Source organism: Myodes glareolus, chromosome 1 (genome assembly GCF_982192425.1).
Source record: "Myodes glareolus chromosome 1, mMyoGla1.1, whole genome shotgun sequence".
NCBI classification, from domain to species: Eukaryota; Metazoa; Chordata; class Mammalia; order Rodentia; family Cricetidae; genus Myodes; species Myodes glareolus.
In genome coordinates, this window is record NC_142026.1 from 62,062,846 (window position 1) to 62,205,568 (window position 142,723).

Sequence of the window (142,723 nt, forward strand, 5' to 3'; positions counted from 1 at the left end):
ACCTTGTTTCTTTCTTGTATAACAATTTTACCAAAATTTTATCATTGCAACCTTTCAACCGAGTACACGCTTAAACTGAAGAGTGCTTTAAATCATAAGGACACTTTCACAGTGTGAACTCTCACAGGTTGAACACACTCGTAAGCAGCAGGCAAGCTAAGTGACTTCACAACTACCCCCGTCCCGTAAACACACTTTGCTGTCACTTCCCAACAAGAGCAGTGGCGGTCAGGATGGTCCACATCCTCGCGCACTGTTCTGTGGCCCATCTGGATGTCACTGTTGATTTCACTTCTGTCCCCATGGCTGTCTCACCTGTTCCTCGACCTGGCTCCTCTAGTGACCACACATCAGACAGTGAGTGACGGGTGTCCTCTCCCATGGCTCACCCGGCACAGAGGCCACAGCACAGTGGTGCTAGATCACCAGCAAGGTGAGGTTCTGACCTGTGGGATTGGTGTCACTGACCAACACTCATACTTTTAGGTGGATGAAGTGGTATACACCGTCCTGAACATCAACGGCCAGACACCCAAACCACCAACTTCAGCCTCCCCATCTCCAAGATCCACAGAAACAGTTTATTCAGAAGTAAAAAAGCAGTGATCATGGCCTATCATGCTGGCTACATCAATGATACATTTCCAGATTCTCTCCTCACTAGGAGATCTCTGTACCATGAGATGTGGAAACACATGTACACATGCACACACACACACACACACACACACACACACACACACACACACACAGAGAGAGAGCTTCAGGCAGAAGCTTCTTCTTCAGTATCAATAGAAGAAACAATGTATTCTGGAGCCTAGGGGAAACTCAACCTTTCTTGGAATTGAAATTGGACTGAGAAAAGGGCATCAAAGCTGCCCGCCCTTCACTCCCCAGACATGGCTTGTTTTAAATTGACCTGTTTAGAGCACATTCATTCTTCCCAGCTCTAGTCCTGTCCTAGCACAGTCTGACTTGAATTCCCATAACCTTGGATGTCACCTAAGTGCTTATGCCAAAAAACAAAGGACAAGCAGGAAATGGGCATTCCTGTGTCTTTAAAGCTCAATGTGAAGCTATCGTACATGGGAAGATCAAGTCCTAGCCAGAGGTCTCAGGAAATCTCCACACCGACTGCTGTCATGCTTGCCCGGCTGTGGCATCAGCGTCTCTTTATGTTGTGCATTTACACCTGAGCTCACCTCTGAGCCTCCTCCAGAAAACCCACTCAGAGCAGCTAGCAAAGCTCTTTGGCAGCATCCACAGCCACTGCTAATGCAGAGTGCAGGTGCAAAGACAGCACCTCTAGCCTCTACCAGGAAGGAGTCCAGAAAGCAGGGCTGGTGAACTGACAGTCTCCTGGAAACTGAAAACAGAAGAGAAAGATACCCTACGTGGAGCATTGACATTGTTTATAAAGAAAGCCATGTTTGGAGGTACTGGAGTTTTCTTCTCTGTAAGACAACCCACTACTTGAATTTTTGTAACTGCTGACTTGGCTCAGTGTGTGAGCCATTAGGTCTGCCTTAGGGGCAAGAAGCCACTGTACCTCTGGCTCCCTTGGCCAGGATCAAAAGGCCTCTCAAGCCCTTTTGATCAAGAGTTCCAAACCAAAAATAGATAAATGAATAGCAAAGCAAATCACTTGCAGAACCACTGCCTAGTGTTGACCTAAGCCTCCTACTTCCCTGAATTCCTCAGAAAAGCCTGACATTTCCTTTCTCCATGTCTTCACCTGTATTGTTGGGCACTGGGCAGAGCCTACACAATATTTCTCTGACACTTTGGGCTTCCTTGCTTTCTCCCTGTAGCTCTCCAGCCCCTACCCTGTGCAGGCCGCCAGCTGAACTCTTGCCTGACTCAAAGACCAGCCATTCCTCCTCCACTCCAACCCCTCTCCATGCTGATGCTGAGATTTCCAGCTTGTCTGCCTTGCTGTTTTGCCTTTAAACTCTAACAAAAACTCTCCTCGGTTTCAACAACTAACAACAGACTTTCCTCATTCCCACCCAGCTTCTGGAGATCCAGGACCAGCCTCCAACTACCCTTCCGCAGTGTTTCTGCCTGTGCATTGTTTGTCTTTTTTTTTGGAGACAGAGTTTTAGCATGTAGCCTGAACAGGCTTCAATATCACAATAATGGTTTCTACAATCTCCTACCTGCTGAGATTACAGCGCAGGCCACCAGACTCAGCGGCTTGTGCATTCCCTGACTGCCCTGCACTCTCAGGAAACCTTGGCCTCTGCTAGTGTTTGGTCCACATGAATTGTGCCCTTAAAGGAACACAGCCACTCAAGCTGAAGGCATTGTTTACAGCCTAGAGAGCTCGGCACTGCTGTTCCACTGGGAATGTGGGATACTAGCAGGGTGCTCTTCCCCAGCCCTGGGCTTTCAACAGCCTCAAAAACCTACTTTTCCCACCTGGGATGAATCCCAGCAACAGGAGAAGGAAAGGCCAACGTGTTCTCAGGGATCCTCTGTTCAAGACGTACACCCACTCTGTGCTCGTTGATCAAGGGTTTTATTGGATAATGTGTTTGTTCTCATGCCGTGTCTAACAGGCCTTTCAAGACAGTTATTCTGGAGTTTTGTGGGGTTTTTTGTTTTGGTTTGTTTTGTTTTGGTTTTGGTTTTTGAGACAGGGTTTCTCTGTAGCTTTGGAGCCTGTCCTTTAACTAGCTCTTGTAGACCAGGCTAGCCTCAAACTCAAAGAGATCTGCCTACCTCTGCCTCCCGAGTGCTGGGACTAACTATGTGCGTGCGCCACCACCGACCGGCTATTTTGTAGTTCTTGTACTCAGGGATTTCTCTCAGGGACTTCCAGCCTGTGTATATTTTCCACTCTGTGTTAATTCAAATTTGCCTGGCTAAAGCCAAATCAGAGGTATTTGTAAATTTCCCCTATGTTCGTAATAAAATATCACATATCACTAATGCTACTTTGTGGGGTTTTCTGTATTTTGTTTTTTTCTGGTTTTGCTATGCTTAGGATGGCTACTAGGGTCTTGCACGCACTAGGCAAATGCTCTACACTGAGATACATCCCTACCTGATACCACCTAGACAATGTCTTCCTCACAGGTAGAAGACAACTGCTGGGAGCAGTTCTTCCCAGAGAGGGCTGAGGAGCTCTATCCAGAGAGTGCTGTGAAGTCCTACCCAGAGAGTGCTGAGGAGTTCTATCCAGAAAGTGCTGAGGAGTTTCATCCAGAGTGGAAGAGATGGGCAGGCGCCAATGCAAGAATTCCTCCAACAACCTGAAAGGCAACATGACACCACCAGAATCCAGGGAGCTCGAAACTAGAAGAATTGAACACCCTATGCCAGAAGAAATAGAAGAAATTGACTCTAAGCGCTTCTTTATGAAAATAATAGAGGAAATTAAACAGGAGGTGAAAATCTGCCGTAAAGAAATGGAAGATAAGTATAACAAAAAAATTGAGGAAATGAGTAAAGAAATGGAAGAGAAATATACCAAAAAGTTTGAAGAAATGAGTAAATCCGTAAATGAAATTCTGGGAAACCAAGAAAAAACAATCAAACAGGTAATAGAAACAGTTCAAGATTTGAAAACTGAAATGGAGTCAATGAAGAAATCACAAACCGAGGGCCGGCTGGCTATGGAAAATCTGGGTAAACGAACAGAGACTTCAGAAACAAGCTTAACCAATAGAATACAAGAGATAGAAGAAAGAATCTCAGACTCTGAGGACACCATAGAGAAATTAAACACTCTGTCCAAAGAAAACAGCAAATCCAACAAATTCTCATCACAAAACATTCAGGAACTGTGGGACACAATAAAAAAACCAAATCTAAGAATAATAGGAGTAGAAGAAGGAGAAGAATTGCATTTCAAAGGTCCAGAAAATATACTCAACAAAATTATAGAAGAAAACTTTCCCATCCTAAAGAACGATATTCCTATGAAGGTTCAAGAAGCATACAGAACACCGAATAGACTGGATCAGAAAAAAACATCCCCTCGTCATATAGTAATCAAAACACAAAGCATTCAGACTAAAGAAAGGATATTGAAAGCTGCAAAGGAAAAAGGTCAAGTAACTTATAAAGGTAAACCTATCAGACTTACACCAGACTTCTCTATGGAAACCATGAAAGCCAGAAGGTCCTGGATAGAGGTACTGCAGAAACTAAGAGACAATGGATGCAAACCCAGACTACTTTACCCAGCCAAGCTATTGTTCACTATCAACGGAAAAAACAAAATATTCCAGGATAAAAACAAATTTAAACAATACGTAGCTACTAATCCAGCCTTACAGAGAATACTAGAAGGAAAATCACAACCCAAGGAATCCAACATTCCCAACGCTGCCTACATTAACTCAGACATTTAGCGACCCTCCACAAGCACAACTCAAAGGAGGAAAACACATACACGCTACTACCCAAAAAAATGACCGGAGTCATCGATCACTGGTCATTAATATCACTTAAAATCAATGGTCTCAACTCACCTATAAAGAGGCACAGACTTAGAGATTGGATACGAAAACAGGATCCAACATTCTGCTGTCTACAAGAAACACACCTCAACCACAAAGACAGACACCTACTCAGAGTAAAGGGTTGGGAAAAGGTTTTCCAAGCAAATGGACCTAAGAAACAAGCGGGTGTGGCCATTCTAATATCTAACAAAATCGACTTCAAACTAAAATCAATCAGAAGAGATGGAGATGGACATTTCATACTCATAACAGGAACAATTCATCAGGAAGAAGTCTCAATCTTGAATATCTATGCCCCTAATATAAAGGCACCCACATATGTAAAAGAAACTCTTCTAGAACTCAAGGCAGTCATCAAACCACACACACTAATAGTAGGAGACTTCAACACTCCTCTCTCACCAATGGACAGGTCAATCAGACAGAAACCTAACAGAGAAATAAGAGATTTACTGGAGGTACTGAATCAAATGGACTTAACAGACATCTATAGAACACTCCACCCAAATAGGAAAGAGTATACCTTCTTCTCTGCAGCTCATGGAACCTTCTCGAAAATTGACCACATACTTGGTAACAAAGCAAACTTCCACAGATACAAAAAAATATTAGTGACCACCTGTGTCTTGTCAGATCACCATGGATTAAAATTAGAATTCAACAACAATGGTACCCCCATGAAGCCAACAAACTCATGGAAGTTGAACAGTCAACTACTAAATCACCCCTGGGTCAAGGAAGAAATAAAGAAAGAAATTAAAGTCTTCCTTGAATATAATGAAAACAAAGACACAACGTATTCAAACCTATGGGACACAATGAAAGCAGTGCTAAGAGGAAAGTTCATAGCACTAAGTGCCCACCTAAAGAAAACAGAGAAAGCACACATTGGAGACTTAATAACACACTTGAAAGCTCTAGAAAAAAAAGAAGCTGATTTACCCAGGAGGAGTAGAAGACTGGAAATAATCAAACTGAGGGCTGAAATCAACAAAATAGAAACACAGAAAACAATTCAAAGAATCAATGAAGCAAAAAGCTGGTTCTTGGAGAAAATTAACAAGATTGACAAACCCCTATCCAAACTAATCAAACGGCAGAGAGAGAACTTGCAAATTAATAGGATCAGAAATGAAAAGGGGGACATAACCACAGACACAGAGGAAATACAGAGAATCATTAGATCTTACTACGAAAGTTTATATGCCACAAAGTTGGAAAATGTAAAAGAAATGGACATTTTTTTAGATAAGTACCATATACCAAAGTTGAACCAAGACCAGGTGAACAATCTAAATAGACCTGTTAGTCGTGAAGAACTAGAAGCTGTTATCAAAAATCTCCCTACCAAAAAAAGCCCAGGACCAGATGGTTTCAATGCAGAATTCTACCAGAACTTCCAGGAAGAGCTAATACCTATACTCCTTAATGTATTCCACAATATAGAAAAAGAAAAGTCACTGCCAAACTCCTTTTATGAAGCTACAGTCACCCTAATACCAAAACCACACAAAGACACAACCAAGAAAGAGAATTACAGGCCAATCTCACTCATGAACATCGATGCGAAAATTCTCAATAAAATACTGGCAAACCGAATCCAAGAACACATTAGAAAAATCATCCATTATGATCAAGTAGGCTTCATCCCAGAGATGCAGGGATGGTTCAACATACGCAAATCTATCAATGTAATCCATCATATAAATAAACGGAAAGAAAAAATCATATGATCATTTCATTGGATGCTGAAAAAGCGTTTGACAAAATTCAACACCCTTTTATTATAAAGGTGTTGGAGAGACTGGGGATACAAGGATCATACCTAAATATAATAAAAGCAATATACAGCAAGCCGACAGCTAACATCAAATTGAATGGAGAGAAACTCAAAGCCTTTCCACTAAAATCAGGAACACGACAAGGCTGTCCACTCTCTCCATACCTCTTCAATATAGTGCTTGAAGTTCTAGCAATAGCAATAAGACAACATAAGGGGATCAAGGGGATTCGAATTGGAAAGGATGAAGTGAAACTTTCGTTATTTGCAGACGATATGATAGTGTACATAAGCGACCCCAAAAACTCTACCAAAGAACTCCTACAGCTGATAAACACCTTTAGTAACGTGGCAGGATACAAGATCAACTCCAAAAAATCAGTGGCACTCCTATACACAAAGGATAAAGAAACGGAGAGGGAAATCAGAGAAACATCACCTTTCACGATAGCCACAAACACCATAAAATATCTTGGGGTTACTCTAACCAAGGATGTGAAAAACCTATTTGACAAGAACTTTAAGCCTTTGAAAAGAGAAATTGAGGAGGATACCAGAAAATGGAAAGACCTCCCCTGCTCTTGAATTGGGAGAATCAACATAGTAAAAATGGCAATTCTACCAAAAGCAATCTACAGATTCAATGCAATCCCCATCAAAATCCCATCAAACTTCTTCACAGACCTTGAGAGAACAATAATTAAGTTTATATGGAAAAACAAAAAACCCAGGATAGCCAAAACAATCTTATACAATAAAGGAACTTCTGGAGGCTTTACTATCCCTGACTTCAAACTCTATTACAGAGCTACAGTATTGAAAACAGCTTGGTATTGGCATAAGAACAGAGAAGTCGACCTATGGAATCGAATAGAAGACCCAGATACTAACCCTCAAACCTACGAACACCTAATTTTCGACAAGGGAGCTAAAGGTATACAATGGAAGAAGGAAAGCGTCTTTAACAAATGGTGCTGGCATAACTGGATGTCAACCTGTAGAAGAATGAAAATAGATCCATATCTATCACCTTGCACAAAACTCAAGTCCAAATGGATTAAAGACATCAACATCAATCTGTCCACTTTGAACCTGATAGAAGAGAAAGTGGGAAGTAGTCTACAAGATATAGGCACAGGAGGCCACTTCCTAAGTAGGACCCCAGCAGCACAGACAATAAGAGAAACAATGAATAAATGGGACCTGCTGAAACTGAGAAGCTTCTGTAAAGCAAAGGACACTGTCAGTAAGACAAAAAGGCTGCCTTCTGACTGGGAGAAGATCTTCACCAACCCCTCATCAGACAAAGGTCTGATCTCCAGAATATACAAAGAACTCAAGAAACTAGACACTAAAACTCTAATTAACCCAATTAAAAAATGGGGTACTGATCTGAACAGAGAATTCACAACAGATGAACTTCGAATGGCCAGAAGACACTTAAGGTCTTGCTCAACCTCCTTAGCGATCAGGGAAATGCAAATCAAAACCACTTTGAGATACCATCTTACACCTGTCAGAATAGCTAAAGTTAAAAACACCAATGATAACCTATGCTGGAGGGGATGTGGAATGAGGGGAACACTCATCCATTGTTGGTGGGAATGCAAACTTGTGCAGCCACTTTGGAAATCAGTGTGGAGGTTTCTCAGGAAACTGGGAGTCAACCTCCCTCAGGACCCAGCAATTCCTCTCTTGGGAATATACCCTAGAGATGCCCAAACATACTACAAAAGCGTTTGTTCAACTATGTTCATAGCAGCACTATTTGTAATAGCCAGAACCTGGAAACAGCCTAGGTGCCCCTCAATAGAAGAATGGTTAAAAAAGGTGTGGAACATATACACATTAGAGTTTTACTCAGCGGTAAAAAATAATGACATCTTGAATTTTGCATGCAAATGGATGGACATAGAAAACGCTTTACTGAGTGAGGTAAGCCAGACCCAAAAAGAGGAACAAGGTATGTATTCACTCATAAGTGGATTCTAACCATAATTAAAGGTCTTTGAGCCTATTATTCGTGATCCTAGAGAAGCTAAATAAGAAGACGAACCTGATGAAGATTATTTACCTATCCGCCAGGAGGTAGGAAATAGTCAAGAGTCCCAGGTAACTTTGGGTGCATGGGGGGGGTGGGAGGGTTGATGGAAGGGGAGAGGGTTAGAGAGAAGGGAGTAGGGGAGGAATGGAGAAAGCTCGGTTGACCGGGATGGGGGGAAGGGAGGAAGGATGAATGTGGGATCAGGGAAGAATATATTTCAACTAAGGGAGTCATATTAGAGTTTACAGGAAACTTGATTATATATGGGATCCCAGGTCCAAGGAGAGATCCCCATATTGTTCTCTGGACAGAGGAGGGGGTGGCTGAACCGGCCTTGGCCCGTGACCATACTGATGAATATTTTGCTTATCACCATAGATCCCTCATCTGGCGTTGGATGACGATACAGATGGAGGCCCGCGTTGGAGCACCGAACTGAGCCCCCCAAGATCCAAACGAGGAGCAAAAGGAGGAAGAAAATGACGAAGGACTGCGAGGGATACTATCACCCACTGATACAAGGGGTCGGATCTAATGAGAGTTTGCCAAGGCCAGATGGACCGTGACTGAACGAGCATGTGATCCAACCAGATTCTCTGAATGTGGCTGGATTTTCTGAATGTGGCTGGCCTGCAGTCTTTCCGAGAAGCCATTGACAATGACACTGGGACTGGTTTCCTCTGCATATACTGGATTTTTGGGATCCAGTCTGTTTGGATGCTCACCTTCCTGGACCTGGAGTGAGGGGGGAGGAACTTGGACTTCCCACAGGGCAGGAGACCCTGACTTCCCTAGGGGACAAAGAGGGAGGAGGAGAGGGAGGGGGGGAGTGGGAGGGCGTTGGGAGGAGGGGCGTAAATGGAAACTTTTTATAATTTAATAAAATTACAAAAAAAAAAAAAAAGAAGACAACTGCTGGATGAGGGGCCAGAATGAGCCTTCTGCTAAGTAGTGTACAGTAGCTCTCTGACGTAATTGTCTAGGAATTAGCTAAATGCATTGCACATTTATTAACAAAGTATACATGCAAGCAACAAGCCAAGCCCTGAGCTGCCTGGAAAGAGCTGTTTATAGTCCTCTAAGAGAGGAGGGATTACAGGAATAAAGAGCCTCTCTGGTTCTTTCCATCATAGAAAACAATTCCTCCTACCCAAGTGGCTCCAGCCACTCAAAGGCAGCCATGCAGCCTTCAGTTTAAAAATCTCCACATGTTGCCTCACACTGAATTCTCTCTAGCACTTCCTGTCCCTTTCTCATTGCTAATTTCCTGCCTGTCCTCTTAAACCTAAATAAGATCAGTTGTAATTTCATCAAGTGCTACCCTGTCATCTCCTTTTCCTCCCTGGCAAACAATGGCAATGCATGTGTGGCCGGCCCTTCCCCTATCCCATTTCCATACCCAAGACACTGGAAGCACCATGGAGCCACTGTCACTTCTTGGATCCAAAGGGGTATGTCACCCTCACACCATTTATGACCACAAGCAACTCTTCTTTTTGGGTCATTCGTGTTGCATCCACCACCAACATACAGCATCCTGACACAAGTCAGGCCTCAGACACTTCGTGTGCCCACCCCTTGCTCAGCTCCAAAGGTGTCTGTAGATGGCTCCTGCAAGTGTACCTCAAGCCCCTACCTCTTCCTGGAACTCATGGCGCCTGCCTCCTAATAAATACTCATACAAAGAGCTCATCACACTCAGCACATTGATTTCTTTGTTTCAGACTTATTTTGAATTTGTGTTTATTTGTTTGTTTTTGAAACAAGTCTCCCTGTGTAGCTCTGGCTGATCTGGAACTCACTCTGTACACCAGGCTGGCCTTAAACTCACAAAGATTTGCCTGCCTTTGCCTCCCAAGTGCTAGGATGAAAGGCATGAACACCAGACCTGACTCCCTTAATGTATTTTTTTAATTTTTCACCTACACATGTTGTATGTCAAGCATGTTCTCTCGTCTCCACCACTCTCAATTCTCAGTTCTCATTAGATGTGTCTCCGACACATCCCTGTGCCTCTACCATATGTACTCATAGAAATCTTAGTCCCAATGCTATGCCTACAAATGGACACCAAGCAGTACAATTTCTCCATCACATTCACTGTGGTCACCCTTCATCATAAGCAACTTCACATACATCAAACACTAGAGCATTCAAGTGAGGACATCAGATTCAGGAAGGACACAACTGTGTGGTAGACAATGTTTTCCTGGCGACTAACGTATGGATTCCTGAAAGGTACAGAAATTCTCTATCTTCTCAGATCGGGTCCTTTCTCTAGGAAACATAAATCCCTAAGACAAAAGACACAGAAAATAACAAGAACACAAAATTTGAAAGGGATAAAGACCTCACGTACATGGAGAAATAAGGGCTGAGGCACAGTTCAGAAACAGCACTTACCCAGGAGTGTGAAGCTCTGTGTTCGATCCCCAAAGCACAGAGTGAGTGTACAGAGAAATCCAATGGAAAACGGGAAAACATGGCTACATGTTGGAATCCCTGAGGAATAGTTAGATATTCCAAGGTCCCATTCACATCTCCTAATTGAATTGGTCTGCAAGGGAATGCAAACACTGGTAACATTAAATCTGCTGATGCTATTAATGGGTATTTGTGGTGGTCAGGGTCAACTGTCATCCTGAGAGAATCTAGCGTTACCTAGGAAACAAGCCCCTAGGCACACCTGTGAGATCATCTATGAAGGCTAACCTATGAGAGTGTCTGTGAGGGATTGTCTCATTACAGGTATTGACATGGGTAAATCAAATTACTTGTGAGGGGCCCATTCCCTGTGCAGTGTGCCCTGCACTGTGTGTGGGGAGAGATGGAGCTGAGTAACAGCATGCATTCCTCATTCTCGGTTCCCTGAGTGTGGATGTGATGTGACCAGGTGATTCAAGATTCTGCCAACTTAGCTCCCACCATGATGAACTGTACCCCTCAACTGTGAGCCTGAATAAACACCTAATTGCTTCTCTGTCTTAGCACAGCAATGGGAAGAGAAATGTGACAGTGGTCAAGAGGCCCCTGCTGGAGGAAGTAGAAGCTGGGCAGTGGCTTTTAGTTAGGGCTGTGCATCATTGAGGGAATTTCTCAGCTTGCATAAACCTATATTCCATCCTGGGGAAGAAGAGGCAGTATGTTCATGAGACTTGGGCTTGAGTATTCTGGAAAACTCCCATGTGATTCCCACATCCTACATGTCAGGAAGCAGTGACCTGAAGCACAGAGACATGGAGACCTTAGAGGCTGAAAGAGAACTCAGTGTGACAGGCATGTCAGTGAACTGTTTCTGCAAAGTGCGAACAGAAAGGTCCCAGGAAGAAATTGCTGAGAAATAGCTACCTTTTAAAAGACTGACAGTAACAGTGCTGTGAGCATGGGCATGACTAGCACACGCGTGGCACTAGGAGTACACACTGGTGCAGGCACTCTGGAGGAAAGTTTGAGAAGTTCTCATAAAGTCAAACATTTCTACAACCCAGGCATCTTACTGGATCATGAGATATTTATCAAAAAACACATAAACAGGCACAGGAAGAGTTATACATGAATGTTCAGAGCGTCATAATTCATAACAACCAATAATTTTAAAACTCCATCAACAGAGAAACTGAACAGATCATCATGTGTCCACAGGATAAAATACTCAGCTACTGTTAAAGAGATAACAGTGTAAAATGAAATTATGAATCCTGCTGGGTACTGAGGCACACACCTGAGCACTTGAGCCCAGAAGGTCTAAGTCATCCTAAACAGAGGAGAACACCATCTCAGAAACAGAAGATGCGGAAGTGGTGAGATGGCTCGAGAATTAAAATACTTGCTGCTCTAACAAAGAAGTTCCCAAACATGTGGGGGTGGCTCACAACGACCTGTGACTCAGTACCAGAGAATGAAACATCCTCTTCTGGCCTCCATGTATGTGTGCACACATGTATTGCATACACACACACACACACACACACACACACACTTAAAATAAGTCTTTTAAGATAAATTTTGACAATACTGCCCCCATGCACAGCAAGCCACACACACAAAGAGCACATGATGATATTCAAATTTCCGAAAGCAGATAATTCTAATTTATAGTGCTAAGAATTCACACTTGAAGGGGCCAATGAGATAGCGTGGGTTAATGACTCTGGTTTTCTTCCAAAGAACCCATATTCCATTCCCAGCACCCACAGCTCACAGCCATCTGTAATCTCTGTTCTAAGGAAGCAAGACTCTTCTAGCTTCCTTGGGCACCAAAGCACATAGTGGTGCAGTGCACAGGAGAACATGCAGACAAAACACACATACACATAAAATTTTTTATTACTTTTAAAAAGAAATTGACATTTGAAGGTGGGATATACTGCAAAGGTATACAAAGAGATTTGGGAGTCAAATCATACACCATAATTCAGGTGGCAATTACACATTTACCAAAACTTGGGGTGTAAACTGTCATGGTGGTTAGTGAGGAGACTAATGCAATACAGCAGGATTGCTGGAGCCCAAGAGTTTGGGATCAGCTTAGGCTACATAGCAAGGCCCTTGATACAAAACAAAATGAAACAAACAAAACAAAACAAACAAATGAAAGAAACGCATAGACTGGAGAGTCGCCCCAAGAGAGGACGCAGGACTGAAATGATGAAGCCTTGGAGAGTGAGGCCAACATCTCATAAACAAATCACAGCACCAAGACAGAGGTACACATCAACAGATTTGAATTTTATCCCATTTTTCTCTTTCTATGCACACACTTATATTGGAGGGAAACATTGCCATCGCATTAATGTGGAGGCCAGAGAACAGCTGTGAGACTCAGGACTCTCCTTCCACCATGTGGGCCCCAGGGATCCACTCAGGTCGTCAGGCTTCATAGTTCTCTATCTCAATTTTATTATGTATATATGTTCTGGGTAGGGGTGCAGAGAATGCACACGTGAGTGCAGGTGCCTTCAGAGATCAGAAATCTCACATCCCCCTGGATCTGGAGTTATAGGCTGCTGTGAGCTACCTCATATGGGTCATGGAAACCAAACTGGAGCCCTCTGGGAGAGCAGTTTGTACCTGTACACTTAATGGCTAAGCCATCTCTTCAGCCCTTGTCTCAGTTTTTAATGACAAAATATGTACCTAATTCAATCTATGAGATACAAACACCAATACTCACATTCTACTGCTGTGTAATAAATTATCATATTTAGACCAAAATTTCCTTTTATTATTTAAAGACCAGGTGAGTCTGATTCCTTAACATCCAGCTACCATCTCTGGAAGAGCTAAGGTTACAGGTTTGTGTACCTCCTCTTCCTTATTTTAGAAAGTCCTGGGGATCAAACTCAGGATCTCTGGTATGCCAGACTGACCGTCTACCCACTGAGCTACATAGTTCCCACAGCATCCACCATGTGTAGATGCTTAAATACTTGTTAGTTCACCAATTCACCAGTTCAGAGATAGAGTTGGCTTTGCCCTGACAGGTGGAGACCCATCCAAGGTCTTTCTTGGCCTACGATCACATCCATTTTAGCAAAGGAGAGTTTATGTCAGTAGATTATATCTACAAAGGCCATTTCGTCTAGATTAAACAAAATCAGCTGCTTTATACATGCAAAAACATCTTCCAAATCCTGATCACCACAAGTTAATGTAACCAAGGGCATGAGGCAGGATCTGAACAATGTTCTAGTTTCGGGCAGAGGGGCCAGCTGAGGATTCTGTGCAGCACCTTGTGCACGGCCTTGCTCTGAGGGAGCTCTTTCAGGGTCCTGATCTGAAAAATCGGGCAAGGAAGCCAAACAACTGAGTGATGTAATGTGAGACAGGAGACCACCGCTGTGTCCTTTTGCCATGCCAGAGCACACACAGCTGGGTGTAGGAGCATTCATTTGTGATCCCAGTATTTGAGAAGTTGATGCAGGAGGACTACCAAAAGTACCAGGCATCATGATCTACATAGTGAAAACCAAGCCAGCCTGAGCTGCATGGCAAGATGCTATCTCAAAAAACAACAACAATAAAAATAACCTGTAGACTTAAGCAGAGAGTCTGTGTTCACACGAGTTCATGTTACACTCACAGTGCCAGATCTGGGACACAAGACTGCACACGTGATAGGTTAGTGCCCTACCACTGAGTACTACCCAACCCTAACAACTGAGCTTATTCTCATCATAGCTCAGGAGATACAAAATCAAAGTGTCAGCAAATTGTGTTGTTTACTTTTATTACTTTTGTTTTTCTTTATTAAATATTTTATGTGAATTTTGCAATTTTTAAAATCAAAATGTAATTAAATAATCCCCAGCTCCCTCTCAAACTCATAGCCTCTTTTAAATGAAATTTATTTTTAACTGATACAAAAACATAAAACTGTACAGAATAATGAGATATAGAAATCTACTAGCTAAAGTGTAAACATAGAAAAAATAAAGACGCCTAGAGGCATGGGAAAGCGCTTCAGTTCACGAAGACTGAGCCTTCTGCAGCCACAGAGGCTAAGTTCATTCTCATGTGTCTCTAATCTTCATTTCATAGACCCGTGTGAATACCACACCCGTGGCAAGTTACACGCAACAGATGGTTCCATAGTAAAAGCACTTATTACTTAGCAGAGGACCAAGTTTTGACGCCCAGCCCCTATATGGTAGCTCATAACCATCTATCTCTCCAGTTTCAGGGATAATGATGCCCTCTTCTGACCTCTGCAAGCACCAGGCATGCATGTGATACACATGCAGACATACAGGGAAAACACGCATGCACATACAAATAAAAATAAACCTTTAAAAACATTTTAAGGTGTAGAAAGACACCCGGGCCAATCTTTGGCCTCCACACATGCACACACAGATGAGTTCACCTACACACACGCATAGACACACACACACACACACACACACACACACACACACACACACACCATACAAATACTTAGCAGAAAGAGAAGAAGGAAGGCAAGAAGGACTCCTTTCCTGACACCCTGTGAAAAGATCTGACAAATATTCCCTGTAAGGAAGATCAAGACACTGTTCACAGCAAGCACTTAAACTAACCCTGAAAAACTAAAGTTGTATAAGGTTGAAAGGCATCCTGGGGACAGGGCACTCACTTAACAAGACCAAGACTTAGGTTTGGCCCCCATCACTGCAACATCACTGCAATGATAGCTCAGTGAGTGAGTACCACTTGTCATGTGAGCACGGGGACCCTAGTTTGTTCTCATGTCAAAAGCTGGACATTAGTGACTGTGATAACTCTGCTGGAGAGGTAGACAGGCGAATTGCAGGGGCACAGGCAAGTTCCAAGTTCAAGGAGAGATCCTGTCTCAATAAAGAAAAGAAGAAATAATAAAGAAAGAAAGAAAAATGGAGGGAGGGAGAGATGAAGGGAGGGAGGGAGAGAAGGAGGGAAAGAAAGGAGGAAGGAAAGAAGGAAGAAGGGAGGGAGAAGGGAGGGAGGAGAGGGGAGGGGAGAGGAGGCGAGGAGAGGCGATGAGAGGGGAGGAGAGGCGAGAGGAGAAGAGGTCTCTGGGAGTTAAAGCCTGGCCTGGTTTATGGAGTAAGTTCCATGCCAGCTAGTGAGCTCCTGTCTGAAAAAAGAAAAGTGCTGGCAGCTCTTAAAGAGAACCTGGATTCAGTTCCCCAAACCACATAGAGGCTCAAAATTGTCTGTAACCCCAGTTCTAAGGGATCTGACACCCAACCTGAACTCCGTAGGCCCTGAGCACACACAGGGTACACAGATGTCCATGCAAACAAAACACTCGTATCCATATCAATAGATAATTTTTTTTTAATCCTGATTGTTTTTTTTTAATAGTGTAGGGGAACACAAAGAGAAAGTAAATGAGAAAAACAAGCTTGGCCTGAAACAGTGACTGATGAAGTGAGCGATGAGTAAATGTAACATCATTTAGAACTACTTGAAGTTTTCCAGATAGTTGTAAGTCCCTGCTCTCTAGAAGCTGGCAAAGCAGTCAGATATCCTAACAAACAAAAGTACTACACTATGAAAGCCTCCAGGACAGCAAGTGATCCGGGACAGATAGAGTGGAAGGTATCACTAAAGTCCCCTTTGATCAGGACCTTTACAGACATCCCAGGCCAAAGTGCAGACAGGCGGGGCAGAAATGGTACCACTCCGCCCTTTGCATGACTTACTTGCAGTCACACTGGTGACACACCAGGTCACAGAGCCTGACCTCATGTGCTGGATTCCTGTTCCTGAGTCCCAGCTGCTGGGAGACCTCAACCAAGTTCTGTTCATCTCTGCTCCTCAGATTCTCTATATGAAGCAGGAACCATAGCAGTTTATACTTAAGGTGGATGGTGTCAAAAGTCAAGAAGTTAATCATTGTGCAAATGCCTACGAGACAGTTTGTGGATAAAAAATGTTACCTATCACCAATGCAGCTGGCATATCTACCCAGAACAATGCCACATGTTTTGAAAACCTCAACTCATTTATTTGTTACATACTTCCTCTGTTAGACTAAAAAATTGCAGAAACTACATTTTTAAGACTTTATCAAAGAGGGAAGGGTACATGCCACAGAGCACATGTGGAGGTCGGAGGACATCTTTGGTTTTGTCTTTTCACCTTTACAGACATCCTGGACATCACAATCAGGCCATTAGGTTTACCCACTCAACCATCTGGTCAACCCTGTAGAGACTATATTTGATTTGTCTCTATATTCCCAGAACCTAGTCTAAGTTATACCCATAGCAGAGCCTGGTGGCAACTCCCTTTCCAGGTGGCAAGGGAGGAACTAAAAACAGCCGACTTACAACCTCTTTATTACCAGTTATCTGCTCCAGTCCTGCCATTTGGGGGCTTTCCTTGTTGTTTCCATGACTGTCACCTCTAATGAAGGCCCTGCCGATGCCGGCTGAGCCCGTTCTGATCTCTGGCTCTCTAGTGTCACTGCATTTCTCTTTAGCTTTAGCATGCATGCATTTCTGTGTGTGTGTGCGTGAGCACTCACATGTGTATATGTGTATATGTGTGTGCACATGTGTGCATGCATGCATTTGTGTTATTACAATTAGCTGTACCTGTAGCAAGCATAGGTACTTAGTACTGAACAGACTAGGGGGATCTTTGTGTCAATTATGATGTGTGAATGTGATGACTGCATGAACCTGTGGAATTGCTTGTGCTTTCTGTAAACTGTGCCACCTTGTGGACTGTGGGTATATCAGCCAGGCACCCTAGATACATGTGTAGGTATCTATGGTCATAGAACTGTGCACATGTGTTATGCATGTGCCCTCAGGATGGGTATATAAAGAAGGTGTGATTTAAAAGCAGGGTCAGGAAAAGTTTGGAGGCAAGGAGAGTTTGGGGGTGTGGGTCTTCTAGAGGGCCCAGGGTTGAGGGTGGTGGGCACCCCTGGCAGCAGACTCTCAGCCTCTCCTTGTCCGCAGCACCGAGCCTACTTCCGCCTCTGGAATGCGGCGCTAGGGGGATTCCTGTCAGTGCCTGATCGCGTGGAGGACATGAAAGCAGGCCGTGTGGTGGTCTCTGAGCCCCGAGCTGGGGGCAGCTGCGTCTGGTACTATGAAGAGGGACTGCTGAAGAACCAGGTAAAGATTCCGGAACTGGTTCTGCTGAGCTCCAGGTTTGCCACCCTGCTTTGCAAAGTCTCTGCCCAGTTATATCCAAAATGCATGGAGGAAGTAGAGAATGCGGCCTCTTTTATTTTTCTCATGTTGAACCTTCCAAAAACAAGTATTTAGGGCTGGAGAAGTGACATAGCAGCTAAAAGCACTTGTTTTTGCAGAGGACCTGGGTTCAGGTCCCAGCACAAAAATGATGCCTCATAGCCATCCCTAGCTCCATTTCCAGGGGATCTGATGCCCTCTTCTGACCTCTGTGGGTACCAGGCATATATGTGGTGCACAGATTTACATTCAGGAAAAACCTTCATAAAATAAATAAATCTAAAAAGGATAAAGAGACTTACCTAGGGCTACAGTTGTAATAGCCAGCATTCAAAACCAGCTTATGAGCTGGGTATGGTGGCACATGCCTTCAATCCCAGCACTCAGGAGGCAGAAGCAGTTGGATATTTGTAAGATCAAGGCCAGCCTGGTCTATATAGTTAGCTCCAGGCCAGCCAAGGCTACATAGTGAGACACTGTCTCAAAGACAAAACAAGCAACAAAAATCCAGTGTCTGAAGGACAGCTTGAGCTTGGGAGATTTCCTGTGGGGAATGCAATGTCTAATGATCTGCTGGGGCCTCAGGTGGCCCCCACCATGAGCCTACAGGTGATTGGACCTCCTAGCCCAGGCTCCAAAGTAGTACTTTGGGCCGAGAGCTGCCTACCACGCCAAACTTGGAGCATCAGTGAATTGGGTCACATCTGCAGCCAGATGTTTGAAGGCCAGATCCTCGACGTGAAGGGTAACGTAGGCTGGGGGGGGGGGGCACCCAAGGGGACTCGAGACAGTGCTGTCTCTGGCACCCTGACCACCTCTGAATCTCCCCCTCAGGTGGCCGAGGTTATGACCGGGACCACGTGGTGCTCTGGGAACCAAACAAGAACAGGCCTTCCCAGATCTGGACTGTCTACGTACTTTGAACCAGTTCCACCCCATTTCCTGCTGGAGGCTTTTGCTGGGATGAAATATTTTTTCTAGATCTCAGCTGTTTTCTATCACGCTGTCAGGTGTTGTCATGTCTTTGCACCCTGCCTTTGGGAGAGAGATGGTCTCCGTTACCCTTCTGACCCGCTCCAGGTTGGCTTCTCTCTTTGTACAGCCTTCCCTTGCCACCAGAGGGAGCTCCAGAACCAGACTAACTAGTGTGCCACCCAGTTCTGCCTCCCTGACTGTGGGGGCGGGGCACAACCATTAACCAAAGCCCTGTATCCCATCCCAGTGCAGGTTTCTGGTGGGTGTTCCGGAACGGAAGTGGAGGTCTGTGCCACTTGAAGAAGCTCCCCTAGTTGACACACACACGGGGAGGGAAGGAGTTAGCCAGGCCAAATAGAGAAAGCAGAGGAAAGTATTCTAGGAATACAGATGTGTCCATGAGTGAGAACTTCAGGGTTCAGGGTGTGAGCCCACAGTGGGCATGGCGAGAGAGATGAGGGGGTCTTCACCCAAGAAGCCTTGTCCTGGGCTCCTCCCTGCTTCTTCCAACTCTAGTCACAAAGCATGGAGGCTTGACTTTGATCCAGAAACCAGAAGGGGCTGGGTCCCTAGCTAGGGGACAGGTCAGGCTGTCAGAAGGGGCTGGGTCCCTAACTAGAGGACAGGTCAGGCTGTCAGAGGGGGCTGGGTCCCTAGCTAGGGGACAGACAGGTCAGGCTGTCAGAGGGGGCTGGGTCCCTAGCTAGGGGACAGACAAGTCAGGCTGTCAGAAGGGGCTGGGTCCCTAGCTAGGGGACAGACAGGTCAGGCTGTCAGAAGGGGCTGGGTCCCTAGCTAGGGGACAGGTCAGGCTGTCAGAGGGGGCTGGGTCCCTAGCTAGGGGACAGACAGGTCAGGCTGTCAGAGGCCCGGAGCTGTAGTCACTTTCCAGTCCTCTGGGCATAGGTTCCTGCAAAGACACAGAGGCTGTCTTGGTTACTGTCTGGGCTCCCTGTCACTTTGCAGCCCCAAGCCCAGGAGGGGAAGCAGTTAGAGGAGCCTGGCTGTCCTTCCTGCCTTCCCTGGCTGTGAGTGTGGGTGGCAACACTTGTTATCCCCGTGATGGACAGACAAGTCATGAAATGCCCTTCCATGAACCCTCCCAGACACGGGGGTGCTTCTGGGTCTACAGCACTCCAGTTGGGGGTTTTGAGAGAAACGGAGCCAAGATGTGATGTCCCCACATCTGTCATTATGAAGACACCTGGGTCATGGGGGTGGGATACAGCCTGAAAAGTGTTGTGTGGGGTAGGGGGTAGAGCTGGGTCCATCACTCCCAAGTACCAGGCACAAGTGAAGCAAATACAACTAACGGTGGCAGTGAGGGTGACAGTTTCCTGTCCTTGTCTCTGCAAGGTGGCTTTAAGTTAGGGAACCTGGGGGAGGTGCCATCTTGGTGCCACCTTCCCTGCACATGGCCACAGAAAGCTAACGTTGCTGCACACATGCCTCTTGAGGTCGGTAATAACCAGTGACCACATGGGAGGCCCCAGCTAAGCATAAGTAGAACTTTATTGAGCCCCAACTGGGTGTCACTTGCCCCTTCCACCAGCCCCTCCCCATTTTGGCCATTGGCTGTCAATTTTCACTTCCTGGGCTCTCTGGTGTTAACACTTTCCAAAGACTGGGTTGGGGTGTTTCTTGCTACTGATGGTGGCAGCTGTTTGAGGAGCACAGGGCTGTAGAAGCAACATCATCACCTCAGCCGAGGTAGAGGAGGCACATTAAGGTGTTGGCGAAGAAGAAGAAACTGCAGGAATCCACATCGATGAGTGAGGAGGCCCCACTCTTTGGGGGTTTCGCAGGGGGTTTATTGACTACAGAAGTTTTGGGGGCTACCTCCTTGTTAGTCACAGGAGCCGGACGAGGGGTAGTGGCCAGAGCAGAACGAGGAGTGACCACACCGGAATGAGGAGAAGTGGCCGCAGGAGCAGGACCAGAACGAAGGGTAGTGGCCGCATTGGGATTCACATTGGTGTTATTATCTCCCAAGACTCCCATTTGTATCTGCAAGAGAATTGCCATGCTCAGGAAGATTTGAATCTCGTGTTAAGAACCCATCCCCTTTGTGCCCTTCCCCAACGCTAGGCCTCTGCATCCTCTGTCATAGGCCCTGTTGGATGTTTGGCTTCTTGTCCCGTCACAGGTGGTGATAAAGTCGTCTCTGTCCCTGTCATTCTCCCACCGCACAGACATTTCCTGTCACTTTTCAGGCCACCAGATCTTCCAGCACAGAGGGAAGCAGAAGCCCCCATTGCCCTTCTGAGCCTGAGGAATGGTTTCCCCTCCCAGAAACACGGGGGCACTTTTGGGTCTGTGGTACCCCACTTTGGAATTTGGTCTCTTGTCAGGAAGAGTCCACCATGGCTGGGAGTATGACATTAGACCGGGCTGAATGGAAAGGTCGCTGGCAGAGTATAGGGTGGAGACAAGCAGCTGCCGGTTGTCTTGGATGCTTGATTGAGTGGCCACTGAAGCCGCTCCAGATGGGGGCCAGTTTAAGTGCCCGTGATGCTTGGTCGAGATGTTCTTGATAAAGAACTTGATGGCTCCATTCTTGTGTTAATCAGGTCCCTCTGGGCACATGGGTGCCATGAAGGCTGCCTCACCTCCCAGAGTGGCAGTTGATTGGGAGACTTCTGCCTCTGCATTCCCACACACCCAGGCTTCCCTATACCAGGGGCAGGGGACAACCCCCTGCTGCCTATGGCAGTCTGTCAGACATCTCCTCACCCCTACCAAAGGACTGTGGCTTGCAGCTCTCCTCAGCAGAGTATCCTCTCCATACCACATGATCCAGAATTGCACAAAACCCTCTGAGTGCCTCCATGTACCTGACAGCCTGTGAGGTTTCCTCACACGGCACCATGGGCTTCCCAGAGGGCAGATGGACGGCCACTAAGAGGAGTGGAAGCCCAGGCACACAGGCCCTTCTGTATCTCAGGTTTCCTGTTGGTAACCGTCTATCTCAGTCACTGTGGTTGAAGGCTGGCTCCCCCAGGAACTTATTCCCTCCCTGACCCCAGCCTAGTCCATCAGTGGGGATCTGGGGATGAAGGCAAGGGCCCTCAGGACTGTCTTTACCTGAACCACAACCAACAGACTGACGGTAGCGAGGAAGAGGAGGCCGTTCATCCTGGACCTTCCCAGGCTCTGGTAGCAGCTGTGGAGATGAGCTCAGGGCTAGTTGCAGGCCTCTTTGAGTTTGGCTGCTTTTGAACTAGAAGGCAGAGGAAATAGCGAGGGGTAAAGGGAGGGAAGAAGGAGGGCTTGGGGGCGGGGAAGGGAGCTACCTTCTTTCAAACCTGGGGGTGGATGAAACTAGCCTCAAGGTTCCAAGACCTGGTATGTGAATTCTGAGTTCTCAAAAGCACAGGCAGGAGATGAGGGGCAACAAGAGGCCAACGACAGGGTGTTCCCTGAGCTTGGAACCACGTGTCCTTGTCAGGGAATATTGCTTTCATCATTTGACAACTCGGACCTCAGCCTGAGGCTGAATCACTGAGTCTTTTAACAACAACAAATAATAATAATTGCCGCTGCTGGAGCATCAGATGCAGTGTTAGCCCTTTTCCTTTCCTTTCCTTTCCTTTCCTTTCCTTTCCTTTCCTTTCCTTTCCTTTCCTTTCCTTTCCTTTCCTTTCCTTTCCTTCCCTTCCCTTCCCTTCCCTTCCCTTCCCTTCCCTTCCCTTTCCTTTTTTTTTTTCTGACTGTCCTAGAACTCCCTCTGCAGAGCAGGCTGGCCTTGAACTCACAGAGATGGCTTGAGTGCTGGGATTAAAGGCATCGGCCACTACCACCCCAGTGACAATCCTTATTTTGAGGGTTTGAATTCAGGATCCTCCTGTCTCAGCCTGCTGGGTGCTGGAACTGCAGGCCTGCATCACCCTGCTGGCTAATAACTTATTTTTAAAAAGCGCCAAAAAGGGACTGGAGAAATAACTCAGCAGTTAAGAGCCCGGGCTGCTCTTCTAGAAGACCTGGGTTCAACTCCCAGCACCTATATGGCAGCTCACAACCATCTGTAACTTCAGTTCTAGATACCCTCACACAGACATATATGCAGGCAAAACATCAATGTACATAAAATAAAAATAAATCATTAAGAAAAAAAAAGAAAGATAACAAGCCTGCCTCTGCTTCCTGAGTACTAGGATCAAAGGGGTGTGCCATCACTATTTGTTTTAACACTAGCCAAGAATGGTGAAGCAGCTGCCGGTTGTTTTGGATGCTTAATTGAGCGGCTGCTGAAGCCGCTCCAAATGGGAATCAAACTAGCTTTGGGGCCAGTTTAAGTGCCCGTGATGCTTGGTCGAGATGTTCTTGATCTAGAACTTGATGGCCCCTTCTGAAGTCTCTTAAGACTTCGTGTTTTGGGATTTGAGTGAAGAAAGGAGCTGAGTCACTCAGGGCGCTCTGAGAGGGCACAATTGGGAGGAGAGCAGGTGAACTCAGTCTGGAACCCGGGAACTGGGAGATGGCAGCTGTGGCTCTCTGCTGTGGCAGCACTATGGAAAAGTCCCCAAAACTGTTTGGAGAGCGCCCTAACTTATACATTTTTAAAAAAAGCAAAACCAAAATTGTGGTCTCAGTGATACTGGGCAATAATTATCCCCATTTGGCTGATAAAAAAAAATGACTTGTCAAGTTCAACAATTATTTGAACTTGAGTTCAGGTCTGTCCGATGCCTTTGCCATGTATGAAACTTCCAGGGCTGTTCTCAAGTGTACTGATGGAAGTGTCTTGTTTGCTGCTGTTTCGTTTTCCCTTTAATGTGGTGCTGAGGATCAAAGGACCTCACCCAAGCTAGCCAAGTAGTCGCCAGTCTCTGATTAAATCTTGAATCCCTATTCCACTTCCTCTGCTGGGCAACCCAGCTCCTGCCTCACCCATTTTCTCTGGCTTAGTCTATTTGGTGTCTCATTTGCTTGCCAGAGGATAAAGGGGATTCCCCTTGTCTTCCCTCATATGGGTCAGGGCCTTTGTCACAAGTTTAGGTAAAATCTGAGTGGGCCTTAGGGACCTCGATCTGTGATAAAGCTAAGAGGGATAAAGAAGTAAGGCTCAAGCTTGTGTGTGGGGGGTGACGTTCCCCTGTCCCATTGGTCACCTCTTTTGCTCTTTCACCTTCAGTCCTGAGGTTCTCAGCTGCTGTATATGTAATAAATAAATAACTTTTTTAAAAAAACTTATTTTTATTTAGTTATTTTTTCTCAGCACTAGGTATTGAACCCACGACTGCACACTAAGCATGTGCTCTACTACTGACCACTCCTGGAACTATTAGCTCGCAAAGCCCCTAAGTTTCCTTTTCGGATCCTGAGATGTGAGGTATGAGGTGAAGCTTCCACTGGTGAGGGTGTAGTGCACTGTACTGTGGGACGGAGCATGAGGGTTCTGGGAACGTCTTTAAGAGTCATGAAGGCTTGGACATGCAGAGATGTCTCTGTCTGTCCATAACCAAGAAAGGATGTAGGGTTTCAAGCATTTGCCTCTCTTGGCTTCTGAGCAGCTTTGTTCTGTCTTGACAGTATAGAATAGAATAGATAGAAGCCTGGTTGCCAGGCTGAGAGAGCTCTATGAAGGATGAAAGCCCCACTTGACAGATGGGAAAACTGAGGTAAGGCAAAGACAATGCTAGGACTACAGGCTTGACTTCCCAGTGGCTGTGCTCCTTCTCTAGGTGGACTCCTAAGCCTGACAGAGCAGGAGAGTTAGTTGTCCACGCGCCCTGCGCCTCTTCTTAGGGCTGGAGGCCAAATTCCTCAGTATAAAGACCAAGCCTCCCACCCCCAGCCTTCTGCCCTCATTGGGTAACACTGCCCTGTGTATACCACTTCCTAGCTAGCCTCACCCACAGCTGCCTGGCTTTGCCCTCGCTGCCTCAGCCTCAGGAAATGAGAGCAGGCATTTCCTCTGCCTTTCCCCCATATTCACACACAAAGCTCCTCCCCAGAGAGAGTTTCCACTTCCTCTGTAAAACTCTCTCCAAGATAGAGGGGTCCCTTCACCTTCAAGAGCTGAGTCTTCCGAGCTGGGGTGCAGCTCGGTAGATACTTCCCCCGAAGGCCCTAGGACTTGATTTTCATGCCCTGCAGCACCTAAAACCAAGTGTAGTGGTACACCCCGTGATCTCAGAACTCTGGAGAGTTAGAGGTTCAAGGTCATCCTCGGCTACGTAGTGAATTTGAGACCACACTGAGCTGCCTAAGACCTTGTCTCAAAACAAAACAAGACACAAATCAACAGACAACAAAAGATTGTACCTTCTTTTGTGATCTAGTCTAGGACTTGACACCTCTCCAACCCAGCAGAAGGTAGGACATGGGGCTAACAGGTGTCAGGGATGTCTGAAAGGATGAGTGAGGCTAAGGTGTCCACTTTCACCCCGTTGCCAAGCCTTGGCACCGATTGGCCAGGCTACCATGGGCAATCCCTGGCTCTATACTGAGGAGTTGGGGTGCACAAAAGAAGTATGGGCTGAGAGAGTAGAGGCTGTGTTTGGGCTCATGAAAGTATTTGTCTCTTCCAAAAGAAATACCTAAGAAAATGAACAGACCTAGGCAGTGGTGGCCTTCGCCTTCAGTCCTGGAACTCGGAAGGCAGAGGCAGGCAGAACTCCAAGTTTGAGGCCAGCCTGGTCTACAGAGTGAATTCCAGGATAGCCACCCAGGGCTACACAGAGAAACCCTGCCTCGAAAACAAACAAACAAATAAACAAACAAAAACAAACAAACAAAAGCCCCACTATCCCACCCACACACCAAAAAAAAAAGGAAAAGGAAAATAAAAGAAAAAAAAAAGAAAAACAGAAAAAGGAAAGAAAAAAGAGACCCAAACAAGCAGATAAGTTCTCCACTTGGTCTCTGGGTAGCAGGATGAAGGTTTGAAATTATCTTGGTCAGGGTTTCTATTGCACCAGGACCAAAAAACAAGTTGGGAAGGAAAGGGTTGATTTGGTTTTCACACTTCCATGTTGTGGTCCATCACTGAAGGAAGTTGGGACAGGAAGTCAAGCAGGGCAGGAACCTGGAGGCAGAAGCTGATGCAGAGGTCATGGAGGAGTGCTGCTTACTGGCTTGCTCTTCATGACTTGGTCAGTCTGTTTCCTTATAGAACCTAGGTCCACCAGCCCAGGAACAGAAACACCCATCATGGCCTGGGCCTTCCCCTCTCAATCACTAATTAAGAAAATGCCTTACTGCTGGATTTTTTTTTTTTGCTGTCGTTGTATTGTTTTGTTCGTTTTGTTTGTTTGTTTGTTTTTTGAGACAGGGTTTCTCTGTGTAACAGCCTTGGCTATTCTGGAACTCACTCTGTAAACCAGACTGTCCTTGAACCCACAGAGATCTGCCTGCCTCTGCTTCCCGAGTGCTGGAATTAAAGGCGTGAGCTACTACTCGGCTCACAGCTGGAACTTTTGGAGGCATTTTCTCAGCTGAAGTTCCCCCGTTGCAGGTGACCCTAGCTTGTGTCACACTGACAGAAGATCGCCAGCAGGACGGTGAGACAGGAAACAGCAGCTCAGCCTTCGCGGGGACGGAGGACAGTACGACAGCAACTCAGACACAAATGACAGAAGCAGCGAAGACGAGCGTTTCATGGACGGGTCTAGATAATAGAATTATCAATATGACTTTTGAGCAACTGCACCTGGAGTTTTCAAAGACATATAAGACAAGACAGCTGAAATATCAGAACTGGCAAATATAGTCGTGTGTCCCCCCCCCCCTTTGGTTTTTTGAGACAAAGTTTCTCTGTGCTTGTCCTGGAACTCACTCTTGTTGACCAGGCTGGCCTCGAACTCACAGAGATCCGCCTGCCTCTGCCCCCCCCCCCCCGCGCTGGGATTAAAGGCATGCGCCACCACTGCCCAGCGGAAGTACAGAATTATCAGAACCCAGCAGACAGGGTCGACCTCAGATTGCACGCAACTGAAGTGCGAGGCAGATCACAGGACATACTCACTGTTTCTCAAGTACCCGCTGTGTGCCTGCTACTGGTTTTTGTTTAGGCCTTGAGGACACAGCAGTAAACAGAAAGACACAGTCCCTACTCATGGAGCTGATGTTCAAATGGGGAAGACAAAAAGGGCCGGCAATATTCTCTGAATGTGGCTGGCCCGGAGTCTTTCTGAAAAGCCATTGACAATGACACTGGGACTTGTTTCCTCTGCATATACTGGATTTTGGGGATCCAGTCTGTTTGGATACTCACCTTCCTGGACCTGGAGGGAGGGGGGAGGAACTTGGACTTCCCACAGGGCAGGAAATCCTGACTGCCCTTAGGGACCAAGAGGGAGGAGGAGAGGGAGTGTGGGGGGAGTGGGAGGGTGTTGGGAGGAGGGGCGGAAATGGAAACTTTTATAATTTAATAAAATTACTTTCTAAAAAAAAAAGGCCGGCAATTTCAGGTTTCAATAAATATTGAAGAAATCAGAATGTGAGAAGAGAGAAATGGAGAAAGTGCATCCAGACAAGTGGTCAGGACTGGCCACTCAGAGGAACTGTTAATACTCACACTTAGAAGAGATGCGTAGACACATGGCACCTTAGATGGCTACCCCATCCCAGTTGCTCAGTTCTCTCTCAAGTGTTGGGGGAGGAGAGAGGGGCAGGGGACAGGTATCCTCTCTTCTCTCCCCTGCCCTTCTCCTCCTCCCCAACCCTTCATGATTGTGATCCTCCCACCTCTGCCTCTGCCCTGTGAGTGCACGGGATTACAGGCCTGTGACACTGTGCCACCATGCACAGCTGCCAAGTGTTCTTTTATAACTGTCCCTAGCCCACACAGAATGGGTTCTCACTATGTAGCTTGTTCCCCGATGAGCTGGGATAAAGCAGGGAAGGGCGTTGCAGCACACACTGCCATGTGATCATGTGATCTGCCCTAAGATTTTCATTTTCATGGAGAGGTATGACCCAATAACATGATGGAGCACTCAAGGTAAATCTTTGCTGTTGCCGCTGCTGCTGCTTTTGAGACCGGATCTCACTCTGGTAGTCTAGACTAGCCTGGAACTCACAACGTAGCCCAAGCTGTCCTCAAATGTCTGTCAAGGTAAATCGTCCGTTCGTCCGTCTGTCCATCCATCCATCCATCCATCCATCCATCCATCCATTCATCCATCATCTTTTTGCTCATTTTCTCTTCCAGTCTATTGTTACTTACTAGCTGGGGCAAGATGAATAAGAAAGGGACCCTTCCCTTGAGGACGTCATAGGCCACTGCCTACAGGAGGGGCAGGGATCACTGTAGCTCACAAAACTGAGTGGGAAGGTGATCAGGCTTTACAGTAGAGTATACATCTGCTTAAGGGAAGGGAGAAAGACCTGAGATGGTTTCCTGGAGGAGGCGCATCTGCGCTGGCTCTTGAAGGAGAGTCTAGAGGAGCAACGGGATGTGTCCCAGGAAAAGCCCAACACTTGGGAAGGAGCATGATGTTTGGAAGTCAAGGAAGGCGGAGGGTAGGACTTAGAACACAAAGGCTTCAGGAGCTGTGATAAGCTGGGGGTGACAGATCTTCATTAGAGATGGTAGGTGGCAGAGGTGGCGGCTGTAGGGGTGGCAAAGGGGAAAGGAAGGGTGGAGCTAGGTTTTACTCTCAGGGACTCCACGGGCTTGGCAGTCTCCCTCTCTCTGTTCACTTCCTCCCTGAACTGCCAGCTCCCAGTAAACTCCTAACCACAAAGGAGGCAGACCTGACAAGCATCTTCCAGGAAATGATCCAAAAGTCAAGTAGATTCTATCCACTCAAGAGTAGGAACTCAGCCAGTGACGGTGGTGGCACATGCCTTTGATCCCAACGCTCAGGAAGCAGAGGAAGACGGATCTCTCTGAGTTCCAGGACAGCTAGGGCTACATATAGAGAAACCCTATCTCGAAAAACAACAACAAAAAAGAGACTCAGATCATGGACGGAATAAAGAGGCAGCCAGTGGAGCGATGGAGCCCCATCCCAGAGGGGAGTCCTGGGCAGTGTGGAAGTTAAGCAGACAGGACTACAAGGTCTCCTAGCCCTCAAGGCTTATTTGATGCTGGAGACTCCAAAGAGATTTCTAGGGTCTCCAACAGTGCTCTGAGTGACAGGGGTTGGACAGTGACTCTGAGGTGAGTTTAGCCGTGGTTCTCAACCTTCCCAGTGCTGAGACCTTTAAAACAGCTCCTCATGTTGTGGTGACCCCAACCATACAGTTATTTTGTTGCTGCTTCATAACTGTAATTTTGCTACTGTTATGAATCATAATGCAAACATCTGATATGCAGGATATCTGGCATTCGACCCCCAACAGGGTCTGGACCGACATGACTGTCCTGGGACTCACTCTGTAGCTGAGATTGTCCTTGGACTCAGAGATCCCCCTGCCTCTGTCTCCAGAGTGCTTGGATTAAAGGCCTCAGCCACCACTGCCTGGCAAGAAATATTTTTGCAAACATCTATACAGGTGTTTTCATATGTACTTTGCATTAACTTCATGTAGCACCCCAGTGACCCTAATACCAGTAGGCTTTATCTTCATTTTACACCTGAAGGAAATGAGATGCCTGTGACCAGTCTGGCTTTGACCTCACAGAGATCCACCTGCTTCTGTGCTGGGTTTAAACACATGGGCCACCACCGCCTGGGCTCTCGTAACTCAATTTTGTGTGTACATGTGGGTGGTGTCTGTGTGGGAGTCAGAAGACAGCCCCAGAGTCATTTTTCCTGCCATGTGTGTCCCAGTGATCGAACTCAGGTGATCAAGCTTGGTGGCCAGCGCCTTTACCCGCTAAGCCGTCTAGCTATGAGGCTCGGGTGAGAAGATCCCCGCCCATCTGGAATCTCCATTGCAGCCAGGTCAAGCTGTTCCCAGACCACCACAATCACCGTGAGACTAGATGGAACCCTGATGATGAGAAAACAGGATACCTGTAGTCAGATACTTAGAGGTCAGCCTTCGCCAACAGGCTAATATATTTCCCTGACCTGCCCCTAACCTAACCCCATCGTTTTATCTGAAATAACCACTGAGAATGCATCTGCTTCTGTAAACATGCTTTTTGCTATATAACCAAACTCCAAATTCAGCCCGGTGCGCATCAGTCACCCAAAGGCTGTTGCTTCCCAGGCGCCTGTGTGAATAAACTACCTCTTGCTTTTGCATCCAGTGTGGACTAGTCTTGGTTCTTGGGAGTCGTGGTCCCCGAAGGGAAAACACCCTAACCGGGAATCTTACACAGGTAGTGGAAATTATTTACAAACTAGGAGTGAGTATGTTACCCAATTCTTCCACATAGGCGCTAGAATTAGAACTTTCCTACAGGGTATCATCTAGTCCATAAGTTAGAGGAGAAACTGAGATTTAAATATTTATTAAGTAACCTGCATCCGTCCAATTCATCTCTGAATGATCAGATGGGAAAACAAAAGAAAGGTTATGTCCCCAAGATTAATTTAGCTCAGTATTGATTCAGACCCAGAGTCTCCCAAAGTTCTCTGACCTCTGACCTCATAGAGCAGTGCATTCTGGGACCTGAAGTATTCCAAGCAACTCGGGCACGGTCGGATACAGCCGCTGTCGTTGCCCGCTGATTCGTCAGCGAGTCTCTCGGAGCTACCCAATGAGAAGTGCTCGGGTCCGGTCGCCTGGGAAACCCCGAGACAACAAGATGGCGGCGCCCCGGGACGGCTCGCTGGCCCCGTGGTGAGTCTTGGCTCCAGGCCTTTCTGTCCCGCCAAGTCCTCCGGCAGGCCAGGGCCCTCGCCCCGACTCCGTGGATCCGCGGCCTGCGTGGCTCGGCTCAGGAGGGGCGTGGGGACCCCGCTCACGGTGTGCGCGCGTGAAGGCGGAGCAGACGGCGGGCGATCGGGGCAGGGTTTGGGCGCGCAGCTACCAGGCAGTCTCAGAGCCCAGGGTGTCGCCGAGCTCGGTCCTCTAGAGAGGCACAGGACGCGTTTGTAACCCTCACCTGAGGCGACAGCCGTACCCTGACAACCTTCATCGGTTGTGGCGGGCTGAGGTAGGAGGCTTGCGAGTGTGAAACCCATCTCTGGCCAATTAGGGCAGTTCAGCGAGACCCTGCCTCAAATTTTAAAAAAGTAAAGCATGGCCAGGTTAATTGTGCAGGCCTTTAATCTCAGCACTCCGGAGGCAGGGGAGGATCTCTGAGTTTGAAGCCAGCCTGGCCTACATAGTGAGACTATCTTTAAAAAACAAATAACTGAACAAAATAGAAGGCTGGGGCTGGGGCCCTGCAGACCTGTAATCCTAACTACTCAGGAGGCAGGAGCAGGAGGGCCACATATTCAAAGCCAGCCTGGACTTTAGAGTCCTTTCAGGGCCACAATGGGCAAAGACCTTTCTTTGTATATATAATTTTATTCATATATATGAGTTGTCTGCATGTATGTGTGTGTACCTTGCATGCTTGGTGTCAGAAGGCATCAGATACCCTGGAACTGGAGTTACTAGGGGGTTGTGAGCTATCACGTGGCCGCTGGAAACCAAACCTAGGCTCTCTTTAAGAGCAGCAATTGCTCCTAACCTCTGAGCCATTTTTTTTAGTTCTTTTTTTTATTATTTATGTTTTTTTTCCTTTTTTTATTAAATTATAAAAGTTTCCATTTCAGCCCCTCCTCCCAACACCCTCCCACTCCCCCCAGTCCCTCTCCTCCTCCCTCTCCATCCCCTAGAGCAGTCAGGGTTTCCTGCCTTGTGGGAAGTTCAAGTTCCTCCCCCCTCCCTCCAGGTCCAGGAAAGGTGAGAGTCCAAACAGACTGGAGCGCCAAAATCCAGTATATGCAGAGGAAGCAAGTCCCAGTGTCATTGTCAATGGCTTTTCAAAAAGGCTCCGGGCCAGCCACATTCAGAGAATCTGGTTGGATCACGACCTCGTTCAGTCCCAGTCCAACAGGCCTTGGTGAACTCTCATTATATCAGTTCCCTTGTATCAGTGGGTGCTCGCATCCCTCGCAGTCCTGATTACTTTTTTTATTTTCTTCATCTTTCTGTTCCTCATTTGGACCTTGGAGTGCTCAGTTCGGTGTTCCAATATGGGTCTCCATCTGTATCGCCATCCAACGTCGGATGAAGGTTTCCTCTGCCCTTGCCTTCTTTGCTCACGTTCTCTTTCCTTTTGCCTCTTATTTGGACCTAGGGAGCTAGGTCCAGTGTTCCAACGTGGTTCTCCGCCTCCATCTCCATCCATCGCCAGATGAGGGTTCTATGGTGACATGCAAAATATTCATCAGTATGGTTGTGGGCAAAGGCCGGTTCAGGCACCCTCTCCTCTGTCCAGAGAACCATCTGGGGATCTCTCCTTGGACCGGGGATCCCCTTTATAATCAAGTCTCTTGTAAACCCTAAAATGATTCCCTTAGTTGAGGTATATACTTGCCTGATCCCATATCCATCCTTCCTCCCTCCCCCCCATCCCAGTCCCCCGATCTTTCCCCAATCCTCCCCTACTCCCTTCTCTCTAACCCTCTCCCTTTCTGACAACCCTCCCAACCCCCCCCCCATGCACCCGAGGTTACCTGGGACTCTTGTCTATTTCCTACCTCCTGGCGGATAGCTAAATAATCTTCATCAGGTTCATCTTCTTATTTAGCTTCTCTAGGATCACGAATAATAGGCTCAAAGACCTTTAATTATGGTTAGAATCCACTTATGAGTGAATACATACCATGTTCCTCTTTTTGGGTCTGGCTTACCTCACTCAGTAAAGCGTTTTCTATGTCCATCCATTTGCATGCAAAATTCAAGATGTCATTGTTTTTTACCGCTGAGTAAAACTCTAATGTGTATATGTTCCCCACCTTTTTTTAACCATACTTCTATTGAGGGGCACCTAGGCTGTTTCCAGGTTCTGGCTATTACAAATAGTGCTGCTATGAACATAGTAGAACAAATGCTTTTGTAGTATGTTAGGGAATCTCTAGGGTATATTCCCAAGAGTGGAATTGCTGGGTCCTGAGGGAGGTTGACTCCCAGTTTCCTGAGAAACCGCCACACTGATTTCCACAGTGGCTGCACAAGCTTGCATTCCCACCAACAATGGATGAGTGTTCCCCTCATTCCACATCCTCTCCAGCATAGGCTATCATTGGTGTTTTTGAGTTTGGCTATTCTGACAGGTGTAAGATGATATCTCAAAGTTGTTTTGATTTGCATTTCCCTGATCGCTAAGGAGGTTGAGCATGACCTTAAGTGTCTTCTGGCCATTCGAAGTTCATCTGTTGTGAATTCTCTGTTCAGTTCAGTACCCCATTTTTTAATTGGGTTAATTAGAGTTTTAGTGTCTAGTTTCTTGAGTTCTTTGTATATTTTGGAAATCAGACCTTTATCTGTTGCAGGGTTTGTGAAGATCTTTTCCCAGTCAGAAGGTAGCCTTTTTGTCTTACTGACAGTGTCCTTTGCTTTACAGAAGCTTCTCAGTTTCAGCAGGTCCCATTTATTTATTGTTTCTCTTATTGTCTGCGCTCCTGGGGTTCTGCTTAGGAACTGGTCTCCTGTGCCTATATCTTGTAGACTACTTCCCACTTTCTCTTCTATCAGGTTCAAAGTGGTCGGATTAATGTTGATGTCTTTTATCCATTTGGACCTGAGTTTTGTGCATGGTGATAGATATGGATCTATTTTCATTCTTCTACAGGTTGACATCCAGTTATGCCAGCACCATTTGTTAAAGATGCTATCTTTCTTACATTGTATAGCTTTAGCTCCCTTGTCAAAAATCAGGTGTTCATAAGTTTGTGGGTTAATACCCGGGTCTTCTATTCGATTCCATAGGTCGACTTCTCTGTTCTTATGCCAATACCAAGCTGTTTTCAATACTGTTGCTCTGTAATACAGTTTGAAGTCAGGGATGGTAATGCCTCCAGAGGTTCCTTTATTGTATAAGATTGTTTTGGCTATCCTGGGTTTTTTGTTTTGCCATATAAACTTGATTATTGTTCTCTCAAGGTCTGTAAAGAAGTTTGATGGGATTTTGATGGGAATTGCATTGAATCTATAGATTGCTTTTGGTAGAATTGCCATTTTTACTATGTTGATTCTCCCAATCCAAGAGCAGGGAAGGTCTTTCCATTTTCTGGTATCCTCCTCAATGTCTTTCTTCAAAGACTTAAAGTTTTTGTCAAATAGGTCTTTCACTTACTTGGTTAGAGTTACCCCAAGATATTTTATGCTATTTGTGGCTATCATGAAAGGTGATGTTTCTCTGATTTCCCTCTCTGCTTCTTTATCCTTTGTGTATAGGAGGGCTACCGATTTTTTGGAGTTGATCTTGTATCCTGCCACATTACTAAAGGTGTTTATCAACTGTAGGAGTTCTTTGGTAGAGTTTTTGGGGTCGCTGATGTACACTATCATATCGTCTGCAAATAACGAAAGTTTAACTTCATCTTTTCCAATTCGAATCCCCCTTGATCCCCTTATGTTGTCTTATTGCTATTGCTAGAACTTCAAGCACTATATTGAAGAGGAATGGTGAGAGTGGACAGCTTTGTCGTATTCCTGATTTTAGTGGAAAGGCTTTGAGTTTCTCTCCATTCAATTTGATGTTAGTTGACGGTTTGCTGTATATTGCTTTTATTATATTTAGGTATGATCCTTGTATCCCCAGTCTCTCCAACACCTTTATCATAAATGGGTGTTGAATTTTGTCAAATGCTTTTTCAGCATCCAATGAAATGATCATATGGTTTTTTTCTTTCAGTTTATTTATATGATGGATTACATTGATAGATTTGCGTGTGTTGAACCATCCCTGCATCTCTGGGATGAAGCCCACTTGATCATAATGGATAATTTTTCTAATGTATTCTTGGATTCGGTTTGCCAGTATTTTATTGAGTATTTTTGCGTCAATGTTCATGAGTGATATTGGTCTGTAATTCTCTTTCCTGGTTGTGTCTTTGTGTGGTTTTGGTATCAGGGTAACTGTAGCTTCATAAAAAGAGTTTGGCAGTGATTCTTCTGTTTCTATATTGTGAAATACATTAAGGAGTATAGGTATTAGCTCTTCCTGGAAGTTCCGGTAGAATTCTGCATTGAAACCATCTGGTCCTGGGCTTTTTTTGGTAGGGAGATTTTTAATAACAGCTTCTAATTCTTCACGACTGACAGGTCTATTTAGATTCTTCACCTGTTCTTGGTTCAACTTTGGTATATGGTACTTATCTAAAAAAATGTCCATTTCTTTTACATTTTCCAACTTTGTGGCATATAAATTTTCATAGTAAGATCTAATGATTCTCTGAATTTCCTCTGTGTCTGTGGTTATGTCCCCCTTTTCATTTCTGATCTTATTAATTTGCATGTTCTCTCTCTGCCGTTTGATTAATTTGGATAGGGGTTTGTCGATCTTGTTGATTTTCTCCAAGAACCAGCTTTTTGATTCATTGATTCTTTGGATTGTTTTCTGTGTTTCTATTTTGTTGATTTCAGCCCTCAGTTTGATTATTTCCAGTCTTCTACTCCTCCTGGGTGAATCAGCTTCTTTTTTTTTCGAGAGCTTTCAAGTGTGCTGTTAAGTCTCCAATGTGTGCTTTCTCCGTTTTCTTTAATTGGGCACTTAGTGCTATGAACTTTCCTTTTAGCACTGCTTTCATAGTGTCCCATAGGTTTGAGTATGTTGTGTCTTTATTTTCATTAAATTCAAGGAAGACTTTAATTTCTTTCTTTATTTCTTCCTTGACCCAGGGGTGATTCAGTAGTTGACTGTTCAACTTCCATGAATTTGTTGGCTTCCTGGGGGTAGCACTGTTCTTGAATTCTAACTTTAATCCATAGTGGTCTGACAAGACACAGGTGGTTACTAATATTTTTTTGTATCTGTGGAAGTTTGCTTTGTTACCCAGTATGTGGTCAATTTTCGAGAAGGTTCCATGAGCTGCAGAGAAGAAGGTATATTCTTTCCTATTTGGGTGGAATGTTCTATAGATGTCTGTTAAGTCCATTTGATTCAATACCTCCAATAATTCTCTTAATTCTCTGTTAGGTTTCTGTCTGATTGACCTGTCCATTGGTGAGAGAGGAGTGTTGAAGTCTCCTACTATTAGTGTGTTTGTTTTGATGACTGCCTTGAGTTCTAGAAGTGTTTCTTTTACATAAGTAGGAGGCTTTATATTAGGGGCGTAGATATTCAGGATTGAGACTTCCTCCTGATGAATTGTTCCTGTTATGAGTATAAAATGTCCATCTCCATCTCTTCTGATTGATTTTAGTTTGAAGTTAATTTTGTTCGAGATTAGAATGGCCACGCCTGCTTGTTTCTTAGGTCCGTTTGCTTGAAAAACCTTTTCCCAACCCTTTACTCTGAGTAAATGTCTGTCTTTGTGGTTGAGGTGTGTTTCTTGTAAACAGCAGAATGTTGGATCCTGTTTTCGTATCCAGTCTCTTAGTCTGTGCCTTTTTATAGGTGAATTGAGTCCATTAATATTAAGTGATATTAATGACCAGTGGTTGTTGACTCCGGTTATTATTATTTTTTGTTTGTTTGATTAATAGAGTTTGTATGTGTCCCTTCTTTGAGTTAAGCTCGTGAAGGGTCGCTAGATGTCTGAGTTATTGTAAGCATTGCTGGCAATGTTGGACTCCTTTGGTTGCAATTTTCCTTCTATTACTTTCTGTAAGGCTGGGTTTGTGGCTGCGAATTGTTTAAATTTGTTCTTATCCTGGAATATTTTGTTTTCTCCATTGATAGTGAATGATAGCTTGGCTGGGTATATTAGTCTGGGCTTGCATCCATGGTCTCTTAGTTTCTGCAGTACCTCTATCCAGGACCTTCTGGCTTTCATGGTTTCCATAGAGAAGTCCGGTGTGAGTCTGATAGGTTTACCTTTATAAGTTACTTGCCCTTTTTCCTTTGCAGATCTTAATATTCTTTCTTTAATCTGTATGTTTTGTGTTTTGATTATTATATGGGGAGGGGATTTTTTTTTTGATCAAGCCTATTCGGTGTTCTGTATGCTTCTTGAACCTTCATAGGAATATCATTCTTTAGATTGGGAAAGTTTTCTTCTATAATTTTGTTGAATATATTTTCTGGTCCTTTGATCTGCAGTTCTTCTCCTTCTTCAATCCCTATTATTCTTAGATTTGGTTTTTTTATTGTGTCCCAGATTTCTTGAATGTTTTGTTATGAGAATTTATTGGATTTGCTATTTTCTTTGATCAGAGCATTTATTTTCTCTATGGTATCTTCAGACTCTGAGATTTGTTCTTCCATCTCTTGTATCCTATGGTTATGCTTGATTCTGTAGTCTCTGTTTGTTTACCTAGATTTTCCATATCCAGCCGGCCCTCGTTTTGTGTTTTCTTCATTGCCTCCATTTCAGTTTTCAATTCTTAAACTGTTTCCATTACCTGTTTGATTGTTTTTTCTTGGTTTCCCAATATATCATTCATGGATTTACTCATTTCTTCGATGTTTTTTTTTATATTTTTCATCCATTTCTTTACTCATTTCTTCAATCTTTTTGTTATACTTCTCATCCAGTTCTTTAAGGGAGTTATTCATATCCTGTTTAAGGGACTCTATTGCTTTCATAATGGCATTTTTTCCCGCTTCTTCTGAATTAAAAGGTTCAAGTCCTTCTATTATAGGGTCATTGGGTTCTGGTGTTTTCATGTTGTTTTTTAGATTGTTGGAGGAGTTCTTGCCTTGGCATCTGCCCATCTCTTCCTTCAAATACTCTCTACTGGATCTTCTAGTACCAGGTCAGGTTCCCTTGTTGGGCAGGGAATTCACTGACAGAAGGCCTACCTTTCCTCAGGCAGTCTATTGAAACACAGGCACTCCCTACTACCAGGTTGTACTCACAACCCAGGCCCAGCGAGCAAGGGAGTTGCTCTGGGGAGATCTTGTGGCCCCAGAGGGAAGGGGGGAAGAGAGGAAGGTGTACCTGGATAAAGGCTGGGACTGGAATCAGGAGAGCTCCGCAGGGAGTAGTCGCCTCTGCCTGGTGACCAGATTGTCGAGGGGGGCGGGGAAAGACTGAATTCCTCCTAGAGGAAGCCCTCTGGCCAGGAGAAAACTCACCCCTCCTCCAATGGAAGTCTGTTAGAAGTTCACTCTCTCTTGCTGGCCAGGAATGTGATTGAGCTGAGACAGGGCTTGCCTTTCCTCAGGCAGGCTCTCAAAGCACCAGAGCTGCCCCTGCCGGACTGAGCCCACAGTCCAGGCCCAGCGTGCAAGGGAGCAGCCCTCTGAGCCATTTTTAAGTCCAAGATTTTTTTTTTCCCCGAGACAGGGTTTCTTTTGTTGTTGTTGTTGTTGTTGTTGTTGTTGTTTTCGAGACAGGGTTTCTCTGTAGCTTTGGAGCTTGTCTGAACTAGCTCTTGTAGACCAGGTTGGCCTCGAACTCAAAGAGATCCGCCTGCCTCTGCCTCCCAAATGCTGGGATTAAAGGTGTGAGCCACCACCGCCTGGCTCAAGATTTTATCATTAAAAATAAATAAAGACCATAAATGTAGCTCAGCAGTGTAGTGCCTGTGTAGCATGTGTGAGGCCCTAGGCTCACTCTCCAGCCCTTAAAAAGAAAAGTTAATTAATTAAAAATAAATTCAGGGGCTGGAGAGTTAGCTCAGGTTAAGAGCACTTTGACTGCTCTTCCAGAAGACCCAGGTTCAATTCCCAACACCCACATTGCAGCTTATGACGGTCTGTAACTCCAGTTCTGGGAATCTTACACCCTCACACAGATATACATGCAGGTAGAACACCAATACACATACAATACAAATAAATAAACATTAAAGACCGAGGTTATCTCAGTGGTAGAGCACTTGGCTAGCTTTTCAACCCCAAGTGCTGGTTCAACAGCAACGTGTTTCTGGCCCTGAGGAGAAGGCACAGTCCTGTCCAGGAGAAACTCCCAGACCACTGAAGGCATTCTGTCCTCAGGGCCCAGAGTTCAAAGGAAGGTACACCACCAGATCAGATGAGAGTAAAACTAAAAACCAACGGTGTAATAGCCCGAAAGAATTGCATCCAGAGGGGCCTGAGAGGCACAAGAAAAAAGAATCCATTGTGAGAGACATTGCAGAGTTTAATCTGAAAGGTTTGCTAGTTGACGGGATGAAGCGAGAGTAAAGGAGAGAGAAACACAATGCAGTTGGAGATGAGGTTCCATTTAAAAAAGGGGGACGATGGAGAAGCTGACTTTGTGGCACACTGTTGGGTTCAGTTGGGCGAATCTGTTTTACTGATAACATAATTCACCTAGTCTCTAATCACCCCTCACTATAAATCCTAGTCGTGCTTATGCTCCATTTATAGGAAATGTCCAGAAGGGGCAGATCTGTTAATAACCACCTAGGCTTGGCTGGGAGAAGTGGGGAGGAACTGGAAGGTAGAGGACAGTAAGCTATTAAAGTGCACAGGGGTTTTTTTGGTTTTTTTTTTATTTTTTTTAATTTTGACTTTTTTTCTTTCTTGGTTTTTTGTGACAGGGCTTCTCCGTGTAACAGTCCTGACGGTCCTGGAACTTACTCTGTAGACCATAAGCCTGCTGGCCTCAAACTCACAGAGATCCTCCTGTCTATGTGATCCTCCTGAGTGCTGGGATTCAAAGCATTCACCACCACAGCCCAACTGTTTTATTATTATTATTACTACTTTAATTTTCTGAGACACGGTTTTTCTGTAACCGCCCTAGATGTCCTGGAACTAGCTCTTGTAGCCCAGGCTGTGCTCGAACTCACAGAGATCCGCCTGCCTCTGCTGGGATTAAAGGCGTGTGCCGCCACGGCCCTGCTGCTCATTTGCTGTTTGGCTAGGCCTTACCATGTGCCTCTGGCTGGTCTGGTTATGCTCTGTAGTCCATGCTAACCTTGAGCTCAGCCTTTCCTTTGCTGGACCACAGATGTGCACCACTACACTGGACTTTACAGGGTCTTTCGATGACTCATGCCTGTAATCTCAGCACTCAGGAGTCCGAGGCAGGAGACTCTCTGTGACTGAGAGGCCAGACAGAGTTAAACAGTGAAATCTTGTCTGAAAATAACAGCAAGGGGCTAGGGAGACAGGTTAGTTGGTGAAGCACTTGCTTAGGAAGCTTGAGGACCCGACTTTCATCTCTAGAACCTATTTTAAAAAAACAGATGTGAGGGTTGGCAAGATGACTCAGTGGGTAAAGGCTCCTGCTGTCGTGTCTGACCACCTGAATTCCTTCCCCAGGATCCACATGGTGGAAAAAGAATACTGATTTCTTTGGGATACCCTCTTGACTTTCACATGCTTACCATGGTGTGTGCATGTGCCTGTGCACACACATACACATACACAAATATATAAATAATAAACAAGTAAAATACACACTGAAAATAAAACAAAAACCCACATGTGTCCCAGGTAGGCATTTGTCATCCCAGTGCTGGGATAGTGGAGGCAGGGGGATCCCTAGGGCTTGTTGCTTGCCACCTTAGAGTGACAATTTCCAGGCTAGTGACAAACCCTATACATTTAAAAATAATAATACTACACTGTGGAGAGCGTCTGAGGACTGACACTCCAGGTGGTCATGCATGTGCACCTGTGTGTGTGTGTGTGTGTGTGTGTGTGTGTGTGTGTGTGTGTGTGTGCGTGTGTGTGTGCAGCCATGCACATACAGATAGGTAAATAGTGGTGACAGTTGCAGGACTCTGGGCACTGGGGAGACTGAGGCAGGAGGATCCCCAGGCCATCCTGGACTAAATAGTAAGACCTTGTTTCAATACAAAATATTAAAATAAGAGCCCTTTGCCAAGAGGTGGTAGTGCATGCCTTTGATCCCGCAGGTGGTTCCCTTAGTTTGCAGAGCAAGCTCTAGGACAGCCAGGGCTGCACAGAGATCCTGACTGAAAACCCCTTAATTTTGTACTTTGAAATGATGAAGTATATGAAGTCTATCTTGCTAACAGTATGTAAGGAAAAAGGTGATTATATAGTATATGATTCTACTTATGTAACTTTATCAAAGGACATTCCAGAGCTGAGCAGGAGTGGTACTTAGGAGGGGCAGGCAATTGAGATCTGTGAGTTCTAGGCCAACCAGGGCTACATACTGAGACCTTGTCTTTTTTTTTTCTAAAGGCGGTGGACAGGTCCACGTTTTAAAAAAAAATTATTTATCTATTATGTATATAGTGTTCTGCCTGCATGCTAGAAGAGGGCACCAGATCTCATTCCTGATGGTTGTGGCCACCTTGTGGTTGCTGGGAATTGAACTCAGGATCTCTAGAAGAGCAGGCAGTGCTCTTAACCTCTGAGCCATCACTGCAGTCCCCAAGACCTTGTCTAAATAAATAAATAAATAAATAAAGTCAGCAAATTGAAGGGATTAAACAGTGGTGGTTGCTTGCGGTCCAGGCTGGTGAGGCGGCAGAGGGCGATTCCGGCTCAGGCGAAAGTGTGGGGGGTGGGAAAGGCCTGCATCTTGATGGCAGTTGTTAAACCCCGTCTGTCCATGTGGTCAGGTGGCACCAGCCTGTACACACAAATCACAGAAACAGTTCCTGCTCCTCATGCTTTACTGGAGTTGTGTGAAATGGTAACTACAGAAAGAAGCTGAGTGGTGGATACAAGGGGCCTCTTAGAACTGCTTTCCTGTGTCTCTCTGATAGTTTTCAAATAAAGAGCTAAATTACAGCCTAAGAAGAAACAAGGAAAATAGAGGGGTTAGCCTGGCCAGTGGAAGGGTATGGGTCAGAGGAGTCCGTTCCAGAAGAGGAGGCTAGGGCTGGAGAGAGAGCAGCCATTAAGGCCTAGGCTAACCACCAAAAGGAAGAGTTTGGTTCCCGGGAGAGGAGGCTAGTGAAAGGGAGCCCTGTGTTCAAGGCGTTGGTTAGCTGTCTTCAGTGCAGAGATGGTTTTTTTTGGGGGGGGGGCAGATAAACTGAGGAGGCAAACAGGGAATTTCATTTTCTTCCTCTCCTCACCCTCCTCCTCCTCCTTGCCCACCTCCCCTTCTTCCTTTTTTTTTTTTCAGATAAGATCTCACTATGTAGCCCTGGCTGACCCGGAACACACTGGGATCTGTCCCCCCCAAGCGCTGAGATTAAAGGTATTGCATCACCATGCCCAGCTTTGAGTTTTTCATTCAAGGGTGAAAGGAGCCCTTGGGGAGGTTTGTTCAGGGGTGTGGTATGTCTTTGTTGTTTGTGGGCATCAGTGAAAGAAGCCTCTGGGGGCTGTCCTGTTTAGCCACCAAACCGTGCGGGAACCCAGATTCGCAGAGCAATGCAGGGATATGGCCAGGAGGCTGGATGGTGGATGAGGGAGGCTGCCTCCAGGCGGCATGGGTTCCCTATTGGAGAGTGTCAGTCTGTCCTTTGTTGCTCTCTATTGCTATGATAAAGACCATGCCCAAAAGGAACTTGGGGAGGAAGGAGTTTATTTGGCCTAGACTTCCCATGACATAGTCCAGCATGGAGGAAAGTCAGGCAGGAAATGAAATAAAGACCATGGAGGATTGCTGCTTACTGGCCTGCTCCCCATGACTTGCTCAACCTGGTTTTGTCTAACTCAGGACCTCCCTGCCTAGGAGTGGCACAGCCAGCAGAGGGCTGCGGCCCACAGGCTTGCCTACAGCCTAATCCGATGGGAGCCTTTTCCCTTTGAGGCTCCCTCTTCCCAGATGGCCCTAGCTGGTGTCATGTTGACACAAACCGACCAGTGCATTGGGGAAGGCCAGTGTCACGTTTCCCGAGGACTGCCTCGGGTTTAGTCTGAAAAGACGCACTTCACACCCTCCCTAGTGGAGATCCCTTCTCTGGCTCTAGGCTTGCTAGGTTTTAATCATTATGAAGGGAACAGAGTGGGTAGCTTTAGTTAGAGCTGGCTTACACACACACATTCCTCATCAGAAGAAGGGAGTCAGCATTTTTGAGAGTTAGTCCCATGTATGAATAACAATGGCCCCACACAGCCACAATTCAGCTGGCATGTGCCTGCCTTGGAGTTTGGCACCGGGCAGAATGCTTTGAGACTTTGCATGCTCTCTCTGGTCACCTGTCTTTTAGATGCTGATACCATGCACATTTTACAGGGAGGAAGTGAGGTGCCAGTTAACGCTGGGCTGCAGGGCATGTGCAAGGGCCCAGGCGGTTGACCTCCATGGTACATGGCTATATCTTCAATGACTCCTGCCTGTGGGTAGCCCGCTCTGCCTGAGATGATCGGGGTGGCTCCTGGGTTCTGCAGACGGGGAGATCAGGCTTTATGCCAACCAGCTCAGTGATGGATCCATAAGAACACACACCTGTCTGTGCCCACACTCTAAGCTTGGGGAAGTTCCAGGCCCTGCACCCCAACAGGCAAGGGGCTCCATGTTCAGAGCAGAGAGTCAGCTGCTCAGAGGAGCCAGCAGACATCAGGAACCCCGATCCGCATTGGAGGAATGAGGTCTGCTTCTCCTGGACAGTGCTCCTCTTCAGGAAAAGCTACAGTTTCCTCCTCCTGACCTGAAGTCCTGGGTCTCCTGTGTCCCCAAGGGCTGACTCCCCTCTTTCCTCTCAGGAGTTTCTGACAGCTAACCTCAAGACCAGAGCAATGAGCTCACCTCTGGCCTCTCTTAGCAAGACACGGAAGGTGCCCCTAGAGTCGGAGCCTGTGAATCCTGGGTAAGGAGCCAGCTGGCCTCTAGGTCCTTGTGCCCCTGCCCTGTGTCCTCCTTGCCCTATCCCTCACCAGAGGAGAATGACCATACTGTCTAGGGGAAATACAGAGATACAGAGAGCAGTTGGTGGCTTCCTGTGGCTACCTTCCTTCTCTCTATGCCTCCGGGAACACTGCCTTGTATGGACCAAAGATTGGGTGGTGCTTTCTGGAAGGCCTGGCCCCGTGAGAGTCCTTGTCATTCACTGTTCACTCACTGGCTCTGCAGACAAGAGTGTCCTGTCAGCCTGGGCTCTTAAGTGCCAATGCCATATATCTTGTTCTGGTCCTCTTGTAAAGCTTTTTTCTTCTTCTTCTATTATTGTTGTTGTTGTTGTTGTTATTATTATTATTATTGATTTTTCAAGACAGGGTTTCTCTGTGTAGCCCTGGCCATCCTGGAACTCACTCTGTAGACCAGACTGGACTCAAATTTACAAAGATTCACCTGCCCCTACCTCCAAAGTGCTGGAGGCGTGTGCTGCCACACCTGGAACAAAGCTTTTTCTACATCCCATTTCCTTGTTGCTCTTCTGAACATACATGGAGTCTTGCTTAAGCCAGGGTGATCCAGGGAGGCTAAGCAGCAAGCCCACTGTGCTTCAGAGAGGAACTAGGGCCAGCTCCATGGGCCGTGGAATCTTCCCACCATAAACGGTCCTGCAGTATCCCTCCGTCTTTCTCTGTTGGGAGCAGTTAAACACTGTACAGCATGTTGTCCCTCAGCTCACCCTGGCTAAGGACAGCTTGGATGGGGGGAGTCTTCAGGAGACAGAGGCTTAACCTCTGTCTCTTTTAGCCCTGCATGGGGCCTGGAACCTTCCCTTGGTGGCATTCCAAGAGGCTTAATTTGTATTTGTTCCTTCTTCCTGCCTGGGTTCCCAGGAGGCGAGGGATAAGGATCTACGGAGATGGTGAGTGTGTGCTCTGCCCGTGCCCCTCCCCTCTCACCTTACAACCGGGCAGCTAGGGAAAGAGCCCTGCTGAGGTCTTGTGCGGCTGGGCGGCTGGTCTGCTCCCTGTACTCTTCAGCTCTCGACCCTTTGCTCAGAGGTCTGGCCCTTGCCCTACTCCTCAGCAGGAATGCCCACACTATCATAGAACTCCTCTGCCTAATGTGAGATGGTTATGGGTACCTTGAACCTATGGGAAGACCAGGGATGTAGATCTCAGCCTTTGCCTATGCCTTCCCTCCCTGGAGCCCTGGCCTTATTGCTGACTTGACTGTGTACCCTTGGGGGGGGGGGGGGGGCAGTATATAAGCTATTTCATCTTGGCCAGGGCCCAGGGCCAGAGTGCTTTCTGGGCTGTGGCACCAGAGCAGTGACCTCGGCGTTCCTGTCCGCAGAAGATGAGGTGGACATGCTGAATGATGGACACGACTCAGAAGAAAAGATTTCTGTCCCTTCCTGCTATGGAGGCATTGGTGCCCCCGTGAGTAGGCAAGGTGAGAGCAGAGGGACAAAGGGCTGTGGGGCCCCTTGCTCACAGCAGCAGAAGAGACTCTAGAGGTGGGGTGAGGACCTGTGACCCAGGGTTCCTATTCTCACCTTCTGGGTTGAGACACTGCTCCTACTTCTGGCTAGCTGCCCCAATGCCTGTATCCCCAAACCCATCCAGGACAGGATTTAACCTAAAGCCACAGGTTGGGGCCCTGACCAACCACCAGCCCAGACTGTGACTAGCACCTCTCCAGTCTCTAGCAAATGTGTTATCAGCAGATCTGCAGTTCAGGTTCAGAGACGGCAAAGGGTCTGAAGGGGAGCCTCTGGCCATCTGCTTTATCTTCAGCAAGGTCCAGAAGGGCTGAAAGTTCCATAGTAAGGTATTCTTACCTGACTTTGTGTTTGCAAAGGCCTATATGGAGCTGCCTATAGTGGGGTGGGGACGGGGGAGAGAGGCCAGACAGGCACTGGGTAGGATCAGGGGAAGTTGGGGATGAGCCCTAACGGCTTAAGCAACTTTAACATCTCCTTGCTTTCTAGCTCTCGCACAGGGTACTTAGAGCAGTGGCCACCATACTGAAGGATAGCAGGAGGTGCCTTAGACCAAACTCCTCTATTTGACATTGCAGAGGGTTAAAGTAGAAGAGACAGGACTTTCCTAGCCCAAGTCCCACAGTGACTTAATCAAAGACAGGATCTCCTACACCTAGCTGGGGACAGCAGCAGTCATGCAACCGCCACCTTCTTCCCTTCTAAGGACCCTACATCCCCTCTCCTCCTCTCCCTGCCACTCCCAGCTGGTGTGTGTCCACCAAGGTCTCCAATAGGACCTGCCTCTCCTCCATTTCTCCGCTTAGCAGCTGCCTCGCCTGCCCCATTGCCTCCTTTTCAGATTAACTGCGCTGGCTAGATTGTTGATGGCTCTGCAGTCACCCATTGCTCCTAGGGTCTTTCTTGCTTTCTCAGTGCCCCCTTGTCTTGCCCACTTCTCATTGTGGACTTTTCCTTCTCTCCATACTGCCCCAGTGAGGGCAGCATGCTCTGTATACTGTTCCCACTTAAGGTGCTGGGTGGAGGTGGTGCATTCCTGGTGCAGAGGCAGGCGGATCTCTGTGGGTTTGAGGCCAGCCTGATCTATAGATTGAATGTTCCAGGTCAGCTAGGGATGTTACACAGAGAAACCCTATCTCAAAAAGCAAAACAAATGAAGGAAGGAAGGAAAAAGGAACAAAACAAAAAAGTGGCTTAAGATGCTTTTGGCAGCCGGGCAGTGATGATGCACGCTTTTATTTTTTTTATTTTATTTTATTTATTTTTTTTATATTTATTTATTTATTATGTATACAATATTCTGTCTGCATGTATGCCTGCAGGCCAGAAGAGGGCACCAGACTGTAGAGAGCTGCGTGATGCCATGCCTTACAGGTGGCACTGATTCCCACCTTCCACCTTTCCAACGGTGAGTGTTCTCAGATGTGTAACAACTCCATATATGGCTAATGCTAAGATCTGGCTTGCTTTCGCGTTTCTGGACCTATCTGCATTTCCCACGTGGCTTGCTGGGGTTGGCTACCCAGAGGTTATTTAAGCTGTAGACTGGCTTTTCCCTGGGGCGAGAGGTTGAGAAGGAGCAAGAGGTTGCGAGAGATAGTGAAAGGATGAAAAGATTATTTTAAGGGCCTGAATAAAACCACAGTTAACAAGAGCTCGGTGTTGCGTCTTCATTACTGACAAGAATGCAACACCAGACCTCATTACAGATGGTTGTGAGCCACAATGTGGTTGCCGGGAATTGAACTCAGGACCTTTGGAAGAGCAGTCAGTGCTCTTAACCTCTGAGCCATCTCTCCAGCCCCTGGTGCACACTTTTAATCCCAGCACTCGGGAGGCAGAGGCAGGCGGATCTCTGTGAGTTCAAGACCAGCCTGGTTCACAAGAGCTAGTTCCAGGAGTCTTTTCTCTCCAGGTTCCAGAGAGCCCTGACTCCATGAATATACACACTAGGGAGCTGTATTATCCCTTGGACAAAGAAGCCCTAAGGAGGCAACTCCAGGGCTGGTAATTCAGGGACTTGAAGATGACATCAAGATAGAGTTTGGTTTTCTTCATCTTTCTCCTAAGCCATCCTGGGTATCTGGTGTGGTCTCATGACAGTGGTTGCAGTTCCTGCTTTCCATGTAGTTAGGGTGGTCAGTATCTTTCCATGTAGTTAGGGTGGTTAGTATCTTTCCATGTAGTTAGGGTAGTTAGTATCTTTCCATGTAGTTAGGGTAGTTAGTATCTTTCCATGTAGTTAGGATAGTTAGTATCTTTCCATGTAGTTAGGGTAGTTAGTATCTTTCCATGTAGTTAGGGTAGTTAGTATCTTTCCATGTAGTTAGGGTAGTTAGTATCTTTCCATGTAGTTAGGGTAGTTAGTATCTATGGGATGAAGAGGGCCTGTGTTGTCCCTTCTCACTCACTCTTTTCTTCCTTCGTTTCTTTTTTTTTTTCTTCTTTTTTTTGAAGGTGAGGTTTGGGACAGTCTCACGTGGTTTAGGCTGGCCTCAGACTCACTGTGTAGCCATGGATGACCTTGAACTCCTGGTCCTCCTATGTTGGGATGAAAGTGGCACAGCACCACCTTGGCTTCCGGGCTTTATTTGGACCATTTTTCAGTGTACAGACAAGCTGAAGTAGGAGTCCAGTGTCTTCCACCTCATAGCAACTGAGCTCTCACTGTAGTCACCTCCCCTGCCTGCACAGACAGGCACAGAAGGGCATCTCGGATGAGCAAGCTAGAGGTAATCGCAGAGGTCCTGACCGCAGATCTAGCTCCTTCAGTGCGCCTGCAGCCCCTAATGATAAGGAAGCACAGACAGTGTTATTGCTGTACCTCTGAGCATGGGTAATGTATCAATCCCCTTAACATCTCTCTCTCCTACATTCTGGTCTCCTCAGCAGTTCCAGTGTCTCTCAGAATGATTTTCCCCTGATCTGGGGCCTGGGAGGCGCGCAGCTTCATGCATCACTGCAGTATTATCTGTGCCTCTTTAGATCTTTAAAACAGCCATGTTAACCTTTGTATTTTCAACAGGATTTCACTGTGTGCCCCTGCTGGCCTAGAACTCATTCTGTAGACCAGGCTGGCCTCCAACTCACAGAGCTCCCTACCTCTGCCTCCCGAATGTTGGGATTAAAGGTGTGCACCACCACGCCCAACCACTTGTGTTGGAGAATACAGGGGTATTGTGTGATTATCTATTGATTTAGTGTGTGTGTTCCTGTGTTCACACACAAGGTTGAGTGTGTATGTGTTAACAACTCATTCTTTTTCTTCCATCATGTGGATCCCAGGAATCCAACTCAGGTCACCAGGCTTGATGGCAAGGAGATGGCTGGGTGGGTAAAAGTACTCATTGTGAATGCAAGAGGCCCTGCATTCAAGCCCCAGCGTCCATATAAAGCCTTGTCGTGGCCGTGTATGCCTTAACCCCACCATAAGAGGTCAGAGACAGGTGAATTGTGGGAGTTTCTGGCCAGCTAGCCTACCCCAAACAGCAATCTTTGGGTTCAGCATTGGCCTAGCATGCAGATGGCTCTAGTTTGCCCCACCACTGCCACCAAAAAAAAAAAAAAGAGAGAGAGAGTGATAGAGGAAGGCCCCCATGTCCTCCTTTGCCTCTGCATGTGTGTGCATGGGAATATATAAGCCTGCACACACACACACACACACACACACACACACACACACACACACACGACTTAAATGGTGTGGCCTATGTATTGCACTGATGCATGCCCCTGGAACAAGTTGCTGCACCCCACCCAGCTTCACAAAGTCGCCCGTAGCCCACTGACTTCACAGCCCACTGTGGGGACGGCATGAGCTGCTCTGTGTAAAGAGCTTCAAGCCCCATCACTGAACGTTAGCTGCTGTTGGTACTGCTCCTTCCGTCCTTGCGGCCCTCTCCCTCTCTGGCCCTTCCCACGTCAGCCTCAGCTCCAGACCTGAGCACTAGAAACTTTGTCCACTTGGCAGTCCCTGTATTCAATGACTCAGATATGATGGCCTCCATGGGCAGGAAGCTGCGGGAACTGGAGCAACAGTTGAAGGTCCAGAGTGAACAGCCGGTTTTTTTTAAATATTTTTAAAAAAAAAATTATACGCCGGGCGGTGGTGGCGCACGCCTTTAATCCCAGCACTCGGGAGGCAGAGACAGGAGGATCTTTGCGAGTTCGAGACCAGCCTGGTCCACAAGAACAAGTTCCAGGACAGGCTCCAAAGCCACAGAGAAACCCTGTCTCGAAAAAAAAAGAATTATTTTACGTGTATTGGTGTTTTGCCTGTATGTATGTATGTGTGTGAGAGATCTTGGAATTATAAACAGTTGTGAGCTGCCATGTGGGTGCTGAGAATTGAACCTGGGTCCTCTGGAAGAGTCCTTTAGGAGAGCAGTCAGTGCTCTTAACCACTGAGCCATCTCTCCAGCCCCAGAATGGCCTGCTTTGATGGCAAGCCATGACCTGGGGATGATCTTGGTCTCCATGAGCTTAGCAGAGGGCAGAGCCTGGTAGAATATGGGCTGGGTAGTTGGCAGGCTGTGGAGCAGAGATGGTGAGCTGGACATGGCCCAAGACGGGCTGTGCCTTTCTTCAGCTAGTGTGGCTGTCAGAGAGATGGGGTTATCAAGGCTCAGAAGCAGGGGCTATACCTAAGAGTGACAAGGACAGGTTTATGTTCACACAAAGGCAAAAGATATGGCTCATCCCGTGGGGAGGGCTAAAGTTACCTCATTACTAACCTGTGGGGTTCTGGGACCCACCAGGACTTGCACTCACTCTGAGTTTCACTGCTTCAGGACCAGAAGATCCTGGCCCTGGAGGATTTGGTACAGACCCTCCAGCAGAACCAGGGTAAGAAGCCCTTGGTCATGTACCTGCTCGGGTCCCTGAATTGTGGGAGCCTGGACAGTGGCTTTGGGAATCAAGACTCCAAGGGCATCAGGCAGACTCCTGGTGGGGTCTGGACAGATGGGACCAGAGGGACAACAACCCTTCACCCCGTGCCTTATACAGACTTCTCTGTTGAGAGCACGAGGGGTGGGGGGAGCACGCTCCAGTGGAAGAAGGGATGGCTGGCTCTCGAAAGTCAGTTCAGGCAAACCTACCACCACCACCACTCAGGGTTAAGAGAGAGATCAGAGAGACCAGCTCAGGGGTGGTTCTCAGAGAATCTCCAGAAGCCCTTCTGGCAGAGCACTTGCCAGCCTCTAGGTTGTGGCAGTAGATTTGTTCACTCACTTCTTCTCCAGTGCAACCCTGCGGAGGCAGGAGGAACTCGAGACACAGTGCATTCAGCTGCAACGGCAGGTTGGCGAGATGGAGGTGAGAGGTCAGGCTTGGTGGAGTGTGTGGCCAGGCCCCTTTCCCTGGTCTCAGCTGCCTGGAAGGATTTGCACCAGCCCCTCACCATCCTCTGGGGCCCTGCCTGCTTGCCTGCTCTGGGCTGACCCGGAGTTTAGAGCCAGGGCAGGTGTCCAGCACCAGGGCACACTACTCCTTTGGGGCTGACTCAGACGCTGATCGGCCCTGCTCTTGCCTAATGTACTCCTGACTGCACTTGTTCTGCCCCGGCTCTGTGGCTCTGTTGCTAGCCCTCCTCCCTCACATAGAGCCAGCCGCTCTACTCTTCAGCCGCTTGTCTTCCTAACTCTTTCCCATCTTAGCCCCTGGCCCACGCTGTTCTCTGCATGGACCAAATCCCACCTTCTCCTGGAGAAGCCCTTGAAGCCCCTTCTGATGTGGACCAGTGCAGGCTCTTCATCCTTTGCTTTCCTGGGGCCTCATCTCTTCCTCTGCCGAACCTCTAAGAACCTGGACCTAGTGCTAGGTGGTCCCCGTGATTTATTTTTATTTTTATTTTTCGAGACAGGGTTTCTCTGTAGCTTTGGAGCCTGTCCTGGAACTAGGTCTTGTAGACCAGGCTTGAACTCACAGAGATTTACTTACCTCTGCCTCCCGAGTGGCCATGACTTCTTTACCCATTGATTTGGTCACCTCAGTCATTTTTCTTCCACTAAGCATTGCAGTCAAGCTTCAAGGCTTGAGTTGGAAGGCACTGGGCACTTAGAAGGGTCCAGTATTCCTGCCTGCTCGGCGGGCGCAGTGCCTCCGTCCTCTGCTGGACTCCTCCTGAGGCCTTGCTGGAACGCAGTGGCTCAGTCTCCAAGCAGAAGACTTACCAAAGCCTCAGCCCATGATACCAGCACCTGCAGCCCACTGCAGATGTTCAAACATCTGGGGCTGTGGGTGGCAACTGCAGCTGTGCCTGAACTACCTTCTGGGAATGTGTAGCCTGTGGGGCAGGGCCACAGCCTCGCAGCCAAGTGTACCCTGGCTCAGACATGCACCTTCGCATGTTTATTGATTCGTTTAATTGAACAAACCTAAAGTGTTTATCCTGTTTGACACTGCCAGCCGTTAGGCTTGTGTCATCTGTAAAATAAGACACAGTCCCCACCTGCTCGAGACTGACAGTCTGCAGACACGGAGATACACGCGTGGCTAGACAGCGGGTGTGAAAGTGCAGGGGAGGAGCCACTGCAAGCAGATCTGAAAAGGGGCGGGGCCTGCGAGGATCTAGGCAAAGGCAGAAGGCTCCAACTGCGGAGGACATGTCTGGTTGTGGTGGCGGTTCTGTGAAGAGGGAGAAAGAGAGAGAGAGGTCAGGCCAAGGGGCCTCGCTGTGGGCTCTGTTTGAGGGAGTCTGTGCATGTGGACAGAGTCCTAAAGGAGAGTGTTGGCGACTGGGTGTGGGCAGCCTCGTGGGTGCAGGAAGTGAAAATGGGACAGAAGCAGCCATGTATGTGGAGAGAGGGAACCAAGCAGGTTGAAAGACAGACTGACTCTGGAGTTTGGCAGTAGCAGGAGTTGAAGGCCTGACAGCCTCTGTGTGGGACAGAGGTGGAGAGGAGGCCATGGCAGCTTGGGTTAGGGTGAGCGCCTGAGCTAGAGTACCGAGGGTTGGGGTGGCACTGAGCTCCTCGCTGGGGGTCGTACAACAGAGAGGAGTGGGGCATGGAGGTCGGTAGCTAGAGAGGTGCTGCCTGCTGGGATGGGGGGAAGTCTGGGGCAGTGTGAGCTCAGGCTCGTCAGTATGAGTGGATTTGGGGCTCGGTGGACATCTGTGTAGTTGTGAGTGGGAGTCAAGCTCAGAGGTGAGAGCCTCACTAGCTGTGAATTTGGGTTCTGTCCTTATGTAAGGAGGGGTGGACAAGAGCCATACAAAGGGAGAGTGGTCAAGGCTGGGCACGAGGAACCTCGCAGGTGTGTGGAGGTAGCAGTGGCACAGAAGCAGCGAGAGGAAAACCAGCCGTTGAAAGAAGTGCAGACGGGATGGCGTCAGGGTCCATAGCAGCAGGCAGTTGGTAGCTGCACCCCTCACCCCTGAGTGAGCTGTGGCGCAGAGGAGCTGGCCAAGAAGGGCACACCTTTAGTTCCAGCCCTTGGGAGGCAGAGGTAGGCGGATCTCTGAGATCAGCCCGGTCTACAGAGTGAGTTCTAGGACAGGCAGGGCTCCACAGAGAAACCTTGTCTGGAAACACGCCCCCCAAAATAAATAAAAAGTATTCGCAACTCCTCCTGGGCTGGGGAGGAGATGGCTCAGTCAGTAAAATGTTTGCTTCAAGCATGAGGACCTTTGTTCTGTCCCTAGAATCCATTAAAACAGAAAAAAGGAAAAGCAAAAAGCCAGGAGTGGTTTCATGGAGTTAATCATCCTGGAGTGGGAAAAAAGAGTCAGGTGGATCTCTGGAACTCATTAGCCAGCTGCGGATCCAGGCAGCACCCAGGCCCTTGAGGAAGTGACACCAGCTTGTCCTGTATGTATGGCTCCACATACAAGTGCATATGTGCTTGTGCACTGCTTACACCTAGAACCACAGACATATGAGCTGTGCACACCAAGTCTGTCACGGAGAAGAGGGAGGCTCACTCCTGTGGAGCAGGTGTCCCTGCCACCTCCTCGTGTTAGGCCAGACCCGCACTGTCCCCAGAGCTGCAGTGGCCAGTGCTAAGGAGTTCTTGGGCCACATACTGTGTTAAGTACTTGACGTGAGAGGTCTACTGGGCACAATGAAACAGCTGCTGGCATGTGCCCTCAGAGGGAAGGAGCCCGCTGCTTTAGGGGGTCAGGGGCTTCCACAGTCACAGGCTGGAAGTGGCCGGAGTCTTTTGTCCAGGCTGCTCTGCGCTGAGAACAGCTAGGTTAGACTGGTGCTCTCCATGGAAACTGGGCAGGTGGTGCATACCACATCTCGCTCTTCTGCCCACAGCGGTTCCTCAGTGACTATGGCTTGCAGTGGGTGGGCGAGCCCATGGACCAGGACTCAGAGGAAAAGATAGTCTCTGAAAATGATGAGCGAGACTGGATGAAGGCCAAAAAGTTCTGGAAACCAGGTACAGTAGAGCATCTGCCCTGGCCCCCTTCCAGCAACTCCCTGTTGGCCTAGCACTCTCCTAGAGGCCCTTGGTTTCCAGCCCTGGCCTCTCAGTATTGGGGTGGAGGTGGGGTTGCGGAGTTATCAACACCTTGTCCCTGACCCAGGAAAGCAAGCTGAGGTCTCCCTCCTTGGTCTCACTTGGGTCTCTACCTGCTCATCTGCCAAGGACTACAGAGACCCAAACTTACTAGATATTTGATACTTTTTGTTTTGTTTTGTTTTGTTTTGTTTTGAGACAGGGTTTCTATGTGTAACAGCCCTGGTTGTTCTGGAACTCTTTTTGTAGATCAGGCTGACTTTGAAATCAGAGATCCATAAACCCTGGTGTAGTAGTACACACCTGTAATCCCAGCACTTGGAAGGCTGGGTCAGGAAGATTGAGAGTTCAAGGCCAGCCTATACTACTAGAGGTCCTGTCTGTGTTTGGTTGGCGAGGTGGGGCAGGAGGGGGTGGAGAAGGGTGAAAGCTTGCCCTCTGACTGGAAGCCCCTATCCAGTTTCCAGGGCTCAACCTCCTCCTAGGGTCCCACTGCAGGTTCATGTGTGCATCAGGACATGGGAATCTGGTTTGATAGGCAATGATTTTCATGGGGGTTTTGTTGTTTTATTTTGTTTATTTTTTGGCGACAGAGCTAAGGTTTCTCTGTAGCCCTGGCTGTCCTGGAACTCACTCTGTAGACCAGGCTGGCCTCAACCATGAGATCCGCCTGCCTCTGCGTCATTTTTCATGTTTAATCACTGATATTTAGTGGGGCTCCCAACCCACCTTGTCCTTAGACTTGGGTCCAAAGAGCTGTTTCTGAAATGGGGCCCATTTTCACCTCTACGCTTCGGAATCTAACTCAGACCCTCATTTCTACTCCACCACCTGTTCAGGGGTAGCTTATGGCTTAGGCCAGCCACTTCCCTTCCCTGAGCCTCAAGTTCATCAACAAAATGGGGCGCACATTGTCACCCTCAGGGTTTTCCCAATAGCAAATGAGTCACATAAGGAGGCCCTTGCATGTCATGCTCTTTCCCAGCCTCCAAAGGAAACAAGTGCCCTGGGAACTGTAGCAGCATTCCCAAAGGGACTGTCTAGATGACAACAGTGTGGCTGTCCAAGTGTCCTTTAGACAAAGACTGGATAGGGCTGAGGGCGTGGCTCAGTTGGTAGGGTGTTTATGCATTCCTGGCACCTGGTAAGCAGGGAAGGGTGATGCAGACTTGCAATCTCAACACCCAGGAGTGGCGACAGGAGGATCAGGAGTTAAAGATTGTCCGCAGCTAGGAGGCAGTTCTGAGAACAGCATGGGCTACAGGAGTCCCTATCTCAAAGAACAAACATGGGGCTAGGAAGGTAGATGACTGAGGGCTAAGATGCTTCTCCTACACTTGCTTCTGTCTCAAATTCTAGCCCCTCCGGCAGATCCCCACCACCTGGGCTGCTACTGTACACGTGCCAGCATCTTATGGGAAGGGCTCTGCTGGCATGAGGGGTTCGAAGGCTCAGGCTAGGTGTTCTGGGGACATGCCTGTCCCTGACACACTGTCTTCCACTGTGACAGCCAGGAGCATGCAGCACAGGGCTCGGCATATAGGCCAGAGTATGTGCACCTGTGCAAGAAAGGCCGCGGTGCCTGGTGTATCGCGTACTGTTCAGTCCACTGGGAGAGGGCAGTCCTAGGCTCAATAGCAGGGGTCGGATTGAGGGCTGCAGGCATCGGGACGATTGTGTCCTGGAACCACCACCACCACCACCACCACCACCACCACCCGCCCCCCGTTTCAGAGCATCACTCTGCTTGGGCTCTTCTGGGGAGCAGAGAGCTGGCAGGTCAGTGGCCGGGCGGGGCCTGGCTTGCAGAATTGTGGTAACCATGGCTTTTCCTGATACAGGAGGCTAGGGGTGGGGGTGAGCCATGTGTCTGAGAGCACCTCCAGCACCAAGGCAGCAACTTCGCGGCAAGCCTTCAGGGAGCCCACTGGTCAGCAGTGACCCCACTGTGGGCTCTGTGGCATACACAGCTGCTCCCGTCATTGCTTAGCCCCCAGCCCCTCTAGGGTATAGCCTGAAGGACAGGACTCTAGGACAGTGTTGACACTCTCAGAGCCCAGCAGAGCCACACTCCTGACAGTGGCAGGCAGATACACAGGTGCCCCCATGGGTCGGCTCATGCCCCTAGGACATCCAGCTGGGCCAGGTTAGGGTTCAAGGAGTTCCCAGCAATTGGAAGGCAAATAGTCGCATACAAAATGACAAAGAGTGTGTGACAGGCCCAGGGGATGGGCTCGGGCTACAAAAACCAGGCAGAAGAGCCAGAGGTTCCCTGCAAGGTTCTCAGAGGAGGTGGGCTTGGTGCAGCCTGTGCCCACAGTAAATTGGAAGGCCCAACAGCATCTCCTAAGACAGGGAGCTGTTACTGTCCTCGCTGTACACAAGAGGAAGCTGAGGCAGAGAAGCCTGCCTGCCCGAGGCCGCGGAGCTCACAAGCAACAGCCATGCCAGTGTGGCCCAGGAGGCCAGGGAAGTGGCAAGTGGGGAGACGCTGGGCTGGTACTTGGGAGGGGAGGCATGACCACTGAGAGCTGAGTGAGTCATGCGGTCTCTGCAAGGCTTACATGGAACATGACCCCTCACACGGCCCAATTTCCTCATCCGTTAAATGGGAGCCGTAATACTTGCCTCTAAGAGTCATTAATAGACAGGTCCACTTGCTCTGTGGCCAGGTCAGGGTTCTTACCTGCCCATCCCACAAGAGGGACATGCCCCCTCCTTTGGCTTAAGCCAGACCTGGTACTTGCTTTTTGGCCTGTGTTGCCTTGTGTGGGAGGGCCCACCACACCTCTCTCCAGATGAAGGTTTCTGCTGAACCCCACTGGTGGGGTGTTCACTGATTTGACAGCTGCCCTGTGCTGACCACACCAGGCCCCTCCTGCCCTACTCCCTTTTTCCTGGAGTCATGATTCCTCCCTGGGAGTCCTAGCTTCTCTCTTTTCTTTGTACGTACGGCAGCCCAGCCCAGCCGACCTCCTCTGCCCTCTTCCTGGCCAGGGCCAGGTTTCTTTGACTTCTAGGCAGAAAGTAGACCAGTTCCTCACTTCCTCTGTCTCTCCCTGTCCTAGTCCTTCCCATTCTCCCTTCCCTCCCCATCTTTGAGATAGGCTTTCTCTGTGTAACAGCTGTAGCTGTCCTGGAACTCTTTCTGTACACCAGGCTGGCCTCGAACTCACAGAGATTTGCCTGCCTCTGCCTCCCAAGTGCTAGGATTAAAGGTGTGCACCACCACCACCCTGCCCTCAACTTTTCGTCTATGAAATGCTCTGCCTCTGGTCTCCAGCCTTCTGAAGCAAACTTGCCATCAGTATTTCTTAGCATTGTCCAGTCTGTCCCCTTGCCCTGCCCATCCCATGTCTGTCTTGGCCTTATGGGAGATACTTTCTGGGTTTTTTTGGTTTGTTTGTTTGTTTGTTTTGTTTTTTTTTTGTTCTTAAACTAACTGTAAAGGAAAGCAATGTCATGCCATTGTGGGGCAGGGGGTGTAATGCAGTTGGCAGAGCGCTTGCTTCCCATCCATGAGGTTTACTTCCTAGCATCATGTAACCTGGGCTGCTGGTGCACACAACAGGGAAGACTGCGCAAGCCCAGAGACGGGTAGGCATAGCCCTTCAGGTGGTAGCCAGTGCCAAGGAGAAAGGAAGGCTGGCAGAGGGCCTAGGGCTCATCAACTGCAGAGACAACAGGAAACACAGCCCCTGCACCTGTAGGTCCATTTAGGGGAGAGCCGTTGCATCCCCAACACCATGCCCCACATCCTGCCACAGCCTAGCTGTCCTGGTGAAAAGAGCTTTCACAGAGCCCACAGCCAGATGTGTGCCGGAGGCTTGCTCTCTAGGGCTGGGGCCCCGGCTGGCATCCCTCCTGCCCACCGCCCTTTCTTCTGGCCCCTTCGTGGCCGTCCTGATCATGATGTCGACACCCTCTCCAACTGCACAGCCACGTGTGCAGGCAGCAGTTTCCAGAGGAGCCAGAGCCTGGCAGGTTCTCAGAGTGAGGAGTTGTCACACCTGTGCAGCAGCTGGCCCCGCATCCTGACAGTCATCTACTCCCCCGCCCCCTCCTGACCATGCAGCTGGGTCCTAAGTCCTCTAGCTTGCCAGACGGCCTGAGATGAGTCATTTTCCACTTTTCTGATGCTGTTTCCTCATGCATATAGTGGAGATTAAATAGCCCCTGCCTCCTAGCCTTGGGGTTGGCCCGAGGACCATTTGTACAAGGTAGAGCTGGTGACCAGTGATCGGACATGGATAGTTCAGGCTGTTCCAAGTTAGCCCTCATGTGGCCATTTCCTTGGCACCTATAGCCACCCTGGGAGGCCAAAGCTACTGGCATCCCATTCTAGCCCCGAGCATTGTAGTAAGGCCACACAGGAAGAAGTGCAGAGGCTGGGATTTGAATCCTGAAAGCTTTGATCCGGGGCTGGGAGCTTTGCCAGCCCAGTGCCTGGCACAGATCTAGTATCAAACTTGGCTTTTGGTCTTAATGCTGTGTACATCTAAGAAGCTACCGAACTCCCTCTGGTCTCAGTTCCCACTTCTGACAGTGGGAAGAATATAACCCTTACAGGGTAGGATCCTACATGGAAGAAATGGGATGATGGACATTAAGCCCTTGACCCAAAGTAAGTGCCCTGCTAGGTGTGGTGACACTCCCAGCACTTGGGATGTGGAGGCAGGAGGATCAGAAAGCTTTCAAGACTACAGGAACCAGGGCTCAAATAAACAAACAGTTCAAAGTACGTATTCATGCGTCCCCTTAGGAACTGAGGCCTCTTCTCAGTGTAGGAGGGTCCCCCAGAAGACAGAGCTGCCAGGGAGCCACAGACGCTTATGGGCATCTACTTTTTTTTTTTTTTTTTTTTTTTTTTTTTTGGTCAGGGGATTCTTTAGTACTTCCCGAGGTGGACTTTGACAGACTGATGGCCAGTCTGCAGGACCTGAGTGAGCTGGTGGTGGAGGGAGAGGCCCAGGTGACGCCAGTGCCCGGTGGGGCGCAGCTCCGAACCCTAGAGCCCATCCCACTAAAGCTCTACCGGAATGGCATTATGATGTTTGATGGGCCCTTCCGTCCCTTCTACGATCCCTCCACACAGGTAGGATGGGGTTGTGGGGCCCATGCCTGCTCACCCCCGCTGGGAGACAGTGGAGTCAGCTCACTGCACTAGCTTGCCCTCCACAGAGTACACAGGCCCCACCTCTCCTATCTCAGAGTTCCCAGTATTTCCAGAGTATGATGCTTAGGGTTTGTCAACTAAATAGGTAGCAGGTTTGGCATAGCATGGCATAGCATGGCTACAGAGGCCTGTTCACTCTCTTGCAGTGCTGCCTCGGGGACATACTGGATGGCTTCTTTCCCTCAGAGCTCCAGCGGCTGTATCCTGATGGAGTCCCCTTTAAGGTAACCAGTGGCTCCTCAACCCACCCTTTCCCTGTGTGCTTTGAAGAGACTGGGGATAGCTTGCTCAGGGATCAGCTATCCTTAGAGGGAGCCGTCCACTCCAGGGACCCAATCAGGATGCCCTGCGGAAAGGGGAGGGAGCAGAGTGTGGAGGCTGTCCAGGCCAGAGCTGCCATGAGGCCCCCCAAGCTGAGCAGCAGACTGTGCCCTCTGCTGGCATCTTGAAGGTACAACATTGGCATGAGACCACTACTCTGCCCTCCCCAGGATTCAGGACACCTTGCCATCCTGAGGTTCTAGAGGAATCTATACTGTACAGGGGGCATAGTTTTCTCCAGAAGCTTTGGAAACCACGTGGTTGGGGTGGAAGCGGTTCATGAGTTGCAAACAATGAAAAGAGGCAGGGCTGCCAGGGCTGCGAGGACAGGAGAGGAGCCCATGTGTTGCCAGGGCTGAGTGAGAGGAAGGTTGTCATGGGGACCAGGAGGCAGCAGGTTCCAGAGGCGGGTATCTCCACAGCAAGGGTGTGTGCCATCATGATACAAAGGAGCGTGAGTCATGACTGGGGGTTTTGAGAGTTCTGTGTGGAGACAGCCTTGGAATGGCCTGAACAGGGCAACTGTGGAGACCGCAGTGATAGCAGCTGCCCTGCAGACTAGAGCAGGGCTCTGCCCTGTCCTGACATCATCGCCCGTGTGACCTCCAGTGTGTGTGGGGGGTCGTCAGTACTATGGCTTCAGCTAGCATGAGTAAGAGTGGCGCTTGCAGGAACGGAGCCTGAGGCGGTAGCAGCGACATGAACTGTGGTTCTCTTGGGTTATTCTCGAGGCCTTTGGGCAAATGGGTGGGGGTGAGGTTGCAGAGCTGAGGAGCTGGGTTCCCCACTTCTGTGGCCCTTCCTTCCTGCCAGGTAAGCGACCTGCGCAATCAGGTCTTCCCAGAGGATGGGCTGGGCTCGTTCCTAGGTGAGGGTCGCGTGGTGGGCCGGCAGAAAAGGCGCAAGGACAGGGTGGAGGATACTTCAGGTAAGCTGGGCCCAAGGCTGGCTGGGGGGCTATGCAGAGCAATGCCAGGTGGCCTCTGCCGGCCCTTGCTGTCCCTCCTGGGCCAAGGTCCCCGATGCCCTCTCTGCAGGCTCCAGGATGACTGCTGAGAAATTCCTGAATAGGCTTCCCAAGTGTGTGACATCCGACAGGGAGAGGTGATTGACATCCGGGGCCCCATCAGGGACACCTTGCAGGTGAGGCCTGCCCTAATTCCCCCAACTTTCTCCAGGGGACTTTTTTTTACCAACCTTGGCTCAGCCTACAGTGTCTTTCCTGGAGGCTCAGGCCTATAGGCCCGAGCAAAGGCCAGGATGGCAAGCACACCCCCAGAACTGTATGGTGTCTCTGTGGAGCTGGTGAGGACTCTGTGCTCTACTCCACAGGACAGCTGGGGTGGGGGTGGGGGGATGAGCCCAAGGTCCTGGGCGTGTCCTTGAGCTTGGCCTAGGAGCTCCTTCTCAATTGTCCCACAGGCCTTTCAGATGCCACGAGTTCATTATCTTCTGTCATCACCCCGCTCTTCTACCCAGGTCTCCACCCGAGAAAGGGGTGCCAAGGCTGTCTCCGACTCATCTCCTTTGTCCAAGTTGTCTTGTCCAGTCTGGCCACCCCTCGAGCTCCTGGCTGCAGCCCATCTCCCTAGTCTAGGCTGCAGGGTGTCTCACACCCTTTCTTGTGCTGACCTTCCCACCTCCCTCCTGCTCCTGCTAGTCATGGCCCTCTGCAGCCTTCGCTACTGGGACTGTCTGGGGATTCTTGGAGAAAGTCAAGGCCCTTATGCTGGCCCTGAGCATCTGTTTTGTACCAGTGCCCTCCCCATTTCTAGCCTTCCCTCCCTTCTCTCCTGTCTCACTTGTTTCCTTGCTTCAAGAGCTGTAAACTGCTGCCAGGCTCCTGACCACATCCCTCTTTCAGGTTCTTGTTGGTCAGGATCTTTGTGCCGTAGGGACTGTGAGGGCTACACTGAGGAAAAAAGAAACTGTGTTGAAAAGCAAAAAGAAAGAAAAAAAGAATAGAAAGGCCAGGGAGATTGTACTTACTTTGCCTTCTGTAATTATACCTAGGTGGTATCAGGCTAAAATGAGTTTCTGAGTAAGTAAAAGAAGGATGAAGGCACCAAACAGCATCATAAAGTCTGAAAATGGAGGAAAAAAAGAAAAGTCACCTCAGTGTGATAGAGAGGGCTCAGCGCAAGAATATCAGGAAAAAACACAGCACCAGGTCATCTTTCCAAGGTTCAAGATTACAACTTTGACTTTATGGTAGGGTTGTGATCAAACTTAAGAACCTATGCAAGTTAGGCAAGTACTCCAGTCATGATGATACTCTCAGCAATAGTTAAACTTTTATTTTAAAAAATTGAAATTATTTACTTTAATTTTGTTTATGAGAGTTTTGCCATCTGAGCCCCTGAAACAGGTCGTGGGTCACCAGGTGGTGCTGAGACTCTAACCCGGGTCTCTACAAGAGCAACAAGTGCTCTCAATCACCGAGTCATCTCTCCCATCCCTAGGAAAACTATTTTTTAAAGATTAGTATGCCTAAATATTAAGAACATGGAAACAAAGTACAAATCCAACTCCTTTTCTGTTTGTCCAATCTTCCTTCTGCCACAGAAACTGTCAAATCCTCTACTTCCTACTCCCAGACCTACGGGTAGTGAGATCAGAACAGTTAACACCCAGTTTCTGAGACTTCAGAATGTTCAGGAAGTTCTGGGTATTTCAACTCTACCTTCCTGGTGCTTCCCGCAATACACATCCAAGAAGAAACAAGGTAGATTGAAGTTTGGATAAAGGAAATTTTGAACATCGACCTCGAACACCTGCAAGTTATCAGGAAGTTGTGTAAAAATGCAGAAATAGCTCCTGAATCATTTCCTCTCCACCTCAACTGCCACTGACCCCACACCCTGACTATCCCGCAAACACCAAGACACCACCTTAAACCCTTATGTGGCTGTGATGTAGAAGACATTAGGATACTATATGGGTTCACAGATATGTTATGAGAGCGCCCCAGAAAATATTAGCCAACAGAAAAAAGTATAACTGCCATTTTCAATGTGCATGAGTGTTGGGATCTCTGGTATCTTTATGGGACTCAAATGGAAGGAAAAATATGAATCAGAGGCCGTGGTGGCAGTGAGAAGAACTTTCTGATGCTTCTTTTGGGAAACCACAGGCCAAGAAATTTAAAAGGCAATCACAACCCACTCTGGAAACCAAGTGTGCTTCAGCTCAAGGACAGCAAGGCAGGTCCTGTGTTTACCAAACATCAGGAGTCTGTACATTGGTGGGGAACATTCAGTGGTGCCTCCTGTCTCAGGAACAGTGGCCCCATCCACCTCTGGAGACACCTCAGCACACCAGAAAGGTCATTTTCAGTTCACAGAGACAGAGCTGTTCAAAGAGTCACAAACATTAACAGAGCTCAATCTTCTCATCAGAGAGAGGCAGCACCTGGGACAGAAACAACTTTCAGACAGCGCACACCTTGCCCCTGCCTACTTACAGCTAAGCACAGCATGTGAACTGGAGAACTAAGATGAACACAAACATTCACTCCAGTAGATCCCCAGATCCAACCATTTACAAAGGAGGGACTGGTATGGTGGCAAAGGAAATCGGTAGCTCATCTGACATGGAAGCAGGCATCCCTTTCCTTCTGGATCACACCCAGAAAATAAACTGCATAAGATAGTGTCCTCATCCAAGGGGGGAGCAGAACTCCTTTGTCCTCCAAACTGCTACTGGACAAGGCTGCAGGAAAAAGATGCCTCATTCCTCCTGCTCTTCTGGACTGCCTGGGCAGGGACACAGCCTGTGGCTACCCCAACAGCCTCTCTGCTTTACATCTCTGGCTGCAATGTCACTGTTCCCCGTCTACTACCTTCTGCCGTGTTTATGCTGAGAAGCAGCTAAGCTTCATCTGCAACTCCACACCAGTGCAGAGGAGCCCAGAAAAACCCACCGAAAGGCGTGTCCCTGGAACCCAGCACTGAACACCAAGCCCTGTATGAGATGGTTTCTCTCCCTCCCCCACATTTGTTCCTATCCAGGTGATAAGGACAAGCAGAGGAATGAGACAGCCCACAAAGCACAGAGGGGAAGAAAGAACAGAAGAGGGAAGGGTGAAATGGAAGTAAGAATGAGAGATGACATCTGGAAGGGCCTGCAGGGTCCCCCCACTAAGTGCCTGAACCCCTTCAAGAGCCCAGTCATTTAAAGCACTGACCCTCTTGGTGACTTCACAGAGGAATGAAACCCAAGAAGCCCAGATCCCACTGCCTTCTCCAGCCCAGTCAGCCAGCTCAGTGGGTCTCAAACATCAGTGTTTGAGGAGCCCTGCCTTCAGTTGGTGCAAGGCAACACCCACAGATCTCAATTTTTACAAACGTGAGCCCCATTCTTGGAGAAGTCCTTCCTATCATTAGTAGGACTCTCTCTCTCTCTCTCTCTCTCTCTCTCTCTCTCTCTCTCTCTCTCTCTCTCTCTCGCACACAATTACACACTTGTTGTACCCATATTGCTCCCCACCTCTCCTATCTTAAAACAAAGCAATTAAATGTAGAACGCCAAACTATGTACAACTATTGAGAGACAGCCTGACATCAGGCTCTGACTAGAGCACACCAACTGTGAGGCCTCGGCAAATGATTGTCTTAGTCCCCTTCTCTGTACACTGAGGCTCATCAAATGTCCTTTTGCCACTAAGAGGACCACATGAGAACATTGAGTGTAGCACAGTGTCCAGTAGGCATGTGCTGTGCACACATCTGTTGACTGATGCAGTATGTGAATCTATGAAGCTCATTGCACAGGAGGGCAAATGAACAGAGTGATGAGGGCAAGGAACCTTTGCAGAGCTCAGCATCATCCTTCTAAGGGACTTCCCTTTGTCCTCCTAGCCACACCCCACCTGGATCTGACTCATGGACACTGTGGTCTCAACAGAGCTATCAAATTTACACTGGACTTTATGATTTATAAATAACATTAAAATTTTTATAATATGTATTTTCATTTTCTCCTCTTCCTTGTTACTTTTTTTCTAGGACATCTGGTTTGTTTGGTTTTTTTTTTTTTCAACCCTCCTCTCATTCTCTCCCTGCTTCTCCCTGGTAATTTATGTGTGATGTCGGGCTAAGAATATCTGGTAACATTCCTAAAACAAATCACTCTAAATCACTAAAGAAATGGTTGGGAGAGGCACACAGTCACGTGTCTTATGTCTGGGGACAAGCCTGCAATTCCCATAAAACCAGAGACCCTCTGCGCTCACCCTCTTCTCCCTCAGCCTCCTAGAGCATGGGTCTCTCCTGGCTGCCTGGGAGCTCTGTGGCTAGAGAGCCCATGGGTTCCCCATCCAATATAAGCCAAACTCAGTTCACATCTCAGTCCCAGCCATCTGAACCCTTGTCCTTATCTGATCCACCCCTGAGAGTAAAGCAGACAGCTCAGAGCCACCATTAGCCCTTTCCCTGTGACCGTCTCTTCTTTCCTTCTTAGTCACAAAGACCTGCCAATTCCCAAATGGCCCTCACCGTCCCCTCTGCTACAGTCAGGTGGACTGTCTGTAGAACACAGCTACCATAATGTCCTGAGAAACAGATAAAGAGTTCACTTCCCACTTAAAGCCCCTGATGATTCCCCACTCATAAGAGTCCAAACTCCTCCAAAGCATCAGAATTGGGAGTTTGGATTTCCACAATCTAGCAGGACCCACCTAAGAGGTCCAGAATAAGACCTGTCCAAAATCATCATTCCATTCTCCTACAAGGCAGCCCAGTGGCTGCACATGACTGAGGGTGGAGACTCAGGCTCAGGAGGATACACACATCTCACTGAAGAAAAGCAAACATCACTGACAGTCACGCAGTCATGCTCTGAGTCTAGAGTTCATCTTCAGTCTCATCTTAAAGAAGTCACAGCTAAGGCCTAGAGAGGCAAATCTACTCAATTCAAGGTCAGAACTCAGTAGGCCAGGTCCTGACCCCCAGCTCTTGTTTCATCTGCCAAGTCTGAATGACTCTCCTCTGCAAAAGGTCAGGGATCCCCACAGCTTTCCCTTTGACTGGACACTTCACCCCACCCCCACACCTGCAGAGAGAGCTAGCCCAGAGGAACAGAACAGGAAGAAGTGAGCTTGGGCACTGCTTCAGGACCAGACACAAGGCCTTTTGACGCTGAAAAAAATAGACCATCGTCCCATGGGTGTTATGGTTAATTGTCACTTTAAGAGACAAGCCACGCCCACTCCCAGTGACCCCTCTGCCCTTTCTTGCCATCTTGATTCTCACTGTTCCCTTTGGGTGTGCACACTCGCACCCTCTCTTCCACTCCCTTTTCTGTCTCTCTCTTCTTCTTCTCTTTCTTCCCCCCCTCTAAGTAATAAATATCCAATTATATTCTGTACAATGTGTCTGTCCATGTGCCTTCTACCTGCCGCCTGCTCACACACCTGGGCTTGCTGGGACCAGCCTGCCCGGGACCAGCCACTGCTCGGGACCAGCAGCCATCTCTGCCTAGGACTGACTGCTCTATGGGCCCGCTGCCTACTGCCGCCAGGAATCTTGCAGCATTTTCAGCAATTGGTGCCTTGACTCGGATAAGTGCTCCTGCCCGGAACTCCTCTCGCAGGGTCAGGATCCTGAACCAGGGTTTTTTTCCACTCCCACCACCACCACCGGGTTCCTGCCTTCAATCAGTGAGTATCCCCCCCCCCCCCCCCGTTCTGCTATGGTTGCTTCCCTTGGCTGGAATCCTGTTTGGACTGACCCGGGGTTAGCCAGCCCGTATTTTAGCACTGTACACTCCCCATGCAGTGCATTCCACTGGAGGCCCAGGGTCCCCCAGTTTCTTCATCTCCTTTTTTCATTTCTTTACTTTTTCTTCCCTCGTCATAATACCACTCAGAGTGGCCCCAGCCTCTCTGGTTTCTGAGTCACCCTGAACGACCAGATCCAGCCAGGCCATAATACCCCACTCACGGCCCGAGAACGCTCTTTGACAAGTCCTGGGTGTTCGCACTGATTTGCACCCATTCCTGTTATAGGCCTTTGGGTGCCACTGTTTCACGAGTTTTCATGATTCTGGCTGTGGGTAGCAACCACACATGTCAGCTCCCTGGCTTTTTTAAAATTTCAGCTGGCATTTTCAATTCCACCCATGGCATGGTGCAGTTTTCTCGGTTCCAGCCTTTTGCCCACCTCTGCGGCTTGTGGTATAGCATGGTGGCTCAGCGGATCATACCTTTAGGTCCCTCTTATTAAGCTTAAAAATCTTTACATCTCAAAAAATTGTGGCTTTTTTCATATAACACATGGCTGCCGCAATTTTGACTGGGTTCAGGTGACTTTGCCACCATCTTGACTGAGAGCCAGGTCACGTGACCAAGCTCTCCCATCTTTACTTAAGTATACCCTGCCTTGTCTCCCGGTTTGCACTAAAATCCTCTTGTTGACTCTGTTACATGTGTTCTGTACAGTGGCATGCCTTTGGTAGGGCCCATCAAAAGCATCCACGTTGCCCAATTCCTGTTCACTCTTTCTGTGTATAATAATTGTTCATTACATCTCATTTCAGACTACAAAATCATAAGTCTCATGTTTTAAACTGGTATGTACTTTTAAGTCTCTTACAAAAATGCCTGATATTTAATACAACCCTCATTTAAAATATATTAAGCTGTTCTCTACTATTGTCAGTTCTGTCATTATATTGCAAGTAGTTTTTTCTTCTTTCTGCCTTTTTACGAGTGTAAATCTTACCTGTTAAGAGCCAGTACAGTCAAACTCAGACCTAACCTTCCAGACAGATTCTATACTGCAGTTATACCTAATTAACAGCCCTCAACTGCTCAGAGATCTGGGGAATGTGATATTTAAATATTCAGTTATTAAAAACTTTTCACAACAAAAACATACAGGTTGGCTCCTAGCAGCAGCTCTCTATTTCCTCCACAGAAGAAAGAAGACAAACGGTCACAGAACAACGTTCATCTGCAGTTCACTTCAACTGCCAAGCGCTGGCCATTGGACAAAACTGCCTTTCATCTAAACTAAAGATCTCCTGACATGGACAGAATCGCTGGAATCGACAGCCTAGCTCCTCAGGTCAAGGCAGGGCTGTCTTCCTATAGATTTCTTAGCCCACAGGATCTCTTGGGGCCTGACAAGCCCTGTGCTAAACAGCAAATGGCAAATGCAACCTTCAGAGATCATGGAGGACCCAAAAAGAGTAGCTCTGGGTGCCAACCAAATAAGTTCTCTGTCATTTTTTAAATCAATAACTCAAGTAAAATCTTATCCTTCTCAAAGATCTCTGATACATTTTGATCGCTGAGAGGTTTTGCCAGGTACCTCATCAAACAAATTTCAGATCAAATTTCTCTCTTATGCTGCCTTCCATAGTCTTAAAAAATACTTTTCATTGTACAAAATATGTCACAGTACAAAATATGCCACAGTCATTATGTGTCTAAAACTTCTGTTTTCACAAACCCAAGGAATTCTTGTGAGTTTCAGGGAGCCGAATTAAAGGATCTACCTTAAACAGGTCAGATACATCCCCCTCAATTCCCTGGTCCTAATTTTTTTTCCTTAATTTAACTTTGTTCTTTGTTCTGCCAATACCTTAAACAGGTATAAGAGACTCCAAACATTTCCATGCCACAAACACTGGACAGGAACAAAGAGACCACCTATGCCAGGATGTGGCCAACACCTAGCCTTCTCAGATCCCCCCTTCAAAGACAATGCCCACAAATAAGCCGGAAGCAGTCTTGAGAATCAGCTGCCTCAATTCCATCAACCTGTGGTATCTAATTTCCCAATTTTTATTATAAAAAAGAGCTGGGAATGTTATGGTTAATTATCACTTTAAGAGACAAGCCACGCCCACTCCCAGTGACCCCTGCCCTTCTCTCGCCATCTTGATTCTCACTGTTCCTTTTGGTGCACACATTCGCACCCTCTCTTCTGCTCCCTTTTCTGTCACTCTCCTCTTCTCTTTCTTCCCCCCCCCAAGTAATAGATATCCAATTCTATTCTGTACAATGTGTCTGTCCAAGTGCCTTCTACCCGCCACGTGCTCACACTCCCGGGCTCGCCTGGGACCAGCCTGCCTGGGAGCAGCAAATGTTCGGGACCAGCTGCTCTATGGGCCCGCTGCCTACTGCCGCCGGGGATCTTGCAGCATTTTTAACAATGGGTAAGACCAAACCATAGCAGGAGCTAGAAAACCAGTTTCTTTGTACCCAGAGCCATGAACTGTAAGAGCAGAGGTTGGAGAAGGGGAGAAAAGGCTGGGTCCTTTAAGAATAGAGCAATCACAACAGGCTCTACTCACCTGCCCCACCCCTACCCCATACCCTGGTTTTGCTGGATTTGGGTTTATTTTCCCTCACTTAGTTCCCCACATGGCTTTGTGAGTCTCTCAGGATCTCGGAAAACTGGGAAAGGTGTGGCTTCCTGGAGGACAGAGGAGTCAATGAAGCATCAAGGAACTGGACAGCTCCATCAGCAGGCTTTTAGAGAGGTTGTTTTATCACTGCCTTACTTGCCAGGGAAAGGCAACAACAACAACAGCCCTGAGCTGCAAACCTCAGCAAACTGGGAGGAGCCTGTCTGGAGACTGGGTGCCTGCCTACCTCAGCAATGCAGGAGACAGTCTGGGGGGAGCACAAGAGGCTGAGCCCGAACCAGGATTTCAGAACTTCCTCCCATGCCAGCAAGTGCAAAGCCACTGGACATTGACTCCAGGTTGCTATAGCATGTCAGTTCACCCGACAAAAAGCTACAGATCATTTTCTTTGATGACATTCATGCGATGAACGATTCAGACAGGCAAGATCTACTTAAGTAAGGACAAAGACTTCCCCTCCTCCACCTGCCACAGTCTTCCTCTGGTCTTTGAACTCATTCCTATCATCAAACGATAAATTTCAGAGACCCAGGAGATGTTCCTGAGGTGCACTGAACACGTCTCTACTTACATGATGGGAACCAAATATAAAATCAGAAGAGGAAACAACTATTCCCATATGCTAACCCCTGGAACACGAAGACTACAGGCATTCATTCCCCAGTTCTTACAGTTTCAAGTGAGTCTCTAGGGAAAAATCAAGGCTTCAAGAAGAATTTTAAGAAAACTTTGCAGGTTGAGGGGTGAATCTGACTCTGCCTGCTACAACTCCTGGAGCTTTCTGCGTACCTTGGCCCATAGCTCCTTCAATTTTCAGAGTCAGGGACAGGCGGCAGACAATTCCTTATGCTTTCTTGTCTGTGCCTGACTTACTTTCAGAGACCCTCTTAACTTCATTTGAACCACTGATGTATCCAGGAAGATTTCTATCCCAAGATACGGACTTCATTGCATTTGAAATTTCCTACTCATCAGACAGACAGCATTTCCAGGTTCCAATGGCTTCTGTATTGTAATGGCAGCCATTATTGTACCTAACACAAATGGCCTGTCTTTCTTTCTTTTTTTTCTTTTTTGTTTTTGTTGTTGTTTCAAGATAGGGTTTCATTGTGTAGCCCTGGTTGTCCTAGAACTCGCTTCAGACCAGGTAGATCACAGAGATCTGCCTGCCTCTATCTACTGAGTGCTGGGCTTAAGGGCCTGCACCACCACTGCCGACCCCACGGTACCCTTTCTATTCTTCACCAGGGGCATAAACTCATATGCTTTCCTCCTCTACCTTTCACTTGACTGAATGGTAGAGAAAGAGAACAGACTTGGAGGCAATGCTCTGTAGCTCTGGCCGGATGACCCTGGGCAGAACCTTCACCTCCTCCATCTCAGCTGTAGCACAAGGGTCATTCTTACTGCATCAGAAGGTGACAGGAAGAGAGTAAATAAAACCACACACTTGCCTGGGCTGTGATCGTCCCCCATAAGCATCCTTGTAGTCCTCTCCTCTCACCATTCAGTTCTCTCTTTTTCCCTTTGCCTTTAACGACATCCTTGGCCTACCCTGCCATGAGGCACAGTCCTGCGTGCTCCCTTCTGTTCTGACTCTGCTCCAGTGTTTTCTCCAGGGAGTCTACTGTCATCTCAGGTTGCCCAGTGTGTTTATATGAGGGAATCCAGCTTTAAGAAGTTCTTTTTATGTTCAAATAAAACACATGCTCTCTCTGCTTACATACACCAGCCCCAAACCTGTTCTGGTGCACACATCCATTTCCTTATTGGAGCCTTCTTCAGTCCTTCTCTTTACACCTTATAAATGAGGGCATTACAAAGAAAAAATTAATGACTCTGGCCTCAATAATGAATTCTCTTTGCCAGATGAATGGTCTTTGCAAGGCATTCCCTGAAACCTGTGTCTAGGCCTGACAAGCCTATATGATTTCAGGGTATACACCAAGACCTCCAGGAGATTACAACTGTTTCCACACCCCTCACAACCTCCTTTTGGCAAAGGTATTTTCCTAGAACTGCCTAGTGAGATCTGGAACGTCCACCTCCCTGAACCATTTCAACCCCAGCTGCCCAGCCAATGTTCAGCTGCAAGCAACCATTCCAGCCTAGACACCCGGGCTGGCAGCTTTGCTGTTCCCATAATCACAACTGCTCACAGCCAGCCCTACTGTGTGCAGTTCCTGCCTAAGGCTCTGCACGGAACTGCAGATCTCTCAAGAAGATCTGTTGTCATGCCCATTTTTACAGCCTGAAAAAGTCAAGATGGAGGAGTTAAGCAATGTGCCCAATGTGGACAAATTCTGTAATTTAACTTCATCTTCACTCAATCTGGGCAGAGGGAATCTTAAAATTTTCTGTAGTCTCCTAAACAAAATCCATATTCCAGAATGATTTTTGCCCCCCCTTCAGATTTAACAAACACCTGCCTCCTAACACCACCTGCACAATTTCAGGCCCTGTATTTAACCTGTGTTCATGAATGATTAGTCTTTTTTAGGAAATTGTAGGACCAGGTTCCCTGCCCTCATAAGAAGTCATTTTTACTGAATTGTTATTTGCATGGCCATTCTCAGACCATAAAACAGATAAACGAGAAGAAATGCAATAAGGAAGCAGAAAGAGGGAGAGTTCCTGGAAGAATCATAAGGAGGATGAGACTCCAAAGCCGATGTTTGTGACCTTGAATAATGGCAGCCCTGCCTGTCCCTTTCCATGCCTCTTGGCACCTGACTTCCTTCTCAGCTGTCCCTATGGCCTCACTTTCATAGACCCAAGGAGTGGAGGAGGCAGAAAGAAATTCATGAGAGAATTGACTCACATATGTACACTTCCCCTGTGCCAGAACAGGATTAGTAAAAAGGTTGTCATGCAGGATGCCTAAGTTAAGAACAGTTAAGGAGCTGTACTTCCTAGAAACTATGACGTTATCTAAGACCAGAAGTGGGTCCTTGCCCTTAGGAACTTACATCTCTCCCTTCTCAATGGGTTGGGTTACATTCCCCTTCCAGTAGGTCTCTTGTTTGCTGAGTTATATTCAAAAAAAGAGAAAAATCTCAGTTGGATTCCTTAGAGTCCCAAGCATTCCATTCCATTCTGATGTAGGTGGGTCTTCTGTATTTCTGTTGCTTTCATTGGTTAATTAATAAAGAATCTGCTTGGCCTGATAGGTCAGAACATAGGTGAGTGGAGTAGACAGAACAGAATGCTGGGAAGAAGGCAAAGAGGCAGAGAGCCACCTGCCATGAAGCTGCCAGGTCAGACATGCTGAATCTTTCCCAGTAAGCCACGACCTCGTGGTGTTGTACAGGTTATTAGAAAAAGGTTGACTCAATATGTAAGAGTTAGCCAATAAGAGGCTAGATATAATGGGCCAGGCAGTGTTTAAAGAATACAGTTTCCATGTAATTATTTCGGGTAAAGCTAACTGGGAGCCGGGTGGCAGGAAGCGGCCCGCTGCTCCTTTTAACAGAGTGGGGCCCAATGTGGTAGCAAAATCCACTTAAAAACCTGAGAGAGCTTAAAAGTAAGGGAAAGAGAGTTTAATACAGCTTTTGCTGTTTGCTCTGGTGCCGTCGAGAGATTTCCTGATTCAGCAACAGCAGGGGGGGGGGGGGAGAGAAGCTGCATCGTTTCAAAACATGGCTTCCTGGGTCCTGCCGCCAGTGCAAACCCCGGCTATGAAGCATTTCTGGTCCCAGATGTTTGTGTGCCCGCTTGGGGTCAGGAACAAAGTAGCTGAGATCTGAGATCATGCCCATGGCTTGGCTCTTCCTGCCTGAGTAAGCAGTGGGATCAGGACTACTAGAACGTGGCAGTTTTGAAATACCAGTTTCTGGGCTGTGCCGCCATTGTAATCTCTTTCTGGCTCCTGCAGGAGACAGAGCTTTTGAATGGAACATTTGGAGTAAAGTGCTACGATTTGTTTGATGGCAACTAGACTCGCTGTGTGCCTAAAAGGGGGTCATTGCGTGCTGCAGCTCAGAGACACAAGTGCCTCCGCCATGCTAGCAGTGCAATGTGCAAGGCTCAGAGGCACGAGAGGCTCTGCCATGTTGGGCTGGGTGGGGCAAGCAGGTAGTACCTGTTTTTGACCAAGGAATGTCACAGCTTAGATTATTAAGTGCTTAGTGATTTAAAAATGCAAAACAAAAATGCTCCTGGATAGTAAAACATTACAGATTCACAATAGGACAGATTCAGACATAAAAGACCTCTAAATGGGTCATAGTGTTGGATGACTGTACATAGGCTTGGGAGAGAAAAAAAAGAAAAAGAATATAGAAAATAAAGTTAATGCCTTTTAAAAAAAAAGGGTAAAGTCTTTAAAGAGACAGAGTACAGATAGTTATAGATTAAAAGTAATAAAAATAAGCCACGAAAAAGTGGAAAATTCACAGAGAGTTTGGATTCTGTGTATTATTGTTTTTTCGTTAATTTTTTTGACTGTGAAGGAGCTAAGTACAGAGAGACATTTCATTATATGCGCTGCCAAGCTAAACCAGAATGGATATAAGGATATTATGACTTCAGAATTTGGATCTAAGAATATGATACTTTGGAAAAGAGATTCTTCTTTTGTTTTCACAGAGAATGAGACCCTGTGGATTGCTTCTATCCCAATATGGTATGATAGACCACAACATCCTGAAAGGTTGCCGTGAACACCTTCAGAAAATTACTTCACTCAACTGCAGACTGAGATGAAGCTAGCATACAGGTTCATGAAAGACCTAATTAACAACGCCCCCATACAGCAGGAAGAAGTTTGGAGAGAAATAACTGCGCCCATATTCCCAAACATTGTTTATAAATGTTCTTTTACATTTAAAGGGGGATATGATATAGATATGAATAATTTGCATTGGTATGGATTTTAAGGTCAATTTTGTTTTATATATATGTGTGTGTGTGTGTGTGTGTGTGTATGTATGTATTTCTGATCTTGATTAAGGTATTGTGATTATGTATATCATTTAAAAATGTAATGTATAATTAGGAAATATAGGTTTTTAATGGATAATCATCAATAATAGACAAGCTTGTAGTCATGTTAGATTTTCTAGATGTGGTTAGATATATTTCAGATAGGCATTCTTCATATATTTCAAAGACTACAGAATATGACATTTAATATTTTAATAACTTAGGGCTTTTCATGACAATGAGACATGTCTGCTCCTGGCAGCACCAGCTACTTCAAGAGGAAGATGGGCATCAAAGAGGTTCCTTATGGAGTTTGATAGCTGCTACATCCACGGCTGTCTCGCCAGTGTAGCAGAAATGCTGACGGGATGGGCAAATATTGCCAGAGGATCAGGATCTGTGCTTCTCGGAGTTGAGTCCTGGGCTGCCCCGTGGCAATCAGTTGTGGTGTAATGCCACCTGAGTCGCCATACTGACTCGACCTGGCTGTCCTTGGAGCCATATGTCTGTCTTTTCCCTTGTCTGTGTGTTCTTTGTGATTCTTGCATATTGCTAACAGATCAGACTATTCCAGGCAGTTGCAGATACAAACAAGACTGCTGAGGACATTTTTGAATTCTGCTCCACTATTTATTAAAACCTTAAAAAAGTAGCCAGTTCTGGGAATTGGCAGAATCATCATTAGGACAATTCCTTGATGATGTGGAACAAAAGGAGTTAATTTTACTAGGAAAAACCTTAGAAGCTTTAGGCATTTGCCTGAGAAATATGTACAGTTGTAAATAGAAGGCCTATGAAACCTTTCTTGTGGGAAGAAAAAGACCTAACCTAAGCTGACAATATCTGAGCCTGAGAATTGAGAAGGGAGGAGAGTTGAAGTTAGTGATATAAAGTAAACTTCAGAGAGATTCAATACTATGTATTAGAAATTTCCTAGCAGAAAGCTTTCCCAGGGAGATAGTAGCCTTTTTCTTTCTCACCCAGGCACACAAGGTCACTTAACTCAAACCAACCAGCCACCTGCAAGCTGATAAAGATGGTCTAGCTCAAGGGCAGTGATCTCCATGAAGGCAAGAGGAGTTTGTTTTGTAAAGTGTGAGAGAGCAGAAGTCCTTGTGCCCAAGTCAAAGCACCTTCAAAGATTCTTTTTGTAAACTGTTTTATGCTGTTCTTTTCTGTTCTATGATTTGATGATGTATGCCTTTGCCAAGTTCTTTGATTGTAAAAAGAAATATATAATCCTGCACTGAAGTAAGTAAATTGCAGCAGCATTTTCAAAAATACATTGAGAGTGACTGTCAATTTCCTCCACCGTATCCTGATTTCTCCTGTGCCTTCGTCCTGATTCCCTGACGGTCTGAGTGGCTCCCCTGAGCCGGTCCGTAGCAGATAGCCATTTGGGCAAGAAACTGCTCTTGCCTGAACTGATGCATAGACTGGACACAAAAAACCCACAGAGAGAGGACTGCTTGAACTTGCCTAAAGGTGAGATGGTCTTTCGGGTTCCTGATTCATGAAAGAGTCTATGAGACATTCTGCAGGACACAGCAAAAAGTGACTGAACTGTCTTTGAAATTTCCTGCTTCATGGAAAAGTCTGCTGGATACTATGGGCCTGAAGGCTGAAGATGGATGCCCCAACAGTACAGAGGAACTTTGGGCAGGGAGATGTCTCTGTCATTTCTAGAGTTTTGGAAGTTGCTTATTTCTTATTTACTTAGATAATATTATATCCATCTGGAGTCTCTGGTGGAGTTGAAGAATGGTTAGTTTTATAATTTTCCTTCGTTATGATAAAAGATAAAATAGATATAAATATTGCAACTCTAATTCTTGCTTTATAACTGTTTGTTATATGTAATTTTACTACGTTAAAATGAAAGCCTTTCTTTTTTGTTTAAACAGAAAAAGGGGAAATGATGTAGGTGGATCTTCTGTATTTCTGTTGCTTTCAATGGTTAATTAATAAAGAAACTGCTTGGCCTGATAGGTCAGAACATAGGTGGGTGGAGTAGACAGAACAGAATGCTGGGAAGAAGGCAAAGAGGCAGAGAGCCACCTGCCATGAAGCTGCCAGGTCAGACATGCTGAATCTTTCCCGGTAAGCCACGACCTCGTGGTGATGTACAGATTATTAGAAATGGGTTGAATCAATACGTAAGAGTTAGCCAATAAGAGGCTAGATATAATGGGCCAAGCAGTGTTTAAAGAATACAGTTTCCATGTAATTATTTCGGGTAAAGCTAGCCGGGAGCCGGGTGGCAGGAAGCGACCTGCCGTTCCTTGTTACTACACCATTCAAAAGGGTCTGTCATTTTAGTGATGAGCAAGGCACAAAACAAAGATTAAAGGCCATGCAGGATTTTGATAGCAAGAAACTTTAACCAAGCAACCATGAGAAACAACCTACAAATTGCCTCTAGGGACCCCTGAACTATAATAATGAAAATGAAGGAGCCTAGCAATAGGACCTTTCTGTTTGTGCTGCATCTAAAGGTCACCATGGCTCTCATCATCACAACCTTGGCCCTTATCTCCGAACCAGTATTCAGACATATACATACATATTCATGAGCTTGCTCGTCCCTTCCTTCCTTCCTTCCTTCCTTCCTTCCTTCCTTCCTTCCTTCCTTTCTTCCTTCCAAACAGAATCTCATTATGTAGCCCTGGCTAGCCTGGAATTCAATATATAGACCTGACTGGCTTTGAACTCAGAGAGAATTCAGGAGACGGAACAGGAAGACAGGGGCCCTTCAGGACATAAAATGTGGGTCAGGACTGACTGCAAATTAAGGAGCAGAGGGCCAATCTAGAGGGCCTATGAATGGTACACTCAGGAACCTGAACTCAATCTATAGATTACAGGAATAGCTGGAAATTTGGATAAACAGCATTTCAGAAAACAAAATTTACCTGTTTTTTTTTTCAGTATTATAATGCAAGTTTGAGTTTAAAGAAGGGGTTCTGAACTTTGACAATGCATTAGAATGATGTGGAAGATTTTTGCCTATTTTTTTCAAGAAAGAATTTTTCTGTTTAACAACCCTACTTGTCCTTGAACGTGCTCATGTAGATCAGGCTAGCATCGAACTCACAGAGATCCACCTACCTCTGCCTACTGAGTGCTAGGATTAAAGGCCTGTGTCATCATCACATTTTTTTAATCCAGGGTCTCTAGCCCAGACTGGCCAAGAACTTGCTATGAAGCCAAAGATGACTTTGATCCTGCTGACCTCACCTTCAGTGGTGGGATTTCAGGCATGCGCCACTGAACCCAGTTCATGTGAAGCTGTGAGTTTGGGGATCAAGTCCAGAGCTGCACATATGCTAGACACCACACCCTCTTGCTTAATATTACTATTCTCACCAATGTTTATGGATTTGGATGTTTTCCCTGCATGGGTGTCTGTGCACCTGAAATTCTTTTGTTCGTGCCTAATGCTTATTGTTTCTTGATATAAAAAGGCGGAGTTTGGGAACCACCATTTGCCACAGCCTTACAAGTTCATCTCTGGCTGTGGTCTCAGCTAGCTGATAAGTTTTTTGTGCCCCATGGAAATTTATTTTTTTGTTTTGTTTTGTTTTTTTCCTGGAATAAAGTTTGCTTCTGGTGTAATAGACTTTGGTCGTCTGTCCCCAATTTTTGTGTGACCCCTGTGGACCTAAAATTTTTGGTGCCGAACCCAGGACCTCATGCAAATCTGGTCCTGGGGGGACACCCCAGTCTCTGGCAGACTTTACTGTACTGTTTTTATCAATTGGTAAATTTCTGGGTTTCATCTGGTGTCTAGTGTCTGGACAATCTGGGGCTCAAAGGAGATCTGGTGAACAGGCTTCTAATCTCTGAGCCAGAGGAAAATAGGGGAAGTTTTGATTCCTCCCCCGCACAAGGGGTTATGACACTTTGGGACTGGTACGGGGTCACATGATCCAATGCACAGCATCTCCCCATCTGTGACTGCCGAGTTTATGTACCCACGTTTTTGTTTGCTTGTTGTCAGTCTCCTTGTTGTGGTTATGAATGAAGTAATTTCCACTATGGGAAAAGCTTCTTCTAAATCTAAGGCTTTCCTGGGTCTTGTCCTCTCTGAGTTCCAGAACTTCAAGGATACTGCTGCAGTCCCTGCCACCCATGTGAAATCGGGGCAACTCAAGACCTTCTACTCCCTAGAGTGGCCAGCCTTTGAGTTGACTGGCCTCCTGCAGGCTCCTTTGATTTTTTTTTAAATTGTTTTTGTTGAACTATATATTTTTCTCTATTCCCCGTCCTTCCTTCCCCATCCCCTTCTACCCTCTCCTATGATCCTGATGCTCCCAATTTACTCAGGAGATCTTGTCTTTTTCTCCTTCCCATGTAGATTAGATCCATGTATGTCCCTGGCTCAGGTCTGCTCCCTCTGCAGTTGCTCCCGTGTATCTGCTTCTGTGGAGGTTGCTGCCTCAGGCCTGTTCCTGCCAATGTTCCTGGCTTAGGCCTGCTCCTGTGGGGGACCCTGGCTTGGGCCCAGTTCCACAGAGGTCTGTTGCTCTGACCTGCTCCCTTGGTGGTTGCTTCCTTGTATCTGCTCACACAGAGGTCTCTGGCTTGGGCCCATTCCCGCAGATGTTCCTGGCTCAGACCGGCTCCACAGAAGTCTGTGACTGGGAACTTCTCCCAGGGTGCTCGCTCCCTTGTACCTGTTCTGGCAGAGGTCACCTGCCCAGGCCTGCTCCTGTGGAAGTTCATTACTTTTTTTGTTTTTTATATTTTTATTGACTTTTATTGATCTCTACATTTTTCTCTGCTCCCCTCCCTGCCTCTCCCCTTACCTTCAAACCTCTCCCAAGGTCCCCATGCTCCCGATTTACTCAGGAGATCTTGTCTTTTTCTACTTTCTACTTCCCATGTAGATTAGATCTATGTAAGTTTCTCTTAGTGTCCTCATTGTTGTCTGAGTTCTCTGGGATTGTGATTTGTGGGCTGGTTTTCTTTGCTTTATGTTTAAGAACCACTTATGAGTGAGTACATGTGATAATTGTCTTTCTGGGTCTGGGATACCTCACTCAAAATGATGTTTTCTAGGTTTATCAATTTGCCTGCAATTTCGAGACGTCATTTTTTTTCCTGCTGTGTTCTACTCTATTGTGTAAATATACCACATTTTCTTTATCCATTCTTCACTTGAGAGGCATTTAGGTTGTTTTCCAGTTCTGGCTATGACAAACAATGCTGCTGTGAACATAGTTGAGCACATTTCTTTGTGGCACGATTGAGCATCCTTTGGATCTATACCCAAAAGTGGTAATGCTGGGTCTTAAAGAAAGTTGTTTCCTAATTTTCTAAGAAATCACCACACTGACATCCAAAGGAGCTGTAACAGCTTACATTCCCACCAGCAATGCAGAAGTGTTCCCTTAACCCCACAACCCCTTCAGCATAAGTTTTCATCAGTGTTTTTTATCTTGGCCATTCTTACAGGTGTAAGATGGAATCTCAGATTTGTTTTGATTTGCATTTCTCTGATGACTAAGGATGTTGAGCATTTCCTTAAGTGTCTTTCAGCAATATTAGATTTCTCTGTTGAAAGATCTCTGTTTAGATCTGTACTCCATTTTTCAATTGGATTATTTGTTCTTTTGATGACCAATTTCTTGTGTTCTTTGTATATTTTAGAGATCAGACCTCTGATGTGGGGTTGGTGAAGATCTTTCCCCATTCTTCAGGCTGTCATTTTGTTTGTTGCCTGTGTCATTTGCTTTACAGAAGCTTTTCAGTTTCAGGAGGTCCCATTTCTTAATTATCACTCTTAGTGTCTGTGCTACTGGGGTTATATTTAGGAAGTGTTCCCTGTGCCAATGTGTTCAAGTGTATTTCACACTTTCTCTTCTATGATGTTCATTCTGATTGGCTTTATGTTGAGGTCTTTGATCCATTCAGACTTGAGTTTTGTGCACGGTGACAGATCTATTTTCATTCTTCTACATGTTGATATCCAGTCATGCCAGCACCATTTGTTAAATATGCTTTCTTTTTCTACTTGATATTTTTTGCTTCTTTCTCAAAAATCAGGTGTTTGAAAGTATGGGGATTAATATCCAGGACTTTGATTCTGTTCCATTGGTCATCCTGTTTGTTTTTATGCCAATACAATGCTGTTTTCAGTACTGTAGCTCTGAAGTAAAGTTTGAAGTCAGGGATTGTGATGCCTCCACAAGTTCTTTTATTGTACAGGATTGTTTGGCTATCCTGGGTTTTTGCTTATTCATATGAAGCTGAGTACAGTTTCTTCACGGTCTGCAAAGAATTTTGCTGAAATTTTGTTGGGCATTGCACTGAGTCTGTAGATTGGTTTTGGTAATATTGTCATTTTTACTCTGGTAGTTCTACCTACTCAAGAACATGGGCTATCTTTCTATTTTCTGATGTCTTCTTCAATTTCTTTCTTCAAATTTCTTGTCATACAGATCTTTCACTTGTTTGGTTAGAGTTACTCTGAGATATTTTATGCTATTTGTGACTATTGTGAAGGGTGATGTTTCTCTGATTTCTTTCACAGCCCATTTATCATCTGTGTACAGGAGGGCTACTGATTTGTTTTGAATTAATCTTGTATACTGCTACATTACTGAAAGTGTTTATGAGTCGTAGAAGTTCCTGGGTAGAATTTTTGGGATGGCTCATGTTAACTATCATATCACCAGCACATAGTGAGGGTTTGACTTCTTTTCCAATTTGTATCCCCTTGATCTCCTTTTGGTGTCGTATTGCTCTAGCTAGGACCTCAAGAACTACATTGAATAGATATGGAGAGAGTGGACAACCTTGTCTTGTTCATGACTTCAGTGCGATCACTGGGAGTTTCTCTCCATTTAATTTGATGTTGGCTGTTGGTTTGTTAGATATGTTCCTTGTATTCCTGCTCTATCTAAGACCTTAATCATGAAGAGATGTTGTATTTTGTTGAAAGCTTTTTTGGCATTTAATGAAATGATCGTGTGGTTTTTATTTTTCAGTTTATTTATATGGTGGATTACATTGACAGATTTTTGTATGTTGAACCATTCCTGCATCTCTGGGATGAAGCCGACTTAATCATGGTGGGTGATGGTTCTGAAGTGTTCTTAGATTAGATTTGCCAGTATTTTATTGGATATTTTTGCATCAATGTTCATGAGTGAGATTGGTCTGTAATTCTCTTTCTTAGTAATATCTTTATGTGGTTAGGCTATCAGGGTAATTGTTGCCTCATAAAAAGAGTTTGACAATGTTCCCTCTGTTTCTATTGTGTGGAACAATTTCAGGAGTATTGGTATTAGTTCCTCATTGAAATCTTGTAGCATTCTGAGCTGAAACCATCTGGTCCTAGGCTTTTTTTTGGGGGGGGGGGGAGGGAACTTTGGATGACTGTTTCTCTTCCTTCGGCAATTATAGGTCTGTTTAATTTGCTTATCTGGTCTCGATTTAATTTTGGTAAGTGATATTTGTCCAGAAAGTTGTCCATTTCCTTTAAGTTTTCCAATTTTGTAGAGTATAGGTTTTTGAAATATGACCTGACGATTCTCTGCATTTTCTCTACTTTATTCTCTATATTCTTTTTCTTCTCTCTCCCAAGCCTACGTACAATCATCCAACAGTGTGACCTATTTAGAGGTCTTTTATATCTGAATTTGTCCTATTGTGAATCTGTAATTCTTTACTATCCAGGAGCACTTCTTAAAATGCTAAGCACTTCTTAAAAACTTAAGTTGCACCATGTAGAGGTAAAACTGTACCGCCTGTGTCCTGTTCGGTCTAAACCTTCATTGTGATAATTACAATAGTTCCTGCCTGAGTTCAGCACAGTTCAGCATGGCAGAGCAGAGCCGGAGCTGCTCCTGCCTCAGCCATTTGGTGCCCCTGAGCCGAGCACAGTTCCAGGCACACAGCAGTCCACATTGCCATCAAGCAAGCAAGCATTTTACTCCAAATGCTCCATTCAAAAGCTCTGTCTCCCGCAGGAGCCAGACAGAGATCACGATGGCAGCACAGCCCAGAAATCCGGCATTTTAAAACAGCCAGTTGTTTTCCTGCTGCTGAGTCAGGAAAATTTCTTTGTGGCAAGCCACCCACAAACAGCAAAAAGCTGTGTTAAACTCTCTCTCTCTCTCTCTCTCTCTCTCTCTCTCTCTCTTTCTCTCCTTTTTAAGCCCTCTCAGGTTTTTAAGTGGATTTAGTCCATCACATTGGAGCGCCAATTGTAAAAGGAATGGCGGGCTGCATTCCCACCACCCGGATCCCAGCTAGCTACACCAGAAATAATTACACGGAAACTGTATTCATTTAAACACTGCCTGGCCCGTTATCTGTAGCATCTTATTGGATAACTCTTTCATATTGATTTAACCCATTTCTAATAATCTGTATCTCACCACGAGATGGTGGTTTACCAGGAAATATTCAGCATATCTTACCTGGCAGCTGGCTTCATGGCGTCTGCCTCATTGCCTTCTTCCTCCCAGCATTCTGTTCTGTCTACTACGCCTATCTAAGCTGCTGTCCTATCAAAAGCCAAGGCAGTTTCTTTATTAACCAATGAAAGTAACACATAGACAGTTAACCCTCCTCCATCAGTTTTGTTTTCAAATGTTCTGTTAATTCACTAGTGTGAGATTTTTCTAGCTTGTTTATATAGGCATGTAGTGCTATGAACTTTCCTCTTAACACTGCTTTCATTGTATCCCATAAATTTGGGTATGTTGTGTGGTCAATTTCATAGGATTTAAATTTCATTTAATTTCTTCCTTTATTTCTTCCCTGGCCCATTTATCATTCAGGTGAGCATTGTTTAATTTTCATGTTGTTGCAATGAGAAGCTGCTTGTTCGTCCTGGCTGCCCAGAACCTAAATAACTACACAGAAATTATATTAATTAAATCACTGCTTGGCCCATTAGCTATAGCTTCTTATTGTCTAACTCTTACATCTTAATTTAACCCATTTCTATTAATCTTTGTATTGCCACATGGCAGTGGCTTACCAGCTAAAGTTCTAGCAGGTCATACTCTGGTGGTGGCTTCACAGCATCTCTCTGGCTCTGCCCTTCTTTCTCCTAGCACTCAGTTCTGTCTTCCCTGCCTACCTAAGTCCTGCCCTATCAACAGGCCAAGGCAGTTTCTTTATTTATTAATGGTAATGACAGCACACAGAGGGGACGCCCAAATCATCATGTGGTTGTGGACTTTCTAGAATTAATATTCCTGCTGAATTCTAGTTTTATTCCATGGTGCTCTGATAAGATACATGGGGTTATTCCAATTATTTTTTTGTATCTGTTGAGGTTTGTCTTGTTACCAAGTATGTGATCAATTTTTTAGAAGGTTCCATGAGGTGCTGAGAAGATGGTATATTCTTTTGTGTTTGGATTGAATATTCAATAGATGTCTGTTAAATCCATTTGAATCAAAACATCTGCTAGTTCCCTTATTTCTTGGTTATTTCTTTTGTTTGACTGACCTGTCCAGTGGTGAGAAGGGAGTGTTTAACTCTCCCACTATTAGTATGTGGGGTTTAACATATGATTTAAGCTTTAGAAGTGTTTCTTTTACATATGAGGGTGCCCTTGTATTTGAGGCATAGATGTTCAGTATTGAGATTTCCTTCTAATGGATTTTTCCTGTGACTAATACGAAATGACCTTCGTTGTGCCTTTTGATTGATTTTTGTTTGAAGTCTATTTTGTTAGATATTAGGATAGCTACACCAGCTTGTTTCTTAGGTCCATTTGATTAGAAAATTTTTCCCAACCCTTTACTCTGAGGTGATGTCTGACTTTGAGGTTGAGGTGTGTTTTTTCTAAGCAGAAGAAGGATGGATTCTGTTTTTGTATCCAATCTGTTATCCTGTGCCTTTAATGGGTGAGTTGAGTCCATTTACACTAAGTGATATTAATGACCAGTGATTGCTATGTCCTGTTAATTTAGTTTTCATTGTTGGTGATGTTAATTTGTGCGTTTTCCCCTTCTTTAGGATTTGCTTCTATGAGGTGCAGGAGAATTGCCTGTATTCTGTCAATCATGTTTTAAATAAACGCTGATTGGCCAGGCAGAAAGTATAGGCAGGTCAACCAGACAGGAAGTAGAGGCAAGGCGAAGGAGAACAGGAGAATGCTGGGAAGGAGGAAGCCCATTCCTCCCAATCTTGCCCAGATCACAGAAGAAGCAGGATGTGACCTGCCCCACTGATAAAGGTACTGAGCCATGTGGCTAACATAGATAAAGATAATGGGTTAATATACATTATAAGAGCTAATACAAAGCTTGAGCTAATGGGCCAATCAGTTTATTATTAATATAGACTCTCTGTGTAATTTTCTTTGGGACTTTCCGGCTGTGGGAACTGGGCAGGACCGAAACCCCAACCAGCAGGACCCCATGTTACAATGAGACTATCAATTGTCTGTGTTTTTGTTGATGGGGCCAACTTCCTTGGGTTGGAATTTTCCACTCCTGAGTTAGTGGCTAGGTATTAGTTAAATCTGGCTCTGTCATGGAAAATCTTGTTTTGTCTTCTATGGTTATTGAAAGTTTTGCTGAGTATAATAGTCTGGGCTGGCATCCATGGTCTCTGAATGTCTGCATAATGCTTGACCACAAACAAACTCCTGGCCTTCACTGTTTCCAATGAGAAGAAAGGTATAATTCTCACTTGTTACTTGGCCTTTTTCTTTTGCAGCTCTTAATATTCTTTCTTTATTCTGTATGTTTAGTATTTTGATTATTATGTGGTGAGAGGACTTTTTTTTAAATTCAGTCTGTTTGGTGTCCTGTAAACTTCTTGTATCTTCATAGGCATATCTTTTGTTAGGTTGGGAAAGTTTTCGTCTATGATGTTGTTAAATATAATTTCTGTGCTTTTGAGTTGAACCCCTTCTTCTATACATATTATTCTTAGGTTTGGTCTTTTCATGGTGCCCCATATTTCCTGAATATTTTCGTTTAAGCTTTTGTTAGATTTAATGTTTTCTTTAACTGATGAGTCTATTTTCTTTATTATATCTTCAGCGCTTGAGATTCTGTCTTCCATCTCATGCATTCTGCAGTTTATGTTTGTGGTTTCTGATCATTTTCTAATGATTTCTGTTTCTGTAATTCCTTTGGTTTGTGTTTTCTTTATGTCTCTATTTCAGTTTTCAAGTCCTGAATAATTTCTTTTACATGTTTGATTGCTTTTTCTAGATTTTCTTTAAAGGATTGCTGATGCCTTCTAATTTTTTGTTTGTCTTTTCCTCCATTTCTTTGAGGGAATTTCTCATTTCCTCTTTAAGAGTTTCAAACATTCTCCTGAAGTATTTATTTTCTAATGCTTCATCTATATTTGGTTCAAGCCTTGCTGTTGTAGGGTCTCTAGATTTTACTGGTGTGTTGCTCTTGTGGTGTTGCATGTGTACCTTGTCTATTCATCTTTTCCTCTAATTGCTGTGGCTGGGTCTGTCTGCGATTCTGGTGATTAATCTTCTAGGTGCCAGTGAATCTAAGGCTCAGATGGTTGTTCCCTGTGTTATAGTCAGCACATGGTTCTAGTTACCCTGTTGGTCACTCCGTGTTCCTGGAGGTCACAGAGTGACCAGTGTTTGCTTCACTACTATGGAGTTTGCTGTCTCAGGCCTGCTCTGGCCAAGGTTGTCCACTCAGACCTGTTTCTATAAAAGGCCCTGGTCTGATTCTGCTCCTGCAGAGGTCGCTGCCTTGGGCTTGGTCCTGCAAAGGTCTCTGGCTCTGATCTACTCCCTTGGAGTTCCCAGAATTGGGTGCACCCAGACCTGCAGAGGACCTGACACAGGCCTACTCCCTCCAAAGTCCCAGACTCACACCCAGACCTGCAGAGATCCTGGCTCAAGCCTAGTTCCTAGGAGGTACCAGACTCACGCCCAGACCCACAGGGATTCTGGCTCAGGTCTACTCCCTCAAAGGTCCCAGATTCATGCCTGGACCTGTAGTGGTCTGAGGCTCTGGCTCACTTGCTCAGCAGTTGTTCTGCTATACCTGCTCCTGTGGAGTTTGCTGTCTTAGGCCTGCTCCATCCCAGGTTGTTTGCTCAGTCCTACTCTTTTGGAGGTCGCTGCCTCAGGCCTGCTCTGGCCTAGGTTGCTGGCTCAGTCTTGCTCCTATGTAGTTCGCTGCCTCAGACCTGCTCTGGCCTAGGTTGCTGGTTCAGTCTTGCTCCTCTGTAGTTCACTGCCTCAGGCCTGCTCTGGCACAAGTGACTGGCTCAGTCCTGCTCCTGTGCAGTTTGTTGCCTCAGACCTTCTCTAGCTCAAGGTTGCTGGAGGTTCATTCCTTTAATCTTAAATTTATCCTTAAAGTTCAGGATGTTGTTCTCAGCCATCCAGATCACCAGGACAAAGTGCCCTATATTATGGCCTGGTGTTACCTCCTGATCCACTCCCCTTCATGACTAAAACCCCTTCTTCCTTCCTCAGAGAATGAAACTGCCATTTCTTCCTGTCCCACCAAAGAAATCAAAAGAGAAAGCCAACAGATCTAATATTCCTGCAGTCTTGCCTGTGCCATCCAATCCTGAAGGGGGCTTTCATTCCCCTTTACCCCTCCCCATAGCCCTCTGCTATATAGATAGGCTAGGAACCCCCTTCTAAGAGACAGCACAGTTGCTGACCCTAATTCTGCCTCACTTTCCCTAAGCCTCCTGCTTCCCTGCAGAGCACCTTTATCTCACCTGAGCCTTCTGATCCCCTGTGGAGCACTTCCTCGTCAGCATCTCCCTCCTGCATTCCTTCCCTGACCCAAACCCACACTGCATCCCATGCATACTCATGCAGGGAAGCCACTGTGCTCTCTCTCTCTCTCTCTCTCTCTCTCTCTCTCTCTCTCTCTCTCCTCTGTGGGACCACCTCCAAGGACAGATGGGATTACAGTACTGCCAAGTGTAGTATTATACAGGCCACATATTTGTACGCTGTGTGGCAGCCAAGCTCTCAAGCCGCAGTTCACACCGTGTGGTCACCTAGCATTTACAAACAGGCTGTCTCCAGGGTCAGGATATGCTACTGCTGTTCTGCTCCCTTCTTTGCAGTTATGGAGATTGCCTGTAATAAATGTGTTAATTCAAGCTAGTGACAGAGCAGCCATAGATGCAGACTTGACTTTAGTCCTGCAACCCCGAAAACAAAATGCTAACGAATTTCCCCCTCAGTTTAACTTTAAACATGGATGATCCTCAGGATTGGAATGTACCCTGAGACTCCCTTCCGATATTACTATATGAACTGTGTCTCAATTATTTCTGCACCTCCACAACAGTTCAGAGAGATAATTTATGTTGGAGTTGGACTAAGACAGTGCTAAAGGTCTATTGCCAGATTCTCATAGGTGGTCTCCATGCAGCAGCTAAGCAGCCCAGGTAGTCAGGAAGTGCAGGGAAAGGATGAGTCATCAGGAGCATTTCTTGAGAGTTTGATGGAAGCTTTCTGCACCTACCCTCCATTGAATCCAGAGGCTCCTGAGAATCAGATGGCTGTCAACCTGGCTTTCATCAACCAAGCAGCCCCAGATATCAAGCAGAAGCTTCAGTGGCCCAAAGAATTTAAAGGTAAAAATCTGACTGAATTGACTGCTATAACCACTAAGGTTTACAACAACAGAGAAGAACATGAAGATAAGCACACTTGGGGCTGGCTGAAGTCTTACTGGCAGGTAAGAGCTGGAGGCCTGATGGGCAGAGGGAATGTCGGCTGTCCCACATAGCGAACGGGCCAGAAGATAAAGGCCATGAGCATCCCCTCCTCAGATTGAATCAATGTGCTTATCACAAGGAAAGACACCATTGGAGGAAGAAATGTCCACAAAGAAAGAGAGGACAAAAGGGAATGGAATGGCAGATCCAGACAACTGAAGGAGATGGGATTTGAAGTTTCTCCTCAATACTTGGGTAACCCTAAAAGTAGAGGGGCAACCTGTTGATTTCTTAGTAGACACTGGTGCTGACCCACCAGTGTTAAAGACTCCACTGGGGTCTTCATCATACAAACAGGGATGGTCCTACAACCATGGCCCACGAAATGTACTATGGATTTCGGAAGAAAGTTACACATTTCTTCATAATTATCCCTAAATGCCCCTACCCACTCGTGGGAAGAGACTTACTGGTCAAGATGAAAGTTCAAATTCATTTCACTGAGAAAGGGGTGACAATCTCCACATGGCCCAAAGTCTACGCCTTATGCCTGTACCTAGAAGAATAATACAGGCTCTTTTCACAGACTCTGACTTTAGAGGAATCTCCTCTAATGGCTGAACACCAGTGCTCCATCCCAGGAGTATGGGAAGGGACAGCCCCCAGTTGTAGTCACCTTAAAATCCAATGCCCAACCGGTCAGAGTGAGGCTGTAGTCCATGGCCCCGGAGGCTAAGTTGGACATTACTAAACATATTAATTGGCTCCTGGAGCATGGAATACTAGTGCCTTGCCAGTCTCCTTGGCACACCCGGCTTCTGCCAGTAAGGAAGTAAGGGACCAATGACTATCGACCAGTACAACATCTTAGGGAGTTTTAAAGGATTGAAGAAATTTACACTATGGTTCCCAATCCCTATAATCTCCTAAACTCCAGCTCTCTAGAACTCCAAGTGTGCTCAGTTCTAGACCTTAAGTATGCCTTCTTCATCCTAAACTATGAAGTCAAAGGTCAACCAATCTTTGCCTCCAAATAGCAATACTAAGACTGGAGCTTCAGTGGACAGCTCACATGGACCTGCTTGCATTAAGGATTCAAAAATTCCCTAATCATCTTTGATGAAGCTTTACATCAGAACTTGAGGGATTATCAGACCTCACACCATGAGGTAAATCTCATCCAGTATATTGATGATCTTCTGATTGCTTCTAAGGACCAAGATTCTTGCTTACAGGTAACTAGAGACCTGCTGGAGGTCAATTAGGGTAGAAAGTGTCAGCTAAATAGGCCCAGATCTGTGTCTCAGAACTCACATACCCAGGATATATACTGAAAGAAGGCAAGGGATGGCTTCTGCTTGCTCAAAACCAAATTATTCTAGACATTCCACCCCCCACAAATACGGAGACAGGTTCGGGAGTTTTTAGGCTCAGTCAGATTCTGCCTGCTCTGGATACCAGGATTTGCTAAATTGGCAAAACTCTTATATGAGGCTACCCGTGGGGCAGAGGAATCCTTCCTCTGGACTGACACTCAAGAAGGAGCTTGCAGAGCTATAAAGAAAGCTCTGCTAAAGGCCCCTGCTCTTCCCCTCACATTAGGTTCCTTCCTAGCACCTCACCAACCCAGTGACCTTGCTGCCAAACCCAGACTCTGATGTCATCCATGACTTCAAAGAGATACTTCAGCAAGTGCATGAAGCCAGATCACGTGGCCAATCCAGATCTCACGTGCTTCGAGGGCAGCAGTTTTATCCAAGAAGGAACCAGGTACTCAGGGTTGGAAATAACACCTTCAGAGACTATCTGGGCCACTGCCTTGCTCCTAGTACCTCAGCACATAAGGCTGAGCTGACTACTCTAACCAAAGCTCTACAACTAGGGAAGGATACGACTATCACTGTTTACACAGACACTTAATACACTTTGGCTGTGGTGCACGTCCATGGAGCCATACACCAGGGAAAGGGGACTTACTGATTGCTGAGGAAAAATTGTTAAAAATAAACAAAAAATCCTGAACTTTTCGTCTGCCTCTGGCTTCCTAAAAGACTGACCATTATATATTACCCAGGACATCAAAAAGAAAACTCTTACGAGGCCCGGGACAATCATAGTACATATCAGGCATCCAAGAAAGCAGTCTTAAACATCAGTGATTCACTGATAATAAAACCAGACCCTGTGTTGTCTAAAATGCTGGACTATTCTGTCCAGGGTGATAAAGACTTTGCTTCTTTATTAAACAGATGGAGGTATATGCCAGATGAAAGATTTACCTTACCAGCTGAAGTGGCTAAGTCCACAATCTACCAAATCCACAAGGGGACATATTTGGGCAAATGAAACTTAAAGATACTCCTGAGAGCCCGGCGGTGGTGGCACATGCGTTTAATCCCAGCACTTGAGAGGCAGAGGCAGGCAGATCTTTGTTAGTTTGAGACCAGTCTGGTCTACAAGAGCTAGTTCCAGGACAGGCTCCAAAACTACAGAGAAATTCTGCCTCCAAAAAATCAAAAAGAAGAAGAAAGAAGAAGAAGAAGAAGAAGAAGAAGAAGAAGAAGAAGAAGAAGAAGAAGAAGAAGAAGAAGAAGGAGAAGAAGAAGGAGAGAGAGGGAGAGGGAGAGAGAGGGAAGGGAAAGGAAAGGAAGGGAAAGAAAAAAGAAAAGAAAAGAAAAAGAAACTCCTGAGACATGTGAAGTTTACTTTTTAACATAAATCTTGGTGGAGAATTATGTGACTCAATGTCTCCCCTGCCAGGCTATTAACCCACAAAAGAAAAAAAAATCTCAAAATAAGAGAGAGAAACTTCCCCTGGAGTTCACTGGAAAGTGGATTTCACTGAGGTAAAACCTAGAAAATATAGGTATAGATATCTCTTACTTTTAAAGATACCTTTTCCAGATGAATTAAAGCTTTCCTCATTCAGCTGAAACAGCATCAACAGAAGTTAAGAAGATCATCGATGAACTTGTTCTGGGATAGGGTTGGATAACGGGCTATCTTTCATCTCCAAGGTAACTCAAGACTCAATTGAAGTATTGGGAACCAATTGTAAACTACATTGTGCTTACCATCCCCAAAGTTCAGGACAGGTAGAGAGGTCTAATCAGACATTAAAGGTGACTTTAACTAAATTAACCCTAGAGACTGGCAAAGACTGATAACCTTCCTACCCTTTGCCCTGTTCTGAGGATGGAACCCCCCCTACTATTGTGGGTTGACAACCTATGAGATTGTGTTTGGCAGACCACCACACTTGGTTCCCAAACTCCCCTAAGAAGTTATGGCTAAAATGTCTGAATACAAGTTCTTAAGTATATCCAGGCTCTCCAGACTATCCAGGATATTGTCTTCCCACTCTTGAGACACATCTATGAGTTATCACCTGCCAAACTTCACTGTTACAAGCTAGGCGACGTCATTGGGGTCCAGAGACACCATAAGAAGACTGTTGGGTCATGCTGGAAAGGGCCACACATGGTAATCCTGACTATTCCAACTGCCATGAAGGTGGACAAAATGAAGGTGTGGATCCACCATTGGCATCTCAAGCCCACTCCTGGCAGAAGATTGGACAGTACAGACATCATGTGGAAAGCCTTCACACACCACAAACACCCGAAGAATACATGCTCTCATGCTATTGTGACTTTCTTAATTTACATATGACTAGACCCCAGTCTCTGGGAACCTCCTAGTACCCTCTCCTGTTACCTTTGTTTCAGTCAAATCTCAGAGCAGCCCCAATCTTTCTAGCGTCCATCCTGGGGCTGTGAGACATGAGTCCCCACTTAGAATGTTGATGAGGACCCCAGGGTAGCTGTCTGGGCAACCAGCAAGTAAGTCTCTGTCATTTTTAAATCTGTAACTCAAGTAAAATTTATTCCTCTCAGGACTCTGATACTGTCTGATGACTAGTAGTTTTGCCAGCTTAAAAGCAGCAACCAGGACTTCAGCTGTCTTCTCAGGTCTCTGTAAAATTTAGGTCACAGGTCTCACTATCTTAGAGCCAATACAGTGTCTAGACACAGTTCACCTTGCTACCAGGTTTAAGAGAGAGAGAGAGAGAGAGAGAGAGAGAGAGAGAGAGAAACTCACAAAACAGATTTCAGTATAACTTCTTACCATTCCTTTGATTAAAGGAACTTACTTTACAGTGACTGTTCTCAGTGGTCAGCCACCTGTACCGACAGGTAAAGTAGATAAAAGATATTTTATGATGCAGAGCTTAAGATGTAGGGATATGAAAATATTTGAAGGTCTAAGAAAGTGTTTTAAGATGTGGAAAGAAAAGTTATTAGGGTGTGTAAATGCAAGTTATAAAGGTCTGAGGATGAAAAAGCTTAAATACTGATGAGAAAAAAATAATTTAAAATCTTTCCACAAACTCAAGATTTTATATTCCCTTTGGTTGCTTCCTAACTATACACCTCAAAGATGCTTTCTAATATACAGAAAACATCTGTCACAGCTTTCTGGGGGGAAAAAGATGTTAAAGCTTTCAACCAGATTCATTTCTGGCACAAGTATACTGCCATCTCTACAATGTAAATTTCAGTACAGATTATTAACCGAGGGATGTTAGTATGTCTAAAACATATCTTTTCACAAATTTAAAAAAAATATATTTAAACTGGCTTAAAATTAGAATTCAATACCAACACTAATTCCAGAAAGCCCACAAACACATGGAAATTAAACAATGGAGATCACTCCTCCCAATCAGTCCACTCGGTGCATGTTGACCAAGTATTCAGGGAACTCTGTAAACCAGAAGTCCACAGAAGACATATGCTCCAGAAAAAGTGTGGTTTTACAGACATATATTGGCTTTGTTAATATTATTTTCCAAATTATACCTTAATGGTATTATTTCATCCTGAAGAACACAGTCTAAACTGCACCTTAAGGTTTGCCTTTGTTCTCAAGCATCTTTTCTAAGATGGTAGAACTACAGTGTTGGGACTGATGTATATATATCAGAGGTGTTCTCTGAGGCTCTCCAAACTGTGGGCTCTTTTGTTTGTTTGCTTGCTTGCTTGTTATTTTTTCTTTTATTATTAGTATTATTTTTATAGCATAACTCTTTACTGATTCTTTGGGAACTTTGCATTATATCCGCTATATCCTTCCCTCACTCCTGCAACACCCCCCAAAAAAGATCCCCCCAAATAATTAAAAACAAAACAAAGCAAACAAATCCACCTCACTCCTCCATCTTTCCAACACCTCTTCATTCATCCTAATTACACTGTGCTGTGGTGTGTTGCTCAGTACACCCTTTTGTCCAATCAGCTCCACTCACAAAGATTATTCATTGCTGTGAGTCACTGGTCTGGTTCAAGGCCTCCGGAACACCATCATCACTGACCCTCACTGAAACTCCTCTGAGATGTCCTGCTCTTGCCTCACATCATGGAGATCCTGTGGTTATTGTTCCTCAGGACCAGTCCCTTCATGCACTCCAGCAGGTCATAAATGAGATAGACGTTAGGGTGGGTCAACCCAAGGCCCAGAATGTGGGTTTGAATGGTAGCTAAGCAGGTCTGTTCATGCTAATGGGACCACCACCCTCAATCAAGGGGCAGAGTCACCTCTCCTAGGCCATCCGTGCCAGCTCTTCCATACACATGGTGAGGGGTGGGGCCATATCTTCCAAGTTCGGGGGACCAACTCTCTCATGGGAGGCAAGATCAGCTCTCTTGTTGCAGTGTGCACCAAGGGGCAGGGCAGGCTCAGCACAGCCCTCAGATTTCAACACACATGGTTTCTAGGACTCTCTGTGGCAACACAGGCTATGGACATCATCACAGATCCCAACTGCAGGAAAATCAGACATGGCCCTCTGAAGCAACTCAGGGCTGGATGTCACCATGGCCCAGGTGACAGCACAGGCCACCCAGATCAGTATAGACCCAACTGTATCAAGGCCCTCAGGCACCAAGTCCTTTTGACACTCAGCTAGTCTAAAGAACAAATTCCAGAACAGCCCTGTCTACATAGAGAAACTCTGTCTTAAACCAAATAAAACAAAACATATACCGTAACAGGTTTATTTATGGAATCTCTATGCATTGGTGTCATTATACATCCTTCTAATTTGTTCCCCTTTTTCAGGACCCTCCCACATCTGGCTGCTTCCTTTCCTTCAGTTTCCCCCTTCTGCTTTCATGTTACATGTGTACCCTCACTTCATCTCTTTCTCCCTTCATTAAGATCTCTCCCTCACCTCTCATGAACCCCCTTAGTTCATTGCTTACACACAGATCATTTTAAATCTAGGTTCTGCATATGAGAGAAAACTTGTGACATTTTTCTGAGTCTGGTTTATTTTGCTTAACATGATTTCCAGTTCTAACCATTTTCCTGTGAGCATCATGGTCTCATTTTTCTTTATGGCTGAATAAAATTCCATTGTATTGCTATGGACTGGCTCAGGGGAGCCACTCAGACCATGAGGGAATCAGGGTGAAGGACGGAAGATTTCAGGATACAGCAGAGGAATTTGACAGACAGCCACTCTCAATGTATTTTGAAAATGCTGCTGTGTTTTACTTATTCAGTGTGAAGTTTTTATATTATTACAAACAAAGAACTTGGCAAAGGCATACATCATCAGATTATAAAAAAAGCATAGATTAGTTTACAAAAAGAATCTTTGAAAATGCTTTGACTTGGGCACAAGGACTTTCGCCCAGTCTGTACCAGGCGGCTGGCTGGGCTAAGTGACCTTGCGCTCAGAATATCTTGGGGTGTGAGAGGAGAAGGCCACTATCTTCCTGGGAAAACTTTTTGCTAGGAAATTTAAAAGACGTGATCTCCAACTTGTCTGAATCTAGTTTAGTTTCATACCATAAATCTCAACTTTCTTCCCTCCCCGACTCTCAGGGTCAGATGTTGTAATTAGCCTAGGTTTGTCCTGGCCATAATGAAGGCTGCATAGGCCTCCTGCACGTAATTCTCAGGCAAACATCTAGTGTTGCTGCAGCTGTTTTCCTGCAGAAGGCTTCTAAGGTTTCTCCTGATAAGAGCAACTCCTTTTGTTCCACATCATTAAGAAATTATTTTAACGATGACTTCCCTATTTCCAGAACTGGCTATTTCTTTAAAGGCTTTAATAAATAGGGGTGCAAAACTCAAAAATGTCCTCAGCAGTCTTGTTTGTATCCGCAACTGCCAGGAATAGTCTGATCTGTTAGCAATATGCAAGGATCACAAAGAACACACAGACAAGGGAAAAGACAAACATATAGCACCAAGTACAGTCAGGTCGAGTCAGTACAAATGGCAACTCAAGTAGCATTACACCACAACTGGTTGCCAAGGGACAGCCCAGGACTAAACTCCGAGAAGTGCGGATCCTGATCCTTCCGTCAATATTTGCCCATCCAGTCAGCATTTCTGCTACACTGGCGAGACAGCCGTGGATGTAGCAGGTCCCCGTTTTTTATTTTTAAAATGCAACTTGAACACCTCCTGTTTCATTTGGGCCACTGACTTGAAAAGACACTTAAGGAGACAAGGGGACAGAAAAATCACCAACAGTACTAATAAAATGACTACTCCAATGAGGACAAAATACTGCACCCAATTTAATGGATTTAAAGCCTTAATTCCTGACTCAATTTCAGTAGCCAAATCTTGCAGACTTCCTATTTGTAAATGAGCTTGGCTAATAGCAGAAATATCTTTCTGTAATGTAGTTAAATATTATTATTCTGCTAGATACCTTGCAAATGTCATTTCACCTTGTCTCATGGCTCTGAATAATTATAAGTCAGTGGTGTGACACAGATTGTTTTAAAGCTTCCATGACAACGTGTGGATAGAGTAGTTTTCAAATTAACAATGTCCTGTCCAAGAACAAGGACCACTTCTTCTAATACATTAATTTTTGCCTCCATTTCATTGTCAATCTCTGCCTGTCTCAGCAATAGGGATGTAATGTTCTTATTTAATGTATTTACATAATGAGCAGTATGAATCTCTTGAACAAAAGCTGTTGTAGCTACAGCAAAAGAGGTGAGTATCGATATTAACGCTGCTATGCCTAAAATAAGTGTAGCCACAAACCTCCTAGGTCACAACAGATAACAAAAGGTGGGCGTCTAACAACAAGCAAAACATTCAAATCTTTTGGTTCAGCTGAAGTAATGCAATTAGTAAGTTTACAGGAATGACAAACAACTTGATAGGACTTATTCACTTTGGTAATATTAACAAAAGCAGGCTGAGCTAATAATAATACATTAGGATAAGAAATACATGCCCTGAGTCCTATGGGCTCAGACTTAGTATGATTAGGTCTTTTGTCCAGAAACACATATATAGGTCAGAATGTTTTCTAGTAACATTTCCTTCTTTAGCAAACCATGTAGGCTCCACAAAGCCTGGAGAAAACCATCTTCGTAAGGGCTCTCCTACTCCTACGTATTTATAGTGATGAAATTTCTCCTGATAAGTGTTTATATGATTTTCATAAAAATATTGTTGACTTGAAGATATAGAATAATCCCAAATTTCATAAGAGGAATTCTTAGGCTGATATTTAGTGGCTGCATTTGGAAAGCCACAAGTTAGCCATGTAGGAAATTTATTAATAGCTGAATCCCAAAACTGATCTTTATCCCGATATTTTTGAATACATGGTTCAATAGGCATAAATGAGACCTGTTCATTCTCCTAAGGTCTGCATCTGAATTTCCCAAATCCATCTCTTTCCAACATTTTCCTTATCTGGGCTGTCAGTAAGAAAATTTCTATAGCCTGAACTCAAGCAAAATTTTGGAACCTTTCCAGAGAATACAATGCAAATCGGTAAGGTATCAGAACGTCCCTCAAAGGTTATTAACGAGGACAAACTAATTCTTGCGTCAGAATCCTGTGCACCTCCCAATCTCCCAGTATCATTGGTTAAAATTCTGATGGGCTCCTGATCTAGCCAACCAACAGGTTGCAAAATCGGGGGATTAGGAACATAGGCCCAATATGCCATTTCCCTGTACTGTAGGGGGTGCAGACATCAAAGCTAAAAAAGCAAGAAAGTACAGGCTGGGTTTCAGGGATTTTCCCTGCTGAATAAGCAGACTTTTAGCTTCCTTGACGAGGTGTTTGACTTTCGTCCAGGTGATTTCCGGAGCCCGTGAAGGAGTTAGTTTCATTTTCCCCATTTGACACATCAGATGTCTCATCTGTTTCTGTAGCTTTCTCTTTTTCCGCCATCTCTCCTGGTGTCGGTCGGACGAGCCTGTCTGGTACCCAGATGGGGGAGTCGGCATCCTATGGAAATACACAAGCATACCCTCGCCCCGATGTTATTAGAACATCTGGTCCTCTCCATTGGCCAGATAGCAGATCTTTCCATAGGACTTTTGGCAGGATAGAGTTAAACTCACAGGTCCAATGCACCGTTGCAGGTGTCAATCCTTTATCATTAGTATTTAAATGATTTAATACAAATAAGGTATGTGATAATAAATGATGAAGAGCAAAATATTCATGTGCTCTCTGAAACTTTTCAATCTGTAATTTTAATGTTTGATGTGCTCTTTTAATAATTACCTGGCCCTGAGGGCTATATGGGATGCCTGTAGTATGTACAGTGTGTCATTGTGCACAAAAAGTTTCAAAAGCTTTAGAAACATAAGTAGGACCATTATGACTGTAAAGAAGTTATCATTGTAATTGGTTAATAATTGGTAACATTATTATGGAAAACATCCTGCTAAGGAATTTCTTCTGTCCCTTTGAGAATAAGGGGTAAGGGTTCTATATTTCCCCAATCCTCTTGGTTCTAAGGGTCAGCTCAATCATGAGTTGGCTTTGTTAACTTTGGACAAGTTGTTTCTTATAATTACAGATTTTTAGTATATCTCTTTTGACTTAGCATTTTAATCAGGGATAATTGGACGATGTATTCTTTTAACTGCTTCCAGCTGACTTTGGGGCGATGTTGTCAAAGGTTAACAAAGGTGAAATGCTAGTCAGAAAAAGAAAATTTTAGAAACATTTGGTTCGTGGACTTTGTTGAAGAGCCAGGGGGCATTCATATTGGCTAGACTGGTCCACATCAGTTTTCAGCAAGTCCATGGTCCACAGACATTTAGAGCAGGTTGTAGACAGCAATTAATGTTTGTTTGTGTCTGCCAACCAAAGAGAAACCTGTAGAGACAAATTTATACTAGGAACAGAAGTTAATACATTTAAAACTTTTAGGCCCATTATTTGTCTTTATCTGTAAAGGCATTCCCATGATTTGAAAACATAAAGTGAGATATTGAATAACATTCTTAATAGCTTCTCCTGTGTGTGCTGAGGCAACTTATGGAATGAAAAAAGTATCAACAGTCATATGCACATAGCATAACCTTCCAAAGGAGAGTACATGTGTTACATCCATTTGTCAGATTTTTAGAGGGAGTAGACCCCGTGGATTTATTCCAGTGCTGGGTGGATGTTGATGAGCAAAATTATCTGTCAAGCATCTGCTTGAGAGAGATGAAATTTTTGTTATAATGCTTTAGCATTAACATGAAAAGCTTTATAAAAAGCTCTCGTCTTCTCCAAGGTAGAACTCATGAATATATATATTCCATTTTAGTCCATTGATCAATTATATCATTTTCTCCACTCAAAAGGTCCTGGCAGAGCTGTATGGGCTCTCACGTACTGAACGTAAAAACAATTTCTTCTCTGCCAAATTAAATGTTGCAATTGCTGAAATAAAAGGCACACTGGGCTGGAACTTTTAATAGATCCAGCTACTTCTAAAATTCTGAGGGTATTAACAATATATGTAGAATCTGATATTAGATTAAATGCAAAAGGGCAAGCTTTACATTCCACAGCCTATCTTAGATTCGTCTGTATATACATTTGGGGCCATGGAAATAGTCTGTGATAATGTTATTTTAGGAAATATTACAGGATGCTCCTTAAAAAATCCTAACAGTGGATGTCTGGAATAATGATTATCTATGTTGCCATCAAAACCATATCGTAAAATAGCCCAATCATCTATTGTAGCACATAAGATCTTAACTTGATGGCTGGAATAAGGCACTGTAATGGAGGTGGGGGTAGTTCCAAAATATCATAAGCACTGCTGAATCCCTTTCAGGGCTAAAGTTGCCATAGCAGTAGGATAATGCTTAAGAGCTTTGGCTGGAGAAATATTGGAATAAATCCAAAACAATGACCCGTTTTGCCATAACAATCCTGTAGGCTGGTGATATGAAGGCAGAATGCACAAAACAATGTCTTGGCCCTCTTGAATCCTCTGCAGAAAGGCATCTTGTAATCTATCTTCCACTTTTTTCAATGCCTCATGTGCTTCATTAGTCAATTGCCTTGGAGAATTCAAAGCAGAATCTCCTTTTAAAATATTATATAAGGGCTTTAACTCATAATTTGGCAACTTCAATTAACATCTAAGCCAATTTATATCACCTAACAACTTTTGAAAATCATTCAAGATCTTTAAATTATTTTTTCTCAATTTTACCTTTTGTAGAATAATTTGCTTCTCACAAATTCATGCTCCTAGATAATTTATGATTTTATCCTTTTTGTACCTATTTTCTTGCGGACTTTGAAACACTGGGTATGCTGATCGCAGCTCAGTTCTCACCTCTTTCTAAACGCTTAGATAAAATATGCTTTCGGAGCTGCCCTGACCTCCTCCCACATAAGGTGGAGGGGTGGAGGGTGTTATGGGGCAAAGCGTCAGCGCTTTTGAACCTCCTTTCTCCTTTTTTCTCACCCTTTTTCTCAGTCTTGCCTTTTTAAATTTGCTTACAATTGCTTGCAGTTGCTTATCTGACTCTTTTAACTCAGAAAGGTCCGGGTATAACTCTCCCCATTCCTGACGATTCCTTTTACTGCTTGTCTTTTCTGACTTTTTTGATCTTTTCTCTTGCAACATTTCCAGCATTGCCTGTCCATTTTCTACCGCTTTACTGTAATGCAGATCCTCCAGACAGCCTCTAATTAACTTCCAAACTGGCTTGACCCCTCCCTTAAGGATCCAAACTGCCCTTGCCCTTGTTCATTCCTCAAAACTTTATTAGGTAAATTAACATAAGGTAGCAGTAATAGTTGAGCAATACTTTGTCCCTTGTGGATCTGAATAGTTTCAGATAATGGTTTCACCATGACCTTAATGTCATTTTCTATGTCTGCATCTATGACACCTGACACAACCTTAAAATTCTTTTGATAGTTGGAACTTCTTCCTATAATAAGTCCCACAGTTTGTGGCAACAATGTTCCTTTCATTGATGTGGGTACTGAGGCAATGCCATCCCATTTAGAAAGAATCATATCTTTTGAGCTAGCCAAATCAAGGCCAGCACTACCTGGTGTTGCTCTAGGCAACTCATGTATGATAAACTCTGGAGCATCAGGAATTAAAGTTCCTGGCTCTGATTTCTTAACTGATTTTTCCTTTCCCTTAAGGATCCCTTGCTTAAATGCAAAGTCTAGGTCTCTCCCCTCTTTTCCCACAATGACATCGAGAGACTCCCTGAAATGGCAAGCCAGGGTGCAATGGCAAAAAATTTCTTTTAAGTATTTTGTCTTATCTTCTAGATTCTTTAAACATAGCAGCTCATTAAGAGCCTTAAAAATTGAGTGCAATTGATTAGCACCCATATTTAATTGATATTTCTTTTACTTTCGTTTTGTCGAGTTGCAAAACTGTTTTTTACTCATTCCTTGTTTATGGAATGGGCAATAAATCTCCCGCTTTGATAGCGGCTGTTCACCCTTCATTTCCAGGGAAAAGCAATTAACCCCTGCTTTGCCACGGTTGCCTTCTCTCTATTTACAAAGAGAGCTATTAATGAATCCTGCTTTAACAGCAGACACTTTCCTTTTATTTATAGGAAAAGCAATTAATCATTCCTACTTTAGTCGTAGGATTCCCATTTACCTGAGAACTATTTTCCCCTGCTTTGGTCACGGGATCCCCAGATTACCTGAGGACTATTCCTCCTGCTGTAGTCCACGGTCTGAACCTGGACCTGGTGTTGCACTGGGGGTCATCTTACCCAGTGGTCAGCATTGTTGTTATCCAGGTGGAGACATCATGGTGTCCCATAATCTTCTTTGGAGACCTTGGATCACTGTTAGAGTCTCAGAGTCTCTGTCTAATATAAGCCTTTTAAACTTTATTTTACATGCCATTTTGTATAGATTTTTGAAGCATTTAGGGCTGTTCAGATATTTCTGATTAGGCAAACTTTATTATTTTTATTAACTTATATTTTTAACAAACCAAAAATATATACCATATTTTTGTTAGAGTAAACCTGTAAATTAATCATTTTTAGCAAAGACAATGAGGCTAAAACCTAAACATTAACAATATGAAACATTTTATAAGCATTTGTGTTTTATTTTTAAGACATAAAAATTCTCAAAAATTGTATGAGTCAGAACATTTGAATATTCTACTGCAAAGAATAACTGTCAAGATATTAGAAAGTCTTTGCATAGAAAAAAGATGAATCTTAAATATAATTTCTTTGCTGAATGTGGAGAAGGCATTATTTATTTTAGCATAAACAATTAATCAATGACTACATTATTAAAGAAAATATACCCAAATAAATATTTGCTCAGGAAGTTTTTGGCAAAATGTGGTAAAATCATATAATGTTCATAGGACAAAGTTTTTGAGACCCTTACTCTGTTGAGTATACTCACCTCATATTTTTTAATATCATAAAGCTACACAAGCATGCATAAAAGAAATAACCATGACTCTTTTACAATAAATCCTTTTAAAACCAGAATTGACCATTAAACATTCAGATATGAGTAATTACAGCAAACTTCTTTTGGCCTCTTATTCCCTTTTATGACATTTTATATAACTTTTGTAATTTTTTTGGTTTTGACTCCTTTCTCAATCTTTGTTTCATTGATTAAGCCAGACACTTTTAGACAAACCCCTTTTATTATTTTTATTTATTATTGTTATTATTTTAGCCTTTTTGCTCTTTTTAGTTTTTAGATAATATGGAAGCCTAATGCATCTTTAACATTTATTCTAAAATTAATGTTTTTTAAAGTTACAAGTTGGTATAATTTAAAACTTTTTATAAGCACTATTAGGACAGGAAAGAGTTAAGAGAAGAAACTGCTGGCCAGCGGAAGAAACCTTGAGTGTTATCACAGTGAAGAACTTGGCTCAGAAAAGAAAAGAGGCACAGAAAGTGTCCTTAGCTGCTAATGCCTTTTTAAATTCTCTGTTAACTTTTCTCTGATCATAATTTTAGACTTTTTGTTTTATATTTGCCTGGTTTTTATTTCTATTTTTATGTTTATTTTTATTCTTATCTAAGAGCGTTCCATCCTTATGGAACTTAGATTTACATCCATTCTTCCAGTGCTTTTCCTTTTTGCATCGGGGACAAAGTCCGGGAGTTCCCCTTTGCCCTGCTCCTTTTTGCCCTGTTCCCCTGGGCCTCCTGCAGTCTTTCTGCATGTGCCCAGGTTTCCCACAATTATAACAAGTGAGAGATGAGGAGTCTCTTACACCTCCTTCATATATCTTTTCAATATAGGCGCTGAATTTCCAACCCTTCATTGCTGCAGCATAAGCCATTCTTTGGACTAATGCTGATAAGGCATCTCTCATAGATTGCCCCATGGTTCCTCAGATTTCTTACTTCTTGATCGATGATCCTTTACCGATGAGACTGCAGATCTCTGGTAAGAGCCGTTCCTGAAAACTAATAAAAGGAGAAAGAAAAGAGAAAGATTACTTGTCCTTCAAGTCCCTATTAGAAGCGCCACCTGCTACGGACCGGCTCAGGGGAGCCACTCAGACCATGAGGGAATCAGGGTGAAGGACGGAAGATTTCAGGATACAGCAGAGGAATTTGACAGACAGCCACTCTCAATGTATTTTGAAAATGCTGCTGTGTTTTACTTATTCAGTGTGAAGTTTTTATATTATTACAAACAAAGAACTTGGCAAAGGCATACATCATCAGATTATAAAAAAGCATAGATTAGTTTACAAAAAGAATCTTTGAAAATGCTTTGACTTGGGCACAAGGACTTTCGCCCAGTCTGTACCAGGCGGCTGGCTGGGCTAAGTGACCTTGCGCTCAGAATATCTTGGGGTGTGAGAGGAGAAGGCCACTATCTTCCTGGGAAAACTTTTTGCTAGGAAATTTAAAAGACGTGATCTCCAACTTGTCTGAATCTAGTTTAGTTTCATACCATAAATCTCAACTTTCTTCCCTCCCCGACTCTCAGGGTCAGATGTTGTAATTAGCCTAGGTTTGTCCTGGCCATAATGAAGGCTGCATAGGCCTCCTGCACGTAATTCTCAGGCAAACATCTAGTGTTGCTGCAGCTGTTTTCCTGCAGAAGGCTTCTAAGGTTTCTCCTGATAAGAGCAACTCCTTTTGTTCCACATCATTAAGAAATTATTTTAACGATGACTTCCCTATTTCCAGAACTGGCTATTTCTTTAAAGGCTTTAATAAATAGGGGTGCAAAACTCAAAAATGTCCTCAGCAGTCTTGTTTGTATCCGCAACTGCCGGGAATAGTCTGATCTGTTAGCAATATGCAAGGATCACAAAGAACACACAGACAAGGGAAAAGACAAACATATAGCACCAAGTACAGTCAGGTCGAGTCAGTACAAATGGCAACTCAAGTAGCATTACACCACAACTGGTTGCCAAAGGACAGCCCAGGACTCAACTCCGAGAAGCGCGGATCCTGATCCTTCCGTCAATATTTGCCCATCCAGTCAGCATTTCTGCTACACTGGCGAGACAGCCGTGGATGTAGCATTGTATGTATGCACTACAGTTTCATATCTTTCTGTTTAGGCTGTTTCCGTTTCCTGGATACTGTGATCAGTGTAGCAGTAATCATATATGCACCTGCATCTCAGTTGACTTGAGTCTTTCAGGCAGAGGACTAAGAGTGAGCTAGCTCTGTCACATGACAGCCCTAATTTTAGATTTTTGAGAAACCATCATACTGATTTACACAAAGGGTGTACCAGTTTGCACTCCCATGAGCAGTGCATATAAGTTTTCCCTCTTCCACATCCTCAGCAGCATCTGCTTTCCTTAGTTTTGTGGATGATGCCATTCTGATTGCATGAGATGGACTCTCACAGCAGTTTACTGTGCATTTACCTCGTGACTGATGGCTAGGAATGTTGAACAATTTTTCAGGTTTATTTTGGCATTTATATATTTTCTTTCTATTCAGGTCTGTAGCTCATTTATTGATAATATATTTTTGGTGTGTTTAGTCAATCTCTCTCTTCCTCCTCCTCTTCTTTCTGCTCCTTCTCTTTCTTCTTCTCCTCCTCCTCCTCCTTCTTCTTCTCTCTCTCTCTCTCTCTCTCTCTCTCTCTCTCTCTCTCTCTCTCTCTCTCCCTCCCTCCCTCGGATGAGCTGATGACGTGATACCATTTATACTATGTTCTTTAATCAATTGTAGCCCAGGCCGGCGGCCTCAGATTCACTATGTCAAGGATGAGCTCAGACTTCTGATCCTCTTGCCTCCACCTTTAAAGTGATGGATTACAGATGTGCACCAACCATGCTCAGCTGCATGGGGTACTGGGATCTAACTCAGGGATTTCTACATGTTAAGCAAAAACTGTATGAGGTGAGCTACTTCCCTAGGCCCCACAATTTTCTCTCTTTTTTATGTTTTTGGTTTTTGTTTTCTTTTTTTAGAGACAGGGTTTCTCAGTGTAGTCCTGGCTGTTATGTATGCAGCTAGCTTTGTAGTCAGAATGGCTTCAAACTCAGAGATCTATCTGCCTCTGCCTCCCAAGTGCTGAAACTAAATGCATGTGCCACCAAACCTGGCTCCTCTTTCAGAGTTTATTGTTGTGTTGACCTCCCCCACCACTTTTCTTAAAAAATTTTTTCCTGATAATTTTCTAGTTTCCTGGCTTCTCCCCACATTTACTACCCTTTATATATATATATATATATATATATATATATATATATATATATATATGCTCAACCTTTAGAAGTTAAGATTTCCTTATGTTGTATTTATCTATCTGAGCCTGTGGTACATCACTCAGTATAATATTTCACAGTTCCGTTAATTTCCTGAAAATTTTATAATCACACTTTTCATTATGGCTGAGTACAATTTTATTATGAAAGTGTACTACATTTTCATTATCCATTCATCTGTTGTTGGGCATCTAGGCATGTTCCACTTCCTTGCTAGTGTGAAAAGAGCTGCAGTGAACATGGATATGCAAGTGATTCTGCAAAAGGATATTTAAAAAAAAGAATTGATATCTGTAATATATAAAAAGTGCAATATCAACATCATTTCCCCCTTAAGCTTCTCATTAATAAATGGTCAAATTAACTGAGTAGATTGTTCTCAAAAGAATAAATATAAAGAGCCTATGTATATTTTAGAAGTATTCAGTATCCTCTGCCATCAGGGAAATGCAGATTAACATTATTTTGACATTTATCTCACACAAGTTAGCATGGGCATCTCTAAAAAAACAAATGACAGCAAAATCTGGTGAGGATGTGGGATGTTGATGGAATGTAAATATACGATGGAAACCAGTGTGGTGTCTCAAGAACTTAGAATAGATTTACCATATGGCTCAGCTCTACCACTTCTGAGCATGTGCCCAAAGAACTCTGTAGCCTGCCTCAATCTTTTTAAACCAATCCTATTTTTTCAATATACCTTAAAGTAAGATTTATTTAATTTTTAATTATGTGTATACATGCATGTATGTGAAGGTGAGTTCAGGTGTCCCAGGAGGCAGGAAGGTATTGGGTCTCCTGGAGCTATAGGCTCAGTGCCCAATACTAAACTCAGGTTCTCTGAAGAGCAGCAAGTGCTGTCAGCCACTGAGTCATCTGTCCAGTCCTCTCAATAAAACTTTAAATGTCTTAAAACAGCTCCCTAACTCGCTGACAACTTGGCTTTTTCAGAACAGTCCAGCAGGTCTGGAGAGGTGGTTCAGCCACTAAAACTGAGACTCACAACTAGAAAGACACTTGTTAATGAAGATAAAAATCATTTTTTTAAAATTTTGATGCCATTCGTAATGCCATGTCTTAAATTTCCACCACTAGTCTGTTGAGTTATTGCAGTACCTCCCATTTTCAGCTCATCCTGGTAGCTCATCCCTGCCCTTATGATTAGGACTCTAAATGGCATCTGCTGAGAACGAGGCTGACAACAGAAACCATCGACTTTGGTTTTACTCAGGGTTTGCCTGTCCATCATTAACTTCTCTTCACCACTTTAAACACGGAACTTGAACAGTTTTTCCTTCTGTCTGTCTGTCCCGGTCCTATAGGATAGCTATTCAACACTATTCTTCTGTAAGACATTTCACACAGCTCTGTCCAGTTTCTCCAACCCCTATGGAAACATGTCCACCTTTTCTTTGACTGTTACCCACAGGGGTGTCCTGTGAGTCTTTTGACATTTGTTTGTTTTGAGACAGGATCTTCCTGAGCAGCTCAGGCTGACCTCAAGTCTGCAATCCTCCTGCCTCAGTCTCCTGAGTATTGGTATTACAGATGTGAGACAGTGTACCTGTCCTCTGTGACATTTTCAGCATTCTTGCTCTGCACAGCACAGACCAAGCAAAAGTACACAGTGTGTAAGTGAGTGTGAGTGTTACAGCTCTGGCGCTACAAAGATATCCTCACTTATCGGGAAGCCATGCTATACTGAAAGCTGCAATAGGACAGTTCTGAAGGGTAGAGCCACAATAGGACAGCTCTGGAGGGGTAGAGCCACAGTAGGACAGCTCTGGAGGGGTAGAGCCACAATAGGACAGTTCGGTGGGGGGGAGGGTAGAGCCACAATAGCACAGCTCTGGAGGGGTAGAGTCACAATAGGACAGCTCTGGAGAGGTAGAGCCACAGTAGGAGAGCTCTGGAGGGTAGAGCCACAGTAGGACAGCTCTGGAGGGTAGAGCCACAGTAGGACAGCTCTGGAGGGTAGAGCCACAATATATAGCAATCCTGCCCCTCTCCTAGAGAGAGCTATCACCTTCTCTTCTGTTCTTCCCCAGGATGTTATTATCTTCTGGCCTGGGTACCCTGTCCCTTCGAGAAACAAGCCCCGGCCCACTCCCTCCCTTCCTCCAAGGCAAGTGGATCTTCAGCCTCCTCCAGTCTGTGCCTGCTCTCTCTTTGGGCCTTCTGAAGAAGGGGCTACTGCCCCTATCTTTCTTTCTTCTCCCTCCTCTTTCCCCTCCTCTCTGCCCCCTCTCTTTCTTCTTCCTCCTTCTCCACTTCCCCATTCCCTTTCCTCTCTATAACCTACTAAATAAACTCTATACCCAAACTCTCTCTGCATGACATATCTGTCTTTTATCCACCACTGCCCTGGGGTGATCCGCTGTGGCCCCTCGTGACCCACCACTGCCCTTCGGGGAACCCGCCTTCTCCCTGCCCCAAACCCCTATATCTTAAGAATAACACAAGATGTTACTTCTGTTATCCTGTAGGGAAGACCAGGCAGAAATGTAGCAATCTCCTCTAGCTCTGGGGAAAAGTTGTTACTTTTTTCTTCTTAATCTTGCTCAGCACCCCCTAAGGGAAGATCTCTGCAAGGTTTTCTTCTCAGTCCTCTAATGGACGTCCCAGCAAGGTTTTTCTATACTGCGCTGGCAAACGAAGATCTTCACCCAAGACTCAATTGAGAAAGAGATTTATTTGCGAAGGAGGAGTCCAGGAGAGTGACCATCTCTGCCAGGGTGGGAAAGGTTAGCAGTAGCAATTGAACTGGCAGGGGGACTTATATGGGACTTCATAGGGATGGAATTTTCCTAGGGAGAAGATTTTCTGCTTGGGGATTGGTTAATTTAGTTGATCTGGGGCAGAGTTGGCTCTGGTTTCAGGGCCAAACTGTGTTTCTTTCATTTTTTTTTTTTTTAAATTTTGGGGCCAGAGCATACTATTTCTTTCTCTGGTTCTGATTCTGAGGTCAAAGCATGTGTCTTTGACTTTGATTTCAGAGTTCAGGGATAAATTTTTTCTTTCAAGCCAGAGTGGGTTTCCTTGGCTGGCTCTTTTACACTGCAATGGTCTTGTTGCCCCCTTATGTTTTTTGTCTACCCACTACATTGTACTTGGAGTCGCTTCCTTATTTGCTAAGCTGCGGTGGCCCCGATGTGGTTGTGTAGCTGGCACTTGCAACTAGGGCAGCCTGCAGGGGGACGATGCACTGGGACAGGATTTCAAATGCCAGACAAATGCCAGGCAGGCTCCCTGTGACCGCAAACTGCCCATGTAGCTGCTGCATGCTCCCACTTCCTTCCTGTGTCAAAGCTTCACCCAGCCTTCTACAACTTACAAATGGACCAAGGTCCTTGCTACTGTTTACTTCCCCTTAACCCTCCTGTCCTGATACTGCCTAGAAAAAAATCATGCTTTTGTTTCTGTGGTATAATGTCCTGTTGACCTGGCCCCAGAGGGATAGCGAGCAACCTCCACTAGCCATGAAACCGCTGGAAACCCCACGGGTTTGTACCTGGCTTGGTTCTAGAGTTTCCACACAACCCCTAGCCCTCCTTTGTGTTACAGGTACCTTTTGTTTTCCTATGTGAATCTTGGCTGAGAGTTTCCCATGGATTAAAAAGCTTATGCAAATCGTGGTTAAGAGGAAACCTGGAAAGTCATAGTACCTCATGAATCAGGTTTCTGCATCTGACATTGTATTGTGAGAAGCTTCTATCAATTTGTTTTAAGACAGGGAAATCTACTAGCTAAAGTGTAAATACAGGAAAAATTAAAGATGCTGGGAGGTGATGAGAAGGTTTCAGTTCACTGAGACTGAGCCACTTGCAGCCGCATTCTCGCTGTGTCTCTGAATCTTCATTTTACCGACCTGAAAGAACTCACTCACCCGTGCCAAAATATTTGCAACATGTTTCCATGGGAAAATATATGGTTTTTGTTTGTTCAACTACTGCTAGCCTCAGATGTTTCGTGTTGGTACAGGTTTCTGTGTGTTGATGTAAATGTAGAGTTATTTTTGTTATGGTATATGTACATTTCTGTTCTTGTTTAAAGTATTATACCCATACAATATATTCTAGACTATTGAAGGGAACCACAACAAGGACTTTGATACAAGTTTTCCTGTTGTCTTGGAAATAAGAGAGAAGACAGGAGATGAAATAGTGAAGAGAAGAGAAAGGAAAGAGGAGGTTGTCTAAAATAAGAATGTCTGGCCGACCCACAGGAGCAGAGACAGAATCCTGAGGGCATTAGTACGTTGTAGAAGGTCGGGGCAGGGTACGAGATTTGACTATGTTATGTTAATTCCAGTTGGTTTTCTTCATTAAAAAACAAACAACAAAGCTGATGATTCTTCACTGTAAAATATTCGTATTGGGAATGGGGTTGTGCTCTTTAAAGGACAGAGGAGGATTGAAGTCCCATGTTAGACTTATTTCAAAATATAATGTATAATTAGAAATACAGGCTAATAGTTAATTATCATGGCACAGTCCTCTGGGTTGCAAGCTCTGTGTGATTTACCTCCAATGAAATGATAAGACAACAAGCTCTCAGCTATTCAGAATTCAATAGAAAAGTCCAAACCTATTCTTAAAAAAAATTGTCAGCATTACATCTACGGTCTGTTAATGAAAACTGCAGTCTAACTGTTCCTATAATGTCTATGGATAGGGAAAAGTGTATATAAGATACAAACAAAACAAATGTAGAACTCTGGCAGAGAGAGAGAGGGAGAGGGAGAGAGAGAGAGAGAGAGAGAGAGAGAGAGAGAGAGAGAGAGAGAGAGAGGGAGAGGGAGGGAGAGACACACACACACACAGAGAGAGAGAGAGAGAGAGGGAGGGAGAGGGAGGGAGAGACACACACACACACACACAGAGAGAGAGAGAGAGAGAGAGAGAGAGAGAGAGAGAGAGAGAGCAGTATTTCTAAAGAAGTCATTTCAGAAAAATATGACTCTTACCCTGGCGAGAGGTGTTTTTGTCAAGGCTGGTCCCTGACAAGCTCTGAAGACTTGAGAGTTTAAAATTGAGATATATAAAGGTCTGAGGATATGAGAGTCTAGGATATGAAAACTTAAGTCCTGAGGGTCTCAGGAGATGATGGAAAGTGTGGAAAATGCTTCAGATTCTTCTTTTCTCCTTCTATGATATTTTAAGGTTTCAAAAGTTCAGAGTTTAACATTAACTGAACTCTGATAAGCTAATAAAGCAATGACTGCTTACTGTTTAGGTCACAAGCTCAAGAGTTTAGATTTCTTTCGGTTGTCTTCTAAATATAGACTTAAAGATGCTTCTCATCAGGTCAAAGACATCTTTGCCAATCTCTACCTGGCTCTCTGAACAGATGGAAAACGTACATGCTTTCAACCCAAATCTTAAGCTTTGTCTAGGACGTATAGAATTCATATAAGCTTCAGAGGATTGAGAGTCATAAAACTTGGATCCACTATTTACAGGTCAAAGGAGTAACAATGGACCAATCAGATAAGTTTCCAGGCAGACCCTATGTTAGCAAAGACTCAGTAGATGTCCTGAGTACATGATCAGGGGACAGTTGCCAGGGGTGAAGAAATCCCCTAAGCAGCGACAGCGTATCAGAGAATAACAACTAAGCTTTACCTGGCCTTTAGCCAATTGTGATATAGGATAAATAATTTTGTACTTTGAAATTGTAATCTTGTGACTGTTTTGTGGTATTTGTCTTTATAAACCCCTTACTGTTGTTCCTGGCATCACCGCTCTACTCCCCAGAGAACGTTGAGCACCAAAGACACTCCACATGGAGCTTGTCTTCTTCCTGGCAGAACTGGCCTTTGGGCAAAGAAAAAGCCCATACCTCAACCACTGACAGAATTACAAAATATCCGTAAATGGATAAAAGCAGGATTGTCTTATCTTGCCAAGACAGGGTGAGAGAGTTCTAAAAGGTTTCTTGCCTTTGAAAAATGGCATGTCAGTTACATCAGGCTTTAGTCAAAGTTGGTTGACTCAACATTGCATATGAAACTTTGGGTGATTGCCCAGGTATTCAGTTGTCTCTTCCATTCGTTGCACATTTCGGAAGTTTCCCGCTTGTACTTCCGGGCTGCTTGAGTAAAATTATTTCCCTTCTCAGATCTTTGATGGAGTTGAAGATTAGATAGTTGTAGTTACCATCTACATTATTTAGACTCCCTGAGATAGAATGTTTAGCAGAACTTTTGTTATAGATTTCTTGCTTAACATTGTTTGTTGTTTGTAACTTTATATTTATTATTTGCTTCTATTGCATATAGTTATATTTGGTTTGGTTCTGTCTTATTTTAGAAAAAAGGGGGAGATGATAGGGGAATTCAGCCAATCATATTCTGTTTTCGGAGCGTGCCGCCCTAGGGTAAAAGCCTGCCTATAAACCTAGCAAGCGCACTCCGCTAGCTCTCTTTTCGCCTGGCTCCTGTGTCCGGACGGATCGGTTGGATTCTGGTGTAAGCTGTTGTAAGTCTTACTTCTGTTTATTAAAGCTGTATATTTTGTATCAAGATAGTCTGGGGACTTTTCTTTACCAATCGCCCTGCAGCTTCACCCTTACACTAGTAGGTGGGGTCCTTCTCCCTTCATCTTCTGTGCCTGACTGTGAGGCAGAGGACCTGTGCTAGCCCATACTTAATAAACAAAACCTTGCTTTTGCATTTGGAGGTGTGTGGCTCCGTGGTGTTCTTCTTGGGGGTCTCAGGACTTACACAAAACACAACCTGCTCCAAATGGCTAGGAAAGCTGCACTTACTGAAAACTGATGTGGACCTGTTCAGCCAGTGCGATTGCTCCCTGTCTCTATAGCTGCCTCAGACAATCATATGCTTCTGATGAATGATCCCCCCTTGTCCAGTCTTTGATCAGTCTTTCAGTCTTCCTGGGTCCTGATAACAACACTGGAAGCTGCAGAAGAGAATACTTCATTCCAAGCTTCCTGCCCTTACTAGGCTGAGATGCTGGATCACAGGAAAACTCCCTATACTCTAGGTCTGACCCCATTTGAGATGATATATGTCTGCCACTGCCTTTTCTGCATAATCTCAGGTCAGAACTACTAGCTGGATTTGATGACCGAAGATTTCTCTCCTAAGACAAGTTCTGTCTTAGGTGTGGAAACAGCTTTGGCCTTAGCTGTGTGCAGTCAATAAGAAAGCACTGCCTCCTATGCCCCATGGTTCTGGCCAGGGGATCTGGACCTGATGATCACCCAGAGGCACAGGAAAGAGACCTTAGAGCCTTGGAAGGGAACTTACACTGTCACCCTGACAATGCCCACAGCTGTCAAAATGAATGAGTCCCACCTGGATTCACCATTCTCACATATGAAGCCTGTGGACCCACACGCTGACTCTGAGGACTGCGCTCCAGAGGGAGTCAACCATGGACTCTAGAGAGCCATTGCACACCTCAGGGCCCTCTAAAACTGAGAGTCCACAAAGTCACCAACCCAGCTAATGGTGGGCTTTTCCCTATGATTTCTTAGCACACTCCTGCTAGGGCTATCCAGTCAAGTTACCAGGGGGGCACACAACCCCCATCTACCATTTAATCTCACATGGAAAATCAATGATGGTTCGGGAAAGTCCTGCACTGGATTTTCCATGTAGCCCCTTTAGGGACCTGGTTTCCTGATCTATACTTTGACTTGGGAAAGCTTCATGGTTGGACTAGGGTATCTGATACTAAATTACAAGAAGTCAACCATTTTTATGCTTGCTCTAGGCATGATAAAGATAGGCTCACATAGAGACCTATGGGACAATCAATAGCTATTTCTGTACTTCACTGAGCTATGTCTCCACAGGTTACACCTGACAGAAGGCCCTAAAAGATGAAGACTTCGCACGCCTATAAACTTAGAAGGAAAGCATCTCAAGGGGAAAATGAGGGGATCGGGGAGCCAGAACAGAGCCAAGACAGGCTCTGCTAGCAGCGCTGACAGAGGTCAGACCTTAGTTTTGCCTCACTGAAAAAGACCAGAACTGAACAATCCGTTCTCAGGAAAACCACAGTTTAGGGGCAACCAGTCAGCAGGTGCCCCTAGCCTTCTGCTAGCTCACCAGGCACCCCACAGTTTCTGTACTGGGTCAGCAGGTGCCTCACAGCCTGCTGTACACTAATGATGGCTTTCCCTATCCTGCCACTGGAGGGTCCCTAACCACTGGAGCCTTCTACCATCAGCCCTGGAGTAATCTTTCCTCCACCAGTCAGCCCCGGATTAATCCCTCCTCCCTGGAATTCCCCCAACTCCATTTAGAAGGAGTTTGTGACCTCCTTTTGGGGTTGTTAGTTGCCACCCCAACTTACTGGAAACAATAAACACTCTTGTTTACTGCACGTGACTGTTGGACTTTTCTTGGGGGATTCTCTCTGACCCTAACACTTCCGGGTTCCTGAGAGACCAACACACTCTCTCAGGCAGTGAAGTGCTCAGGCTGCCTTGTGTTTCTCTGCCCTTAGTAGTCAAGGCAGCTTGCTTGACTGTTGAGCATGGAAGCTGGACAGGGCAACTGGTCTTTGACATTAATCTCTATTCCCTGTATAGTTTACACACTTCATTGTATCCTAGTAACTACCGTTATATTCTGTTTCTGATAAGAGGATTAAAAAGTCTGATTGCTCTCAATAAAATGTCCATGACCTCAGTCTTGCTGTGCACCCTCTGACCGGCCTGATTTGATTTCTCTCAGTCATATCAGATGACCTTGGCCAGGTAACAAGCACAGATATTTACAGGCCTGGCTTCCATGGTGCTGTGCAACAAAACTCATCCTGGGGAGACTCAGCATACACATCTACCCACCCCAGATTGTGACCCCTTGACCAAAGTATGAATACCACTAAAGTCCAACTAGGTGAACCAAGCAGTTTTATATTGGAGTTACTTAAGAAAATGTTCGGATCAAGAACTACTTACAGGAGCAGAAATGACTCAAAGACAGCTCATCACCAAGCCCACCCCTGCCGGAGTGGGAACCTGGAGCACAGGGCACGGCCTGTACACAGCTCAACAGGCTGGAGGGCGTCTTCTCCAGGGGCTTCAGTTGTGCAAACCTCTTGCAGTCAGCTCATCTGTGCTCTGCTTCTTCCAAGCAGCTGCTCTTAAGTCAGAGTCTCCTTGTAGCGTGACTAGTACGAGAGCTTGCTTTGTAGCTTTTACTGGCTGCCCTGGCAGGGAGGGTCCTGATGAATCTGGTTGGCTTCAGGGACTTCCTGAAGCTATTATGAGTTGTTTAACTTCTCTGCTTAGAAGCTTCCCTGAAGGGTGGAATGCTTCCATCTCACAAAAATGTTACACAGTACTCCGTCCCTTTCTCAGGCTCTGACTTTTTTTTTTCACCTCCTCTTCCACAATGATTCCTGACTTCTGGGGGGGTGACTGTAGATGTCCGTCTGTGGCTAAGAAGTAGGCCACTGTGCCACAGTGGCTCTCAGGTGCTTCACTGGTGGTTGAGCTGAGGCTGCTAACAAGTGACCAATGGGTGTAGACATGTCTTAAATGCAGTCTGACGGACACATCATGTCCATCGGGCAAAGTCATAGAAGTTGCTTCCCCCTCTGGGAACCTACCACCTCCCCAGCTACAGGTGTTCTCCTAACTTACAGTACCGGATGGGAACTTCCTCTTGTGGAATGGGCATTGAATTCAACCAGAAGGCTTTACCCATAATCGCAGGTACATTCTGTATGCATTTGGTATTTCAGCCCACAGGGTCCACAGCCAAGCAGAAATGTTGGTTTCAGGTCTCCACCAGCAGCCTACATGGCTCCGTTCAGCACTACGATAGCCAGCAAGCAGGGTAGAGTTTCCAGTTAAGTCCCAGCCTAATTTCTCCATGCCCTGCAGTGCCTTCAGCAATAGGGTCTTACTGTCCATGTCCAGATGCCTCTGGCTGTACTCTCCCTCATATCTATGATAAAATTCTTCTCCTCAACCATAGCGGACTGGTCATGTCCTCATTTTCATTCACGAGGTCTCTTGTTGCTTAGGTTCAATACCAAATCCTCGGTGGTGCAGTGGCTCCTCCGTGTGTTTCCCAATCACGGAACTATTTCCCAACCCCTATTTTCTCACTCTATGAATGGATGGCTTGTCTGTCCATACCCTGCAGCTGTAGCTGTTGAAGGGACTCTGGTAGACCTGAGCATGACAAACATAGCTCTGGCAGGCCTTGCCCTTCCCTCATTTCCTCTGCCTTGCTAAAAACCATTGGATTACATTCTTAATGCTAGCCACCAAGGTCTATCCCCTTATTTGGCCAATTCCTCCTCCTGAGGCTGACAACCAAGGTCCAACTATTGAAGTATTAAATAAAGACCAGCAATTAAAAGCCCCCTTTGTCTGTCCTAATTAACATGCCCAATCAAAATTAAACACCTTATCCTAATACGGGGTTTCCTCTTCTATCTTTACAAACCACCATTGGCCTATGGGCCACGTTTGTCTCCTCTCCATCCAGACGCAGTCCTTTGTCTTCTTTCCTCCCTTGTTCCTTTCCCTGTCTCCCTCTTCCTCTATCTTCTGTATTTATCTCTTATTCCCTGCCCTCTGCCCCTCTGGGACAAATAAACCTCCTTTGTGCTGAGAACGTGGTCTTGTGGTGTCTTGCACCAATACTGATTCTTTTGCTGATGCCGTCCATGACCTGGATTCGGTCTCCAGGACACCTCATTGGCCCAGTTCTTGCACACTGGGACCTTCATTGCCAACCTTCTCCACCCAAGAGCCGCTAATTGGTGAGTTTCCCCCTACACTCCCTACATTCTATTCAGTTGGGTGCGGTTGGCAAGCATTGCTTTCACTTTTGGCTACTGCCCCTTCCTCACTGAAAATCCTGTTGACAGGGTCTAGATTTCCTCAAGGGACAACAGTGTCCTTCCTCTTGGTAATGGACTCTGGATGATGACCCCCTTTTCCAAGAGATCTCCTTATCACCTCTCTAGATATCAAGGGACGCCCTCTCTCTCCACCTCTGCTGGTGGGAATAGCTTCCACTACCTGGAAAACTCATACCTGATATTAACGATGCACTTTGGCACCAAACAATAACTCTGAAATTGTCTCTGCTTTCTGTTTTGTCTGCTCCGTGCCCTCTGTGTGATTCTTACATTCTCTGAACTTTTCTATATGCCATTGTTCCATGCACACTCTGTTTCATGTCCTATTTAAGCCTCTGCGCACTGCAGGAATACTGACTGCCTGGCACTCTGTGCCCACCAGCTGCTGCACCTGTGCCCTGGCATGACCAGGAGTCACAACGAAATCCTGCTGTGCACCTATTCTTCCAGCACAGCCCTTCCCCATGCATCCATCCCTGCAGGCCTGTACAGCCCAGGCTGCCTCTAAGCCCTCCAGAACCCCCACTTCCACTGCAGCTGTGCAACTAGCTACAGCCATCCCCTCTGCCACCACTGCACCAATGCCACAGACACAGATGATGCAACCCCTGCTCCTCAGGCCTGGGCTGCTCAGGCTACTGCCACAGGCCACGTCCCTAGTTGCTGCCACTCACTACTGGCAAAAAGCACCACAACCCCACTTTTTCCTTCTGCTGTAAAGTCAGATGGTTGGCCTCTCCAGATCCCCTCTCCTAGGCACCTCCTAGGCCTCCAACCCACTTTGCCTGGCCCAGTTCAGCCCAGCCAGGCAGGGAGGAGTCAATGGTCAAGAGCACAGAATCTAGAAGGCCCAAGTTCAACCTGTCCATCTTTACATTTTCCCTTCCCAGCAACCAAAATCCCAAACAAACTCACACCTTTCCTCCCCCCTAGGAAGTACAGCTTCCTTAGGCCTGTGTCTGGGCTACTGCAACACCCCAACCCAACCCCTCCACCCCACATCCCAGCCTAACCCCCATGCATCTCATCCCTGCCCCTCACCCCCATCTCCCCTGCCACCAAAAGACTCCTTCCCATCCTGAAAACTAATTCCCTCCTTTCATCATCCACTGTGGCCACAGTGGCTGTTTTCCAAACTTAATCCTTACCTGTCCTGACACTGTTTAAAGTTTAAATTGTGCCACACACAAAATAACTGATATTCTGTAATGGTAAAGTTTATAGTGTTTATGATTTATTTTGATGTTAAAGGATCTCCAATTAAAGCTTTAACTCAAATTTTAAGGTTCAAACTTAAACTATTAAAGATAATTAAGGTATGCAAGTTAATAATCAGTCACCTTATGAATAATCAAATTCTTTAATATGTCCAGAACTATACTTATTATTGGTGTAGGAGATCCTTCTGTTTATGTGTTGTTTTCATTGGTTGAATAAAGAAACTGCCTTGGCCTTTTGATAGGGGAGAATTTAGGCAGGCGAAGGAGACAGAACTGAATTCTGGGAGGAAGAAAGCAGAGTAAGAGAGAACTGCCATGGAGCTGCCAGAGTCAGACATGCTCAGTCTTTCCCGGTAAGCCACAACCTCATGATGATATACAGATTATTAGAAATGGGTTAAATCAAGATGTGAGAGTAAGCCAATAAGAGGTTAGAGCTAATGGGTCAAGCAGTAATTTAATTAATACAATTTCCGTGTGGTTATTTTGGGTGTAAGCTAGCTGGGTGGCCAGGACAAACAAGGAGCCACCACTCCCTACAACATATCATCATGATTAATTACAGGAATAAGCTTTGTTTGGCCTGCTTTATGTGTCTTCATGGTTAAGCCTGTAATCAGATAACTTAAATACCTGGTCCCCAAATGCCTCAAACATCTGCTGAATATGGCATTTAAAATGAAAAATCTTTCCACAATAAACAGACACCCCCTCCTAACAAGAAAGTTAAAGGTCTCCAAGAAAGACAAATGGGACACTGCATAGACAATGCCATCTGCACTGTGGTAATGCTCAACACTGGGCAATACTGCCCATGCCTCACCTGCTGACAGGAACCTGCACAAACTGTGGATACTTTAGGTTAACCACTATACCCTGCCTGGTCAGCGTAAGGCCAATTTCCCCAAGCTCTTCTGCTACAGGAAAATTCCTCCAGCCTGGTCTGACAACCGAAGGCCCACTGCTCTGTGTGACACCTGAAGACCAACTGCTTCTATTCCCAATGAATCATGCAAGCCTCAAACAAGTGTCTATTTCTCTGTAGTTCTAATTAATACAAAACCATTTAAGGCCAGGTGGTGGTGGTGCACACCTTTAATCACAACACTCTAGAGGCAGAGGCAGGTGGATCTCTGAGTTCAAGGCCAGCCTGGTCTACAGAGCGAGTCCCAGGACAGCCAGGGCTACATAGAGAAACCTGTCTTGAGAAAAAAAGAAAGAAAGAAATTTTAAATTATACTTCCCACTCTGTTGGCTGAGGTTTCTATCTCACCAGGTCCTGCAGTCATTTAGCCCCAAAGAAACACACAGAGGTTAATTATAAACTGATTGGCCTATTAGCTCAGGCTTCTTATTAACTCTTATAACTTATATTAGTCCATAATTCTTGTCTGTGTTAGCCACATGACTTGGTACCTTTTTCAGCGAGGCAGTCACATCTTGCTTCTGTCTCTGGGTGATGACTGCAGACTGCGTCTTTCCCAGAATTCTCCTGTTCTCATTGCCCCACCTCTATTTCCTGCCTGGTTACCCTGCCTATACTTCCTGCCTGGCTACTGGCCAATCAGTGTCTTATCAAAAATAATACAAGTGACAGGATGAAAGACCATTGTCCCACAGCACCTCTCAAATTTATTCTTCTCGGTCTCTGATGACGTTGCTGACTAGCTGTAGCTTTAGCGATAGCAAACACCCAGCTGCCTGGGGAGTCCAGTTCATATGTAGTTTATCTTCTTGTAGGCTTCACACTGAAAGAGATTTAGAGTTCCTAAAGGCTGTAAGAAACAGACATGCAAGTTTTGTAGGTCAAGAAAAAAATGAATGATATAAGTTGTAAAGGTCTGAGGATATAGAAACTCAAATAGGTTATACAGATAGGAAAGTAATTTGAAGTCTGAAAATACAAAAGCTTAGCATCTGAGAAAGTAATTTAAAGTATGTAAATCCAAGAAATATTTCAAGACAAGTCTAAAAATCCCTCAGATCCCCCAGTGCCTTACACAGGCTCTGCTCTGATACACAAACCTAGACTCTAGCCCTGCAGCCCCCTCAAGATTCCCTCTTTAACTTGCTCCTTTCAGGGACTTTCCTTTTCCCAGCCCTTTAATCTCATTCACACAGGCCTGATCACCGGCCCCCTTACTAGGAAAGGATGTCCTCTCCAGCTGGCATAACTTTTGCCTTCTATCCAGACAACAGCTCCCAAGACCATCCTGCGACCCTCCTCATCCTCTCCTCTGCCTACTTGTTCACTCTCCCACTTGCCCTCTGCCCACTTCTTAGTCAACCCAAACTATGACTTGATACCTCCCCTTCCCTCGCTGCATACCATACATAAAGATCCTTCTGCCTGCATCTCTGAACCCCAATGCTCCCCACCCTACCCAGCCTCTGCCTAGGCCTCAAACCCATCATTTCTATGCCACACCTCTTCACCCTACAATACTCCCATGTTAACAGTCAAAAAACCTAATGGAGCTTCCCACCCACTCTCAATGCCTGCTGGCCTTCACACAGATAGGTCCTGACACTCATTAATCCCAACAACCAACCTGGACTGTCTCCCGCAAGGGTTCAGACAGTCCCCACCTTTTCAGCCACACAGTCGGTACCTGGCTTCCCACCTTCCCCCCACACCTGCTTGAGATAGCCAATCGGATGTCACCTCCCTCCTCAGCTTCCTCAGCTCCAGGAGTCAGCAGATCTCACCTTCCACAGCTCAGCTCTCCTCTCCCCAAGTCACCTATCTTAATTTCTCTCTACACCCACCATAACACCTCACTGTAGGCCACCTTGCTCCTCTGCTCCTTATCTCTGCCCTTTCGGTCAACTTCCTCTGCTCATAGATTCCCTAAATACTCACTAATGCATTCCCCGTACCAAGTCACTTCTGGACCTCCTCCTTCCTCCCATCATCAACAATAACAAAAATCCTAAAACTTAAAATACTCTCCTTTCAGCTCCAAGATCTACCAGACCTTCCCATCCATATATGTTCAAAACAAATAAACCTAACAAAAAACAAACAAACACCCCCTGTTTTAGATTGACCTGTGCCCCTGTCTGCTACCTCTCCAAAGCCAGGCACTGCCTACCTCTTGGTCTACTCACTCTCTCCTCCCTGTCCACTCCAACTAAAACTAGCAAACTCTAGGATCCCCTCTCAGTATCTCCTTCAACTCCTTAATTAGAAAGGACTCCAATCTCTTCTACCCTCTCAGATTCCATCTCTCTAAACTTCTCTTAGCAAAAACACATCACCCGGGGCTGGAGAGGTGGCTCAACAGTTAAGAGCACTGACTGTTCTTCCAGAGGATCTGGGTTCAATTCCCAGCACCCACTTGGCAGCTCACGACTGTCTGTAACTCCAGTTCCAGGGGATCTGGCACACTCACTCAAATATATATGTAGGCAAAACACCAAGCACATAAAATAAAAATAATAAAAATTTTAAACCCAAACAAACCAAACAAAAACCACATCACTTGCATGCCCTACCTGCCCTCCCCTGAACCCACCCACACTTTTCCCTTTGACTCAACCTTCTTCAGATCCTCTTCTTTCCTGTCCATAACTCTCAAAAGCCTCCCTCACCTCCCCTCTCATATACAAGAGAGTCCTCCAGGTGCTCCTGCCTGAACTTTTTATACGAATGGCAGCTCTTTCCTGTCAGACATCCTCATCGACTGACCCGTCCGTTATCAGTAAAGACGATAATCTTGCCGACATGACAGCCCATCAAGCTGCCCTTTCATCCCTTACCACTCACTCCAGGCTACCGTACATAACCCAGATAACAACATCCCTAGCCCCCTTCAACACAGGACACTCTCCAAACCCCGCTTGGTGTATCCATCCTTGCCCTCTGGTGCCTGTTCCCTCAAACTCACTCGTTCCCCACTGCCAACCATTCGCAAACAAAACAGATCTCATCTCTCATCCATAGTCCCATTTTTCCTCTGTCCAACTGATTCTCACACATCACTGCCAACTTCCTCCCCCAACCTGTCCAGATGTCTCAAATATCAAACACTCTGAACAAATACCACACTCCCAATTACAAGACACAGCCCAAGCTATCTCTCTATCTCCTCCCTCTCTTTCTTTCTTTCTCTCTCTCTCTCTCTCTCTCTCTCTCTCTCTCTCTCTCTCTCTCTCTCTTTCACACACAAACACACACACACACACACACACACACACACACACACACACACACACATGGCTAAACACTCATTTGGGCCAAGGTCACCCAACAAACTCTTTTCTCAACTTCACTGATCCCTCCTTCATTGCACCCCACTGCTTCCTTTCTGCCTCCCCTCTAAGCCATTCTTTGGCCACATTGCCCCCAGTACCTCAGTTGCCAATGTTCCACCCTCACTGCTGACTGTAGCCTTGACCATCCAAGTCCCCTTTGGAAACCAAAGCGAAGTTCTCTCAACCTTTACAGAGGGTTTCTCTCATCATTTGCTAAGAGCCTCCCCAGTCACCCATCTTCCCCAAATATCTCAATTTCAGAAACCACCTGAACCCTACAGAAAGACTATTCTGCTGCAATGGAAACCCCTCAAATTGTCTTCTCCCCAGCACAGCCAGACCCCACTTTCAGATGACAATTGTTCCCTGACTAACCTTATATCGCCAATCTAAATTGTCATGGCTCCTCTCAAGAACTCTTGAACAGACTCCAGACACCTGCCAACCTACAGCATAAGCTTTCTGCCCATTACCTATTCCTTGGGTTGGAAATCTTCTTCTCAACTATAAGGACCATAGGCCTAGGGGTTTCAAATGTACATCCAAGATAGTTTCCCCTAAACTCCTTAACTTTACTTCTGTCCATAGTCCATCTGGCCAACAAATCAACTCCAGCCCCAGCTACAGCTGTTTTCTTGGAATGTCCATCCTAGTCCAGCCTCACAGACTACACTTCCCAATGGTACAACTGCTGGAACATCCTGCTTTTCCCAGCCTTGACCAGCAACCCAGCCTCCCTGGGTCCCTAATGTCATCATGAAGCACCCACAGAGAGAGAATGCCCAATACCCAATAACCCGATAATAAAACAAAAAGGTGGCATGTCCACCAACAGATGAAGAAACATGGTGTGTGGTGCAGGACTAAACGGCCATTATCAACAAAATCCTCCCGCTCTCAGGACCCTGTGTAAAGCCCAGTCATCCAGAGTCAGAAAGACAAATGGCGCAGGTGTCCTCCCCTGTGTGGAATATAGACGGGAGAAGGGACATGAAAGTGGAGGACTGAGGGAAGGTGGAAGGGAACAGAAGACATAAACCTGAACAAGAGACTTAGGATGGGGCTCAGCTGGTAGAGTGCTTGCCTAGCTTGCTTCCATCCTCAGTGAGGCATAAATGGTGACACCCAACAGTGACCCACATCACAGGAAGAGGGGTCAGAGGGATCAGAAGTTCAAGGTCAGTTTCAGTTACACAAGAGAGTTCAAGGCCATCTTGGGTAAAAAGACTCTACCTCAAAAAATAATAATCACCTGAAGTACATTACATGATCTTAAGAGAAGATTGCAATGAAACTAATTATGTTGTATATAATTAATATGTTACTATTTCAAAGAAAGGTGAAGGCCAGAAAGATAGCTCAGCAGGTGAAGCCCCCTGTCCATGACCCTGAAATCCCGAATTTAATTCCTAGGACTACAGGTAGGAGGAAACTGACTCCAAAAATTGCTCCCTGTCATGTGCACCTTGACATATGATTGTCCACATATATGCACACAAGATATACTGAAACGTGATAAAAGAACTGACGATTGTGTACAATCTGAGTGGCCATCCGCACAGTACTGACGAGGATAAACATCTGTTACAGCAGTCGGTGCTGTCACCTGCTCGCTGCTTATGGGTACAATTTAGAAACATTTTAAGTGACAGAACAAAAGACCTTCCACCACGCAGCCTTCCAGGATACCATGTGACCCTGAAATTGGCAGGTGACCTCAGCAGCAACTGCCACTGACCCAACTGACCGTTGCCCAACTTTACCTTTCTACGCATGCGTGCATCATGAAGCGGCCAGTAATTGGCATCTCTGGGACCAATGAGATGCAGAGATTCTCCAGGTTTATCTGATGTTTTCAAAAGATTCTCATAAGTCAATGAGACTTCGAGTGTATTATCTGACCCCAAAGTTGCCTCTTTCAGGGACCCTGAGAGGAGACAGACACGAGACTGGAACATACCAGGAAGCGCCTTCCAAGCCCGAGATCTGGTGAGGGCATTGTGGAGACAGAAAGATTCTGCTGCTTAAAAAGAAAAGGAGCAGTGAAGGACCAGAGCTCTGAGACCTGAGGAAAGAAGCCAGTGAGGAAGAGCAGGGGAAAGGAGGGGACAGGGGTCAGCGGCGGGCTTGAGTCTGAGGGAGGATGCTGGGCCTGGACTCTTGGATCTGCAGGAGGGGGTCTAGATACGTAGGCCTGAGTTTGATAGGGACTGAAGTCTTGGGTCTGAGGGAGAACTGGCCCTGGATTCCGGAATCTGAAGGAAGGGGCTTTAGTCTTAGGAGACTGGGATAGTTCTCTGGGTCTAGATTCTCAAAATCTCAGATCTGGACTTTATGTCAAGGAAAGCATCGGGATACTAGATGGAAACCATGACTGCAGGAGGAAGCTGCTGTGGTGATTCCTTTATGACAGGGTGCTGAGTACTCTCCTCAGGCCTGAAGAAAAAAGAGGGTGACCTGAATCCTGCCTGGGGCCTGTGGGGTGGGAGGAACACAAATCAGATTCCACATTCCTAGGATAGACAAGCCAGGACCCTCAGAATTTGAGATCTGGGGGAGCTGGTTGCTAAGAGCTGAGAATCTGAGGCCTGGAGAAGCTTCTGCCTGGGACCTGAGGTCCTGAGGCTTAAAGCAAAGGACTCCCGGACTGGTATCCCGCATCTGAACACTGAAGGAACAGAGCTGCTGGGTTCTTGGTGGGAATCCATGGCTGAGTCTAAGAATTGCAACAATAGAATATGAGGCTCAGTAAATTTTAATATCCAAGCAACTCAGGATGGACTAACTTTACTTTCTTGTGTCCCCTAAAGTTGGCATTGGCCAGAAATCAGGGGTTAATGTCTGTCTGAGTGGCTGAAATGTCTTTGCCACGGTTGCCTTCTGTCTATTTACAAAGAGAGCTATTAGTGAATCCTGCTTTAACATCAGACACTTTTCTTTTATTTATAGGAAAAGCAATTAATCATTCCTACTTTAGTCATAGGATTCCCATTTACCTGAGAACTATTTTCCCCTGCTTTGGTCACAGGATCCCCAGCTTACCTGAGGACTATTTCCTCCTGCTGTAGTCCATGGTCTGGAAATAGTCCATATTCCATACTACAAAAAGAAAAGGGGCTAAAACACAGATATGGGATTTAATAGTGCCTGGGGCCCACAGAGAAACATTCCAGAAAAGGTAGGCCCACACCTGCTTGTGTAGGATTCCTTAAAGTAATATTCATAGCCCCAAAATGTAACAAAGCATAAAGCGTTCACAAGGGAAGGTTTGATTAATAGAAGCCTGTTCTATTGCCACTTTGCTTGAAGCAGTTCCAGCAGTATAGTTTGGAACCTCCACTTGTAGTGCACCACGCCCGTCTGTGCTCTATGTGCTCTATGCGCTACCATACAGTTCGTGAACTGGACAAGGGGCTGGAGATTGAAATGCACAAAGACTCACAGACAGAGATACAGGTCTTCCTTTGAAACAGGAATGCCCCAAGAATGCCCCCTTTATTGTGTTCAGGGGCAGTTTATATAGGGATAGTCACACCCCAGCCAAACCCATCAGAAACCACTCTCCTGCTGTCAGGAACTCCTGAGGGTCTTGGGTTCAGAGCAGCTGCAGGCTGTCTCAGAGCAGAGGAAAACAAGTTGTTTACAAGAAATTTGGGATCTGGGTGTTCACTGCTCCCAACACTACCGGAGGCAAATTTACAGCTATCTGAGGCTTGCATTTTATTTAATTTCCTTGCGATGGAAAATTGCTGTATTTCTCACTGTACAGTAGTAGCTTTGGCTAATGTGGAACTGTATAGGTAGAGCAGGCTGACCATGAACTTGTGATCATCTTGCTTCTGCTTCATATTGCTTCTCTTGGGATAACAGGTGTGAGCCACCATGTCTGATCCCCACCATCTTTTTGTGGTTTCAAATTTATTTTGGAGACAGGGTATTTCTAAGTAGAACTGGTTGTCCTGAAACTCACTCTGTAGCACAGGCTGCCCTCAAACTTGGAGATCCACCTGCTTCTGCCTCCCAAGTGCTAGAATTAAAGGCATGTGCCATCATGGCAAGACTGACCTTAAATTTTCCAAACCCTCTGGCTAAGTCTCTCATGGACTGGGATTTCAGAGATGTTGCCACTATGCCCTAACATGTTATCTTACATGTTGTCACAACAATGTGCTTCTTCAATATGAAACAGGTTATTTATATCACACGTGTATGCCAGTGTCTGCATGTGCACACATACATGTGAGTGTAGAGTACTCAGAGTCCAGACAATGGTGTTGGAATCACTAGAGCTAGACTAGTGGATGGCTGTGACCACCCAGCTTGACTGCTGGAATCACACTTGTGTCCTCTGCAGAAGCAGAGTGCACATCTGACTGCACAGCTGTCTCTCCAGCCCCAACAATGTGTTTCAAATCCAGGTCTGCTCCTGTGTCCTGCAGCATCTGTTCCCCAGGACCCTGACTTCACACCACCTGGGTGTGGTGGCACACAACTATCAGCCCAGGAAGGGATATGGAGGCGTGGTTTGGGGGAGATGAGGTGGGTATTCAAAGGCAGTTCTGATGGTTATCAGCTGTCACCCCAGACCTGAGCTGCTGTTCTGTGTAAACTCTGTCCTCTTCTTCTGCTCATGGTGTGAACTGAGGTGGACATTGTGATTATTACATAACATTAAAAGAAGGGGCAATGGCTAATGGGATAGTATGCCTTCTGTAGGGAAGACTCCAACATCTGGACAAAGAAAAAGGGTAGAAGATAAGTATAGTGGCTAATATCTTTTGGCAAGGAATGAGATTGAGAGACAGCTAGAGCATTGATATAACACACCACTGTGGGTGTGTCTGTTGAGGGTCTTTCCAGAGAGGATGAATGGAGTGGGGATGGCCCACCTGACTGTGGGCAGGGCACCATGCCATGACTAGACCATCCTTCCAATCTCCCTGTGTTTGGATCCTTAGAGATGAGAAGGTCCCAGTTCCGTGCCCACCTCCACACTTCTCTCTACAATGAGCTACTATCTTGCCAATAAACTTTCTCTCCATTTAGCTTGCTTTCAGGTTTGTATCACCTGAAAGAAATTAATTAATCCACGGAGGAGGTTGTGTGGACTCACGAGGATACTTCTGCCCCTCCAGATTCACTCTTCTTTGTAACATGAGGGCCAGCTTGTTGGGGTTTCTGTCCCTGCCCGGTATCCCACAGCCGGCAAGTCCCAGAGAATCAATCACACAGAGATCTCTATAAGTTATAAAGCTGATTGGCCCATTAAGTCAGGCTACTTATTAGCTCTTATAACTTATGTTACCCCATTATCCTTATCTAAGTTAGCCACATGGCTCAGTACCTTTTTCAGCTGGGCAGGTTACATCCTGCCTCTTCGGTGGTCTGCGCAGGAGTGCTGGACGGAGCTTCCTCCTTCCTAGCCTTCTCCTGTTCTCATTGTCCCACCTCTACTTCCTGTCTGTTTGACCCGCCTATACTTCCTGTCGGGCCAATCATGTATTTTATTAAAATACATGATTGACAGAATACAGACAATTCTCCTGCACCATTTTTTACTATGTTAAAGTGAAAGCCTTTCTTTTTTGTTTAAATAGAAAAAGGGGAAATGATGTAGGTGGGCCTTCTTTTATGTGTTATTTTCATTGAATAATAAAGAGACTGCCTTGGCTCTTTGATAGGACAGAAAATTAAGTAGGTGGAGTAAACAGAACAAAATGCTGGGAAGAGGCAATGAGGCAGACGCCATGGAGCCAGCCACCAGGTCAGACATGCTGAATCTTTCCCGGTAAGCCACCACTTCGTGGTGCTACACAGATTATTAGACATGGGTTAATCAAGATGTGAGAGTTAGCCAGCAACTAACTCTCTAGAGATAATGGGCCAGGCAGTGTTTAAATGAGTACAACTTATGTGTTATTATTTCTGTGGCTAAGCTAGCCGTGCGGGAGCTGGGCAGGATGAAAAGCAGGCCTGCCCGCAGCTCCTCACTACACTTCCTGAGTTTCCTCGTCTCAGCAATGTGTGTGTCAGGTCTATGGGAACTGCCTTACTGGTCTCTGGTTCAGCCTGTGCCTGCCCAAAAGGACAGTGATACTGGAATGTGAACCCCCTGCTCCTCCCTCATAGAACCCTGCTGGGCAGGATACAAGTTTCTTGCCATCCTGAAACTCTAAGAACATCCATCAGTGAGATGGTTCATTGTGGTAATGGCATCTTTTCCAAGCCTGATGTTTTGAGTTCAATGTCCCAGAAACCACACTGTAGAAGAAGAGAGCCAAGTCCACACACACAAGAGAAGCTGAGGATCACAGGTCAGAGTAATCAGTGACCTCCCAGGTCACAGGAAGGCCCAGTGCTTTAGTTGCAGCACCAGGATGACTCTGGGGGCACAGGGTGAAAAGAAGCCTTGGAGTCACCCATGCTGTGTAGCAGTTTCCTCTGACATGGAAACACTCCATCCTGCAGGGAAGCTGCTTAAGCAGGAAGCGAAATAACTCAAAATAAATTCAGGAAGTCCCTGAAGCCCCTCCCTGCCAGGGCAAGCAGTAAAAGTTGCAAAGCAGACTCAGACCAGACCAGACCAGCTGAGAGGAAGAAGCAGAACCCAGACGAGCTGGCTGCAAGAGGTTTAGATCAACTGAGGCACCTGGAAGACGACCTCCAGCCTGTTGAGCTGCCTGCTGTCTGTGCCCTGTGCTCCAAGTTCCCAGCTCTGTGAGCTGTCACTCATGCAGGGGTGGGCTTTGGCGATGAGCCTTTTCCAAGTCATTTCTGCTCCTGTAAGTAATTCGTGACCCATACATATTCATGTAAGTAACCCCAATACAAAACTCATTGGTTTGCCAAACTGAACTTTGATGGCGTCTGTATCTTGTTCTGTCAAGGTGTCAAATCTGGGCTGAGTAGATGTGTATGTTGAGTCTCCCCAGGGAACATTTTGTCACACAGCACCCTGGAGGCCAGGGCTTGGCAGCGGACTCTCAGTGGGTCCCACGAGTGCTGTGCATCTCCTCACATAGAGAAACCCAGTATTTGGAGACAAACAGTAACTTTATTATTCCACATGTGTGGCCAATATATGGGTGCCCACTGGCACAGGGTGAGATCAGCAGCTCCCATGTATAAATATCAGGAGGCAGCATCGTATGGTAAGGGATGTCGGCACTGGGATGACTCAGAAGGAAGCTTCCAAGTGTAAGGTCTTAGGTTATGACATCAGAGGAGGGTTGGGTTAAGAGTTATGGTGAAATGAGTTCAGCAGAGAGGATGAAGCCCTCCAAACAAAGGACTAAGAAGAGCCCCAGCCCTAACACCCAAGCCAGGGAGGTGCCAGGGACAAACAGAGGGGAGAATGAATTTGCAGTCAGTAACTTCTTCACCTTTTCCCTCAAGGTGAAGATCCCCATTTCAAATTCACCCCGAAATACATTTCGAAAAGTCAACTGAAGACATCCTTCAATGAGAAGGGTTTCATTGACCCCACCTAGAAGATGAAGATCCAGTCATGGGGCAAAGAGAAGGGAAAGGCTTAGATCAGTAAACCTAAAGACCTTATACCCAGGAATCCAGATTCCAGGCCTTCTCCTGTGGACCCAAGAGTCCAGGTCCCGAATTTTTCCCTCAGACCCAGGGTTCTAGACTCCAGCCACACTCCCTCTGCCCTAGCAGTCCAGGCCCCTGACCTCCCCTCTCAGACCCAGGAGCACCCTCCCTCCTGCTGAGTCCCTGGAGTCAAGGCCTGAGTCTCCCTAATCCTGGGGATGCAGACCTCTGCACTCACCTCCCTTAATTTCCAGGGTACCAGAATAGCAAGCAGTGTTCTTAGGGCAGAAGACAAGATTGGAGGGGCAGGACCTCTGATTCGTCAAACAAACAGGGCACTGGAAGGATTTTGTGTCATAGAAGGCTGAGGAGAGATGAGGAGGAAGCTGCACAGTGTGCTCTCAGCTGCAGGCACAGGCAGCCCTCCTGAAGTTCTCTGTCCCCAGATCACATACATTCAAAGTGAAAGTGGCCAAGTGTGGCTTCGCTGCTGGTAGCATTGTTGCAATCATCAAATTCGCAGAAGTTGATATACACGGCAGCCTGTATTCCAGGTCCTTTGGCAATCTCCTGAACACGGTCACTACTCCACTGCCTAGGGAGACCGGACCCTTTGCTCCACACTAGGACAGATTTTGCACCTACAAGGGTACAAAAGTGAAAGCCAGTATTGGATGGGGAGGATGGCAAGGCCTAGGAGCTCAGTTCTAGGGTTCCTTGACGCTCCCAGTCACAGGAAGAACACAATTCAGCATGTTCTATGTCAGTCAAAACTTGAAGCTCAAGCCTGGCTCCTCTCCCGCCCCTTGCAGACCTGGCTGCACACTGTCTCCACAGTCTCCCTGAGCCCCTCCCACAGGCTGCAGCCTCACTGTGCTCACCATCTCTTCTACCCTGCTGGATTTCTCTCCACACTCTGCCCTTCACAGGCACAGCTGGCTCCCATGTTATGTTCCTCTTTCCTTTCCCCACTTCCTGTAGAGCTGCAGAGGGACTCACTGGCTTAGCAGAGCCCCATACAGTTAGTCACTCAGCTTGCTTCCTCTCTCTATCCTGCCTCCCTCCCTCCCTCTCTCCCTCCCTCCCTCCCTCGATCTGTCCCTCCTTCCCTCCCCCTTTCCTCACTCTTCCCCAGCCCTGAGTCTCATCTAGTCCAGGCTGCTCTGGAACTCCCTATATAGCTGCAGATGAAGCTGACTGTCTCCACCCGCAGCTCCATGCTGCCATCACAGGCAGCTGCCACCACACCCAGTTCATGTGCTGTAGGAATAAAGTCCAGGGCTTTCTCCTAATTAACACATGACTGCCTCATGTACCCCGTCATGGCCCAGAAACAAGGCACACAGAGAGGAGCCCAGGCACGAAGGGAGCTGAGCAGGAACTGCAGGAAACAGAAGACAGGGCAGGACAGGGATGGCCTGTGCAGGAGTGTGGATATGCATCTCTTCAAACACACCTACGTCTATTATCAGGAATGTTTCCTGACAAATCTCCTTAGGTCCAGCTTGTTTGAAGTCCTGCGGGGACCAGTCAACAACTTCCTTAGTGAAACCACTGCCAAATTTCACCATGGTCCCATTGTGACATTTCAGAGCACCTGTGGAGAGAAAAATCACCAGGATTAGTGAGAGTCAGGGAGCCACCATGTCTGCCCCTCAGCTTCTGGGCTAAGGGCAGCCATCACATTCCAAGTCACACTTCCTGTGCCCTGGCTGTGACATCCCCAGCTGGATTAAGAAGGGACTCAGAAGTCACAGTCCCCAAGCCTGCAGCTCCATTCACCCTGTTCCTCCCTGAGCACCTGCTCCTCTCAGAGCCTCCTGAGGAGGACTTGCTCCTCCACTGAGGGCTCCTCTTCAGCCATTCTCTCCTCCCCATGGGGTTTCATGTCCTTCTTAGCGTTGTGGGATGTTTGAGTACTTTGTGAAAATGTATTGCTGTGATTGGTTTGATAAAGAGCTGATTGGCTCATAGCTAGGCAGGAGGTTTAGGCGGGACTTCTGGGCAGGGAGAATGGAATGAGGAGATGAATCCAGGTGTGCATCAGACACCAAGAAGACAGGGAGAGAGTCAGACATACAGAATCAAAGAAAGGTAAAAAGCCACAAGTGAAAAGGTGCATTAACATAAATGAGTTAATTAAAGTTATAAGAACTAATGGGGCTAGCCTAAGCTAAGGCCGAGCTTTCATAGTTAATAAGATATATCTGTGTAATTATTTTTAAAGTGGAAGCCCAAAGAAAAGTTCAGTTACACATTAGAATACTGAGGAAGGTGGCCTGGCGCCATATCTTTCTGCATGTTTATGTTGGTGCTCCTGGGAGTATGTGTGTGTGTGTGTGTGTGTGTGTGTGTGCTCAGAGGACAATGCCAGGTGTTTTCCTTAATCAGATTCCACCCCCTGTTTGATCCAGGGTCTCTTTCTCAAAGTACAGCTCCCTCATTTGGTTGGACCCACTAATCAGTAGAACCAGGGCTCTTCCCCAGCCCTGGGATTGCAGACCCTTTACCCTCAGAACCATCTCCCCAGCCTAATACAGTTCCTGGATTGAGAAGCCCTAGATTCCAAAGAATCTAGGCTGACCTCTAGTGAGCACTGGGCCTGCTCGGTGCCTGGGTACAGAAATGACTGCACAGATGAGCCCAATGCACCCACTGTGTGTGTGTATGTGTGTGTGTGAGAGAGAGACAGGCTCTAGCTGTGTGGTCCAGGCTGCCCTCCCTCTGGCAGTACTCTAGCCTCTGCCTCTGGAGCACTGGGACTGCAGAGCCAGCTCCTGTTTTCACTGTTGACAGGACTGTCTCATTTCCTCACCACAGCCCCACAGCAGGTGGCAGCATTCTCAAGGGAGGGAAGCAGAGGCAGGAAGTGTTGGGGGTTTGTCCAGTGTCACCCAGGCAGGGGGTGGCAGAGCTGGACTCAGAATTTTGGCTTTCAGTCTCCTTAGTGTCCGGGTTGAACACAGCAGTCCAGTTAGAGGACCTTGAGCTCGACCTTCCCTGACGACCTCACATGAACATCACATGACCTCATGTGTCCCAGGATGCAGAAATCCTGGGAGCTGGGACTGGGTGCCCACGAGTGCATCCCCTTGATGGCCCCCAGTGCGGGGCTGGCCATCTCCTCATTTCCCAGGGGAGAAAGTGCAGCTCACCTGCCCTGCTCCTGCAACCAGATCTGCACTCTCTGCTCCATCCCACCACATCCTCCCCATCCTGCTCAAAGGTGGTTCCTTCCCCTGGGGCACAAGAGGCAGAGCTGCCCAAATTCTCATCCATGTTTTCCCTCCAGCCCCTGTTGCATTCTCCAGGAAACCCTGTGGCTTATGCTGCACAGCAACTGCAGAACCTGAGCACCGTGGCCATGTCTAATGCTTCCACCCAGGTGTAAGATGCCAGGGCCTTTGCCTGCCTGTCCTGGGTCTCCCGGATCCCCTCTTCACTTCTCCTCCACCTTCTTTAGCACCCAGCATTGGGGTACTATTAGTGGATGAGGTAATCATGTCAGGTTTGAGAAACTTGGAGCAGCCCTGAGAAGACAGAAAATTCTGTTAGATCCCTATCTCCTCCAGAATAAATCTGACTTCTTAAAAGGTTGTGGAGATGGCTCAGGGATTAAGAGCACTTGCTGCCCTTGGAAGTACCGAGTTTAGTGTTCTGCACTTAGGAGCACATACCCTCCCTTCAGGCAGGCAAGAAGATAGACAGGTAGGCAGACAGAGAGACAGACACTCCCCTATATTAGAAAACTATTAGAAAACTGAAAATACATCTAAAATCTTCTGAAGTCTTAGAATGGCCCAGAGGTCCCCATGTAACTTGACCTTCCTACTTTTCATGTACCCATCCACTCTCAGTCACTGTGGCACATATACAGTCCTTCAGGCTAGGGGACATCACACCGTGTCATGGAACAATGGAGAGTGAACGACATTCTAGGGCGACAGAACTACCGGGTCAAGGCGAGGAGGAGGGGGCAGGGGAACACTATGGTGGCACCCATTATTGACAAAGGACCAAGGGACACATAAGGTTTTGACTTCTCTCTGAAAATCTGGGCAGGTTTTGGGTGACCAAAGTGGGTCAGTAGAGTAAGGTGTGTCTCACACATTGTCCTCCTCAGGGCCTTTGCACACATTCTTCTCCTCCCACATCTGACAATATTTCCTCCTTCCCCAGTCTGTTGAGAGATTCTCAGTGAAGACTCTCAAATGATGTGTGCCCATTGCTCTTCCTCTACATCCTCACCTGAGTAGGGGGTGAAGCCCAGCACGAAGAGGAGCAGTAAGTACTGGATGCAGCAGGCTGCCATGGCCTCTCTGAGGTTGGGAAGAGCTGATCAGGACCTGGGAACTGATGGAGAACTGGAGACAATTCAGCCACTCAGACAGACATTAACCCCTGATTTCTGGCCAATGCCAACATTAGGGGACACAAGAAAGTAAAGTTAGTCCATCCTGAGTTGCTTGGATATTAAAATTTACTGAGCCTCATATTCTATTGTTGCAATTCTTAGACTCAGCCATGGATTCCCACCAAGAACCCAGCAGCTCTGTTCCTTCAGTGTCCAGATGCGGGATACCAGTCCGGGAGTCCTATGCTTTAAGCCTCAGGACGTCAGGTCTCAGGCAGAAGCTTCTCCAGGCCTCAGATTCTCAGCTCTTAGCAACCAGCTCCCCCAGATCTCAAATTCTGAGGGCCCTGGCTTGTCTATCCTAGGAATGTGGAATCTGGTTTGTGTTCCTCCCACCCCACAGGCCCCAGGCAGGATTCAGGTCACCCTCTTTTTTCTTCAGGCCTGAGGAGAGTACTCAGCACCCTGTCATAAAGGAGTCACCACAGCAGCCTCCTCCTGCAGTCATGGTGTCCATCTAGTATCCCGATGCTTTCCTTGACATAAAGTTCAGATCTGAGATTTTGAGAATCTAGACCCAGAGAACTATCCCAGCCTCCTAAGACTAAAGCCCCCTTCCTTCAGATTCCGGAATCCAGGGCCAGTTCTCCCTCAGACCCAAGACTTCAGTCCCTATCAAACTCAGGCCTACGTATCTAGACCCCCTCCTGCAGATCCAAGAGTCCAGGCCCAGCCTCCTCCCTCAGACTCAAGCCCGCCGCTGACCCCTGTCCCCTCCTTTCCCCTGCTCTTCCTCACTGGCTTCTTTCCTCGGGTCTCAGAGCTCTGGTCCCTCACTGTTCCTTTTCTTTTTAAGCAGCAGAATATTTCTGGCTCCACAATGCCCTCACCAGATCTCGGGCTTGGAAGGCGCTTCCTGGTATGTTCCAGTCTCGTGTCTGTCTCCTCTCAGGGTCCCTGAAAGAGGCAACTTTGGTGTCAGATAATACACTCGAAGTCTCATTAACTTATGAGAATCTTTTGAAAACTTCAGAGAAACCTGGAGAATCTCTGCATCTCATTGGTCCCAGAGATGCCAATTACTGGCCGCTTCATGATGCACGCATGCGTAGAAAGGTAAAGTTGGGCAACGGTCAGTTGGGTCAGTGGCAGTTGCTGCTGAGGTCACCTGCCAATTTCAGGGTCACATGGTATCCTGGAAGGCTGCGTGGTGGAAGGTCTTTTGTTCTGTCACTTAAAATGTTTCTAAATTGTACCCGTAAGCAGCGAGCAGGTGACAGCACCGACTGCTGTAACAGATGTTTATCCTCGTCAGTACTGTGCGGATGGCCACTCAGATTGTACACAATCGCCAGTTCTTTTATCACGTTTTAGTATATCTTTTGTGCATATATGTGGACAATCATATGTCAAGGTGCACATGACAGGGAGCAATTTTTGGAGTCAGTTTCCTCCTACCTGTAGTCCCAAGAATTAAATTCGGGATTTCAGGCTCATGAACAGGGGGGTTCACCCGCTGAGCTATCTTTCTGACCCTCACTTTTCTTTGAAATAGTAACATATTAATTATAAACAACATAATTAATTTCATTGCAAGCTTCTCCTAAGATCATGTAATGTACTTCAGGCGATTATTATGTTTTGAGGTAGAGTTTTTACCCAAAATGGCCTTGAACTCTCTTGTGTAACTGAAACTGACCTTGAACTTCTGATCCCTCTGACCCCTCTTCCTGTGATGTGGGTCACTGTTGGGTGTCACCATTTATGCCTCACTGAGGATGGAAGCAAGCTAGGCAAGCACTCTACCAGCTGAGCCCCATCCTAACTCTCTTGTTCAGGTTTATGTCTTCTGTTCCCTTCCACCTTCCCTCAGTCCTCCACTTTCATGTCCCTTCTCCCGTCTATATTCCACACAGGGGAGGACACCTGCGCCATTTGTCTTTCTGACTCTGGATGACTGGGCTTTACACAGGGTCCTGAGAATGGGAGGATTTTGTTGATAATGGCTGCTTAGTCCTGCACGGCACACACCATGTTTCTTCATCTGTTGGTGGACATGCCACCTTTTTGTTTTATTATCGGGTTATTGGGTATTGGGCATTCTCTCTCTGTGGGTGCTTCCTGATGAAATTAGGGACCCAGGGAGACTGGGTTGCTGGTCAAGGCTGGGAAAAGCAGGATGTTCCAGTAGTTGTACCATTGGGAAGTGTAGTCTGTGAGGCTGGACTAGGATGGACATTCCAAGAAAACAGCTGTAGCTGGGGCTGGAGTTGATTTGTTGGCCAGATGGACTATGGACAGAAGTAAAGTTAAGGAGTTTAGGGGAAACTATCTTGGATGTACATTTGAAACCCCTAGGCCTATGGTCCTTATAGTTGAGAAGAAGATTTCCAACCCAAGGAATAGGTAATGGGCAGAAAGCTTATGCTGTAGGTTGGCAGGTGTCGGGAGTCTGTTCAAGAGTTCTTGAGTGGAGCCATGACAATTTAGATCGGCAATATAAGGTTAGTCAGGGAACAATTGTCATCTGAAAGTGGGGTCTGGCTGTGCTAGGGAGAAGACAATTTGAGGGGTTTCCATTGTAGCAGAATAGTCTTTCTGTGGGGTTCAGGTGGTTTCTGAAATTGAGATATTTGGGGAACATGGGTGACTGGGGAGGCTCTTAGCAAATGATGAGAGAAACAGTCTGTAAAGGTTGAGGGAACATCGCTTTGGTTTCCAAAGGGGACTTGGATGGTCAAGGCTACAGTCAGCAGTGAGGGTGGGACATTGGCAACTGAGGTACCGGGGGCAATGTGGCCAAAGAAGGGCTTAGAGGGGAGGCAGAAAGTAAGCAGTGGGATGCAATGAAGGAGGGATCAGTGAAGTTGAGAAAAGAGTTCGTTTGTTGGATGACCTTGACCCAAATGAGTGTTTAGCCGTGTGTGTGTGTGTGTGTGTGTGTGTGTGTGTGTGTGAGAGAGAGAGAGAGAGAGAGAGAGAGAGAGAGAGAGAGAGAGAGAGGGAGGAGATAGGGAGATAGCTTGGGCTGTGTCTTGTAATTGGGAGTGTGATATTTGTTCAGAGTGTTTGATATTTGAGACATCTGGACAGGTTGGGAGAGGAAGTTGGCAGTGATGTGTGAGAATCAGTTGGACAGAGGAAAAATGGGACTGTGGACGAGAGATGATATCTGTTTTGTTTGCGAATGGTTGGCAGTGGGGAACGAGTGAGTTTGAGGGAACAGGCACCAGAGGGCAAGGATGGGGTTTGGAGAGTGTCCTGTGTTGAAGGGGGGCTAGGGATGTTGTTATCTGGGTTATGTACGGTAGCCTGGAGTGAGTGGTAAGCGATGAAAGGGCAGCTTGATGGGCTGTCATGTCGGCAAGGTTATCGTCTTTACTGATAACAGACGGGTCAGTCGATGAGGATGTCTGACAGGAAAGAGCTGCCATTCGTATAAAAAGTTCAGGCAGGAGCACCGGGAGGACTATCTTGTCTATGAGAGGGGAGGTGAGGGAGGCTTTTGAGAGTTATGGACAGGAAAGAAGAGGATCTGAAGAAGGTTGAGTCAAAGGGAAAAGTGTGGGTGGGTTCAGGGGAGGGCAGGTAGGGCATGCAAGTGATGTGGTTTTTGTTTGGTTTGTTTGGGTTTAAAATTTTTATTATTTTTATTTTATGTGCTTGGTGTTTTGCCTACATATATATTTGAGTGAGTGTGCCAGATCCCCTGGAACTGGAGTTACAGACAGTCGTGAGCTGCCAAGTGAGTGCTGGGAATTGAACCCAGATCCTCTGGAAGAACAGTCAGTGCTCTTAACTGTTGAGCCACCTCTCCAGCCCCGGGTGATGTGTTTTTGCTAAGAGAAGTTTAGAGAGATGGAATCTGAGAGGGTAGAAGAGATTGGAGTCCTTTCTATTTAAGGAGTTGAAGGAGATACTGAGAGGGGATCCTAGAGTTTGCTAGTTTTAGTTGGAGTGGACAGGGAGGAGAGAGTGTGTAGACCAAGAGGTAGGCAGTGCCTGGCTTTAGAGAGGTAGCAGACAGGGGCACAGGTCAATCTAAAACAGGGGGTGTTTGTTTGTTTGTTGTTAGGTTTATTTGTTTTGAACATATATGGATGGGAAGGTCTGGTAGATCTTGGAGCTGAAAGGAGAGTATTTTAAGTTTTAGGATTTTTGTTATTGTTGATGATGGGAGGAAGGAGGAGGTCCAGAAGTGACTTGGTACGGGGAATGCATTAGTGAGTATTTAGGGAATCTATGAGCAGAGGAAGTTGACCGCAAGGGCAGAGATAAGGAGCAGAGGAGCAAGGTGGCCTACAGTGAGGTGTTATGGTGGGCGTAGAGAGAAATTAAGATAGGTGACTTGGGGAGAGGAGAGCTGAGCTGTGGAAGGTGAGATCTGCTGACTCCTGGAGCTGAGGAAACTGAGGAGGGAGGTGACATCCGATTGGCTATCTGAAGCAGGTGTGGGGGGAAGGTGGGAAGCCAGGTACCGACTGTGTGGCTGAAAAGGTGGGGACTGTCTGAACCCTTGCGGGAGACAGTCCAGGTTGGTTGTTGGGATTAATGAGTGTCAGGACCTATCTGTGTGAAGGCCAGCAGGCATTGAGAGTGGGTGGGAAGCTCCATTAGGTTTTTTGACTGTTAACATGGGAGTATTGTAGGGTGAAGAGGTGTGGCATAGAAATGATGGGTTTGAGGCCTAGGCAGAGGCTGGGTAGGGTGGGGAGCATTGGGGTTCAGAGAAGTAGGCAGAAGGATCTTTATGTATGATATGCAGCGAGGGAAAGGGAGGTGTCAAGTCATAGTTTGGGGTTGACTAAGAAGTGGGCAGAGGGCAAGTGGGAGAGTGAACAAGTAGGCAGAGGAGAGGATGATGAGGGTCGCAGGATGGTCTTGGGAGCTGTTGTTTGGATAGAAGGCAAAAGTCATGCCAGCTGGAGAGGACATCCTTCCCTAGTAAGGGGGCCGGTGGTCAGGCCTGTGGAAATGAGATTAAAGGGCTGGGAAAAGGAAAGTCCCTGAAAGGAGCAAGTTAAAGAGGGAATCTTGAGGGGGCTGCAGGGCTAGAGTCTAGGTTTGTGTATCAGAACAGAGCCTGTGTAAGGCACTGGGGGATCTGAGGGATTTTTAGACTTGTCTTGAAATATTTCTTGGATTTGCATACCTTAAATTACTTTCTCAGATGCTAAGCTTTTGTATTTTCAGACTTCAAATTACTTTCTTATCTGAATAACCTATTTAAGTTTCTATATCCTCAGACCTTTACAACTTATATCATTCATTTTTTTCTTGACCTACAAAACTTGCATGTCTGTTTCTTACAGCCTTTAGGAACTTTAAATCTCTTTCAGTGTGAAACCTACAAGAAGATAAACTACATATGAACTGGACTCCCCAGGCAGCTGGGTGTTTGCTATCGCTAAAGCTACAGCTAGTCAGCAACATCATCAGAGACCGAGAAGAAAAATTTGAGAGGTGCTGTGGGACAATGGTCTTTTATCCTGTCACTTGTATTATTTTTAATAAAACACTGATTGGCCAGTAGCCAGGCAGGAAGTATAGGCAGGGTAACCAGGCAGGAAATAGAGGTGGGGCAATGAGAACAGGAGAATTCTGGGAAAGACGCAGTCTGCAGTCATCACCCAGAGACAGAAGCAAGATGTGACTTTGCCCCGCTGAAAAAGGTACTAAGTCAGTGGCTAACACAGACAAGAATTATGGACTAATATAAGTTATAAGAGTTAATAAGAAGCCTGAGCTAATAGGCCAATCAGTTTATAATTAACCTCTGTGTGTTTCTTTGGGGCTAAATGACTGCAGGACCTGGTGGGATAGAAACCTCAGCCAACAGAGTGGGAAGTATAATTTAAAATTTCTTTCTTTCTTTTTTTCTCAAGACAGGTTTCTCTGTGTAGCCCTGGCTGTCCTGGGACTCTGTAGACCAGGTTGGCCTTGAACTCAGAGATCCACCTGCCTGCAGGGATGGGTGCATGGGGCAGGGCTGTGCTGGAAGAATAGGTGCACAGCAGAATTTTGTTCTGACTCCTGGTCATGCCAGGGCACAGGTGCTGTAGCTGGTGGGCACAGAGTGCCAGGCAGTCAGTATTCCTGCAGTGCGCAGAGGCTTAAATAGGACATGAAACAGAATGTGCATGGAACAATGGTGTATAGAAAAGCTCAGAGAATGTAAGAATCACGCAGAGGGCATGGAGCAGACAAAACAAAGCAGAGACAAATTCAGAGTTATTGTTTGGTGCCAAAGTGCATCGTTAATGTCAGGTATGAGTTTTCCAGGTAGTGGAAGCTATTCCCACCAGCAGAGGTGGAGAGAGAGGGCGTCCCTTGATATCTTGAGAGGTGATAAGGAGATCTCTTGGAAAAGGGGGTCATCATCCAGAGTCCATTACCAAGAGAAAGGGCACAGTTGTCCCTTGAGGAAATCTAGACCCTGTCAACAGGATTTTCAGTGAGGAAGGGGCAGTAGCCAAAAGTGAAAGCAATGCTTGCCAACCGCACCCAACTGAATAGAATGTAGGGAGTGTAGGGGGAAACTCACCAATTAGTGGCTCTTGGGTGGAGAAGGTTGGCAATGAAGGTCCCAGTGTGCAAGAACTGGGCCAATGAGGTGCCTGGAGACCGAATCCAGGTCATGGACGGCATCAGCAAAAGAATCAGTATTGGCACAAGACACCGCAAGACCACGTTCTCAGCACAGAGGAGGTTTATTTGTCCTGGAGGGACAGAGGGCAGGGAATAAGAGATAAAGATGGAAAACAGAGGAAGAGGGAGACAGGGAAAGGAACAAGGGAGGAAAGAAGACAAAGGACTGCGTCTGGATGGAGAGGAGACAGACATGGCCCATAGGCCAATGGTGGTTTGTAAAGATAGAAGAGGAAACCCTGTATTAGGATAAGGTGCTTAATTTTGATTGGGCAAGTTAATTAGGACAGACAAAGGGGGCTTTTAATTGCTGGTCTTTATTTAATACTTCAATAGTTGGACCTTGGTTGTCAGCCTCAGGAGGAGGAATTGGCCAAATAAGGGGATAGACCTTGGTGGCTAGCACTAAGAATGTAATCCAATGGTTTTTAGCAAGGCAGAGGGAATGAGGGAAGGGCAAGGCCTGCCAGAGCTGTGTTTGTCATGCTCAGGTCTACCAGAGTCCCTTCAACAGCTACAGCTGCAGGGTATGGACAGACAAGCCGTCCATTCATAGAGTGAGAAAATAGGGGTTGGGAAATAGTTCCGTGATTGGGAAATACACGGAGGAGTCACTGCATCACCGAGGATTTGGTATTGAACCTAAGCAACAAGAGACCTCGTGAATGAAAATGAGGACATGACCAGTCCGCTATGGTTGAGGAGAAGAATTTTATTGTAGATATGAGGGAGAGTACAGCCAGAGAGGCATCTGAACATGGACAGTAAGACCCTATTGCTGAAGGCACTGCAGGGCATGGAGAAATTAGGCTGGGACTTAACTGGAAACTCCACCCTGCTTGTTGGCTATCGTAGTGCTGAACGGAGCCATGTAGGCTGCTGGTGGAGACCTGAAACCAACATTTCTGCTTGGCTGTGGACCCTGTGGGCTGAAATACCAAATGCATACAGAATGTACCTGCGATTATGGGTAAAGCCTTCTGGTTGAATTCAATGCCCATTCCACAAGAGGAAGTTCCCATCTGGTACTGTAAGTTAGGAGAACACCTGTAGCTGGGGAGGTGGTAGGTTCCCAGAGGGGGAAGCAACTTCTATGACTTTGCTAGATGGACATGATGTGTCCATCAGACTGCATTTAAGACATGTCTACACCCATTGGTCACTTGTTAGCAGCCTCAGCTCAACCACCAGTGAAGCACCTGAGAGCCAGAGCCAGTCACTGTGGCACAGTGGCCTACTTCTTAGCCACAGACGGACATCTACAGTCACCCCTCCAGAAGTCAGGAATCATTGTGGAAGAGGAGGTGAAAAAAAAATGTCAGAGCCTGAGAAAGGGACGGAGTACTGTGTAACATTTTTGTGAGATGGAAGCATTCCACCCTTCAGGGAAGCTTCTAAGCAGAGAAGCTAAACAACTCATAATAGCTTCAGGAAGTCCCTGAAGCCAACCAGATTCATCAGGACCCTCCCTGCCAGGGCAGCCAGTAAAAGCTGCAAAGCAAGCTCTCGTACTAGTCACGCTACAAGGAGACTCTGACTTAAGAGCAGCTGCTTGGAAGAAGCAGAGCCCAGATGAGCTGACTGCCAGAGGTTTGCACAACTGAAGCCCCTGGAGAAGACGCCCTCCAGCCTGTTGAGCTGTGTACAGGCCGTGCCCTGTGTTCCAGGTTCCCACTCCGGCAGGGGTGGGCTTGGTGATGAGCTGTCTTTGAGTCATTTCTGCTCCTGTAAGTAGTTCTTGATCCGAACATTTTCTTAAGTAACTCCAATATAAAACTGCTTGGTTCACCAAGCTGGACTTTAGTGGTATTCATACTTTGGTCAAGGGGTCACAATCTGGGGTGGGTAGATGTGTATGCTGAGTCTCCCCAGGATGAGTTTTGTTGCACAGCACCATGGAAGCCAGACCTGTAAATGTCTGTGCTTGTTACCTGGCCAAGGTCACCTGATATGACTGAGAGAAATCAAATCAGGCCGGTCAGAGGGTGCACAGCAAGACTGAGGTCATGGACATTTTATTGAGAGCAATCAGACTTTTTAATCCTCTTATCAGAAACAGAATATAACGGTAGTTACTAGGATACAATGAAGTGTGTAAGCTATACAGGGAATAGAGATTAATGTCAAAGACCAGTTGCCCTGTCCAGCTTCCATGCTCAACAGTCAAGCAAGCTGCCTTGACTGCTAAGGGCAGAGAAACACAAGGCAGCCTGAACACTTCACTGCCTGAGAGAGTGTGTTGGTCTCTCAGGAACCCAAAAGTGTTAGGGTCAGAGAGAATCCCCCAAGAAAAGTCCAACAGTCACATGTGCAGTAAACAAGAGTGTTTATTGTTTCCAATAAGTTGGGATGGCAACTAATAAACCCAAAGGGAGGTCACAAACTCCTTCTAAATGGAGTTGGGGGAATTTCAGGGAGGAGGGATTAATCCGGGGCTGACTGGTGGAGGAAAGATTACTCCAGGGCTGATGGTAGAAGGCTCCAGTGGTTAGGGACCCTCCAGTGGCAGGATAGGGAAAGCCGTCATTAGTGTACAGCAGGCTGTGAGGCACCTGCTGACCCAAAGACTGGACAAGGGGAGATCATTCATCAGAAGCATATGATTGTCTGAGGCAGCTATAGAGACAGGGAGCAATTGCACTGGCTGAACAGGTCCACATCAGTTTTCAGTAAGTGCAGCTTTCCTAGCCATTTGGAGCAGGTTGTGTTTTGTGTAAGTCCTGAGACCCCCAAGAAGAACACCACAGAGCCACACACCTCCAAATGCAAAAGCAAGGTTTCATTTATTAAGTACGGGCTAGCACAGGTCCTCTGCCTCACAGTCAGGCACAGAAGATGAAAGGAGAAGGACCCCACCTACTATTGTAAGGGGTTTATAAAGACAAATACCACAAAACAGTCACAAGATTATAATTTCAAAGTACAAAATTACTTATCCTATATCACAATTGGCTAAAGGCCAGGTAAAGCTTCGTTGTTATTCTCTGATACGCTGTCGCTGCTTAGGGGATTTCTTCACCCCTGGCAACTGTCCCCTGGTCATGCACTCAGGACATCTACTGAGTCTTTGCTAACATAGGGTCTGCCTGGAAACTTATCTGATTGGTTCATTGTTACGCCTTTTGACCTGTAAGTAGTGGATCCAAGTTTTATGACTCTCAATCCTCTGAGGCTTATATGAATTCTATAAGTCCTAGACAAAGCTTTAGATTTGGGTTGAAAGCATGTACGTTTTCCATCTGTTCAGAGAGCCAGGTAGAGATTGGCAAAGATGTCTTTGGCCTGATGAGAAGCATCTTTAAGTCTATATTTAGAAGACAACCGAAAGAAATCTAAACTCTTGAGCTTGTGACCTAAACAGTAAGCAGTCATTGCTTTATTAGCTTATCAGAGTTCAGTTAATGTTAAACTCTGAACTTTTGAAACCTTAAAATATCATAGAAGGAGAAAAGAAGAATCTGAAGCATTTTCCACACTTTCCATCATCTCCTGAGACCCTCAGGACTTAAGTTTTCATATCCTAGACTCTCATATCCTCAGACCTTTATATATCTCAGTTATAAACTCTCAAGTCTTCAGAGCTTGTCAGGGACCAGCCTTGACCAAAACACCTCTCGCCAGGGTAAGAGTCATATTTTTCTGAAATGACTTCTTTAGAAATACTGCTCTCTCTCTCTCTCTCTCTCTCTCTCTCTCTCTCTCTCTCTGCCAGAGTTCTACATTTGTTTTGTTTGTATCTTATATACACTTTTCCCTATCCGTAGACATTATAGGAACAGTTAGACTGCAGTTTTCATTAACAGACCGTAGATGTAATGCTGACAATTTTTTTTTAAGAATAGG

The 142,723-nt window shown here is 45.9% G+C and overlaps 3 protein-coding genes, 2 long non-coding RNA genes and 1 pseudogene across 6 annotated transcripts; 3 read left to right on the forward strand and 3 right to left on the reverse strand.

Moving 5' to 3' along the window:
* Positions 1-20,487: 20,487 nt before the first annotated feature.
* LOC146896018 (CAMPATH-1 antigen-like) lies at positions 20,488-22,152 on the reverse strand. Its single transcript, XM_087907953.1, has 2 exons — positions 22,027-22,152; positions 20,488-20,949 (listed from the first exon to the last, which is right to left on the reverse strand). Exons 1-2 carry the CDS (start codon positions 22,075-22,077, stop codon positions 20,644-20,646), a joined length of 357 nt encoding a protein of 118 aa, XP_087764079.1. The 5' UTR covers positions 22,078-22,152; the 3' UTR covers positions 20,488-20,643.
* A 3,669-nt stretch (positions 22,153-25,821) lies between these two features.
* LOC148123396 (uncharacterized) lies at positions 25,822-46,504 on the forward strand. The gene is made up of 7 exons (XM_087910761.1): positions 25,822-25,827; positions 26,402-26,539; positions 30,439-30,627; positions 43,427-43,530; positions 44,450-44,478; positions 44,913-45,011; positions 46,383-46,504. The coding sequence occupies exons 1-7, from the start codon at positions 25,822-25,824 to the stop codon at positions 46,442-46,444; spliced, it is 627 nt and encodes a 208-aa protein (XP_087766887.1). The 3' UTR covers positions 46,445-46,504.
* Positions 46,505-51,396: 4,892 nt separating this feature from the next.
* On the reverse strand, positions 51,397-70,066 carry LOC148123397 (uncharacterized). The gene is made up of 3 exons (XR_015738354.1): positions 69,856-70,066; positions 61,016-61,110; positions 51,397-51,687 (listed from the first exon to the last, which is right to left on the reverse strand). It is a non-coding gene; the product is annotated as an uncharacterized LOC148123397 (long non-coding RNA).
* LOC148123398 (UBX domain-containing protein 11-like) lies at positions 58,129-60,930 on the forward strand (annotated as a pseudogene). Its single transcript, XR_015734752.1, has 6 exons — positions 58,129-58,153; positions 58,410-58,624; positions 58,852-58,929; positions 59,840-59,954; positions 60,064-60,169; positions 60,922-60,930. The product of XR_015734752.1 is annotated as a UBX domain-containing protein 11-like (transcript).
* Positions 65,699-75,540, forward strand: LOC146896014 (uncharacterized). Its single transcript, XR_015738357.1, has 2 exons — positions 65,699-68,188; positions 73,552-75,540. It is a non-coding gene; the product is annotated as an uncharacterized LOC146896014 (long non-coding RNA).
* A 52,544-nt stretch (positions 75,541-128,084) lies between these two features.
* Positions 128,085-132,445, reverse strand: LOC148123399 (CD177 antigen-like). The gene is made up of 4 exons (XM_087910772.1): positions 132,127-132,445; positions 129,335-129,475; positions 128,334-128,519; positions 128,085-128,242 (listed from the first exon to the last, which is right to left on the reverse strand). The coding sequence occupies exons 1-4, from the start codon at positions 132,188-132,190 to the stop codon at positions 128,085-128,087; spliced, it is 549 nt and encodes a 182-aa protein (XP_087766898.1). The 5' UTR covers positions 132,191-132,445.
* Between the last annotated feature and the right edge of the window lie 10,278 nt (positions 132,446-142,723).

What these genes read in the sequence shown, in the direction of transcription:
- LOC148123399 (XM_087910772.1), bottom strand. Translation starts at nt 132,190, where the DNA reads ATGGCAGCCTGCTGCATCCAGTACTTACTGCTCCTCTTCGTGCTGGGC. An exon ending in GGGCTTCACCCCCTACTCAG is followed by an intron (nt 129,476 to 132,126) that starts GTGAGGATGTAG and finishes TTCTCTCCACAG; the next exon opens with GTGCTCTGAAATGTCACAAT. An exon ending in ATTCCTGATAATAGACGTAG is followed by an intron (nt 128,520 to 129,334) that starts GTGTGTTTGAAG and finishes GTACCCTTGTAG; the next exon opens with GTGCAAAATCTGTCCTAGTG.
- LOC148123396 (XM_087910761.1), top strand. An exon ending in CAGAAGCAGCGAAGACGAGC is followed by an intron (nt 26,540 to 30,438) that starts GTTTCATGGACG and finishes CTGACCTCATAG; the next exon opens with AGCAGTGCATTCTGGGACCT. An exon ending in GATAAGGATCTACGGAGATG is followed by an intron (nt 44,479 to 44,912) that starts GTGAGTGTGTGC and finishes TCCTGTCCGCAG; the next exon opens with AAGATGAGGTGGACATGCTG.
- LOC146896018 (XM_087907953.1), bottom strand. Translation starts at nt 22,077, where the DNA reads ATGAACGGCCTCCTCTTCCTCGCTACCGTCAGTCTGTTGGTTGTGGTT. An exon ending in GTCTGTTGGTTGTGGTTCAG is followed by an intron (nt 20,950 to 22,026) that starts GTAAAGACAGTC and finishes ATTCTCTTGCAG; the next exon opens with ATACAAATGGGAGTCTTGGG.